At 41.4% G+C, this 144179-nt stretch overlaps 1 protein-coding gene and 1 long non-coding RNA gene across 2 annotated transcripts; one reads left to right on the top strand and one right to left on the bottom strand.

Annotated features, from left to right (window-relative positions):
* Window positions 1–21812: 21812 nt before the first annotated feature.
* ST8SIA4 (ST8 alpha-N-acetyl-neuraminide alpha-2,8-sialyltransferase 4) lies at window positions 21813–106211 on the bottom strand. Its single transcript, XM_077817248.1, has 5 exons — window positions 105772–106211; window positions 99211–99342; window positions 88811–89068; window positions 61911–62204; window positions 21813–26764 (listed from the first exon to the last, which is right to left on the bottom strand). Exons 1-5 carry the CDS (start codon window positions 105882–105884, stop codon window positions 26482–26484), a joined length of 1080 nt encoding a protein of 359 aa, XP_077673374.1. The 5' UTR covers window positions 105885–106211; the 3' UTR covers window positions 21813–26481.
* Window positions 30815–35885, top strand: LOC144264577 (uncharacterized). Its single transcript, XR_013346076.1, has 3 exons — window positions 30815–31084; window positions 32870–33483; window positions 35729–35885. It is a non-coding gene; the product is annotated as an uncharacterized LOC144264577 (long non-coding RNA).
* Window positions 106212–144179: the final 37968 nt, after the last annotated feature.

The raw sequence follows: 144179 nt of genomic DNA on the forward strand, positions 1-144179 counted from the left end.
TTTTTAATGTTCACTCATCACTAAATATTATCTAGCACAAATATTGCCTTCACATTAGGTGAATAAAATGTCACAGAGATCTTCAGGGTCTTAGGACATTTTTCCAATAGGTTTGGAGGTAGTGCGATGATGGACATGTATTTTTCCAATACAAATAAGATTTACCAGTAGCTATGCTTCAGCAATATATTTTTGAATTGATAACACTCAAGAAAAAAGAAAATCTAGGAATGAATTAATGTTAAACTGATTATAATTTTATACCTGAATGAAGATAAATAGGCTTCACATTAGGTACAGTTATCTCAATCTCAGTAAGTGACGGCTGGCTTGTGATTTTTCTCTACGAACTAGCCAGCTACGAGACAGAATTTATTTAATAAGCACTAAGCATGGGGAAAACATGACTGAATCATATATTTTTGCAGAATGTTCAGAAAAAAGATTATACTAATTCCTTAATTTGGCAAAATTAAGAAATATCTGAGAGTGACCATCAGTTCATACTACTTATGCATTTGTCATCAGATGGATGATTTAACATATTGTTCTTTTACCGAGCAAGTCTTTTGTGTAAAGAAACATTATTTCATATTACTAAAAGGAGCTTGAAAAGTAAAAAACTGCATCTGACCAGCTAATTCTCAAACAATATTTGAAAAATACCAAGAATGATGAACATTTCAGTGGCTTTTTCTGCCTTTGATGGAATGCTCTACATTTTCTTAATCAATGGAAATAATTATAACGGAAAGATCGTCCACATAGATTTGCATGACTGAAACCACTTTTATAGCTATTGCTGTACCATACAATTTTTTTTCTTTTGAGGAATAGTGTCACTATTAGTATCCAACTTCCACCTGTACTTGAGATAGGTAAATGGTTCGGTTAAAATAAGAATAATCCTGTACCTTCATCTACCTATCCCTCCAACCCATTTTTCTACCAGGTAGGAACAAAGGAATTGCCATGGCACATCAGACCAGAAGTCCCATCTTTGGCAAAGGTGAGCATCATATGCTTTAAAGGAAGGTGCAAGAATTGTTCATAATGCACAACTAAGGAAAAGCCTGCTTACAGAGGATGTGTCCTCCTAAAGTCATCAGGTTGGCTAAGGTCCTGAAGCAAGAATGTTTTCCTATCCTCTGTTTATGTATATGTAAATTTTATCCACTGTGATGGAGATGAAGTTTTCATTAAGCTTTCCAAAATGATGACCAGGTCTTTTTTGTGAATGGGTACAGTTGAGAAACTTAGTGTTCAGGCTAAATAGTTACCACGTTCCTAATTATGAAACACTACATCTGATCACTTGTGGCTACTACAAATGTCTTCCACTCCACTTTGCTTCCATCTTCAATTTGCATTTTAGCATCAGTAGCCATCTTAAAGTGAATATTCAGTAAAAAATGGCAACACTTTCTGATTTCAAGCGTCTTAAGGATTTTTTTGTGTGCTCTCTTACACAAAGATTGATGCAACATAAGAATTGATTTATGTGATATAAAGAAACACACTTCAACTGCTCTAAGACATAAGGGAGTATTTGGAATTATCTTTTTATAGTTCAAATATGATGCTAATTTTCTACCTGTAATTTTAAAAATGCTAATTTTAAGATGTATTCATTTTTTTATTCAGAAGAACTTTTGATTGCATAGTTTTGTTTCGTTTTTAGTTTTGTTTCGCTTCTAATATGCATTTTTACAATGTACAGTACATAATCCGTAGTAAATACTGCACTCACCAGGATGCCAAAGTGGCCAGTGCCTTTCATATAATCATCACCTGCTGAGCACTCCATAATGTTTGTGAGGAGTGGGCCCCACCCCAAGTGAGCACAGGACAAGTCTGGTTTACAAACTCCAAACAGGCAGCCAGATCCTACCCATATCACATGCACACTGGTCCTGGTCCCCAAAAGCCAAGGGAAATCAAAGATACCATATGTACACACAACTTCGGACAGCAGGGAGGCAGAGGATGACATCTACCTGCCTCAAGGGCCATCTGTACACCCTCTGCAGCTGCTGGAAAAGCACATTATGGAACACTGGCACATGCTTGTGGGGCTTTGTTTTCCTGTAGCCAATGCTCACTAGCTCTTCATTCCTGAGCAATTCACACATTACAGACAATTTATTACAGGGCACCTGCAGTGGGTTATCACCTTAAGGTTGGTTTGTGCTGCAGAGAGTGGTGGCTGAGTTGTAATATGATCATTGTGCAATACTTTTGTCTTAACTGTTCAATTGTTTACGAACCTCTGTTAGCGGGAGAGGTCAATCTCTTAACGGCTTGCTTTGGGGACTGCACCTATTCTTTTTTTTTTTTAACCTGTTCTTTGTCAGCGATGCTGACTGTACTTACAGGCTATGGAGTATTAATCCCCAGGCTGAAAGTGGTCATGGTTTGGGGTAGAGGGGGATGTTTAATAACTGTGGCAGATGCCTGCATTGTTACTTGAATTGTTTCATTTTTCTGCATGCAAACCAAGCCATAAAGATATTTCTGTACTCATTTTCTATGGTGAGTTTTGCTACATTTAGAAGTAGCATTTCTTTCTGTAAACACCTAACCTAACACTTTCCCTATCCTTCCTCTGTATCCTTGGGAATTTGGATATTTCTTAACTGTAGGGTTGTGGGTGTAGGACAGAATGAAAAGTGTTTGCAGTGTGATGGCACCAAGCAGTTACACTGTTCCAATTCACATGCTGTAAATCATGCAGCCCAATCCTGAACCTAAAAACATCTCTTACATTCATCATACTGAAGAAGGAGGGTCCACACACAAGACAAACAAACTGCAGGTAGAATCTTTATTAAAAGTTAGGGAACACATAATTTAATATATTTTTGAAAGACATAAAAAACAACAAAACACATTGGGACTGAATGTGTGAACAGCACCCAAATGTTAATGTCTCTTCACCCATCTCCTTGCCCTACCCCTCTCCCTAATGAGGAAGGAATAACAGGGGAAATTGTTCTTGGGAACAAACCGGGATGTCTCCTACACAGGACTTGGGAGGCAAGCACTTGGTGGGTTTCAGGGACACTTGAGGGTTTATAATTCCCCTCCTGAACACTTCAGGGCTCCATGTGAAGGTTTTTGGATGCCAGTGGAGGGTGTGATCCTGGGAGTCCTGCAGACTCTCCTTGTCACTTGGAGGCATGCGTGGTGGCAGTCAGGGATAGAAGAAAAGGTAGTGATGGTGGCTTAGGGCAAGAGGCAGTGGCCATGGTGGCAGGTGGACCCCAAATTCATTTGGCCACCATTTCTATCAGCATCTCCATTAGGGAACGCTCCCATTCCCTAAGGGCATGTTCCTGTTCCCTGTGGTGTGCCTCCTACTCCAGAAGTCGGTTCCTCAGTATCTCTTCCTGCTAAGGAGCCCCTGTGATCACCCTGTGCCCTGAGGAACTCAAACTGCTCCTGGTTCCTTCTGTCCATGCCAATGAGCAGCTCCTCCAGGACGCTTCTCAGGCTGCCTGTGGGGTAATGTTCCCTGCCCTCTGGGCTGAATGCTTTCCCTCTCAGGAGTTGAGGGTCCTGCCAATGCAAAGACCAGGGTAGCTAGCTTTTTATTTATATATATTCCGTTTGGATGAAGCTGAGAATTCCCCACCACAAATAATTTTGCTGTGGGAGTCCACAATACAGATACTTCTCAGCATTCCAGAAATGACTATTAGACTATCATTGGGTCTCAGACAACTTTTGCAGCTCCTGAAGAAGTAGCAGAGGCTGTTAATAGTAGGACACATGTCATAGTGTTCTTTAAAAAATTAAAATTTTCATAGTGTCTCATGGGGTTGGGGGTAGTTCCTTCAGGAGTGATATTACCAGTTTGCAATTTCTTCTTTAAGGGTTGCCAATATTTGGGGTATGTAAAGTGTTTTCAGGGTCCCAAAATGGAAAATTGTTCCAATCCTGTAGAGGAGATGTGGCACTCCATGCCAGAGAGATGTTTTTGTTAATGGTCGCTCCTCTACCTATTGCAGAATGGAGAGATTTGGCCAACTATAATGATGGACCAAGCAGATTTGCATGGCTGTTGAACCTCAAGACCCAGCTGGACTTCCTTTCTGCACTAGAAGTTTGCTGAAAAAAACTTACAGAAGAACTGGGAAGCAGTTCTGATTAAACTGATGATGCGCTCAGCTAGCATCACGGGCAGTGGAGCCTTCCCAAAAGTAGGGGTCCAGGAGCCCTGCCACCGAGGCCCGCCCCCAAACCAGAAGTCAGAGTGGGGCCAGGGAGCCCAACCACGTCCCTTCAGGGAGGGCTGGGGGGCAAAGGCAGCTCCCTGCCCGTGTTCCTGTCCACTGGGTCTTCCGCCGAGAGCAGATAGAGGGACCCAGGCTCCCCACAGCTGCCAGTGTGGCTCTTACCCCAACCCAGCTCCAGCTGAGGGGTGGGGCCTGGAGCCACAGCCTGGCCCTGGTAAGAGCCATGTGGACAGCTTTGGGGATCTGGTGTAGACCTGCCACCTCTCTGGGGTGGAGTCCTGGGGGGGTGGGGAGGGACACAGGCAGGGGGCTGCTCTCAGACCCCCACACCAGGGGCCCGCCACTGCTCCCCACAACTGCCCATGTGGCTCTTACCATGGCCAGGCTGCGGGTCCGAGGCTTTGCCCTTCTGCTGGAGCCAGGTCAGGGTAAGAGCCATGCACACAGCTGTGGGGAGCTGGCATGGACCACAACTGTCTAGCTGTGTCTTGTGGGGAGACCACATAAAGGTTGATGGGGTGTGGGGACTTGTCACACCCCCACACCCTGCCCAGGGGGTTCCTTGAGAAGGCAGATCAGCACTGCATGTTGCTAACGCTGTTGCAAGCATCGCAAAGCATTTTGGGGAGGGTCAAAGGTGTGAGTGGGGAGTGAACATTCCTTTGCAGGCTGTAAGAGGCCAAAGGGGGAAGGAGGGAGAGAGCAGAGAACAAGTTCACTCAACACTTTGGCTAGCTCAGTCTGAATATAAGATGCTGGCTCCAGCTCAAGGCGACAGCACACAACCAAAGACCGGGGGGGGGGTGTGTGTGTGTGTGTGTGTGTGTTGGATTCCAACTCTGACCAGCAGCGAGAAAAGAAGATTCAACTGCATAAACATGCAGCGGCTGCAAAACCGAGCGAGACAGTGAAGGCTGACGAGGGGGGGAAACAACTGATGTAGCGTCCCTAAAGCCAGGATGTTTTGGGAAAACTGAAGACATCATGAAAGGCTGGCTTGGACCAGTACAAAGAGCACGGGGGCGGGGGAAGAGCATGAAGTCCCAGACTGAGATGCCCCCCAAAGGACCCTAAGGTTTAAAACCCCCCCTAGAGCTGAAGCAAATTGGAGATTGGCAGCAGACCCTAGATGACCTGTGCGCACAGGACAGAACTCCCGTCCATCCCTTCCCCTCTTCTTCTTACATTACACCCAGGCCTGGCCAGCCTCAGGTAGTGCGGGTGTGAGTATGAAAGTGGGTTAGGGCTTGGGGCACTAAAGCTTTCTTCCTTCCTCTGAATGATGTGGGGAACCCCCCAGCACTCTCCACTGTTATTTTATTTTATCAATAAAGCTTTAAAACTTAGACATTTGGTGCATTCTGTCATCTCCTCCCTTAACAATCCTGTGGCCTCAGCCTGATCACCTGACACCCCAGGCAGATTGGTAACAGAAATCTGTCACAGACTGGGCTTAAAACCAGGCCTGTAGCACCAGAGAAAGAGGGGATAGGGATGGGGTCGGGGTCCAATTATAACTTAGCAGCCTTGGATTGGGGTTCATGCCACAGCTCAGGATCTTCCTCTGATTCACTGGAGACAAAGGGGTTTCCCTCAACTGGCTGCTCCAGGTGGAGATGCAGAATCATATGTTCCTTATCCTATAGGGCATTCAGAGTCACTACTGCTTCCTCATCCTGGCCCTAATGGGCGCCTCTTTGTCTGAGGAAGGGGTTATGAGCCAGTTGGCGGTCTGTAGTGGGAGCCCGTGAAAGCACACAGTCATGCTTGTCACAGAAGGGGCATGTACAAGAAGCTGTCCTGCAGTGACAGTTGGAATCTTTTGCCCTCCTGTACAGGAGCCTCAGGTGCTTGATGTGTTCCTAGCACTGAGCTGGAGTCCACTCAATGCCTGCCTGTTCCAGCATCCAGGAAATTTCCCTTAGACCTGTATGTTCCTGCCACTCTGAGTGAACATGTGGAGGACGGTGTATTCTTACCACATTGATCAGCATGTGGGTGTGATCAGGAGTGGCAGAAAGTCCCTAAAAGTGGGGAGGCACTGGTGCTTGAACTGTGGCCCCACCAACACCAAGCCACCCCTTCTCCCTGAGGCCCCACCCTCATCACCCACTCCCCTGCCACCCCTTATCCCCTGCCCGAGACCCCTCTCCCATGTCACCTCTTCCCCCCCCCCCCCCCCAAGACCCTGCCCCCTGCTCACGCCTCTCTGCTCCCTCCCCCTGTCCCTCTCCCTTATGGCCAGTAAAAAGTGGGAGAGCCATGACCCCCTGACTCTCCTGTTCTGGCACCCCTGGGTGTGGTTGGTGGTCCAGATGACTGCTCTTGGAGTAGGATTCTTGGTTCACCTGTACTGATCAAAAGAGCGCTCTGGAATGCTGTTCTATATGGGCAGCTTGCTACTATTGGTGAAAATAGGGGGACAGGGACTTTTATGGACTGGGTAAGACTCAGGCAGAAAAGTTTTCAGTGCATTATGGGAATGGGGGAGGAGGACTATTTAAACTTGAGATTTAGTATATGCCCCTTACCCCCATCTACACTGCACACTGGTCTGAGGCATGTATGTACTGATACCCCTCAGATGTGCTACCTTACTCACCCTCTAGTCACCTTAGGGGAGGTGGGGTAGCTCAGTGGTTTGAGCATTGGCCTGCTAAACCCAGGGTTGTGAGTTCATTCCTTGAGGGGACCATTTAGGAATCTGGGGCAAAAATTGGGGATTGGCCCAGCTTTTAGCAGGGGGTTGGACTAGATGACCTCCTGAGGTCCCTTCCAACCCTGATATTCTATGTTTCAGACATGTGCTTCTCAGGGTTTAGCTGTGGACAAGCTTATGTCACAGCTGGACACGTGCAATCTCTAATGTGGATGTAGCCTTAGATAGCTGGGAATCTGTCTGGCTTAGAGGGAGGCTTGGTGGCTTATTTCCTTCACCCTCTCAAAGGGATGACATGGGAGGAGGAGGAGGAATAGCTCTGAGGAGCCCCGAGCAGAAAGCCCCCCACTGAGTTTTAATGGAGGAGAAGATGTTTTGGTTCTATATTAGCAATAGCTATTGCCATCAATAAGTGGCCCAAATTCTGATCTCTGGATCAATTGGGAGAGCCTCTGGAATCCAATGGTGTTGCTTCACTTGCTCCAGTGTAAGTCTGAAGTCAGAATTTTGCCCTGTATGTGCTACTAATAAGATCATAGCAGGGCTTTTCCGTGGTTTCCAGTAACATGTTAGGACATCACTGATTTCTCAGTTAAGTAGGAGCTGAAATAATGCAGCTACCAGTAAAAATGGTCTTAGAGAAAGAGGTTTTACGAACAATGAGATGGCACGTGTGTACACCACCTAAGGCTAAGAATTTTCACAGAAAGATCCATCAATAGTCATCACTTAAAATCACACGGGGAAATTTCCCCATCCCTTATTTACTGAAAACTGAATCTATGGTGTGCGATGTTTTCTATCCTGGCTGTCAGGGTACATTTAATCAATGCTGAAAGAGATCTTCTTAGCGCTGGTAAATCTAAAATTACATCTCCAACATATTACCTTCTATTCATGCAGAGAATATATTCTATCAGCTTTGTTTTGTTTGCACCATCCCTCAACCTGCTTGTTTGCTCCATTCCTGTGAGCATTCTGACCACTGAAATAAACAAGGATTTTTCTTAGGAACAGGCCTATACAAAAAAGGAAGACAGACAAACAAGATGGTAAGGAGTACATCCATCCACCTGTATTCAGAGAGTAATCTCATGTCCTGTGCTTGATGTTGGAAAGTCATCTACCTGAAAAGCTGAAGTGTTCACATTATCCTTTGTTTTAGAAGTTATGCACAGTAAAATGCACTCTAAAAATTATTAGACAAACTTCTCTCAAACAGCCATTTAAAGAATACCCCTGAAAGTCTGAAGACCTCTAGTAGAAGTTGCTTTACTTTCTAGTTAAAGACCATCTCTGTTAGCCCACAGATTTTGCTGTTGCATTGCATGGCAAAAGCAGTTTTAACTCTTTATATTTCATGGCCAGTAAGACTTGATTCTCATTTACACTAATGTCATGAGAAATTATGTACACTTCTGTACTTATGTACACTTCTCTAGCTTTGCAAAATGCCCTGAAAAGAAATGTAAATGTAGCTTATTGCCACATTAAAGCCCCTTTACACTGTCAGGTTGATGTAAAGAGGCCTTGATATAAATGACAACCAGCCCTGGAATTTTTAAAGTAGGTTGAATATGGAACTTGTCAGCCTTCACAGTGACACTCCATGTCTATAAAGTAAAGCCTTTTTTTTTCTCTCCAATTAGTTTAACAAAGTTACAATACAGGAACATAGAAACTGGGCATCTATGCAAAAAGTATTTTTCTTAAAAAAAAAAAAAAAAAGCCCATTCCTTTTAAGAATAAAATGCAATTAACAGTATTCATCTCATAGATAGAGCATAGAATTATTGTATCTGACTAATTACTGTTATTTTATGATTCCAGGAAATCTAAAACATTAAATCAAGTATTTTCTAAATTAATAATTACCAGTAGTTTTATATTTTAAGGGACATTGTCCAGTAGTGTATTTATGTAGATTTATATAACAATATACACAAAAAATCTAAGTATCCTGCGAATTAATTAGAGTTATGATAACATGATAGCTACTCAGCAGCATTAAATACTCATATACACATAATACATTAATTTAGCCAGTCAATAAATCACAGCAACAAACCAGTCCTCTTTAACCAGCATCAGGAACATATTCTTAATCTTTCTCAAAATTTCTTTTGCAGCATGTCCAGAAAACAACCATTCTAGCAATGTGATCCAACAAGGTTTTGGGAATATCCTCAACAAGCCGCCATTAAATCACGGATAATTGATGTTTTATTTAGCATGAACCTGGCATTCAACAGCATTATACAAAGGCCAGGAGCCTTGTCTCCCAAGAACTCAGCCTCCTGAAAACAGTAGGTAAAACCACCAAGACTGAGCCCTAGTCTACACTACAGGATTAGGTCAAAAAGACAAAAGACCAAAAGACAAAGGAGGCAAAGGGGCACTCTGGGTCAGAGCCCCATACATGCCGCTTCTATGATCAGCTGCATGGCATTCTAAGGGGGGACCCCACCACTACCCCACCACTGTCCATGGACACCTGCAAAGGGGGAGTCTCACGCAATAGGGAGGAGGATTTTGTGGAGGAGGAGAATGTGCAGCAGGCAAGCGGTGAATCTGTTCTCCTGGGCAGCCAGGCCCTTTTCATCACCCTGGAGCCAATACCCTCCCAAGGCTGGATCCCCAACCCTGAAGGCGGAGAAGGCACATCTGGTGAGGGCACGTTTGTAACTACAGTACAGGGGTTAAAAGCAATCGTGTTTAATGTTTGATTTGCCCTGAAGACTTGGGATGCATTCGCGGCTAATAGAGCTACCGGAAAAGTCTGTTAACGTGTCTGGGGATGGAGCGGGAATCCTCCAGGGACATCTCCATGAAGCTCTCCTGGAGGTACTCTGAAAGCCTTTGTAGAAGGTTTCTGGGGAGGGCTGCCTTATTTCGTCCTCTACGGTAGGACACTGTACCACACCAAACCAGTAGCAAGTGTTCTGGTCTCATTGCAGCACAAAGCATGGCAGTGAATGGTCCTCAGTTTTGGTAGCATTCAAGCAACATTCAGTCTTTATCTTTCTGTTTTAGCCTCAGGAGAGTGATATCATTCATGATAACCTGGTTGAAATAGGGGAAATTTTGTAAGGGAACAGTCAAAGGACCCCATTCATGCTGGGCTGTTTGCGCTTAGCTAAAAGGGAATATCCCATAGCCACGCAGCAGGGGAGGGGTGAAGGGATCATCCCAAATAGCCACGCGGAAGGGTGCGGGGAGGAGTGTGCTGCACATCCACCCAAAAACTGCAGCCCCTCCTTTTAAATGGCAAACCCAACCGGCATTGCTTGCTATGGGAAAGGAGGATGCTGCAGTTTGAAAACAAACATTCCCACATGTTATGAAGATGTTAGAAGCCAAACCCAAGTACCCTTTGGCTTACCATGGCTGCCTGGAAACTGAATTCTGTTGCCCAGCCATGTGTGATGTGTCACTATTCCAGCAGGCACTCAATATAAAAGGCAAAATGCAACGTTGTACCTAAAGCACATGTGCTATCTGCTGTGAATTGCTTGATTCACTGTGAAAGAGTCTCCCTTTTGTTCTCAGAAATGTATCATCTTACATTTTATTCTCCCTTTTTGTCCCCTTGCAGGTGCAAATGTTTCTGTGCTCCCCCTATCATCTCCGTCCCTGAGCTTATCACAGATTAGAAGGCAAAAAAACCGCATTCACAATGACATGTTTTCTGAGCTCATGCAGTCCTCCTGCACTGATAGGGTACAGCTGAATGCATGGAGGCATTCAGTGGCAGAATCCAGGAAAGCATTAAGTGAGCGCAATGAGAAGAGGCAGGATGCAATGTTGAGGCTAATGGGAAGCAAACAGACATGCTCAGGCATCTGGTGGAGCTGCAGGAAAGCCAACAAGAGCCCAGACCGCCGCTGCATCCTATGTACAACTGCCTGCCCTCCTCCACAAGTTCCATATCCTCCTCACCCAGACATTGGCATTCCACTGTATCAACCAGCACCACTGCCACCATGATGTCCCAATTGCCACATTCCGCGCTTTCAGGAATGTCTGTGTCCATGTCCTCCTCATAATTGTCCTCGTGCTGCCGTCTCTTAGCCAGGTTCTGCACATACTACAGTATAATGCATGAGGTGTTTACAATGCTCACAACAGCAGCAGTGAGCTGAGCGGGCTCCATGCTTGCCATGCTATGGCGTCTGCATGGGTAACCCAGGAAAAGAGGTGCAAAATGATTGTCTGCAGTTGCTTTCACAGAGGGAGGGGAGACTGACGACATGTACACAAAACCACGCGTAACAATATTTTTGCCCCATCAGGCATTGGGAGCTCAACGCAGAATTCCAATGGGCAGCAGAAACTGCGGGAACTGTGGGATAGCTTCCCACAGTGCACCACTCCGTGAGTCGATGCTAGCCACAGTAGTGAGGACGCACTCTGCCGACTTAATGTGCTTCGTGGGGACATACACAATTGACTGTATAAAATCGATTTCTAAAAATCGACTTCTACAAAATCAACCTAATTTTGTAGCGTAGACATACCCTGTTAGCTTTGTTTCTGTACACTGTAATTCACATAATAAATATGGACTTAGTAGCTTAAATCATAAAATCATAAAAATGTAGGACTATAAGGGACCTCGACAGGCCATCTAGTCCAGTCCCCTGTACTGAGGCAGGACTAAGTATTATCTAGACCAGTGATACTCAGACTGGGGCGTGAGCTGCAAGTGGCTCTTTAATGTCTCTCCTGCGGCTCTTTGCAGCACATGATATTAAAACACTGTGATTTAATTATTAACCAGTCTAAGTTATTAACCAATCAGGAGGCTTTTACTATGTTATTAACCAATTGTAGTTGATAAAATAATAGTACTTGGTGAGTCATTTTGCTGTGAGAATTTATATAAACTAAATATTTCTCTGGTCATACTGTTTAAATATGACTATATGATACTATAGTAAATGAAACAATGAATTCACAATACTGTGGCTCTTTTGGGTAATGCTGATCACTAATTTGGCTCCTGAACCACTGAGGTCCGAGTAGAACTGACCTAGACCATCCCAGAATTTGTATAACCTATTATTAAAAATCTCCAATGATGGATATTCCACAACCTCTCTAGGTAATTTGTTCGAATGCTTAAGCTTTTTCTAATGCCTAACCTAAATCTCCCTTGCTGCAATTTAAGGCCATTATTTCTTGTCCTGGCCTCAGTGGATAAGGAGAACAACCTTAAAGACTAGTATCATGCCCCCCTTCAGTCTTCTCTTCTACAGACTAAACAAACACAGTTTTTTTCAATCTTTCCTTGTAGGTCATGGTTTCTAGAGGCATGTCTACACTTACCGGTAGATTGGCACTGCTGCAATCGATGCAGTGAATATCGATTTAGCGTGTTTTCACCAGACCGGCTAAATCGATGAGAGAGCACTCTCCTATCGATTTGTGTACTCCACCTCCCCGAGAAGTGTAAGGGAAGTTGACAGGGGACATGGTAAGTTAGATCGATTTACCGTGGTAGTGTAGATCAGCCCTCAATCTTTAATCATTTTTGTTGCTCTCCTCTGGACATTCTCCAATTTGTCTACATCTTTCCTAAGGTGTGGTGCCTAGAATGGGACACACTGCTCCTGCTGAGGCCTTGTCAGCACTGACACTGAATAGAGTGGAAGGATTACTTCTTGTGTCTTGCTTACAACACTCCTGCTAATACATCCCAGAATGAGTTGTTGCCATTTGGTAAGTCTTCTACCAGCTGCCAGCCTAGCCTTCCTCTCCCTGATCCCACCCTGCAAAAAAAGAAGTTACTTCTGCATTGGGCTGCAGTATCTGATAATGCATTGTGCTACATAACTTTTTTTGCCTTGAGTTAGAAGCATGCTGCGTAATGCAGCTGTTCCTAGATTCCTCACCCAGGATCAGGACCCCTGGTCATATAGATCTAAGCGCCAATGTAAAAGCCATGGTGGGCTGGAGATGGCTTTTGAGCTGTAAAGGATGCATTGAATAGATGTATTTTCACCTTCACGGGATTCTCCTGACCTCTTACCAAGTGTCTGATTAAAGCCTTTCTGCTCCCTTTACTTTGTGGCTTCTGTTTGAAAAAAATCAAACAAAGCAAAAAAGACTTCTTTTGGCAAATTGTTCCACTCATGTTCTGCAGGTTTACTCAGGTAAAACTCACAGTTCAGTCAATGCACCAAAACCTGAAGCTTTTACTTTACTCAGTTTTATCTAATCCTTACTCAGCAAATTCCCATTTACGTTTTTTTTTTTTTTTAAATTGTAGCAAATGGATTGCAGTTGGTATGTTGTCATCTTTTGGCTGTATTCTATGTTGAGAAGTCAAAGAAATATATCCTGTGCAAATTGTTTCCTTGCTAAAATGTTATGCACATATATTCTGCTGATCAACGGCATTATCAAAAGAATGAATACTCCATCCTTCCTATTTTTGAGTCATCTGCAGGTTTTGAAACCATATTGCTCATTCTCTTTTTTGAAAAATCATATACAGTAAGAAAGGTTCCAGCACTGAATGGGGATGAACCCCAAATGTCATCATCTTCCAAATGGATCTATTCCCATTTCCACTGATATTTTGCACCCAAACCAGTTCTCAATCCTTAATTGTTCATTTAGCTCAGAAAACCCTGATCAGACTAATTGGTATGTGTTTAACTGATTGTCACATGGACTTATGCACTTTTTCTTGAAAATAAGCAATTCATTGGCCTTCCTCCAGTCCCTTGCCAAAATTAAGTCATTGTTTGTATACCTGCTCAAACTGAAGCCATTTAGAAAAGACTACATAGTCAGAAAATGATCTTGTGATCCACAAGGGACCAAGAGCAAAAATTATTCCTCTGCTGGGTGGAATTGTAATTGGTGTATTCATTTCTTACTGAGAGTCTATCAGGAATCATCCATCATGGTTCTCCCTACCCTTACCATAAGTTCAGTGTATGAAATCAGTGAGGAGGAAAGGAAGAGGAAAGTGGGTAACTGGTGCTCATCTATCCTTTTTCCTACAAATGCAGTAGCCAACCAGAGATAAATCCAGACATAAGTCTGCAAGATGGCCAGAGAAGCACTTGTAGTGTGGCCCTGAGAAAAGCTAAAAGAAACAGCTTGTGTCTAGAATGCGGGCTAAAGAGTGGCTTGGAACTGAGCAAAGATATTGTCTCCTGCCATTTGATTGCTACTGTGTTCAGGGAAGCTTTTGTGTGGGGCTTTATATACAATTTTTTGTAAATAAAACAGAACTTCATCAAAGAAATACCTGACTCCACCATGAATTTCTCTCAACAGAAACAACCTCCAAGACCACAAAAACTGGATAATTGCTCAAGTAATTATATATTAATTTTAAAATCCCACAACATCCCCTCCCATGCTACAGTTTGCCAATTCCACAGAGCAGGAAGTCACCAGACAAACCCTGAAAAGTCACTAGATGTAGCTGTTTAAGCAGTCAGAAGGAGTCAGAAATGTCATGGAACAAAATTTCCAGAGAATTATGTGTGTATATATACACACACACACAAGTATGGTCACAAAACCATTCACAAGCAGCTCAAGTGTTAATAAACTCCATTCCATGCTCTTCTTACTACATTCTGTTGCACACCAGAAGCAACTACACCAGGACACTGTCATCATCAGGAGGGCACGCTCTGCTTATTGGGAGGGAAAGTTCAGCCCTCTGCTCATAGGCGCCGAATTCCCCTCTTTCCCATGGGTGCTTAACCCCCATTCTGCCCCCAGCCCCACCCACATTCCACTCTTCCATGAGTCCCTGCCCCTACCCCCATTCCAACCCCTTCCCCAAAGTCCCTGCCCTTGTTCCAACTCCTTCCCCAAATCCCTGCCCTGGTCCCGCCTCCTCCCCTGAGCGTGCCACATTCCCACTCCTCCCCCCAACTCCCAGAGCGTACTAACGCTGCCAACAGCTCGGGGGGGGGGGGGGGGAGGAGGAGGAGGTGGGGCAGGGGGTGAGGGGAGCTTGGCTGCCAGTGGCTGCAGAGCACCCATTAATTTTTCCCCTGTGGGTGCTCCAGCCCCAGAACACCCATGGAGTCAGTGTCTATGCCTCTGCTCATTAGGAATCATCATAACCTCATTGGCTGGGGTTAGTTAATTTCAGCTAAACCTCCCTTTCTTGCCAGCCTGGATTTGAATCACCAGGTTAGTGAAAGGGAGGTCCCAGAGCTGGGGGAAGAGGGCATTCACCTGTCCTGAGCTCGGTGCTGTAGGGAGCCAAGAAAGTAGATTAAAAAACAAAAATCTGCTGGCCGGGCCCCTTCCAGGGTTTCATTTCTGAAAACAGCTGGGCAGCTGACCCCAGGCCAAGCCAGGGGAAGGAGTAAAGGGGAGCCAAAATCAAGCTAGCTCCACCATTGATTCTGTAGTAAGGGCTTCATTCCTGGAGGCAAGGTGCCACTCCGCCCCATTGGGGCACATGGGCCTGTCTCATTCCACCCCACCTTCCATCCGTGCAGCTCTCCTCGCTGGCTAACCTGCCCTCCCCCGCCCTGACCACTTCATTAGCCATCTTTCCCTGCATCACAGGGTGTGCTACCTACTATGGAGTGGTGAGAAAGAACACATTTGGTTAAAAACAAGTCCTGGCTAATGTGCTGCTCTCTCCAAAGTGCGCCTGGCTTTAGCAAAGTATTCAGTTAGCCTCCACAAACTTCTTTTCTTCACCTGCAGATTATAGTGATCTCAGCCCAAGAAGCCCTAGAATGTGATTCCTCCTGAGGCCATGCTCAATTGAGACGTAATGACATTGACTTGGTGTGCAACAGAATGTAGTGAGAAGAGCATGGAATGGATTTTATTAACACTGTTGAGCTGCTTGTGAATGATTTTGTGACTATAGATCGGGGTCGGCAACCTTTTAGAAGTGGTGTGTCGAGTCTTCATTTATTCACTTTAATTTAAGGTTTCGCGTTTTTTAGAAGGTCTCTCTCTATAAGTCTATATATTATATAACTAAACTATTGTTGTATGTATACAAGGTTTTCAAAATGTTTAAGAAGCTTCAATCTTACGCCGCCGGCCCGCTCAGCCCATTGCCGGCCTGGGGTTCGGTTCACCTAGGCTGGCAGTGGGCTGAGTGGGGCCTATGGCTGGGACCCCGGCTGGCAAGGGGCTGGCAGCCAGAACACCAGACCAGCAGTGGGCTGAGTAGGACCAGCGGCCAGGACCCCAGACTGGCAGTGGGCTGAGTGGCTCAGCCTGCTGCCACTCAGCCCGCGGCCGGTCTGGGGTTCTGTCCGCCGGCTCCTGCCTGCCAGGGTCCCGGCTGCTGGCCCCGCTCAGCCTGCTGCCAGTCTGGGGTCCCGGCTCTGTCCGCATAGAGTAGGTACCTACCTTCTCCCTGGTTCTAGACCATTCTCTTCCTTTCTCTGCACTGAGCTGAGGGTGGCAGTGTGCTGAGAACAGGGCTGGGGTGAAGGAGCAGGCTGGGGGTTGGGGTACAGGGTCTGGCCAGGAGCTAGAATGAGGGAGGGGGCTCAGGGTTGGGGCAGGAGGTTTGGGTGTGGAGTGCTTACCTGGGCAGCTCCCATTTGGTGCAAGGGGTGCAGGTGGGAATGTGGGGTGTGTGTGCAAGAGCTCCCATTTGGTGCTCAGGGTGGGAGTGGGGATGTGGGGGGTGCAAGAGTCAGGGAAAGGGGTTAGGGGGGCTGGATATGTGTGGAGGGTGCCGGAGTCAGGGCTGGGGTTGTGGGGATGGGTGCAGGGGTAAGGGCAGAGGGCTAGGGGTGTGGGCTGGGGTCGTGGGGGGTGTTCCCAGACCCCTGCCCTGAGTGGCTCATGCCAGGGGGCTGGAGGGGGATATGCCCTGATTCCACCCCCTTCCCCAAGGTCCCCGGAGCAGAGAGCACTCTGCGGCTCCGCTTTTACCTCTCCCGCTCGTAGCAAGGGCCGTCAGCTGATCGGCCGCAGGGAGGGAGAGAAGGAGGGGCAGGAACCCAGCACACTGGGGAAAGAGGCAGGGGAAGCTTGCTTGCCCTGCAAGGAGAGAGCGGTGGGTGGAAAAGAGCAGGCCGGGCCGGGCCGGATTTTTAGTGGCACGCTGCTGTCTGCCTGGGTCCGGCAGACAGCAGTGTGCCACTAAAAATTGGCTTGCGTGCCGTGTTTGGCATGCATGCCATAGGTTGCCGACCCCTGCTATAGATATTGGTGATTTCTGTCTCTGAATGTCACTGTAATTGGCAGTGAAAGCCACTAGATTTGTCACTGGTCACTTTGACACTTATTTTCTCACTAGGGAAATGAAAAAGTCACTAAATCTAGTGATAAAGTCACTAAGTTGACAACACTGCTACGGATGATGGCAAAAATTAAGTAGGACTAACTGAATAGAACATAGCAGGACCATCAGAGATGGCCAGAGCCAAAGAAACCCAGAGCACTTTTAGACTCATATAATTTAAGGTTATCAGGGACCATCATGATCATTATTGTAACCTGCATATCACAGGCCACAGAACCTCACCTACCTACTCCTGTAATAGACCCATAACCTCTGGCTGAGTTACTGAAGTCCTCAAATCTTGATTTAAAGACTTCAAGTTACAAAGAATCCACCATTTACTCCGATTCAAACCAGCAAATGACCTGTGCTCCATGCTGCACAGGAAGATGAAACCCCGCAGGGTTTCTGCCAATCTGAGCAGGGGGAAAATTCCATCTCAACCCAAAATATGGTAATGAGTTAGACCCTGAGCATGTGGGTGAGACTCAACAACTGGACAACTGGGAAAGAATTCTCTACAGTAAATCACAGCCCACACCATCTAGTGTCTCATCTGCAGCTGTTGGAGATATTTGCTAATAGTAGTCATGGATGAGCCATATGCCGTAGCAGGCAATCTCATCATCCCATCCGCTCTATAAATTGATTAATCTCAGTCTTGATAAAACAATTTAGGTTTTTTGCTTCACTACTCCCCTCAAAAGGCTATTCTAGAACTTTACTCCTCTGATGGCTAGAAACCTTCATCTAATTTCAAGTCTAAATTTACTGGTGGCCAGTTTATGTCTATTTGTTCCTGTGTCAATATTGACCCTTAGCTTAAATAACTCCTCTCCTTTCCTGGTGTTCATTCCTCTGATGTATTTACAGAGAGCAATCATATCTCCCCATAACCTTTGTTTGGTTAGGCTAAAAATACCAAGCTCCTTAAATCTCCTTTGATAAGGTAGGCTCTCCATTTCTGATCATCCTAGTAGCCCTTCTCTGCACCTGTTCCTGTTTGAATTCATCTTTCTTAAAACCTTCACTTTCATCCTCTAGGGACAGGGAGAATCCCACTAAGATCACCTGAACCTCAATTTTTTTAAGCATCTTTCCCAGCCTGGCACAGTCTTCCTTGACGCGTTCTAGTGAGAATCTTGCCGTATCATTTGTTCCCACATGAAGAACAATCAGTGGGTTCTTTCTGCTCCCATTAGGATCCTCTTCTACTTCAAGTCCATATCCCATATCTTAGCTCTAAGCAGACAGCACACCCTTCTGTTCTCTGGAACAGATCTGGTGACAGGCCTACCTGTTCTTAGTAGGGAGTCCCCAGCCACGTAGACCTGCCTTTTCCTGGTGTTGGTGCAATTCTCTGGCCTTCCCCCTTCTGATCTTTCTGGCTGCAACTCTTCTTGTCTTCTGTTCTCACCTGTAATCTTCTGAGAGTCATCCTCTATCCTCCTGAGGCTCTGAACACTAGCTATTGTCACTGATTCTTCCCCTCTTCTTGTAGGACTAACCACTCTTCTCTTCTTCCTTGCCCTCCCATCTTCTCAAACTCCCATTTTCATCTGTTTGCTGACTCCTGTGCTGCTAGCTGGCTGCCTTTATAGGACTGATGATTAGAGATGACCTGCCGCCTAATAAGGGATGCCTTTCCCCCTCATCAAGGCTCAGCTGTACCTAATGCTCTGCTTCTCTCACAACACATTGCCCCCTACCAGCTAATGAACTCTGCACTTCCTGGTGTTGCTCAAGTACATTCCCAAGGGGATATTAACTTTAGGTCAAGTGTCCAATTCAGTTACACTGAGCACTCTAAGCGCCTGGCAGATACAGACAGATTATTTGCTCTGTTCTGTCTTCTTTACACTGTTCTATAACTTGTCCATTGGATTTTAAACTCTACTGTGTAATGAATGGGGTTTCCTAGATAGGTAGAAGTTCTGGAATCACCCTGCGTTGTCCTTTAGCAGTGGGTGTGTACCAGTGGCATGTCCAGGTAAGGTGAGGTTGTGGTCAGTACATAGCACATGCATGCATTTCATTTCAATGGAGTTACACTAGCAATGAATTTGTCCCTTTTGTTTATTATTAGGCTGTTTCCCCGACACTCATAGATGCATAATACCAACAGATGGAATTAAAAATTCCAGGAATGGTGAGGGCCTAAAAATTGCTCTAATTCATGGAAGAATGACCCAATGTAGGACACACTAAAGCAGGGCTATAATAGGATGCTCCCACAGAAGGAACTCTCTAAATGCAACAATCAACCTTGGTGTGTGCAGTAGGGCTGGTAGAAAATTGGAAATGCCATCTTGTGAGAAAATCCAATATTTTGACATTTGTTTTTTTCCTAAATCAGGATGGAAAAAGTCAAAATACCAAACATTTTTGCAGAAAGAAAAGTTCTGATTTTTTTCAGTTTGGAAATGTTGAAATATTTAGATTTAAAAATATAATACATATTTATGATCAAAGTAAATCATTTCAACTTTCCCAAATTGAAATATTTTATTTTGGGTTGGTTCATTAACTACATCTGCCTGAGCTGCCTCATAGGAACTGTTGTTTGGGTACCTTATGCTCCCCCTTCTCCTGATGGGCTCTCTGTCTGGACTACATCTCCCAGGATATACCACCATCATAGGATTCCCATGATGCATCAAGGCAGTTCAATGAGAGAGGCAGTCACAGTACATCATGGGAAATGTGTCAGGCCAAGGCCATACGTAAGAATGGGGACATGAGGTACCTAAACTACAACTCCCATGAGGAAGTGTGGCCACTCAGATGGACACAGTTTAATGTCAAACTGACTTGAAATGTATCCATTTGCTTTGACAAACTAAAATATTTTGATTTGGCTAAAACTCACCTGAAACTAAATGTTTTGTTTAGTTTTTCTCAATTGAGGAGGGGGAGAAGGTAAAATAAATACACCGATGGAAAACATCAACTTTGTGGAAACCTCATTTTTCACTGGAAAAAAAAATTAGAAAGAAAAGTCCTAAGGATCTCTAATCAGATCTAATGTCAAAAGATCTGTTTTAGGGCTGAATTTGTTCTTGAGAGTCTTTGATATACATGTTGCCCTAATCCAAAGCTATTGCATTCTGGTTCCCAATCTATTTCAAGACCACCATAATCTCTTATTCCACACTCACTTACATTAATTTAAATCAGGAGCAATTCCATTGTTTCTACTGCAGTTTTACTGGTACAAAACCAGTGAAAGTGAGCAGTCCCAATAACCTTTAGACCATGCACTACACTGGAACATGACGAGTTCTCCATGAAGAGGCAGACTTTTAATTAATAGGCACTTTCTTCATTTTAGTAACCACATGGCACCAGATTCTGGTCTCAGTTACAACAATAAAATTAGTCAATTAATTAGAATCAATGGAGTTTATGTCAACGGGAGTTATTTCAGATTTATTCTGGTGTAACTGTGAGCAGAATTTGGCCAGTAAGACCATATTCTACCACTGATCTTCAGGGAAAATTAGTATTTACTTCAATGAGAGTAAGACTGGTCCTCCATATGATCCAGAGTAAAAAAAAAACTGTGGATCAACAAAGGGGGTGTCTTTGTCATTCTGTTTGTTCCACATCACACTTTTCCTTAGGCAAATTTTAGTCCCTAGAAAATAAATATTTCTTTTCTCTTCACCAACAGCTTTTCCACTTTGCTATCTAATACCATGGTATCTGGGTGCCATAAAAAAGACACATGAAAATTATGTTCCCTTTTGCATTATTCTTTTAGAAATAGTCTTTTATATTCTTGCTAACCAGGGTTTCTTAGGATTCTGAGGAAGCAATTAAACAATGCTAAATATACATATATATAGGTTTTGGAATGAGAAAATAGAGGACAAGAAGGAATACAATGAGCAGAAAAAGATGAGGATGGCAAGGCCATTGTTGAGAACTATGCAAGAAAACAGATCAGAATTCTCAGCATAAGTAGCCCTTCATTATAGTGCAAGAATATATCATGGTGCAGTTGTATATAATCTGGTATGCTTACATCTTCATAGTGGAAGGTAATTAAAGCAATAACACTGCCCCTATAAAAACTGACCATTATTTAAACAATCCCAGTAATATTATAGGACTATGGGCTGGATTCAGTAAAATAGGATGTCTGACTTCTATGCAGTGGAAAACAGTGGAGCTCTGCAAAATATTGACTTTCATGACTTTTTCAAATATGCCCAGGTTTCAGCAGTGTGTGCAAGTTGAATCTACCATTATGGAAACAGATGATCAAATTTATTACAGAACAGTATTTTCTATAATATTTTTTTTTAAAAAATCTATACAATTCCATAGCAGGGATATACATTCTCTATTTGATTCTATAGTATAACTTACAAATCAATGGCAAATGATAACATTTGCTATTAACTCTGTGGGTTTTTACAGTAACTTTTATAGAACTCCGTTAATTCCTACATAACCCTATGGATTTCATCCCTGTTACATTCTAAAGTGTCTGTAAATATTAAATCTGGCCATGTTTGATTAGTTTCTCTAACCCTTAAATCCTGACATATGATATATTTTAAAGTATTGAAACATATTAAGACTAATTTGAAAACCTGTGAAAATAAAACTCAAGGCTGATTGTAGTACATAGGAACACAGTATAAGAAAGTAACAGAAAAAATGAAAAAAAAAGTTTAATTTATTTTACAGTTATACAAATAATAAAACAGTAATACCCAAATGCTGTACACAAAATAACATTAGAGGACAAGCCTGACAGAATACATCTTAACACTTTAAACTACACAAATGGTATTGTGAATGCTCAGTAGCAATAGTACTGTGCAGAAATGCTCTACTCCATAAACTCTCTTCCTTTATTATATACACATTTAGAACAATTGTGCTTTTCCCTACACAAAGCAACATATCTTAAAAACAATAAAACTTAATGTGCAATATAAAGCATAAATCCTGCAAGAGGCTAGGCGCCTATTTGTTTTGAACACTTCAACTCTCAGTGAACTCAATGAGAGTAACGAGTACTCAGCACTTCACAGGATCAGACCCTACAAGAAAAAAAATGTACTGAGCCCACAGGTATTTATCTGCAAATTGCAGTCAACTCAAACAAATCGTCATCCTCACGAGTGTGTTGATTTTATTTTTAATGAGACGTTTACTTCAGGGTGGGATTTATTAATTGTGGTTCGGTTTGCAAAACAAGTCAAATTGCCCAAACCCCTTCAAGGTTTGAAACATTCAGTAGATGTTAGACGTGGGGGGTGGGAGAGGGAGAACTGTCCCAAAGCTGCAAACTTAACAAGAAAATATATTATCTATTATTCTCCATTAAACCAAAGGAGAGAGGGTCCCTGCCAAAGAAATGTGAAAATACTAGTTTATAAATCATTTACAACAAATGTGTCTGAATGAAAACAAATTCCTCTGCTAACTTTGCCTCACTGTAGATCTGCCTCAAGATTCAGGCAACATAACAGACTGTTTCCAGAATTTTGCTTTCAATTATTATTCTTTTTTAAACCTATCTGCAAGAATCATTACTGGCGATTGCTACATCTTGTGTAGGAAGAAGTCAGTCATTTGAGACCATTTCTCATTCATAATCAGCTTAATCTGATGCCCTATTTCATATCCCCACCAAATCAGGCATCATTATAACAAGCGGGCTACTTGTTCATTTTATTTTATCTAGTTACCATAAGTCAGCGATAAGTGTTGGGCACTAATTATTACAATGGATGTTTATACTAGCAGTTCTGTAAGCAGTATGGGGAAATGAAAACAACAGAACTCATCCAAAGCTGCCTTGCAGATTTGAACTAGATTGTTGTAGTGAGTTGAAGAACCACACAGTGAAATCCACTCCCCTGCATAGGTCCTATGCCCTATTTTAACCTCCATATAGGTTCTATGAGGCCAATCCTTCCCTGACCTCCACAGGAAAAAGAGGGTCAAATAGTGGAAACAGTGTGATTTCACTGTTAAGGGAGTGGAGAATTTGGGGAACTTGAATGGAGGTCCAGGGGCAGCCGTGCACATTATGGAGACCAGCTCTGAAATCCCCATGCAGCAGTGTTTAGGAGCAGGGCATGGCAAGCCAGGGATGGGCTGGCATCCGTGGATCTGCTGGTGTGGAGAAGATTTACCGGATATTGACCTCCATAAAGGGAGATACAGGACCATGGAGAAGATGGTTGCAGTAATGGCCACAGGACTGGAAATCACCCTCTTCAGTTTACCAAAGAATCTCCCTACATTACATTGAGCTACTGGGTTTGTTTGTGATTTTTGCACTGGGGTCAGTTTCATCAACAGAAATAAATATGAACACTTCAAAATAGACTCATGCATATCTTTTAAATTCTCATTCATATTCTGCCTACTTCCCCCAATCTTCATCTATGGAATTTTAAATCTGAACAGAAAAATCTCATCTACCATTCTATTTCTAGGTCTCACTGGTTTCCCTAAGTCGATTAAAAAGCCATTTATTTTTCTTTTTTTGTGCAATGGGAAATAAAGCACGTCCATCTACTTTGAGCTTTTTCTATCTTGATTGAACTCATATTGGAGTATTAAAAAGTTCCCTGAGATGGGGCAGAAAAACACAGTTTTAATCCATGAGGAAGCCCTTTTTTGACTGTAGACTCTGCCATCTCAACACAGAGACCAAATTCACAGACCATGAAGTATGTAGTAATAAAGGTAGGTGAATAAGCTAACAAGGCACTACTCTTGAGCTGCTCTGAGCTGGGTATCAGTAAATCTCTCAGTGGACAGTCAATCATTCTATAAAAAATAATGGGTGGAACAAGACGACCTCCATGCATATTTACTGTTAATAAGGTATCACCCATATTTGTTTTAAAATGCAACCCTTTAATATTTACCCTACACAATTTTGCAGTTTTTCAAACCCAATTTAAATATGTTACATTCAGTGCTGCCAAGTAGCTCTAAGTGATTCCCCTACGATTTCTGGAATAAACCAAAAAAGGTATTAATCCATGATCATGTAAGGCCAAATCTTGGACCCCAGCACAAAGCCAAAGCAAACAAGTGTTGTGCAGGAGAGCTTGGTGGAGAGTGAGGGGGAAATGTTGACTATGTTTATGAGATGGACAGCTGTGCTTTCAAACCTCAATCTGTTGGCTGCAGTAATAAGTTCTGTGGCCTCCTCTGAAGGGAGTCTGGTTAGTGGACTTGCATGATCATAGACTTTCCCCTGCCATGCATAATGAATTCTGGACCCACGAATCAGGAACAAGATTTGTCCTTTACAGCTAAAACCCACCATGTGTTGTATAGATGCAGGGGGAGGAAGGAGGAATTAGTCAAAAGGGCAAAGATACGCTCCTAGAACTTTCTTAAGTGCTAGTTCTGGAGCCTGACGTGACTGGAGACATAATCAGGCTTCAGACTCCACTATCATTAGGGGGCAATCAGAGTGAAAATATGATACGGAGCTCATTCCACTAGAACCATCATGTCCAAGACCAGAAGTTGGGATCGAGGGGTCTTCACTTGGCTACAGTCATTCCTCTACCAAGGTGTGAGTAAAGTTCTTTAAACTAGCTCTTCCCCCTTTTAAATAGGTGCATCCTTGCTCATGTTGTCTGGTGTTAAGTTTCCTGACATACACATTCTAAAAAAGGAAGTATTCTGATTTTGTTTAACTCCAGTGCATTCAATCACTCTAATTACCCAAGTCTGTCATATGAACAGACTAAGAAATGGTACTTCAGACTCTTCTGTACTAGATCCTGAAGATACTCCTTCTACCGCTTCTAAATCTCTTTCTTGGACAAGGACAAGTACAGGACAAGAACAGTTGTTCTGAGTAATAAAATGAATGAATGAGGTTTGGAAGAAAAGAACTGATATGGGAATAATACAGCAATGTGCTATTTTCAGTTACTTATCAGCAAGTTGGACTAATACAAGACAGGTATATTGTCCATCACTATGAGAAACTTAGATTTAAAAAGGACTTTGTTCAGTTTATGCTTTATTTTCCATTCAGTTTTTTACCCATTCCAATATGGCAGGGATATTACATGTAGCAAAATTTTGCTACATTAATTCTTTGTCGTCTTGGTTAAAAGAAAACAAACAGATTCCAAAGAATTAAAACCCCCCATTGACTATGCCATAATGTTTTTATTACAATAATTAAAAAATTGAAAATATCAATTTTGCTCCAATGAAAATAAAAATCACACTCACATGTTTAAGTGCATGGAATAAAAACAATTTGGATATTTATGAAGAACAAATCACTTGAGGCAAAGTCAGCTTAGGGAATTTGTTTGAGGCTCTTCATTCAAACAGAATAGAGAACATATATTCCAGTGAACAACAATACCCAGAAACATTTTTCCTTCAGCAGCACAGCAACACAGTACTAAATGTACGTTTTCTCCATGTATACAAAAAAAAAATCAGTGTAATCTTTGGTACCAAATGTAAGGGCACCTTTTTAATAAGTACGTCCTCCTAGTTGGCAAGTAACAGAACGTTTTCCTTAAGAATGGCTCAAAATTACCAATCTCATAGTGGTTCTGTTTAGCTGGCACTGACAATTTCAGTTAAAAAAAGCAATCTGGAGGTTTCGAGTTGTGCAACAGCAGGATACAACATAAATATTTTTTAAGTATTTGATTTCCCCCCAATAAGAACTTATTTCTTCAAATACAACTCTTCGAAGATTTTATTTTTAACTGTTCCTATCATCCTCATAAAATCCTTTAAGGATTCCAATACCCAAATAAGAAAAAAAAAACAAAACAAAACAGCAATCAGAAAAAACATCAACAAAAACAATGAGGTTATAATACAAGGTCAGACAGTCCCCTGACTGAAGGCATTTACTTGATCTATTTAATCTTATGGACATCACTTTCTCTACTATTTCCACCATGATTAATGATGCCAAAGGCTGTTTTATTTCCCCAAGGATAGAGTCCATCTTCTGGGTATTTCTTCTATAAGCTGCTCAACTTTGTGGTGGCAAGTCAGCATTAAATGGATATTTGCTTCCTCTTTGACGATGAATGCATCATTGGATCTTGTAAACACTACTGATTTTACATTCAAGCTTTGTTCTTAGTGAAAGTGGCACTTACTTGAACCCTTGCAGTCAAGTTATCTTAGTTTTATAGCACTTTACAGGTATAATATCAGCTGGTCATGGACTTCAGGTAAGCTTCCTTTTCCCAATGGCTTAGTGGGTATTGAAATATATCCTCTGTTGGATCCCATTGCCTTCACAACATCTTTATGATGAAGTTACTATTCTGTACTTTATATTGTACTTTACATGTGCTTTATTGCTGTACACATTTCCCTGTTGTTAATTTCAGTGCTCCTTGGTTATGTAACATATGTAAAGTTTTAAACTCTAATGGCATCCTATGAGGGCTGGCATTAGAAAAGTATCGATATTTTAGATCATCGTAGTAATGATATTTGACTGGTTTTCCATATAAATCCTTTGGGAACGGCCAGAACCCATACAGGTGAATTTCATCACAAAATCTGGTAGTGAGCGTGTACATGAGGAGACCGGTGCTGGGTCGTTTGATGTGGACCTTGTTTGTCAGCCAGTAACTACAAAGCAAACAAGAAAAAGACAAGTCATGAAACATACATATAACTCCATGTAAACACAACGTGTAAAATGCCCTTAGTTTATCTTCATTATATACATTATTTTTCTTTCATGCATGTTTTTTATGGGCTTCGTTGATTTCCTTGGAATGGATATATACAGATTAGCTGGTTTTCTTCTTCTTTAGGGCAAGATGGTGAGCAGTTACTTGCAAAAGTAGTTCCATTAATTTTCAGTAGTATGACCTGTGCAGGTAACTGCTCACTTGTGTGAGAAAGGAGTTCCAAGTTTTTACAGGGGTTAACTTTCTTTTTGGAGGAGGAGGTTGAAGCCTTGACCAACACGTGTTATTGCCCCTGAACTGAAGCTTTACATTGGCTCAATTGTATACTAGGAGTTAGGAATTCCAAGAGAAAATGAAGTAACCACTTGAGTTCTGGAACTGCCAGCTCCAAAAGCTATAAAAGGAGATTTCATCCATCTTGAAAAGACACTGTTTTTACATTATTTTGTAGACGTTAGATGAAGGAAACACCTAGAATACCAGTTTACCTAAGTGATGGGGACTGCCACCCTCCGGGGCATTGTTAACAGGTCCAAGGGTAACAATTACACCCTCTTTCTTAATGGGACAGAGTCTTAAGTTTTCTTCTGTTGTGAGATGGGGTCATAGTATGGAAAAAATTGGGAGCCACTAGTTCAAGATTAGCACCTACTAATCAGGATCATTTGCTATAGTTAAACACTAAGATAGGAGGAAGAATCTGTGCCAAAAAAAATGTCTAAATAGTTCATTTTGACTGTGAAATAAGTTGAACTCTTTGGGACAAAGTCTTTTAGACTATTATTCAAAAATATGCATGTAGCTGTTCTAATTATCAGGTAACTTCATAGGCAAAACTGGCCACATAGACATATATCTGATCATTTGTACTTAGAACAATCCAGTTTAATAAATAAATATCTAATTAGCCAATTTAATACACACAAATATGCAAATTAATTGCTGTGCAAAAGCAGACGCAGTTATAAACACTTTTGTGTAATTACCTTTAGCTTCCCTTAACAAAACGCATGAAGGCAAAATTTTATTTTTGTAAAACCTAATTAATTGTTTCATTGAAAAATAAAGGACATTTTTATTAAAGTAATCTGACCCTTTAACTTGTTTGCATGTTTACTACAAATCTGAGACGATTCCTCTTCCCCATCACAAGGATTGCAACTTTTTTAGAAATTCACCATTAAGATGAACTAGCTCTATCCTTGATTGATATCTTTATACTTACTAACAAAACCCCATAAATCTGAACATGCTTTTGTTGACTTGATAGACAAATCTCTATGCGAAATCAAGGTGCTACCTACCAAGAAGAGATGTATCTAATCTGCTAATCTAAAATACTGTGCAGTTTTGTAGTTACACTGTTTCTTTGGTTTGCAGCAAGCTCTCCTTCCAGACACAACGACAAACATACATCTTAGCAGGTTTTTTCTGGATTCCATTAATCACAGGTTTCTCAGGTTTTTTAAGCATATGTTGGCAATGACTTAGAGCCTCTCAACTGAAAAAGATGATGCAAAGAATGACAGACAGAGAAAGAAACACAAGGATGTGAAGAATCTGCTAAATTTAGGGGTTTTTTCTTGCGTGCCAAAAAGAAATCCTGACTGATGACAATCCATTGGAAGACCATTCACATCTGTTTTCTGGTACATTTTGAATAAACCTAGGGAACTGTATTCTGGAAGGAAACACTGAGTTGAACTATGTTTTGACAGAATTTTGTTTTCTTGGTTCTATTCAGGTTTGCCAAAATCTGTTTTTAAGAGATGGATGTGCTAGCATTTCACAGGTTTATGAAAAAGGAAACACTTTTGTTAGGGCCAATGGAACTAATCCACATAACATTAAGATAGAGCTACAGCTACATTGACAATGACTCATAGTTCAACTTATTTTCTTCTAAGATATATTAATTTTTATATTAACACCAGGTTAAAGAGAGGCCAGGCACATGAGTTTGAGTTCCAAATTCTAACAAGCTCTCAAGGCAAGCAGGTCCTGAAAGAAATTGCAGATAACCTGCTCCATCCATTGAACTATGAAGACAGCATGTTGTTCTCTAGTGATAAACCTTTGCCTCCAAACTAGCTTGCCATTCTACTACCCAAGCAGACTGGCCTCACAGTGAACCTCTGTCAAGCACAGAGGCTATTTCACATATCATTCGTGCCTAAAAAACAAGTGAATATGAAGAGCAAGACATAACAGTAATGTACAGCTCTCATAACTGCAGGCCAAGAGTTACATTTTGTCTTGCTCATATATATTATATATATATATACTTAAAAGTTCCCCTATCTGTAAAAATGGGATAATGACATTTACCCTCCTTTGCAAAACCTGTGGAGATCTCTGGATGAAAAGTGCTAAAAAAGAGCTAAATTTTATTATCATTATTATTATTAACTGAAACAAACAAAAGTGGTCTGATTTTTGTGCTGAATATCCATAAATTCCACTGAAATTAATGGGATTATGTTTGTTCGCTCCACTGAAAATGAGGTCACTTTTACATAGATACCGGTACCTAAATATGAATTTAGGAACCAGGGGGAGTTTTCAAAGACACAAATGGAAGTTGGGTGCCTAAACTGCATGGAAAATCAATGGGAGTTAGGCATCTAACTGAAAATCTTCACCGTCTCCCTATCTTCAGGCACCTAGTTCTGAAAAATATGGACATACTAATTAAATTAGGTTTGGCATATTAGCGGTTTGGTAAGGACTGGCCTCATGCTTGCTCAAACACTTAGTTAAGGTTTGTTGAGCACTTTGAAGAGGTAAAGCTCTGTAAATGTTAAGTATTATCACTGTTTGGAACAGGGGTTCTCACAACAAATTTTTTGGTGGCCTCAGAGTGTGGCCACCAGCTCTTGCTGGTGGCCGTGCTGACACTTTTCCCTAAAACACTTACTTTAGGAAAAGCAAATAAATATGCTCATATACACATTCAAATCATTATAATTTATGTCGTTTTTTTTTTTTTTGCAGACTCAGTAGTAAAAATAATACCGGGAAAAGTGCTATTTGTATGTTCGTTGATATCACTTTTCACAGCAGACTTACTAGCTAGCTGGGAGGCTGTGATAAGTGATACTTGCATGTTTGTTAGTATCACTTATCACAGCCTCTGAGCTAGCTACTAAGTCTGCTGTGAAAAGGGATACTTGTATGTTTGTTAATATCTCTTTGCTCAGCAAGCCCCAGGACAAATTAAGCCTGGGGGGCACAGGAAGTGGCAGCGGGGCCAGGGGCAGTGAATGCGGGGCAAAGGAAGGTAGTGGGGGCCCAGGGTGATTGGGTTGAGCCTGCATGGCCGGAGCCAGGGATCAGCACACTTAATGTGTGGTCAGAACTGGGGGCTGCGCAGCTGAAGTCTGGGGTTGAAGCCCGTGGGACCAGGAGTCAGAATTGTGCTCTATGCATTGCCCTCCACAGGTGGTGCAGGGCAGTGCATGCAGGAGCAATGGGGGGGGGGGGGGGTTGACGGAGGGGGGAGGGAGAGGCCGATAATTGCCGCCCCTCCCCCATCACCACCCAAGAGCTTTTCGTGACTGCATGAAAAGCCCCTGGTGGCTGCATTTGAGAAATGCTGGTTTGGAGTGCATACTTATGGTCGTGTGGTTGGGGTTTTTTTAAGACACACAAATTGTATTAATTTAGAGCAACATTGGGACCTCGTGTGAATACATGTGTTTACAGACATGAGTAAGAGTAGCGAAATTTAGCCTTTAATATCAGAAGTGTCTTAAAAGCATCAGAAGCCCCAAAATCCTAAAAATATCCATTCTGTTAAAATTGACCTTTTCAGTTTCAGTTCGTGTCTTGCAGTCTGAGTCTCTGAAGTGGCTGTGGCTTGGACAGTGGTTCTTTCAGCTCAGAAAAAAAAACTGACCTTTGTTTAAAAAGAAAAAGAACCTTCCCCCCTCCTCCCCGAATCATTCCCGTTGCACTCACACAGTTTTAAAAAGCTGACAGATTCTGTGAGCTGAAAGCAGCTCCAGGCTGAGCCATTGACAGTTTAAAGACAGCAGAGAAAGACTCAGGAATCTGTTTCGTTTAAAAGACCTATGAATGAAAGCAAATTAAAAAAAGCAAATATTATGGTATGAAGTTATGATAATTGCACAATACTACTATGGGTTATTCTGAATGTTTTCATTAACCTGCATTTTTAGGCAGGAGAGACCTCTGAGATGTTCCCTCTGCTGTCTGCTTTCAGAAGAGAAACTGATCCAGCATTTTACAACTGGTAAGATTTTTGTCGTGTTTTGTTTTAACAAATGCTAGGCTCCCTGAGCTAAAAACAACTTCAGACTGAGCGATAGCCAGTCAAGAACTTCAGGCAAGAGATACAGATACCTGCTCAACATAGGCTGAAGCTGAAACCCAGGGATATAGTTTCAGCCGAAACAGGTGTTGTAGGGCTATGCAGAATTGGTGTGGCAGGCTCACCATATGCAGGAGGTTGCAGGTTACTATACTGCTGCCTTTCCCTCAGAAGCCCAACCAGGTGCTTCCATTGTTTTGTTGTTGGGAACCTTACATGGCCTCCTCTTACCCTTACTCATGTAAGAACTAGGGTTGCCAACTTTCTAATTACACAAAACCGAACATCCTTGTCCCGTTCCTTCTATGAGTCTTCCCACATGCTCAGGGTATAGCTGATCGCCATATCTGGGTCGGGAAGGAATTTTCCTCCAGGGCAGATTGGCAGAGGCCAGGGGGGTTTTCGCCTTCCTCTGTAGCATGGGGCACGGGTCACTTGCTGGAGGATTCTCTGCACCTTGAAGTCTTTAAACCACGATTTGAGGACTTCAATAGCTCAGACATACGTTAGGGGTTTGTTACAGGAGTTAATGGGTGAGATTCTGTGGCCTGCGTTGTGCAGGAGGTCAGACTAAATTATCATAATGGTCCCTTATGACCTTAAAATCTATGATTCAATGATTCCATGAGGACCTGTCCCTACCCCACCCCTTTTCTGAGGCTCCACCCTCCATTCACTCCAGACCCTCTCTCTCCATCGCTTGCTCTTCCCCACCCTCATTCACGTTCACTGGGCTGGGGCAGGTGGTTGGGGTGCGGGAGGGGGTGAGGACTCCAGCTAGGGGTGCAGGCTGTGGGATGGGCCCAGAAATGAGGGGTTCAGGGAGCAGGAGGGGGCTCCGGGCAGGGATAGGGGTTTGGGAGGGGGTGATCGGAGCCACCAGGGTCCCTTTTCGACCGGGTGTTCTGGTCAAAAACTGGATGCCTGGCGACTCTAGAAAGACTGGGAGAGTTAAGTGTTCAAGAAATAAAACTGCAATATACAGAAAGTTCCGTATTTTGGCACAAGGAATTAATACAAGTTATTTCCAAGAGACAGAGATGAATATTCTATTACAGCTACGATGAAAAACACCCCCAGCATGCCAAAATCCATCACGAGTAGAGTTTACAGTAGGAATTAAAAACCTGCAAGGAAACTTTTCTTCTACCTGTCAAAACTCTTAACCAAATCATTCTGAGAAAAATGTAATTGTTCACCCACTCATACAAATGAGACATGGGCCCAAACTAAACTTCACACTCAAAATATGGGGTTGGTTTAAATCTGTAGCTGAAGTTTGCAGCTTGAGAGCAACTCAAATACAGATCCAAAGGACACAAGATGTGAAATGAATAAAATGGTTAGAGGCATTTAAACAGTTTGAAGCTTAACGCATTCTTTAGAAATCAGATTTGTAATTAATCAGGAATGAACACAGCTCACTTCTGCAAAGCCAAGATCCCAATCACTGTTTGAATTGATTTTAAAATAGACCTTTTCGTCTACCTGGCCTCTGTCATTTAGTCTTGGATTATATGACTAAAATTGTTAATGACTAGAATAACTGCCCCACTATGAGATCAATTAAGGTTTAATTTTTGGAAATTCCTTAAGGTTGCAAGTAATTGTTTGACCAATAACCATTTTGCACCTTTCCCTTCCTGTCTGTGAACACATTAAGTTAAATCTAAGCTATAATGACAGCCTCTTTTTATTTATTTTTAGGAGTATGGTTTGAGATGTATTAGTTCTCTGTAAGCAGCAAAGGAAAAGACAGCTCTACTCAGGATTTGGAAAATGCAGCGGGCATCTTTAGTTTTTCCACAAGTTATCTCTGGACCTACATTCATGGTGATCGACATCCTAGATCTGATTTTCAAACTGGCTGTGGATTTAGCAAAAACAAGAAACACCACCAGTCCTGAACAGACTATTGTCTCCTTCAGACTAAGATTAGAATCCTCCCAAGTCTCCTGGCAAGACAGAAGTTTCTGGATTCAAATTCTAAAACATCCTTGCATAGTACTTCAACTCATCAAAAGGCTATAAAACAGATGACCAAATAGGTCATTATGACCATTCAGTGTTAGTGTCATCATTAACCACAAGGGTTGACATTCTGGCATTGAAAATTTTGCTCCTTCCCCAAAGTTCCCAAGGGTTTCTATGGTTTTCCGATTATCTCTGACAAAAAAAAAAAAAAAAGTGCAAAAGGAAGACAGTGCATCAGTGGCCAAAAACATAAATAGATATTGACATGCCCCAGTACAAGGAATACAAGCTTATGTCCTGGCTATTGAAGAAACAGAGAAATTCCCACCTTTCTTCCACCATAGCAGGTGCTAAATCATATTCCATTGAACTATTACAGATTGTGAATCCTCTCGTTAACAGCGTACTTCAGCTACTCTCATTGAGAAGTATGATCAGAGAAGTATGATCTTGGAGAAAGTCATCCAAATCAAATATTGACTCTTGGAGCCCTAGGAAGCATGGATCGGGCATAGGCCTGATGACAGGAAACTGAATTTTCCCATTCTCAGCCTAAAGTTGCAACAGGCAGTGAAAAAGTCAACTACTTCCATCCAAAACTCCCTCCTACCTCTCAAAAAGCAACGGTAGCAAGTGTTTGCATATTTGCTTACAATGGATGTATATAGTAGCAATTTGCCAATTTAAATATCCTGATTAGTCATCTTAAAACAGAAGTCATTAGCAAAATACTGTTCAGTTAATGGCATTAAACAGAGATCAGAATACTGAGTGTAATCTACATAAAAAGCTGACTTAGCCATTAAAGCCTTGCATTTTGTACTACTAAGATTTAAAAAGGTTTGTGAGGTAAATTATTTATGTATCAGAAAGAACACAACAAAAATATTTATGTAAATGAGACCTGTTTACATTTTCAGTGTTTAGCATTCAGGATTATTACGTCACAAGCTTAATGCATAATTTCTATTGAACTTCTGATGCAGAAGTCCCAGGTACAAGATTTTAGGAGAGGAATGAGTGGCAACAAGTCTTGCAGACACACTTAGAATAAAGTTTTCAGGGACAACAGACTCTTAGAAGTCCTATCATGGTGGAAAGGTGATGTAAGGATGGATTTGTCTAATGGTTCATGTCCTCACCATCTTGCATTGTTCAAGTGTGGCAAAGTTTTGAGACCGCCTTTCAGCACAGTGGTTTCACCCCAGTAAGATAAAAGATGCTGAGGTACTGTGACTAGCAAAAATTGTGCCATATTAATCATTACATATTCCTGCTTGAGAAGTTAAACAGCTGAAAATCTGAACTGACGTTATTAGGGGTGAAATCAAATGCAAAATGGTGGTGAGGGTAGGTTTTATTTCATATATTTTACACCATTTTACTCAGTTGTGGATGGAAAATACAGCATAGCTAAAAAACCAAGAGTAAGCTTAAAAAAAAGTAACAGTATCAGCTGTTGGCTATCAGACTATGGCACATTAACTTTCTTGGCACATATCCTGTATCATTCTGAAACCACACTGAAGTACAGCCCATGCTGTTATAGGCTAATGAAAAATAGCACAATATGTTTATAAGTACAAAGACAGACAAACTTTGTTCCCTATTGTTTAATGAGTATACACATATAATTACACACACACACAAAACCTATGTTAAAAAAACGTAATCAGGGTTGCAAAGTCAAGCACCCAAAAGTTAGGAAATGCTAGAATTAAGGTTGCCCGTGCTACTTAATTTGGCTCCAATTTAAAAACTTGGCATTACAATATGACCACATGCTATTTTTTCCACAGGACTTCAGGTCCCAGCCTATGCCCCTCTACAGATTTTGTTCTCTTCTTCATTTGAATCAGGCAGCTTCCCTCCTCCATGCCCAGGAGAGGTTAAACTGTTGCCAATTACATTTGTACGATGAGAGCACAGGAAGCACTGTTGAGTGCTTACCTATGAGCTAATTTGCAATATTTACTATAATGCAGTGGTTCCCAAACTTGTTACGCTGCTTGTGCAGGGAAAGCCCCTGCTGGGCTGGGCTGGTTTGTTTACCTGCCGTGTCCGCAGGTTCACCGATCGCGGCTCCCAGTGTCCAGGGTTTGCTGCTTCAGGCCAATGGGAGCTGCTGGAAGTGGCGGCCAGTACGTCCCTTGGCCCGCGCCACTTCCAGCAGTTCCCATTGGCCTGGAGCAGCAAACTGCAGCCACTAGGAGCCGCGATTAGCCGAACCTGCGGACGCGGCAGGTAAACAAACCGGCCCGGCCCGGGTTTTCCCTGCACAAGCGGCGGAACAAGTTTGGGAACCACTGCTGTTCAGCATCCTTAAGCAGTTAGGATACAAGACAAAAGTGTTTTTATCAAAAGTAATAACGCACTTTAATAAAGGGAGTTGCACTTGCTCAAACTGTCAGTCTCTCTTTAATAATGAGCGCAGTCAATGCTACCGCCCCCTTTCCTCCTTTGACCAACTTGGTCCTAAGTGGTTTCTGCTAAATATTTTCAAGCACATTTAGGTTCCTGCTTATAAAGCAGATGGTGAATGAAAAGACCATTAGCAAGACCTTTGATAATAATGTTTTTGTTCTTCTGCAGAATGAAGGGGAAAAAATCAGTGACTGAAGCAGTAAGGACAATCAGGTTGCAGGAGGCACTATATCTATCTTGTTATGAATAAGCATGAAAGTGCTAAGAAGACTGTGCATTCATCTTAATCACCACTACTGAGAACTTTAAATATTTCAAATGTTAGTTTTAGCGACTTGACAAAACATCTAACAATATATTAAAGCTCAATTTGTACAACCTTAAAAATAATGGCCTAATTCTCTGATATAGTGTAGCTGCTTTATAGCACTCCAGGGGCATAAGCTGGGTCGAGAGCAAATTTAGCCAGTCATCTAGAGAAGACCACCTTACTACAAGGATGATATACTCCAGTAACATAGATGTGATGTACGGGCACCTATGTCACACACCCCTCCCTGCAATCAGTGTACTGTGGAAAAGTAGCATGGCAAAAAGATAGGGGGCCCGACTACCATGCAGCTGAACCACACCAACCCTTCGCTGTATTTTGACTTGCGTTTAACTTGCCTTTATAACCTGGCATATGTTAGAACTGCCTTCAAGATGGACCTGTGCAGAGCAGCATCAGGGTTGGGAAACTGCAAATGTGAGCTTTAAACAACCTTTGTACCTACCTCTATCTGCACTTTGTTTATTTCAGCTGCAGCTGGCTCATTGTCTTTATCTGGCCATGTTAAACGAAACACCTGAAAACACTTTTTCCCTTTTAAAGTGGTTCTGAACCTTCTCGGGCAAATTCTGTCTATATTTAGATCTGCAGAATTTATGGTTTAATGGGGAACAGAATTTAGCTCTATGTTTTCAGGAATGTGTAGAGGAGCTAAAACTGTACACTATCTAAAACATCAAAGAGAAGATTTTTTAAAAAAAATTTGTAAGCCTAAAATTTTCATTTACTCATTCAGGTATACTGTCTTGCTCCCACACAAGAATTTACTGTGTGTATATTCAAGTAGGGTTTAAATCAAAACTAACATTAAAAATACCACTGAAGAGTAGGTATATCAATGATTCTTAAAAAAATAATCTGTTTGTGAAGTTTTCCAAATGGCTAACTTTAGATAACCAAATAAAATAAAAAACAAAACATAAATAAATAAAAATCACAATATAAGCATATATATATATCCCTGAATAAAACACAACCAGAATAGACTGATATCCCTAATGGCTGCTGAAGTGCCAACTGAGTATGAATTATTAAAATTGACTGTTAGAAGCTCAGAAGACAAGATCCAACATGGACAAGCTGACCCATGATACAGTAATTAGTTCAATTTGGACCTCACTGCTGAACAAGTTTTAGATGAATTTAAGAAAAATTAATGTACTGATCTCTCTTAGAAGATCAAACACACAGGTGTTACACTACATAAATGTAATGGCAAAATACCATCCTATATTACTTTTCATATACAGGTGAAATACTCAACATGAACTTAGACATATTATTCCAAGGAGCCTCTATATGTTTTTCTTTTGTAATATTTACAACTGCAAGCCATGCATAATACTAATAAGAAATCTAATCCATATGTTTCTGCAGAAAGAGTACTGACTCAGCCTCCGAAATGATAAACATAGCAAAATAAGAAATCATGATTCTCTTAAAAAGTTATGTAATTGTCATGCTGTGCTTTTGGTGTAGGAGCAATACTTCTATCCTCAAACTTCCAAGCTAACTTTTCTGGTTACTAATGTTTTTAAGAACTACCCAAAGGCAGACGATCTGGGAGCAAAATCCTAATATGCTTAGAATGTCTGCTTAATAATTATCAACATTCATGCATTAAACTATTTCAATTTAGGGTTATTTAACTCAGAAAAGACCTAAAAACACTCAGCACACATTGTAAAAACAACACAGATTGCTGACTTGATAAAGGCTCAGCCTGCAGCCCCTACTCATGCAAGCAATCCTCCCTCCTCATGCAAGCAATCCTCCCTCATGGAAGTTGTTCTACTGACTTACATGCAACTATTCATATGATTAACAGTTATGCCTCATACCGGAAGTGAACATTTAAACTAGACCACAATCTACCAAACCTAAGAACTCCAGTGATAAATCACAAAACCACCTAACCAGATGTTCAGAAGAATTTAGTTAAACAATCTAACAACATATAAAAAGCTGCAAAACTGTTTTCTCCTGGATAAAAACATTAGAAGGATAGCAAGCTATGGGGGTAGTTTTGACTATTAAGATACAGACTCTTAATAGATACTTTTTTAAAAAAAAATTGTGCTATAACATGTATTTTTCAGGAACAGTTAAATAATGTATGCTGGCTGTTCCTCTGTAACTATGGAGTGATAGTAACAGAGCTTGTGCCACAGTAAATACAATTAAAAGGGAAACATGAAGGTATTTTTAAGAAGCTGTCAAATAAATGCAGTCAAAATGCTCAAAATCATCAATATGGAGTCAATGAGAGTTTTACTATTGATGGCAATGGGATCAGGAGCAGGCCCAAATTTGTTAGCTAAAGACAGTATTCAACATCTTTGTGCTGAACTTCAAGGTCCTCTATGGAATTGGCCCAATGCACCGCAGATGCTTTCCAAGACAAAGATTTCCCTCAACATTTCTCAGGAACTATGAAGCAGTCAAGCTCAAAGATGGAGTTCCTGAGAGTAGGTGAAAAGTCTTATTTGGAAACAAGGCCAAGGCTTTGAAACTCAGCACCAGAAATGAAGGACCACAAATCTCTCTGCCCTCAGAACAAAGTGTTAAATTTACTTCCAACTGGTTTCAGATAAACAGCCGTGTTAGTCTGTATTCGCAAAAAGAAAAGGAGTACTTGTGGCACCTTAGAGACTAACCAGTTTATTTGAGCATGAGCTTTCGTGAGCTACAGCTCACTTCATCGGATGCACGAAAGCTCATGCTCAAATAAACTGGTTAGTCTCTAAGGTGCCACAAGTACTCCTTTTCTTTTTACTTCCAACTATCACTCCCCATCTGCTATTTTGAACAGCAGAAAAGGAAAAGAAAGAAAAAGCAGTGAAGGCAAAAAGGGAGAGAGAGAGAAAGAAGCAGGAGTCAGGTAAGTAGAGAGAAAGTAAATACATTAAAAAAAAATAGCTTCTACTGCTTCAGGAGGCAGGGAAAGCAGACCACTGGTCGGATGAGATTTTGGAGGCATTCTAATAATCATAGAATATCAGGGTTGGAAGAGACCTCAGGAGGTCATCTAGTCCAACCCCCTGCTCAAAAGCAGGACCCATCCCCAATTAAATCATCCCAGCCAGGGCTTTGTCAAGCCTGACCTTAAAAACTTCTAAGGAAGGAGATTCCACCACCTCCCTAGGCAACGCATTCCAGTGTTTCACCACCCTCCCAGTGAAAAAGTCTTTCCTAATATCCAACCTAAACCTCCCCCACTGCAACTTGAGACCATTACTCCTTGTCCTGTCCTCTTCCACCACTGAGAATAGTCTCGAACCATCCTCTCTGGAACTACCTCTCAGGTAGTTGAAAGCAGCTATCAAATCCCCCCTCATTCTTCTCTTCCGCAGACTAAACAATCCCAGTTCCCTCAGCCTCTCCTCATAACTCATGTGTTCCAGACCCCTAATCATTTTTGTTGCCCTTCGCTGGACTCTCCAATTTATCCACATCCTTCTTGTAGTGTGGGGCCCAAAACTGGACACACTACTCCAGATGAGGCCTCACCAATGTCGAATAGAGGGGGACGATCACGTCCCTCGATCTGCTCGCTATGCCCCTACTTATACATCCCAAAATGCCATTGGCCTTCTTGGCAACAAGGGCACACTGCTGACTCATATCCAGCTTCTCGTCCACTGTCAACCCTAGGTCCTTTTCCGCAGAACTGCTGCCTAGCCATTCGGTCCCTAGTCTGTAGCTGTGCATTGGGTTCTTCCGTTCTAAGTGCAGGACCCTGCACTTATCCTTATTGAACCTCATCAGATTTCTTTTGGCCCAATCCTCCAATTTGTCTAGGTCCCTCTGTATCCTATCCCTGCCCTCCAGCGTATCTACCACTCCTCCCAGTTTAGTATGGTGTGCACCAGTATAAAGAACATAGGTGCAAGTGCTGGAGGAACCAAGTAGGGGTAGAGCTCTTCTTGACCTGCTGCTCACAAACCGGGAAGAATTAGTAGGGGAAGCAAAAGCAGATGGGAACCTGGGAGGCAGTGACCATGAGATGGTCGAGTTCAGGATCCTGACACAGGGAAGAAAGGAGAGCAGCAGAATACAGACCCTGGACTTCAGAAAAGCAGACTTTGATTCCCTCAGGGAACTGATGGGCAAGATCCCCTGGGAGAATAACATGAGAGGGGAAAGAGTCCAGTAGAGCTGGCTGTATTTTAAAGAATCCTTATTGAGGTTACAGGGACAAAGCATCCCAGTGTGTAGAAAGAATAGTAAATATGGCAGGCGACCGGCTTGGCTTAACAGTGAAATCCTTGCTGATCTTAAATACAAAAAAGAAGCCTACAAGAAGGGGAAGATTGGACAAATGACCAGGGATGAGTATAAAAATATTGCTCGGGCATGCAGGAGTGAAATCAGGAAGGCCAAATCACACCTGGAATTGCAGCTAGCAAGAGATGTTAACAGTAACAAGAAGCGTTTCTTCAGGTATGTTAGCAACAAGAAGAAAGTCAAGGAAAGTGTGGGTCCCTTACTGAATGAGGGAGGCAACCTAGTGACAAGAGGATGTGGAAAAAGCTAATGGACTCAATGCTTTTTTTGCCTCTGTCTTCACGAACAAGGTCAGCTCCCAGACTACTGCACTGGGCAGCACAGCATGGGGAGGAGGTGACCAGCCCTCTGTGGAGAAAGAAGTGGTTCGGGACTATTTAGAAAAGCTGGACGTGCAGAAGTCCAGGGGGCCAGATGCGTTGCATCCGAGAGTGCTAAAGGAGTTGGCGGATGGGATTGCAGAGCCATTGGCTATTATCTTTGAAAACTCATGGCGATCGGGGGAAGTCCCGGACGACTGGAAAAAGGCTAATGTAGTGCCCATCTTTAAAAAAGGGAAGGAGGAGGATCCTGGGAACTACAGGCCAGTCAGCCTCACCTCAGTCCCTGGAAAAATCATGGAGCAGGTCCTCAAGGAATCAATTTTGAAGCACTTAGAGAAGAGGAAAGTGATCAGGAACAGTCAGCATGGATTCACCAAGGGCAAGTCATGCCTAAATCTAATTGCCTTCTATGACGAGATAACTGGTTCTGTGGATGAAGAGAAAGCAGTGGACATGTTGTTCCTTGACTTTAGCAAAGCTTTTGACACTGTCTCCCACAGTATTCTTGCCAGCAAGTTAAAGAAGTATGGGCTGGATGAATGGACTATAAGGTGGATAGAAAGCTGGCTAGTTTGTTGGGCTCAACGGATAGTGATCAATGGCTCCATGTCTAGTTGGCAGCCGGTATCAAGTGGAGTGCCCCATGAGTCGGTCCTGGGGCCGGTTTTCTTCAATATCTTCATAAATGATCTGGAGGATGGTGTGGATTGCACCCTCAGCAAGTTTGCAGATGACACTAAACTGGGAGGAGAGGTAGATACGCTGGAGGGTAGGGATAGGATACAGAGGGACCTAGACAAATTGGAGAATTGGGCCAAAAGAAATCTGATGAGGTTCAACAAGGACAAGTGCAGAGTCCTGCACTTAGGACGGAAGAATCCCATGCACCGCTACAGACTAGGGAGCGAATGGCTCGGCAGCAGTTCTGCGGAAAAGGACCTAGGGGTTACAGTGGATGAGAAGCTGGATATGAGTCAACAGTGTGCCCTTGTTGCCAAGAAGGCCAATGGCATTTTGGGATGTGTAAGTAGGGGCATTGCAAGCAGATCAAGGGACGTGATCGTTCCCCTCTATTCGACACTGATGAGGCCTCATCTGGAGTACTGTGTCCAGTTTTGGGCCCCACACTACAAGAAGGATGTGGAAAAAGTGGAAATAGTCCAGCGGAGTGCGACAAAAATGATTAGGGGACTGGAACACATGACTTATGAGGAGAGGCTGAGGGAAATGGGGATGTTTAGTCTACAGAAGAGAAGAATGAGGAGGGATTTGAAAGCTGCTTTCAACTACCTGAAAGGGGGTTCCAAAGAGGATGGATCTAGACTGTTCTCAATGGCAGCAAATGACAGAACAAGGAGTAATGGTCTCAAGTTGCAGTGGGGGAGATTTAGGTTGGATATTAGGAAAAACGTTTTCACTAGGAGGGTGGCGAAACACTGGAATGCATTACCTAGGGAGGTGGTGGAATCCCCTTCCTTAGAAGTTTTTAAGGTCAGGCTTGACAAAGCCCTGGCTGGGATGATTTAATTGGGGATCAGTCCTGCTTTGAGCAGGGGGTTGGACTAGATGACCTCCTGAGGTCCCTTCCAACCCTGATATTCTGTGATTCTATGATAGGCGGATAATCTCCCCTTTCTAAACTATATAGGACTCAAATATACTCTACAAATTCTTCACTTATTTCAGCAAGATTATACTATTGTGCCTTGGCTAGACAGGATTTCTGATAACATTGTTATGTCTTTTCCACCTAAGTGTTTTGTCAATTTTGTTGCTTTTATCAAAATGAAAAGCTTTAATATGATGGAGTTCATTGCTCTCTCACAGATTTCTCGATTGTTCATCTCACCTTTCATTTTCAATGTACCATTTAGATAGGATGTATACTGTTAATCAAAATTAATTTCTGGTTTTGTGTTCTTATTTTAATTTTCATAATGGGCATTTATTCTGATTAAAATCTTTTACTTCCAGGGTGAAACTGGAGATTCATTTTATATATTGGATTCGTTTTACATACCTGTTTCTTAGTCTACCAACATAACCAGTCTCTAAAAACTTGCATGTCCTTAAAGATCACAATAATTAACCAATTCAGGAACTCATATTATTATGCAATTTTATATCAGAACAACAACTAGATATATGGTTAGAAGCTGAAAGGCTCATTACAGTTGCTTAAAGGAGAATATTTCCTAGATTACAAAATAGCTAGGAAGCAACTGAGCCCAGAGTCACAAAAGGATTTTGGTGCCTAAAATCCAAAAAGTAGGCGCCATTGAGACCCTCACAATCCCCATTAAACTGCGACCTAGCCCTCAGAGTTGCCTAAAATCCAATGGTGCCTAAATTTCTGCTGTAGATGTCCCCTAGGCACCTATATTTTTGGCTCTGGGCATGCACACAACCCCTCAGTGTAGGGGCCACGTAGGATCCTCAAACTAGGTGAAACCAGATGTTCCCCTGTCTATCTCACCTGAGCACCTAATTCAGGGTTTGTAGATTCCACTGGGTGGCCAGACACCTAAAAGTTAGGCACTGCTATACTTAAGTCCCTTTGTGGATTCGGCCTGTGTCCTGTCTGGATCTCAGGGCAAGTCTAAACTACAGTGCTACATCAATGAAGCTGCACCAATGCAGCTGTAACGCGTCTGGTGAAGATGCACTATGCCAACAGGAGAGAGCTCTCTCGTCGGCAGAATTACTTCACCTCGGCAAGAAGCAGAAGCTATGTCGGCGGGCGAATGTCATCCACCGATGTAAGCACTGGCAGTGAACGTGACCGCTATTCCTGAATGCAGTGTCACTCTGTTCTGAAGAAAGTACCCACCTCACTAGCTTCTCCAAAGAAATGGCATTTCCCATCAGTGATGAAGTTCAGACGTGCACATACCAAATTGTAAGTTGTAGGCCCATGTTGCTCACATGTCCTTTTTATTCATTCCACAACCATTTGTTCACACACTTAACGGGTACAATGAAGTACATATAAACCTGGTAGTGCTTTATTATTATCTTCCTCACAAGTTTCCTTAGCTGTGCATTTCAAAAACTGTATTTTAATTGCTTTGGGCATTGCCTCAGGTTTTGGCTTCAAACAACTGTCCAAAGAAAGTCATCAGTTCGTATTTTTGTTCCTAAAAGTGGTAAGCTGTTAGTGTGAAATTACAAAAGGTTCCCCATTTAATTATTTTTTGGTCTCAATTCTCTTCACACACATGCATGCACAGTCCTGAAAGAGTTTTTCTGCAAAATATTTTTGTAAACACTGATTATTCAGAGAATGCAAATTTGCTCTTTTAAAGCACAGAAATTAGCTGAATCTATTTTTGATTAACATGGACCGTACCTACACATAGTGAACAAAACGTGCATTAACACTGGTTGAAACTTATCAGCGTTAGTGTTTTCTTACTCTACCAATATTTGCTAAGTACTCTGATACTGCAAACCTTTTCACATATGCTCCTGTGAGTAGTCCAGTGGTAGTAAACATAAGAACAGCAATAGTGGGTGAGACCAAAGGTTCATCTAGCCCAGTATTCTGTCTTCTGACAGTGGCCAGTGCCAGGTGCCGCAAAGGGAATGAAAAGAACAGGTAATCAAGTGATGCATCCTCTGTCACCCATTCCCAGCTTCTGGCAAACAGAGGCTAGGGATACCACAGAGGCTAAGTTAAGCATGTGTGAGTTTACAGGATCAGGGCCTAAGATCACACTTGATTAAAAAACATTTATTAACAAAAAGCCAGGAAAGAAAATATTTGGAATTCTTTAAGGCAGAGAAACAGCTCTGCAAAGTAAAACAGTCAAAAAGGACAGATAAAATGTATGTGTGTGAGTAGATGAGGATGGGGATATGGGGGAGCTAAGAGCTTTCTTTAGTCTGATCACATCAGGTCATATCAAATTAAGGATTATCCAAATCTTAATTCAAAATTAGTGAAAGATTCCAGAATTTGAAGCAACTTGATCAACTGGCAAAAATGTCATTTTTAACAAATGCGGAACCTTCAAGAAGTTTGGTTAGTCTGAAGGCAACTGCACTCTACACATCACATACTCTTATGGCACTAGGTAACTAACACAACATAACAAAAGCCGCCTCCTGGAAATCACAAGTAGAAGGTAGCAATACTTCCTGGAGATGCGGGTTAATGCTGATGCTCATAAAAGTGACCAATGAATAGCTCGGGCAATAGCATAATGTGAACAAGGAGCTGTGCTACACTGCTCACGTAGCTCTGCCAATGCACCTCAATTAGGACACATCTCTGCTGTTCTAGGCCCTTGTTTCCTCAGATCACATACATTAAATGATGCTGAATTGTACAGTTCCTTTTGATGTGGTTAAACATACACTGGAGACTGTATCGAAACCTCTAAACTCATTTTCACTGGTGAGCTAAGTCAGCTGTTAATAAAAATCTCCAGAGGTTAAAGGCTAGTGAACCACTACAGCCCTTAGTCCACTGAAGCGCCAATTCAACACAGGGTCAGAGCAGTTAAGCATGCTGACAGCACAAGCATAAAGCCAATCTCTTTGGCAGCAACAGTAGTGTTATGATTAAAATTAGGAGAACAATGGGCCTGGTCCCACAAAAACATACTCCACTGAGTAATCATTTTTCATGCTAGGTACTCCCATTGGCGTCAGCGGAACTACTCACACGAGTAAGTGTCAGCACGTCCTAGATTTTTCTGTTAGATATATTTTAAATATTTCATTTTCCTTCTGTAAGCATAGTTGTACGAGAATTAAAACAGCACAAGACTAAGGAAAAGGGAGAACAGCAAAGAGATAATGAGACAGACATCAAAACATGCTTGAGAAAAGATGAATATAATAGGCATGACTTGGAAACAAAAGTAACATGAGTAGAGGAATTAGTCAATCAATAATAATCATTGCAATATCTGTTTTATTTCAAACTTTAAAAAAATATATTTCATACTTTGCCTTCATTATTAGGTTGGTAATCCTGCATAAAAAGCCCCCAAAACTTAAAAATAAAACAAAAAAACCTATTTAATTCAATATAAAGAGGTTCTAGTCTATTGAAGTTAACAGACTAAAAGCAAGAAACTAGAGAGATCTACACACAGACAGATAAATAGATAACACGTTCTACCCAGAAACTAATTTATTGAGGTTAGTTAGTTATCCATAGCAATGTTTGAAATTATCAGGCAAGTACAATTCTCCATTTATTCAGATACGGGTCCTCATTTTGTCAAGAATGGCAAAAGTTATGCTGTGAGTAAACACACATACACACAAAGATGGAAAGAAACAGGCAATAGAGTGAGTGAAAGAGTAAAAAAGGAAGTAGTGGACAAAGGATACATTCTAAAGTACAGTAATACCAGCTATCTGTAACAGCAAAATGATAGAAACGTATTCATGAAAGACAAGCAAATATTTATTGCATGAAAGACTACAGTTGTGTACAAGACTGTCCAAACCCACCCTGCTGCTCTGGGTACGTAGTGGCATTGCTAGCCCGCACTGAAGCCCAGTTTTTAGCAATCTAGATAGATTTAAAGCACATATGACTACACTAGCTGCAGGTTACCCCTTCAGTTGGACTGCAGACAATAGCCTAAAAAAAAGGAGGACTTGTGGCACCTTAGAGACTAACCAATTTATTTGAGCATAAGCTTTCGTGAGCTACAGCTCACTTCATCAGATGCATTCAGTGGAAAATACAGTGGGGAGATTTATATACACAGAGAACATGAAACAATGGGTGTTACCATACACACTGTAAGGAGAGTGATCAGGTAAGGTGAGCTATTACCAGTGGTGGGGGGGGGTGTCATTACACAAATTAAAACTATTTCCCCATGTTTATTCCCGCCCCCCACCCCTACCCCCTGCTGTTCCTCAGACATTCTTGTCAACTGCTGGAAACGGCCCACCTTGATGATCACTACAAAAGGTTCCCTCCCTCCCCCGCAAATTCAGGTCCTGGTTCAAAAAAGCACTGGCGCTCAACTTTCAGCAAGTATCAAATCTCCCTGAAATCGATAGGATGCAAGTACATGCTTAAAGTTAATTATGACTTAAGTGCTCTGTTGCACAGGGGCCATTGTTCTGACTTTTCCTGCGGATCTCTATTTGCAAGAGAGGGAGGTGTGAAACACAATGGGACAAGGATATCACGTGATTTGTAACAAGACAATATTTGGTTTGAATGGACAAGACTACATAACCATACACCACTCACTGTGGAAAAGTCACACAGAATGAAGATCTGGACTCCCCTAGTGAAAAACAAAGAGACACTTTTGGCAGATGAGAGATGATAATCCAGCAGTAAGAGTAGTTAGGAAAACAGCATGATGTAATCGAACTGCAGAATTATAGTGTTACGAATATTCTGCCAGTGCAGAAGTCTGCTTAGCTCATGATCCCTAAGTGCTTTGCAATAAACAGTACACTTCAGTTGTAATTTTTAAAACATGCATTAAAAAAAAAAAAAAAAAATGCAAAAAAACCCCAACCCACACTTGGGAATCTTACTATTTATGCAAACATTATCACAAATTACCTTTTATCTATGTTTTGTTCTTTTTAAATTGCAAACGCATACCACTGGAGTTGTATAATTAACCACTTGCACTGATTCTACCTTCCACCATTAGCTCTAGTCTTTCCTAATAACACAGATAATTGCTCTTATGCTAATATCCAAGGAATGTGTTTTCCCTATAGAAAATATCCCAATACATCTCCCTTTTGGGCACACTGTCAACACTAAGATGAAAAGGAAAAATGTAAAAAATTAAAATACGCTGCATGATGTTCAATACATTAAGGATGTTGTTAACAGCCTTCACTTCTTAGATCTGATGTGAAGCTCAAAACTACACATCATGAAGTTTAAAATAAATGGCCTGTTCCAGATATATATGGTGAAACACATGCTTATTATTATTTGGTGTTGTTTATTAGAACAACTACAATCATACAGCTGGAAATTTGACCACTTTTTCTTTAAATCAAGACAATTTAAGGTCTCCTTTTTAGAGATTATTATATATAAAATATTCATTACAGACAATTAGATTTGATAAATGTAATAAACCAGGACATATTAATCAGTTATAAAACTATGGATTTTGCAGTTCTACATCCCATTTGTCAGTGTATTTTTCTTAGTCAATCAGAAGAGCCATGTTTAAGGCTACGATAAGGCACGGGTATTTTTAGTAAAAGTCATGGACAGGTCATGAGAAATAAACAAAAAGTTACAACCCCTGATCCATCCTTGACTTTTACTAAAAATATACCTAACTAAATCCTAAGTGCTGGGTGTGAGGATCGGGGGTGCACTCCTTTGGACATTGCTGCTCTGGGAGGTGGGTGCTCCGAGCCCTGTCACTGCTGGGGTTGGGTGGCCCAGGGCCCTGCCAATGCTGTTGCTCAGGGGAGGCTGGGGTGGGAGGGAAGGGGAAACAGCCCAGGGCCACCCTGCCACTGCTGCTCTGGGAGAGGGGCAGGGGCCCTGCTGCTGCTCCTGCACTGCTGCTCTGGGCAGCACCTGGGACCAGCTGCCTGGGGCCACCTGAGCAGTGGCCAGCGCGGCTGGCCCCGGGCCGCCCCAGCTGCTCGGGAGGCATTGGGGTCAGCCGCATCAGCCACTGCAAAAGTCACGGAGGTCCTGGAAAACCATGGAATCTGTGACTTCCGTGACCTCCCTGAAAGACACTCAGCTTTAGCCAGGGTGGATATGTGCACAAATAAAGTACTTAAATAACCAAAGAGGTACAAGTTACAATCTAGGACCCAGATTCAGCAGAGTCCTTATGAACAGAAGTTAATGGGGTTTAAATAGATGCTTAAGTATATGCTTAAGTGCTTTTCTGAAAAGGCATTGTTTGCTGAATCAGGACCTACTGGAATTTAATTCTGTGAAAGATGCCAGACTGACAGCCTGGTAAAGTAAAGTTCTCTATTCATCCATAAAACACATACAGCACACCTACAGGCACCACAAACTTCCACATACTGTCATGCCAAAATGCCACAGTCTACTTCCTAGTTTCCATGTCCACTCAGTCTCTGGCCTCTCTCGGCTAACATAAGTGCTAATTAGCACCAATTGTGAACAGCAACTAGGCCAAGACCACCAACTTGTTTTATACAGGCCACATAGCCACCAGTTGACAATGACTGCCAATCACTGCTGGACTAGGTCAGAATGAGATCCGTGACAGAGATGAAAGGCTCTAGATACCGTTATTAATTCCTTGAGCAACCACTTAACCACAAAAGAATCTGTGATGCACACCAGGAGACGACTGGCAGCATGTTCTCCATGAGGATCCCATGACTAGCTTCCCTACTTGGTCTGACAAAACCCACATTTGATGGGTTTATACAGAAAGTTATCTTTTCTGCTGGGTGTTTGGGACATCGAGATAACGGAGTATGCTTGAGGGGCTTTATTATATGACTATTAATTCTTGTCAGGCAAATATAGGTGTGTGTGCTCTTGTGTGTGTGGTTTATTATACCATTTGTTTTATTTTGTTATTGCAGGTTTTGTGGGTTTTTAATACAGAACAAAGGTGTCCAAGTAGAGAGATGACCATTAAAATGTTACAAATCAACTCAATAAAAGAGCGTCATGACTAATTTCCAATAAATTAGCTAACTAGGTCCAATGAACTCACGAAAGTCACATTCGTAAAAATGAAATCATGCAAATCTATTTTAAATATATTTTTAATGCAAATATTATTCACTTTGTTTCTTATACCCCTCAAGCAAATACTAAATAGTTTAGTTGAATAAATAAGCTGCAAGTCATTGCATATTGCCAATAGCCCTACTAATTTACCAACAACCATATAATTAATACTAATTTGAAGTGAGATCCTTATTTTGAATTCAAACTACTCAACTTCAAGTCATCACTGTTATAGAAATTAAGTGTGTGTACATATTGGCACAGTTTCCAGACGTTTCATGCCCAGAAGTTTATAAAAATTGAAAATAAAAATACCAAAAACAAAAACAGAAAAAGCCTAACACTCGTAAATCAATGTACTGCTTTTTTTATTTGCCCTTTCTCAACTATATTAGTAGGCAAATATTTTGCCAGAATACCCACAATTGTTTATAGAGGTCTCATGGCTAAGGAACTCAGGGAGTTCAATTCCTGGCTCTACCACAGATTTCCTGTTTGACCTCGGACAAGTCATTCAGGCCCAGATTCCCACACATTGCCTCCCTCCACCTTAGGTCATGCTGTGAAATGACCCAAGAGATTTAGGGAGACATCAGTTTAACCAGTGACTCTCTTCCTTTGTGAAGACCCCATTCAATGCCCACTAACATAATTGGAAAGACACTCATTGACTTCAACGTGTGCTAGATCAGGCCATGAGTTCTGTCAGTGAAGCTGGTAGCCAACATTCAACAGTGCATCATGCATCTCAGACTCACTATGAAACTGGAGACCCTTACAAGGATCTTGACTAAATTCTCCTGTGAGGTTTCTCCTTAACAGATCTTTTTGTGACTGACATTTCTGCTAAGACAGAAAGAAACAACCACTGAGACCATGTCTTATGAGAAGGGTTTTTGTGCCTACGCACCAGAAACCTGTGATTATAAGTCCTCCTTCCAAAGAGTTTCAAAGGTTTGCAGAAGTAGATTTATGTGTGGGAATGTAATGAGGAACTGGATACTGCTTTGATAAAAGTCATACCAATTCAGGCCACACATGTACATCTTAAGATCCTTGTGGGTGTTATAGATTTTACTTGAAGACATGGATTTTTATATGAGTGTAAGATGTATCTGTTTCACATTTTGGCAAAACTCTGATACACCCACAACTTCCTCTTTGCAAATTTTTCTGCCAATAGTGCACACATTTAGATTGAAACAGACACAAACTCATGCTGCTACAAAACACTGTGGAAAACGGTAACTGCATTTGCTAGAAATGGCATCTTATCTCAGATTCTTTCTACAGATAGTGTTTAACAGTCCAGCAGAAAATGATTACTAATTCTGAATGGCAATCCGACAGTTCCATCTCTAGCACACAAACAGCAATCAAATTTAAAAAGTAAAAAAGTGCTAGCAATAACTTCTATGCTTCAACTTTGTCATGGATGTACTTCTACGTTTTGATGGGTGCAAACTACATGAGATAAAACTCCTGTTCCCATTCTCTACACAGTGCTCATGTGAATTTGGGTATATTTTCAAATGTGATTTCATCAGGAAATACAATAAAAATGGAAGTCACAGTCTCAAAGAGGGGTGATGTTCATAACTTTTAAATGACCAGTTAATTCTGTTTTTAGGCATTAAGCCCACAGCTTGCATTTAAAAAGTCTCCTCTTACTGTTTCAAATTAATACGTGTTAGATAAAAAACAGATCCTCAAACGACCATTCTTAAAAAACTACATGTAAACTAAAAAAGGTGGATTTAGAATGTGTTACGCAAAGAATGATGGATTATTTATTACTTGACTTATATGTTAGAGCTATCAAAAGAAAAAAAAGACTGAGCCAAATCCTTCCTTCAAATATATACTCATTACTCCCACTGAAGTCAGGAGGAGTTATGGGTCATATCTGAAGGCATACTTAAGCCCCCTTGGATTGGAACTTTTGCAGCATTTTCAACAGTAGGACAACCAAACCAATTTATTGTAGCTTAAAATTGTTAGGGCTCTGTCCTATTCTCACTATAGTCAATTGCAGAATTCCCATTGATTTACTGGCAACAGGATTGGGCTATTATTAAAATTCCATATAAAGTAATAAGCAATCCTATGATTTGTAGTGAGGTAAAAGGTACCAGTCAGAGTCCTGTGGTGACATCATCTATTCCTCATGATTACCTATGCAGAAATACATATAATGCTTTGTTGTTCTTTAAGGGCTGGATCCAACTCATTAAAGTCAAACAGTGATACCCAGGAATGTAGTGTAAAGGTGACCCACAATAGAAATAAGAAACACAGGCTTGTATCTTTTTTGTTGTGGTTGTTGCTTTTCTCCATCCTCTGCAATACAGACCTGAAAATGTTTTTGGTGGTGGTGGTATACTTAGTTGTTTTTTCAAAAGGAAGGTGGTTATGTGTTTAGAAATTCAGATCCAATATTGTCTGGAGAACTCAACGGTGACTGGAGAACTAGTGAAATTATGACAAAAGAGCCAAAAGAAGGTAAACTGAGATGGTAAGAGAGAAAGGGATATTTAGTCAGACTAAAACTCTTAATTTATTTTACTCCTATTTCACTTCATTAACTAAGAATTTAGAGAAAAAAATCTTGGTTAAATATTCAGAATCCCTATCCTGTCACTTTACAAGTTCAAATAATGTGTGAGAGCTGACAATATACATCTTCCAAGACCTCCCACAAAACCAGGGAACATCAGAGCTAATACTCCTGAAATAGCTAAGGTAAAAATCAACTTTAAAACGGTAACACAAACAAATCTTATAGGATTTTCTTATATGTCCTGTAGAACAGTGTTTTTCAAACCATGGGTTGCAACCCACTACCGGGCCACGACAGGTAAGGCTCTGGGTCACCTTGCTCTGGTCAGCACCGCCGATCGGGACATTAAAAATCCCGTCAGCGGTGCTGCCCAGCTAAGGCAGACTAGTGCCTACCTTTTCCAACACCGCACTGTGCCTCGGAAGTGGCCAGCAGTAGATCCGGCTTCTAAGCAGGGGGCCCATGGGGCTCCATGCGCTGCCCCCACCCTGAGCACTGGCTCTGCACTCCCATTGGCCAGCAACCGGCCAATGGAAACTGCGAGGGCGGTGCCTGCGGGTAAGAGTCCCACAGAGCCAGAACTGTTGTTGGCTGCTTCCAGGGCTCAGCGCGGTCTGCAGTGCTTGGCTGTGCCACTGACTGGGAGCCGCCAGAGGTAAGTCCCAATCCCACGCCCCAATCCCCTGCCTCAGCTCTGAGCCACCCCAAACCTGGAAGCCCTTCCTGCACCCCAAACCCATCCCCGCTCCCACTCCAGAGCCTGCACCCCCAGCCCAGAGCCCCTCCCAAACCCCAGCCCCAGTCCAGAGCCCCCTCGCACACCCTGAACCCCTCATTCCCAGCCCGACCCCACAGCCCTCACCCCTGCACCCAACCCTCTGCCCCAGCCCGAGCTCTCCCCCCGCCAACCTCACAGCCCTCATCCCCAGCTCCGTTGGGTCACGGGCATCAACAATTTTCTTAAACTAGGTCCCCAGAAAAAAAAGTTTGAAAACCACTGTTGTAGAAGCACTAGATGACACAAATCCAATTATTTTTAAATCCTTTGCAAATCACCTTTAAGGGCAGAAACGTCCCACCAGCCCCATGTGCACTTTCTCCCCAACATTTTCTCTCAATTTGGGTGTGTAGCCCATAGAGCAGGGGTGGGCAAACTACGGCCCACGCGGTGGATCCGGCCCGTCAGGGCTTTGGATACGGCCCGTGGGATTGCCACTCCCGTGGTGCCGCAGGCCCCACGCTGCTGCTGGAAGTGGAAAGCACCACGTCCCTGCGGCCTCGGCGGGGGGGTGGCGAGGCGGCAGGACGGCAGACGGCTCCATGCGCTGCTCTTGCCTGCACGCATCGCAACTCCCATTGGCCGGGAACAGGGAGCTTGGGAACAATGGAAGCTTTGAGGGAGGTACCCGTGCGGAACCCTCTGCCCACCCTCCCCCAGGGGTCACAGGGACGTGGTGCTGACCGCTTCTGGGAGCTGCACGGCACAGAGCCAGGGAGCCTGTCTTAGCCCTGCTGTGCACTGCTACCACCCTGGAGCCGCTCCAGGTAACTGGCACCGGGCCAGAGCTTGCACCCTGCACCACAATCCTCTGCCGCACCCCTCCTGCGCCTCAACCCCCTGCCCTGAGCCCCCTGCTGCACCCCAACTTTCTGCCCTGAGTCCCCTTGTACACCCCGCACCCCCCGAACCCCTTCCTGCACACCGCACACCCTCCCACACCCTGCACTCCCTCCCGCACGCCAATCCCCTACCCCAGCCCTACATTCATGGCCCTGCATGCAATTTCCCCACCCAGATGTGGCCCTTGGGCCAAAAAGTTTGCCCACCCCTGCCATAGAGCTAGCTTTAGCATTTATTTAATTTAGTAGTGACATAAGGAACCTACAGGCCTGTATCTTGTAACACACTGGCTTCAGCAGTTAGCTTAAGGCTTGAGGACCATCAACTTTGATGCAAATAAATGGTCTAACAGTCACTCCTAAGTTTTGGGGAAGTGGGAATAGAGCGTTTAAGAGGGAAGTTTGGCCATAATGACAACAGCCAACCACAGGAACATGAACTAACACTATCTTTTGTTATTTTAGGATGGGAACATCTGCAGATGTCTGTTTACAAAAGAGTCATGGCAACCACTGGACATGTTGAGATCATTGATTTGTACTTGTTTCTCCTACTGTTCAAAGAGGGAAGAAACAAGACATCTAGCTCCATCCTCTCACCCTCCAAAGCTCTCATTCCTGATTTCACCTCACCCCATCCCACCCCATCCAACATCTAGAGCTCCACAGAGCAGCTTCACCTCTCTTCTACTCATGTCAGCAGAGGGAGCATGGACCTCAGAGTAAAGACCACAGAATTTGGCCCAATGTGTTAATTCACAGTCAGTGCTATCTGGTATCCCATTGAAGGGCTCTCTGCAAAGCCAGTTCTATTGCTATCCTAAGTGAAGGCTGAAGGGAAATATAATAGTACATTCTATATTAGCATTACTTTATATTGGAAAGTGATATTTTCCTTTTTATACTTCCAGTGTGGCATGCCTGTAATGCATTGAGCATTACTACATTGTTTACAGTAGCGTAAACCAGAAGTAACTCCACTAAACCTGAATCACACAAGTGTAAAATTGGTATAAGTAAATTCAGAGTCAGATCCACGTGGGCTCAGAGATGCTTGACGGTTGTGACTTCCTATGTGAGTTGCAGCCCAGCACCTCACATCATCAGGCCATTACTGCATTAAAAAGACACTGGCAAATCACATTTCAACTAAAATTTAGCATTTGTAAAGCCCAATAGAATGATTCCCAATAAAAAGTTAAATCCTTGTAACTGAAATATTGCACTACAAGCTTACTGCATAAAAAACAAATGAGAAATTGTGGAGAAACTGACAATTAAAAAACAAATTACCCTGACTAGTCTATTTTCATTAGCAACCTGAGGCAGACACAAAATGGAAACAAAAACAGAAAAAACAGTAAGGAAATTTTTAAAAGAAATCTTTCATTGTGAGATGATTAGAAAGACGGGTTAAGGCATTTACTGTATTAAAACATATACAATATATGATTTTTAGACCAATTGTGTCCCTTAATTTCTATATATATATATATATATAGTTATTTTGGCAGCAAAAATAGAGAAAGAATGTTAGCAGGACAAACCACAAAGTGCAATATTGATCACTTCCAGCAATTGTTTAGCATAGAGCTACAGGAGGACAATTTGACTTATGCATGTTTGAGTTTCACAGAGTATTATTTTTCTGTACTGCCCGCTGTGAAGGACATCAGAGAGATAGTGAAGTTGTATAAAAGGTCATTCCCTTCAAAATAAGCTGTTTGTCTCAACTTATAAAGGAAAAGGGCTCTGCACTGAAAAAATGGCTATAAATAGGCACAAACTCACAAAGACTTCATTAGGAATTTTGCATCAGTAGGGAGTACAAGATCAAGCCCATTACTGTCTTTCACAAGAGGTGGCAAGATGAAAATCTTAATATAGGGAAAGCCTGAAGAATGGTTATGTGATTTCCCCTACACAAAGGACTAGAAAGGCGTGAAGAAACTTCCAGCGATATGGAGGTTGACTGGAGAACAGTTCAAGGGAATGAACTGTTGCAACTAAAAAAAGAAAATTCAGGATGATGCATCACATTTAAATTAAGATGCACATGAGGATATGGTCTTTGGACTCCCGGAGAGGGAGCGGACTGGACGCAGCAGGTTCACTTAATAGAAGAATAGTATAAAAGAGAGTAAAATTGTTTTACTGGCTCTTTTGTGTTTCATTGCGTGCTCTCATCAATGAGGAGTGAAGACCGTGGAGGAAGCAGGGAGAAGAGACCTTCAGACCCACAGAACCCAGGGATCTGTGGATCACTGTGCCACAGCTCTCCAGTTCCTGGAGCTATGTGTATTTCTGTCCAGCCCCTCCATGTTGCCTGCCGGTTCCTCTCCCCCCGATGGCATGGTTCTTACAGGAGCTTTGGTGCCACTGTTTGCTTCTCTCTGTGGCCATGTAACAGCAGATGGAATTCACTGGAGGCTAATGATCTTTGGCGCACTGTTAACAGCTGCTCAGTTATCCATGTGATCTGCAGAGCAGCATGCCATGGAAGAGAGCATCTCTTGCTCTGCTAGTTTTAATTGCCTTGCATTAGTGGAAATGAAGAGCAGCATTTGGGCCACAATGCTAGCCAGTCCTAGTAAGTTCTACTCATCTCTTTGTCTGCTGTTTAACGTGGCTTCCATGGAAGTTCTGACTCAACAAGGTACTTGAAGACCCTATATGTACACACTGCACTTACTTTCCTATTCCTATGTCTTATGGTGTATCATTCAAAACAAAAGCAAGAAAGCAAACAACAGCTCAGCATGAAGTCTCAGGTCTATAAATAAACCCTGGTTTCATCTTTCTAAATTTTTTGTTGTTCAATTCAATTATTTTTAAAAGCTGTGTGGTTTGCTTACTGGAATTTCCCTATAATTAACCTTCTTGTCAGTGGCCAGAGAAAGTGAATCATTTTAATCAATTAAACCTTTAATTTAGAGGTTCTACTTCCTGCCATTAATCTTGAATACCATGGGATATTGATTACCTCAATTATTTTGTCAATAATGCATGCATAATTACATAAAAGTTCAGTAAAAGCTATTCGACATAATGCATGAGCAAGTCACAACTGTCCAAAGAAAAACTCTTAGTGCCCCAAATTGTAAAGTAGTTATATAAACTGATATCTGGAGCAAGGAATACAATGCTTAAGAGAAATTTCTTTGTATTTGCCCACAGGAAATGGATTACAACATAAAGCTACTTGATCATCCTGGGCAAGAACTGCTGAAGTCAGAATCTGAATGTAAAGGTCACTAAAAATATGCAATGGCTTAAAAATGCAGTTATCATACTGGACCCAGTATTTACATAATATGTGCATACAAAGCTTTAAATCATCATGAGATTTCTGAGCAATACCCATCATTCACAGAAGTTTAATAGAGCATGAAATCTGCAAAAAGCAATTTCTTTTTCAAACACCACATTACCTTTTTTATGAACCAAACAACCCCCAAGTGACCAGAAAAAAAAAAAAAAAAGTTTTCTTTAAATTCTCTCATACCGTGGAAGGAGACTAGGATACATTCTGAATAAGAAGAGTGGCCAGATCCAGCTAAAAGTAATCCTATTAAAGACAGAGTTAAATGAGTAAGAAGAGAAAGGTTTAATGCCATGTGTGATCACTGCAAAACTGTCTGGTTATTACATTCGCCAGTATACATGAAGAAATAACGTGGTCATACTAAATCACCTCAGTAGTCTATCAAGACTAATATCCTGTCTCTGGAAACTGCTTACACCTGACAGTCACAGAAAGATGAAGGAAAAACAATGCCCTTGGATGCCTTAGCAATGCTGTTCGTAGGCAGAGAACAGGGGCGATTCCTTCCTGAACCCTGCAGCCATCAGCCTACATGTTGAAGCATGAAATTTCTTTAACCCTTGCTCAACATGTCAAGTTGGAAACAAGAATCATAAAGTCATCCAGCCTGTTTTACACCACAGGTCTCCCTAAAGCGCCAAGTTTTTCATGAAAATTTCAAGTGAGTCAGACCACAGGGCTCTTGACACTGAATTAAATATAGAGTTGCACAGGACAAAGTTTTACTTGTTCTACAAAAAAATGAATATTTTATAGTTTGATTGTAAGCTTATTGGGGTAGGGATGGTCTCTTAATGTGTGTTTGTAAAGCACCCACAGAGACCCATTGTGTTCGGGATGGCTACATTGCGATAAGAAAACCATAGCATTGAGTCTCAGAGGCCAAGTCAACTGACCCGGGCTGCGGGGATATAAAATTTCAGTGTCGACAGTTGGGCTAGGGCTGAAGCCCACGCTCTGAGATTCTCCCCTCTCACAGGGTCTCTTAAACCAGGCTCCAACCTGAGCTCAAATGTACACTGCAATTTTGCAGCTTGAGCCCCACAGGCCTGAGTCAGTTGACTCGAGCCAGCCACCTCAGGCCTGAGTCAGTTGACGCGAGCCAGCCACCTCATAACGGTGACTCCAGCCAGCCACCTCATTACAGTGTAGACATACCTAAGACTGACTGAGCCTTTGAGCATTACCATCTTACAAATAATACACAGTTCTACTTTGCAGGCCTTTGCAGAATTGTACTTGCAAATCTAAAAAAACCCGAACAAACAAAGTCTCGCTAAAGAGCCTCAGTTTGCAAATCAGAACTATGGAAGAGCTCTGTCCTTCAAAAGGGAAAGAACAGTGAATGTGTAAGCAATAAAGGGCCTCTTCTCTATAAGAGCTGAAAATTCATGTCCTTCAGAACAACTTTATGGAGTCATTTAAACATCAAATTGCATATTTTATTTATCCCCATTAGATTATCATTTCAAATTCAGGATACTAATTTGGAAGATCCTCCTAATATGTCTCTAGCATGGTCTTATAAAAATATCTCCATGTTTCACTTAATATAACTTTGGAAGGATTTCAAGACAAAAAAAAAAAAAAAAAGCAACATAAGAGCCTTAACGATTTTGCTGACTGATACTCTTATTAAGTCTAATTTAAAAAAAAAAATAACCTTCATATAAATGATTATTTAAATGCGAAATAAAATGTAAAACAATGAAGCCTTGATACTGTGAATGCAATCGAGAGGAAACACAAAACTACTATTCATGTGTTTAAAGGTTAAAAGGGAGTTTCTATGTCTTTGGAGAAAATGCAAATATTAATTTGGGGGAATGATTCTAAATGTTACATTCACATGTGTGTATTCCAAGCTTTTTGTGGTCCTTAATGAAAGTCACCACACTATATTCAAGGGCAAGAATATGAAAACTCTAAGAATTCTGATATTTTACAAAACAAGGACCACAAAAGTAGTGGATATACAATTAGCATCATATTGTAAAATAAAGTACCTGAACAGACAACACCACTTTTTGCAGTTAGAACATAAGAATGGTCATACTGGGTCAGACCAAAGGTCCATCTAGCCCAGTATCCTGTCTTCTGACAGTGGCCAATGTCAGGTGTTCCAGAGGGAATGAACAGAACAGGTAATCATCAAGTGATCCATTCCCTGTCACCCATTCCCAGCTTCTGGCTAACAGAGGCTAGGGACACCTTCCCTGCCCATCCTGGCTAAAAGCCATTGAATTCAGCCTTGCCTATCTTTCTTTCATCAAAAGTTAAAACTTGATCTCCTGTGATTGTTTCAAACACTGATGTAAAATATACCATGTCTAACAGATTATTTAGCTGGTGTATACAATAGATTAGACGTTTTTCACAAGTCTTTCCCCCGCCCCTTTTTTTTTAAACAAACAAGCAGAGAGTATTTGGGTGTACATATCCTGTTTCCTTTTTACCACATAGCTAGCAGCTATCTTCTACGTGTTTTCATGCTATTTCTTTCACTTCTGCAGTAGCTGAAGGCTCCAATAATTATCACAGTTTATTTATTAGACAATAACTTATGGAGATTTGTGCTCAAGCATAGCAAAAAATACTGTTATACAGACGACAAGTTCAGCCTCCACATAAGAGAGTTTTGGGAGTGTTGCTTCTGGAATGTGTCTTCTCAGGAGAGCACAAATCATCACACAATTCACATAGGGTTTGAAATAAAAATGAATGGAACAAAAATAAAAATAGAATTGTCATGTACTAAACGTTCCTCAAAACTACTATACCATAATATGCAAATTATAGTTACTACATGAAGTGGCAATCAGTGGTTCTGTATTTGTTTCAAGCTATTACTTAAGTCAGACAAGGTAACTATACAAACCTTTTCAAATACACACTAACCTTGTAAAGTAGTTGGGAGTGCATGCTGGGGGGGAAGGGAGGCAAGGTTTACTTCATGTTTTCACATTATATGTTTGTCACTGGGGAATGTGGAACGGAAATTTTATTTTTATAAAATCAGTCTTCAAGATTAATCTTTGCCTATCAACTTCTACCACTGCCATAACATACAAATTGTTCTGCTTGAAATACATAGACCCGATAAATCTCAAAAGTTATCACCACAATATGTATCTCTAAATATGAAAGAGATGGGACTTTTTTCAGAGGCATAAATTGTATTTAGTACTAAACCTATTGCTATAGACTTGTACTTTTTTTTTTTTTTTGAAAAGCCAGAAAAGCCTGTTTATTAGAGTAAATATCCTTCTAGATTTCCTAAGTTTAATCAAAATATATCTGTATGCTACCTGTCAATCTGCACATGAAGCCAAATTAATCCCTTATGTTACTTTGTGGAAGTCAGTGGAATTAGACTAGGGATGAATCAGACCCAGGACTTTTAGTTTTTGTTTTCATTAGATGAACTTTCATTTTTATTCAAACTGTAAATGAGAATAACGATGACTTGCATACCTGCTGCAGGGGTGTAGCTACAAGTCCAAATGAATGGGATGATTAATCCCCTCCACAAAAAAAACTGACTTCAGAGTAATGATTTGAAAGAGATTTAACAGATTTCATGAAACACAGGAGCTGAAATCCCATACTTTTCTAAATATGGGGTCTCATAAATAGGGTAATCCTAACAGATTTTAAATTGTTGGCCTAAATTTTCAAAACTGACTAGTGATTTTGAGTGACTTACTTATAGGTTACCAATTTAAGATACAATAAAGGGGCCTGATTTTCAGAGCTTAAGTGCACAGTGCTTTCAAAAAATTAGGCCCCTTCAAGGTGCCTCAAATTGGCCACCTAAATCCCTAATCACTAGTCACTTTTGAGAATGTAAGCTATTACTACTACAGATGGACTTGACCGCAGTTGTTTGTTAACTGAAACTGGACTTATTTTAAAGGATTTATTATGTTATGTATTTATTCATTCAGATTTATACACATTAAATAAAGATCACCTATCCATATGTTCCAGGCATACTAGAGACACAACCCAAAAATTCAACAAAATCAGTGCCCAAATGTAATTAAAGTGTAGCAGTACTATTCAAAACAACCCACTAACAGAAACCAGGCAATCCAATACCAAATTTACCTCTCCCTCTAACAATTGTCGTCCTATTCTCAAATGACTGAAGAAAAAAAAAGATGAGGTTTGCCATCTGAAGGTAGTCAAAGTTAACCTGTTTGGTTTGAGAGGTGAGCAAACTGTAAAGCAATTTTCATGGAAAGCACTACGCCACAGCAGCTCCTTCTCAGGTCTACTAGTGAGACTTCAGCTCAAACATCTTATCTGATCTCAGTTGTGGTGGTCTGGTAGACAGGCAAGCTCTAAGCTGTTTAGGGCTGTATAATCAAAACAAACACCTTAAACAACACCTGGAAACCTACAAGTCACGAGTGAAGTTCATGGAACATGGGTTGAATATGTTCACAGCAAGGTATTGCACCTAATAAATTAGCTGAAATATTGCACCAACTCCAGTTCATAGTTTTAAAGTGTATCACTATCTGCATCATGGTAATCTAATCTTAAAATGATAGCCATGAATGACAGTTAAAAGGTCCACATCCAAGAAGCATACACAATTTTATCTGGTTGAAAAAAATAGTCTCCTAGATCCACTGGGCACATAAATAGCTTTTAACAACAACAACTTTTAAGTTTTAAGTTATTCTGACTAGTTGGCTGTTTTTGATGGCCCAAAAGGCTCTCAATTCAGGAAAAAACAGGGATCATTTTGAAAGGAGCTCAGGTTTTTTCAGACAGACTCTTTTGTGGTACACCATTTCTGGAGATGGAATCTAACCGTTTCTCATCAAATACCAATGCTTTTTGTCCTCCACAGCCTGGCCTAATAAAGGACATGAAGCACTTTTATTGCCTTCTGTGTGCCAAAAGATTTCCACCCATGCTTTGATTCCTCCTTATGATAATAGAAGTGTTCATGAAGGTGGAAGAGAAAAATTACTGAGCTAAAACACCCCATATGTTTACCTTTGAACAGACTCAATGAGTGGACATTTATTACCAAACAAATAGCTTTATCAACAAATGCAATCCATTATGAAAATAATAGATATACCATAAACCTTTTTAGAGGTTTACTAGAGCTTTTTTCTATCTACTGGAAATTTTAGTTATGAGTTCCATTGTGCCAAGGACAGACCAGTCTTTTACAGACACTTACCCTCTGACAGCATGAATAAGTCTCAGTGATGGATAGGCGGTTCGCACTTTCAATTTATTCTTAAGGATTAATGCATTAACCCACTCCACATGCTTCTCTCCGCCTTTCACCATGAAAGCAGGAATCCAAAGGACACTGTCATTCAGCATGGATAGTCTATGCACAAATTTTTCTCTGTCACTCTCATTCCGAAAGCCTCCAAATGCTCTTTGTACAACTGATGGATTCATGGTAATAAAATCAGATTTAGTTCCCACATCTGCAGCAAACTCCACCACAGGGGCTAGATTGCACCTGAAGAGGAAGAAATTAATGGACAAATGAAAATAAATATGAACCATTAACTTAGATAAGGGTATGCATGAAGGAAAAGCTGAAAATGAACATGTAAGGCTGTTTCAAACTAGGTGAGCAAAAAAGTACCAGTGGTAATCTGCATGATATTACTTAGGGCTGTATACAGCCGGATGTTCCAAGCATGTTCTAAGAAAGGTATTAAGTGTAACCAACTCAGTGAAGAAGATACTGTACAGTACATTTAAAATTCATATAATTAGTATTCAAACAGAATCTGTCAAAACGTAGACAAGTGCGTAACAATCGCAATATGTCTCTGACAACTATTGTTATTTTCACTAGTGTGCATTTGTATAATCTATCTTGATAAAATTCCTTGGGGACAGTTCAAGCTCTTAAAGGTAGTCATGCCAATCAAGTAAGATTCATTTATTTTTGTTATCTATTATGCAGTTTGTACAGTACAGTATTTCATACCAATCACAAACAACTGTCAGAAAAATCAAACTGGTTTGGGTTTGTTTAGTTTTCAGTAAAGCTGGTTGAAAAATTCTGACAATCACGATTTGTATTAAATTTTTACCATAACATATTGACCATTAAGCTCATCATTAGTAACACATCCACATATTATACACCTGACAATATTTAAAATCTGTTCTATAATAAATTGCATTTAAAACTTTTAATATATAAATTATATCTACAGAACAATATGAGAATCTATTTAATGCATATACACGCACAGGACAAACAAGTATCAAAATAGGTAGGGTTTTTCTTACTTATTTCTTTGTTTCTGCAGTTGTTGCTTTGCAACAAAATCTTCCTACTCTTCTACTGAGTAATCTTTTTGTTTGTGACAAAAATGGGATGTAAATTTTGCAAAAATTGTCAGAAAAATTCATGTAGTGACCATTTTATGGTGCTCATCAGTATCGCAAATGTGCCCCTGGAAAACATTGAATTTATCCTCACAACACTGCCATCCAAGTCTAGTGCTTTAACCATAAGAGCTGCCTTCCTCATAATAATTCTCGAACAATGTAAGTTTAAATGAAGACAGTTAAGTGGGAAGTAGACGTTGAAATGGAAAAACATACTGGATCCACTTCATATCTGTGGTGTAACTCAAATGAAGTAACTAGAGTTTGTACAGGTGCCAGCACAATGGCTAATTCTGAACGTGACCCTTGGCACTACTATAATATAAATACTAGTGATTATAATAGAGGCTGATTCATTTCACAAGACACAAGATTTGCAATGCAAATTCTATTGCCTGTACATATAATTGCTAGAATCACATGGATGTGAAAGATATGGTGCTGAAATTTTTTTTTATGTAAAACTGCACTGACACAAATTTGGCCAGTATGTCTTTAAGACAAACCTCTTCTGATCTGGCAACTACAGTACTGTTTGAGTAGCATCATCTCGCTTCAATTCCAAAAGTTTTGTGCAGTTAGAAAATGGTGCCTAAATGTAATTTCCCCATAAACCTGAAAAATAATTATAAAGGCTAGTATCTTGTGAGTTATCACCAGTTCATGAGAAACATACCTAATGCAAAAGGTTATGTTTCATAATGGTGTACTTTCTTGGCCTAATGTATCTGGCAGTACATGTTTTATAAACAGGCAGGTTTCAGAGTAACAGCCGTGTTAGTCTGTATTCGCAAAAAGAAAAGGAGTACTTGTGGCACCTTAGAGTTAGAGACTAACCAAAAGCTCATGCTCAAATAAATTGGTTAGTCTCTAAGGTGCCACAAGTACTCCTTTTCTTTTTATAAACAGGCAGCATCTTGAGATTTTTCAACCCTGGGTTAGAAAAGGTAATAAGCCAGCCCAAATTCACTCCTTGGTAATGGACGTGTCCCTGCATTGTTATTAAACACCTTGATCAAATTTTTCAAACCTTGGTGCCTCATTATATGGATAGAGGAATTTAAATAAGTGGTTTTATTGTTAGACATGCTGTGTGTCTTCAATATTAGTGCTTGGTCCTCTGAGAATCTGGTCAGTTATTTTAGGTGCATAATTATGAATTTAAGAGAATCATTTTAGGAACTTGGTTTGAAAATCTTTTGTGATAGTAAAAGTTATGACAATGCCTGTGAAACTCTAATTTCATGAGAATATCTCAATGTTGCTATGGTAGTGCAGTGCCTACACTATTATTATTTTGGTAGAATACCAATGTAACACTAGCTGTTACAGCAATATAGAATTGTGTTAGGAGAACGAACAAGACTACCTTGAGAGCGGCTGATTGCTTTATAATAGTATTATCAGACTTTGCTCACTTCCTACCTATTTAACAGATTTTTTTTTCAAAAAATGTGGCTTACAGAACATAAGATAGCAGTACTTAATGTTTTCTCAGTAGCTTAATAGCTTATAGCCCAGCCTAGAAGCAATGCAAAATCTTGCAAAATCTGTGAATTCAAAATAGCACGTTCTTCACAAAGCAACTTATGGTACAATTGTTTCTGCCATTCTAAGTGACCCATCCAAGATTATGTTCACAACAGTCATCAACTGTATTTCTGACACCAGGCTGCCACTACCAATCAACTTATATTTCCAGAGGATTCTTGGAAATCTGATATTAAGATGCCTTTCAGAATCTATTTTTTAAATACTTTGGACACACGCACATACTACAATAATGTGGGGTCACAGAGAGCGAGCAAGAGAGAGAGCACACTGCAGAAAGATATCTGTATCCGCCTTACTGAAGGTTTCACAGTAGTATACTTAAAAATAGGTACCTTTCTATAAACTTGGATGTGAATAATTTCCATAGAGAGATTCAACACTTGCATACATTATGCTTTGGTTTCTGAAAAAATTATTAGCATTTTGGAGACTTAGTTCTTACATTATCAGCAAAATGTTCTTCTTTCTTCGTGCAACTGGGATTTTTCTTGGAATTCAGCACTGCATTTTCTGAATGATCACTACCTATGCCTATATGTATTTATATCTGGCATTAAGATTCACATATATTCTGCAGTTCATTAGATCTTTTTCTAGATTATAAACTAGTTACATTGCACATTTCCACTTTTCCACTCTCAAGAATCCACAATCAGGTCATTTTTTATTCTTTCTGGAAGGCTCAGATTCTAAAGCTTTTAGTTTAAGTCCTAAATGGAAACTACAGCATGTTTTCAGATACACATACATGAACCTTATAAAACCAGCCACTGCCCTTGCACACAGATCTAAGTACATGTAGATAATTTTCTGTATCTGTTTTAAGCTCTTTTTTGAGTCTCTAATGCACGATCTTTGTGATGTATCATGCTTGCAATACTGTACTTAAATAAACAGACTGTTTTCTTAGTTGGCGTCAATTGTTTTCTACTGTCTATTCTGCAGATCTGTTTCAAGACAGCATCCTGAATAAGGAAAGCAGTAAACATGTGTTTAATTTTGAGCATGGGCTCAAATCTTACTGAAGTCAATGGACTTAAGCACATACTTAAAGAAAAGCACAGGTTTAATACATACAGGAACTCTTCACTTAAAGTCGCCCCGGTTAAGGTTGTTTCCTTGTTACATTGCTGATCAATTAGGGAACATGCTCATTTAAAGTTGTGCAATGCTCCTGTCATAAATATAAAGGGAAGGGTAAACACCTTTAAAATCCCTCCTGATCAGAGAAAAAACCCTTTCACCTGTAAAGGGTTAAGAAGCTAGGATAACCTCACTGGCACCTGACCAAAATGACTAATAAGGAGACAAGATACTTTCAAAGCTGGGGGGGACAAAGGTTCTCTCTGTCTGTGTGATGTTTTTGCCAGGAATAGAAAAGGAATGGAGTCTTAGAACTTAGTAAGTACTAGATATGCGTTAGATTCTGTTTTGTTTAAATGGCTGATAAAATAAGCTGTGCTGAATGGAATGTATATTCCTGTTTGTGTCTTTTTGTAACTTAAGGTTTTGCCTAGAGGGATTCTCTATGTTTTGAATCTGATTACCCTGTAAGGCATTTACCATCCTGATTTTACAGAGGTGAGTCTTTTACTTTTTCTTCAATTAAAATTCTTCTAAGAACCTGATTGCTTTTTCATTGTTCTTAAGATCCAAGGGTTTGGGCCTGTGTTCACCTATGCAAATTGGTGAGGATTTTTATCAAGCCTTCCCCAGGAAAGGGGGTGTAGGGTTTGGGAGGATTTGGGCGCAGGAAAGACGTTTCCAAGCGGGCTCTTTCCCTGTTATATATTTATTAGACACTTGGTGGTGGCAGCAATAAAGTCCAAGGGCAAAAGGTAAAATAGTTTGTACCTTGGGGAAGTTTTAACCTAAGCTGGTAAAAATAAGCTTAGGGGGTTTTCATGCAGGTCCCCACATCTGTACCCTAGAGTTCAGAGTGGGGAAGGAACCTTGACAGCTCCCTTCTAATATCATTTGGCAGCCGCCTGCTTTGTCCTCTGCTTGCAGGAAGAGCAGCCCGTTGCAGCTAGCTGGTGGGTGGTTGGAACCAGGGTGGACCAGCAGCCCTCCACTCCCCCATCAGCTCCCCGCTCCCCTAAGTTCCCTGTGCAGCAGCTGCTCAGCAGGCTATCAATTGCCAGGAGTTCAGCTGTCCCTCCCCCCCACTGCCATGTGCTGCTCCTGCCCTCTGCCTTGGAGTTGCTCCCTGAGACTCCTGCTTGCTTTTGGGGGGGAGGGGAAGAAGAGGGGGGCTAATGTCAGGGTGTCCACCTTTCCCCCACTCCTTCACCCTGCTTACCCCATCTTTCATAGAGCAGGGGGGACAGGGGCGGAGAGAGCTGCTGCCTTAGGCAACAGCTGAGGTCTGGTCTCAGCTTGCTGATCTAATTAACAAGGCAGTGTACTTCTGACCCCACTCTTCATACTTAAAGGGGAAATGGGCATCTCTATTTCTCAAACACGCACAGGGTGTGTGCCTCTGCCTGCCCTCCCCCCTTTCCTGCTGCCTTGTAGAGTGTGAGAGTTAATCCTTGAGGGCTCAGCCAACTGCTAGTTCATCATTTAGCAGTAAGGCATTCCCTGGGAAATATCCCACCCTCTGACTCCCCCACCTCAACCAAACTTCACAATCATCATCACTGTGTAGGAGTATTAAATTGTTTGTTTAAAACTTATACTGTGTGTACATATATAAAATAGTCTTTTGTCTGGTGAAAAAAAAATTCCCTGGAACCTAACCCCCTCATTTACATTAAGTCTTATGAGGAAATTGGATTCTTTTAACATCATTTTGCTTAAAGTTGCATTTTTGAGGAACATAACTACAACGTTACGTGAGGAGTTCCTGTACTAGAATACAAATACATGGAAAGAATACAAATACATGGAAGAATATACTTTATTGCTTTCCTGAATTGGGACCTCAGATGAATGACATGTGAAAAAGGAATGGTATCTGAATTAAAATGTCATATTTTAATCACATATTCAATTTTTAACCATATTTCAAACCACCACAGCTTTTTGCCCAACTAATTCATTTCTATCATGCTGTCAGTTCAATTCACTAAAAAGGTATGCATCTTACTCCACTTATTGTTTATTTAACCATAATGCATTACACCCAACCCCACTGCAGGATATTGCTATGATACACCAGACTCCTATATAGGTCTGGGAGCATGTTCTTTGTAACATGAGCTCAGAGACCAGCACTGAAAGTGCTCCAAGCACTAGGATCAATAGGTTTTAGCCCTCAGTGAATCCTTATTAACACTCATGGATTCTGAGGAAGTAACTGAAGATTACTTTACTAGGGCTGCCGGAAATAAAGGGAGAGGAATAATCTAGGCACAATTACTTTAAATGGTTACCACAAAAAAAAAAAAAAAAAGTCAACCCAACCATTCCTAACCCAGTCCTTGGGGCAGTCTGAGAGAGGGGTATAAAAAGTAACCATGTCTTGCTGGGACCTCTCCAAACTACAGTTCTCCCAACCGTATGTAATGTAGTCCCATGTCAAATACTTTCAGGCCATCATCCTGTATCTTGCTACTGCTGCTTGTGCGGCTCCCGACAGCCACAGGCAAGATGTTGCTTCCTTGCCCAGCTCTCAGGCCACCTGCTACCCAGCCTTTACCTCAAAGCCCTCAACTGCTGACTCTGGCCTACTGCTCCTGCTCACGCACAGGTACAGCCTCTGCTGCCCTCCTGAGCCTGTTCCCCTCTGCTCTCAGAATAGGGTGATCACATAGCAAGTGTGAAAAATCAGGTCGGGCGTGGAGCATAAGGTGCCTATATAAGACATAGCCATGATTATCAGAACTGTTCCTATAAAATCAGGACATTTGGTCACCCTACCTCAGGGACTCTCTTCCTTTTCTGCACTGGAGGGAGTATAGAACCATAGAAATGTAGGGCTGGATGGGACCTCCAGGGGTCATCTTGTGCACCCCCCACACTGAGGCAAGATTAAGTTTACCTAGACCATCCCTGACAGATGTTTGTATGGAGCTTTCTACTGGCTGGCGTTGAACTGCATAACACAATGTGTTCCATTTGCTAGATCCTTTCACTCCAGCTCAGCCAGGGAAGAAGGTGGATTCATGACAATATTTTCCAGTACTGGACATTAAATGACAAGCTTCAAATTAAACTTTAATTTCTCCTGTTAATAAAAGGCTATTGCATAAGTGTCCCTGCTACCACTCAGCCAGATTGAACAAGGGAGAATAAATACTACAGTGGCGTTTATTGGACTATTTCCTGCCCACTTACCCCAATATTGTTTTCTTCCTACTGCACTACTGTTTAAAAATCCCACTCTCAAATACAATTCTCTCCCAGATCTCAGCAACTCCCTTTAAGCTTCACAAGCACGTGACCATCTTAACAAAAACAATATCACCACTACTTAAGTCAACTTGCAAGAAAGCAAGCCTAACTCGTCAATGCCAAGCAGGACGGACCTGAATATAAGAAATCCTTCAGTCACATACTGAAGTTGGGAACATGAAAACAGAACAGAAATATCAGTTATATCCTACACAGAAGACAGACTTCAGGAAGCAGGTGAGTGCCTCTGCATATGAGCATTGACAAAACGTCATCACATCCTGCGGAAATTTGCAAGGCTACAGCAGTCTTCACAAATTCCTTACTGCTGCTTATTTATAAAGGGACTGCAATGTAAACAGGGATTGCCCTGGTAACAAGAATGTTACACAAAAAGAGGTTGTTTTATTTAGTTCTTTGTTTCTTATCCATTAAATTTCACATTGGGAAATGATTCTGGTCTTTGAGATTGAAAGAACAAATTTTTATATGGATTAAACAGCTTAGCAGCTTTAGCTCCTTGTTTTCCCCTTGCACTGACTAGAGAATTCAACTATATTCATTCCTTTTATCTCCCAATTCTTAGAAAGATTCTGCACCATCAGACCAAGAAGAAAGTTTAAACTATCATAGTCTTTATCTGGGGGAAAAAGTAAACAGGTGGGGAAGGGTCATAATACATGTGTTCACTAGTATCCACTCTATTGAATACAAGACAGCACACCTGGATTCCACAGCTCACTACTCTATCTATTGGATGAATTAAGACAATATCCAAAATCCTAACTCAGATGGTTCACCATCCCATAAAAATGATATTCAGGAAATTATTGGCCAATAAATCTAACCTCAACATCATATAAAAAAAAAACCTATGAGAATAATACGGATTCAAGAACCTAGTAAGGAGGAGAAGTAAGCAGCAAGAAGATAGTTAAGGTAAGTTCAAGTCAAATTAAACTATATGACAAACACAGTGAACATAACATATGAAGATATTAAAAAACAGTTCCACATAGAGTCTCAATTAGAAAGCAAAAATGCGGTTTCGATAAAAGTACTCATGTAATAATATGCAAAAAGTATAAGGATAGATACAGACCCCCGGCTGGAGGAGCTTAATTATTACTGTTACATGTTGCCATTATCTTGAAGCATTCAACCAGGGTCAGTGTTGTATCCATTATTACTTAGTATCTTCATAAGTGACCTAGAGCGGTGGTTCTCAACCAGGGGTACGTGTATCCCTGGGGGTATGCAGAGGTCTTCCGGGGGTACATCAACTCATCTAGCTATTTGCCTAGTTTTACAACAGACTACATAAAAAGCATTAGCAAAGTTGGTACAAACTAAAATGTCATACGGACTGCTCTACATACTATATCAGTGTTGCTCAATCTGGGTGTGGCAACCCTCAGGGGAAGGGGGGTGTCACAGGATGAGTTGGGGGGGGTGTCAAAAGTGCAGGACTGCCATTAAGGTGGTAGCAAGCAGGTGCCCCTTGAAGTTAAGATGTATGTTGAAGCCCAAGCCCCACCATCTGTGGCTCAAGCCAAAGCCTGGACCCCACCACTCAGGGCTGAAATCAGACTCCTGAAAGGGGTACAGTAGTCTGCAAAGGTTGAGAACCACTGACTTAGAGGAAGGAGTAGAGAATACAGTGATCAGATTTGCTGATAAAATGATGGATGGACTAGCACAATGAACAAGTAAATTCAGTAGCCTGTAAAAAAAAAAAATTAGAGTGACAGACAGAAATTAAGATAACAAGATTTAACAGATAAATTATGAGTTGGTTCACTTGGGGAGAAAAAATATTCTAAAGTATAATGTCTGAATACTCCATTGGGGGTGACATGAAAGAATAAATTGAACATGAGCACGCAATGTGATGCTGTCACCACAAAAGTACCGAAATACACTGCATGTCATTTGGGAATCCATATAATGAACCACATCCTGAGATGTACAGAGTACAGGTTACGTGCATGCACACAAAGTGATTAAACCCTCAATCCTCCTGCAGTACTGTCCAGGAACAGCCCCCATACCATGTCAGAGCAGCCTGAGGACTACTCTTAGTTTCCTTAAGCTCTAGTGGCCAAAGGAATTAAAAATGTTGCCAAAGATTAGCATTGCACATACTTCTTTTCCTTTGGCCATCCCCCCGTCACCTACATCATGAGACAATCTACATTCTTATACAGAAATGTTCCATGCCAGGCTCATTATGCTCGTTTTATGGCCCAATTAAGCCTGTCGCAGAGTGAAGTTGCAGAACTGAATAACCTTATAAAGAAGGTATTGCAATCACATTCATGGAAGCCACAGCCAAATACAGATTTTATTATTCCACAGTGATGCAATGGAATGGGCTAGACGACCCAATGTACATATCCAACTCCAGTATTTATGGGCCAAATCCTGCATTCCTTGCTCAGACAAATTCCAATGTAAAGCAACAGGTAAAATCTGAGTAAGGACCTGAGGATTTGACCCTATACATTTTAAGTGTGTTGATCCACTGCCTAATCTGTGTTATTTGTAGAATACAGGCTTGTTGGTTGAAATAGAAGTGTTTGGCAACAGTTGCTGGCATCAAGCAGAACCTGCACAGAGCACTGCTGTGAAAGTGTTTCCTCTTTTAGCAAACCATTCCTTGTGGATCAAAGAATAATATGCCCACCATATGGTATTAACTAGAGGTGTACTCTGGAAGCCAAAATATTAAGATTAACCTGATGTTGGAAAATTGATATGTATTCATGTCATCTAAACTCTACAGATGGGCCTAAACTGGTACCAAGAACCCCCGAAAGCCTTCCCCGTCAGCCTGAAAACTTTGGTAATACAGATACAAGTCCTGATCTCTGAAATGGACCAAAACTGGAATGCTGAATTCAGATGTCCCTGAACTTTTAGAATGTATCTAAATCTGGAACTGAACTTCAAGGCTCAAGTACACTGCAACAAAACAAAAAACCAACGCAAGGATATCACAGAACGTACCAGAGAGAGTAATACCTGCTCATCTGTCTATTTACAGAAAGCACATCACTATGATGTCTGCATACTTAACAGAAAATAGCTTCACTGCCTTCCATTTGGACTACATGTAGCATGAAGCAACAAAAAAAAAAAAAAAGGAAAGAACATAAGATTGGCCATACTGGATCAAACCAATGGTTCATCTCGCCCACTGTTTCCCAAACTTGGGAAGCCGCTTGTTCAGGGAAAGCCCGTGGCGGGCCAGGCCAGTTTGTTTACCTGCTGCGTCTGCAGGTTCGGCCGATCGCGGCTCCCACTGGCCACGGTTCGCTGCTGCAGGCCAATGGGGGATGCGGGCAGAGGGACATACCAGCTGCCACTTCCCTCAGCCCCCATTGGCCTGCAGCCAATGTCTGATCATTCTGTTCTTTTCTACATTTTCAGTCACCCAATTTGTCTGCCACTGAAGTTAGGCTTACTGGCCAACAATTGCCAGGATGGCCTTTGGAGCTTTTTTTAAAAAACTGGTACCACACTGGCTATCCTCCAGTCATCTGGTACAGATGCTGATTTAAACCACACTTAGTAGTTCTTCAATTTCATATCTGAGTTCCTGCAGAACACATGGGTGAATACCATCTGGTCCTGGTGATTTATTAATATTTAATTTATCAATTTGTTCCAAAACCTCCTCCACTGACACCTCAATCTAGGACAGTTCCTCAGATTTGACACCTAAAAAGAATGGGTCAGGTGTGGGAACATCCCTCACATCCTCTGCAGTGAAGACTGATGCAAAGAATTAATTTAGCTTCTCCGGAATGTCCTTATCTTCCTTGACAGCTCCTTTAACATCGCAATCATCCAGTGGCCCCACTGATTGTTTGGGAGGCTTCCCGTTTCTGATATCACTTTTTAAAAATGGCAGGGTTTTTTTAGTTAGTTGCTCTTCAAAATTTGTTTTTGTCTGCTTAATGATACTTTTACACTTGACTTGCCAGAGTTCATGCGCCTTTCTGTTTTCCTCAATAGGATTTAATTTCTAGTTTTTACAGAATGCCTTTTTGCCTCTAACTCAGTGTTCCCCATACTGCACAGAGAAACATTTGGGGGGTGGAAGATTCAGAGGAACATTTGGGGGGGCTGGAATGGAGTGCCACCCAGCCCCAATGTGCCCCCATGTAGCAGCTCTACTTCACCCCCTGCTCCGTCCCCAGCCACAGCTCCACCACCCACCCAGCTCTGCCTGCAGCCTAAGCTCCTCTGCTGAGCCAACTGTGTGGTAATGGAAGGGGGTGCACACAGATTCTATTACTGGGGAAAGGAGCATCACTGCTCTAAGTGCTACTTTTACTTTGTTGTTTAGCCATGATGGCACTTTTTGGTCCTCCGTTTTTTGTTAGTTTTTTTTAATTTGGACTATACCATGAATTTGAGCCTCTATTTTGGTGTTTTTTTGTGACTGTACCTTTTAATTTCCATTTAACTAGCTTCCTCATTTTTGCATAGTTCCCCTTTCTGATGTTAAATGCTACTGTGGTGGGTTTCTTTGATGTTTTCCCCCTCCCAAGGATGTTAAATTTAAAAATATTTAAAATATTATGGTTGCTATTACTGAGTGATTCATCTATATTTACCTCTCGGACCAGAGCCTGTGAATCTCTCCTTGTGGGTTCCAGGACTAGCTGGTCCAAGAAGCAGTCATGATGGTGTCTAGAAACTTTATCTCCACATCCCATCCTGAGGTGACATGTACACGGTCATTATAGAGATAATAATAATGGGGGATTATAACTGAGGTTTTTTTCCCCTGTCTTATAGCCTCTCTAATCTCCCTGAGCATTTCACAATCGCCATCACCATCCTGGTCAGGTGGTCGGTAGTATAGTCCTACTGCTATATTCTTATTATTCAAGCATAAAATGTCTATCTATATAGATTCTATGGTACAATTTGATTCATTTAAGGTTTTTACTATATTTGACTCTGCTATCTTTCACATATAGTGCCACTCCCCCACCAGCATGACCTACTCTGTCATTACTATGTATTTTGTACCCTGGTATTACTATGTCCGATTGATTATCATCATTCCACCAAGTTTCTGTAATGCCAGTTTCATCATCATCATCTTACTTCTAGCTTTGTACATAAGCACTTATAAAACGTGTCACTTTTAGCTGTCTGCCATTATGTGATGTTACTGAATGGGACTCTTTCATTTGACTGTTTGTCTTCAGTTCCTACCTAGACTTTATCAACATCCATCCTCACCTCTTTTCGAGGATACAGAGACTCCCCTTTAACAGATCCTCCCCTAAGGGCCATCTCTATCCAAATGGTGTGCTCTCCACACCCGTTGGCTTTCCCCCAGCCCTTAGTTTAAAAAGAAATTTGTATTTCTTCCTAAAAGAACAGAAGAGGTCTGGCAATAGGAATGATTTGAAAAGCCTATGGTTTGGAGCCCTCAGGCGTGTAGGATGGTCTGGGAGCCAGCGTGGTTTGTGCCATACACTTGTGCACAGGCTGCTCCAATTTAAGCTCCCAACAGCTACCTCTAGGCTACTCCACAGTCTGGACAGCCCAGAATCCCTGAAAGTGATGGTCTCACTTCCTACACAGCCCCTCCTAAGACTTTCTACCATCTGCTGGGTATGCACAGTAGCCACTATAGAACTTCCTATCGTAGTCATATGATGTGCCTGTGCTGGGGGAGTTTTCCCAAGGCCCTTTGTGGCAGCACAATGCCAGCTCCTATCTGCCACTGATGTACAGGGGCCAGGTCTACCCCTTAAGGTCTATCATGTTGATGTTATCATTTGTTAATTATTCCCTACTGTAAGACTCGTTGCAAGAATTCAGAGTTCAAGACAAAACAGATTTCATTAAAAAAAGCGTTGCCTTCTTTAAAGTCAGCTGCCAACAAGTTTCCGCATTTCTAGTGCCCTTATTTTTAAGTTGTTTACAAAACAGGAATTTAAACTTATGACCACTAAGTTCCTTGTTCCTGAAGTTACAGTGACTGTGATATGGGTTCTTCTCATTTGAGACCACACAGTGAAGTGACAGGGAAGGTTTAAATAGTATGAAATACTTAGAAAAAGTGACGACACATTATTTACTTATTTGGCAGCAGACCTTGCTGCACTGCTACCCATGAGTTACTGAGTAGCTACTGTTTCCAGTAGAGTTCTTCTGACATGGTTATAAAGAAATAAATTCATATCACTGAAATGTTGCTGCATAGTATATGCAAAAAACTAAGTAAGTGAAATATCAAGAATGAGATCTCAATCACGGAAAGCCAGAAAAATCTAAGTTGTAGTTTCCACCCTAACTCCATCTTCTTGCATATATGTAGCTTTACTTACTCTATATAAGAGTATTAGTCTAGAGGGCAGATCTCACAACACTAACTTTTTAATACTGTTTTAATATAGGTAATTTTAGAGCCATTATGTCACTCAGTGGAGGAAGAGAGGTTAAATATTATGATTATTTACACTTCTGAGACGGTTAAGTGGAACTTCCTTTTCCAGTCATGCAGAAAAAGGATCTTTGTGGTTGTGAATAGTAAGTAGCAGCACTTTGGATATTCAAAAGGAAGAGTTTTTATGCTGGTGGAGCTGCACTAACCGAAGAGGAGTTGTTGGTTTTTAAACCACAAAACCCACCAAAAGAAGAAGGGGGCTAGAGGGAAGCAGACTTATTACAGAACTGGTAACGTTTGGTTCAGATTACAGTTTGATAGTATATTTTTTGTTTAGGAGAGTTTTATAGAATAATGGAATTATGGCAATTTTTAAAAGGTAAATTTAGAGTTTTGTAACTTCTGAAGGAAAAAATATTAATGATGTTCTGCATTAGAACATGTCTTTTCTAGTGACTAACTTAAGAGTAGGTAAAATTTCCATTAGTGGTTAAGGCACTTAGGTGTCTCTCCCAGGAAAACCATTAAATAAAGTCCAACTGGATCTTGTATGTTCTAGAACTAGCTGTTCCACAAAGCAGTCATTGCTGATGTCAAGAAACTTTATCTAAATCCTGCCTGTTGTATGCAGTATTATAGTCATGTTGGTCCCAGGACATTAGGGAGACAAGGCGGGGGTGAGGTAATACTTTTATTGGACCAGCTTCTCATGGTAAGAGAGACAAGCCTCTCTCTCTCTCACCAACAGAAGTTGATCCAGTAAAAGAGATTACCTCACGCACCTTGTCTCTCTAAATATCTTGTTGTAACATTTGACTAGCCTTCATATGTGCAGCTGAAATCACCCCTCGTTATTGTTTTATTGATTTAGACTCTGATCTTCCATCAAATTGCACATTCAGGCCAAGATTTATGAAACTGCGTGTCTTAAATTAGGCTTCTAAACCCTGAGATCCCTTAACAACTGCCCTGAGTTTCAAAACTGCTGAGCACCTGAAGTCAATGACCATGGTAGGTGCTCACTGAACTGATGATTCCCACGGGTAATGAAAAAAGTTTTTAAAGCTGGTTCTACATTACCTACTCTGGGGCCTATGGCACAGTGGGTATGCCAAGATATGGAAAAGGCCTAGCTAGAGAAATCCTGGACTGGAGCAGAAACTCAAATTGAAACATTCTGGCTGCAACAAAGTAAGAATTTCAGAGCTGCTCTAACTCATATAAGGGGCTTCCAGCCGTCCCAAAGACTGGAAACAGAGTAGTGGTAGTAAGTCACTTCTGCCCTCCCCACTTCTCAGAGGCACCAAATAAAGAACAGCAACAACTGAAGATAGGAGTTATTTTTATGCAACTGTTTTGTCTGACAAATGTAATTGGGAACACAATAGAAAAAAGACTAATCAGCTGGCAAAACAGTAATTGTCATGTATGGAAGAGAAACAAGAGAAGCATCAGAATCTAGGATGGAGAAAGCGTCAGCAGAACCTGAAAAGTTGTCTTTGAAGTGCCATCTATATTTATGATACTCTATATTTTAAATAAAATAATAAATAAAAGATACAACATAAGGTGAGATAGTATTATCCAAAGACAAAAAAAGGGTAAAGTGTCACCCTAAATCTTGTGCTACTAACAAGTCTACAGCCAAATTTTTGCTACGACACAGGGGGGAGAAAAATAGAAGTAAGAGCAAGCTGGGGCCTATGCATAGGTAAACACTCAGTGAAGTGAGCAATACTGCTCTAGGCGCTACTCTTCTCACTCACTGCTAACATACTGTAATTAAAGTTATTTTACCACACAACAGAACAATTTTCAGAAAGAGGACAGACAATGGGCTCAAGTATTTGTAGAAATAAAGAGGAAGAGAGTTTTAAAGGTTCTATTGAAATTGTCTATCACACGTGCAGTTCTGCTCTGAAGAGTGAGTCTGTAAAATTGGCAACTTCTCTCACCAGATGTGCTGCTGCCTGTGTGCTCTCATTGTAACTGCTTACTTTACTTTCACAATGAAAAGAAAGTTTCTACTACTTCCTTACCTCTTATTCCTACAAAGCCAGGAGAGTTAAGAGTAATAGAGCTGGATTCCATTCCTTCTGGTGAATAATCAACAAAAGTTGTTTATCAAAGTTCCAATTACCTAAACCTGTGCAAACCTCACTAAAGGTAAGGGGAATACACAAGTTTCACTAAGGGCATGTCTACCCTGTAAACTTAAGTCAACCTATCTCAGGTCAAATTACAGCCACCGCAGTAATTATTGTGGTAGTTCATGACCACTGCCCTTCTTTTGATGGCGGTGTGTCCCCTCACCAGAAGTGCTTCCACCAACTTCAGAGGGGCAGTGTTGGGGGCTGAGAGCCAGGCCCTTAGCTCCACACACAGCTCCCCGCCAGTAGCTCAGTTCCCTGCCTGGAGCAGGGTAGCCACACCGGGCTTCTTGGCTCCCCGCTCACTACTGGGAATGGGGCAGCTGACCAGTCTCCGGGCACAGAGCTCCCTGCCAGGTGCAGCTGTGCTCCCAGCAGGGAGCCAAGAGCTTGGGAGGGAAGCCAGGTTCCCCGCTGGGAGATCCGCACCCAGAGTCTGGTCAGCTGCCATGCTCCCAGTGGGGAGCAGGGTGATCAGATGTCATATTTTATAGGGACAGTCACGATATTCAGAGCCCTCTCTTATACAGATGCCTATTCACCACCACCACCCAACCTGTTCAGATAGAAAGTGGGAAAAATCGGGTCACGCTAGTAGGGAACCAGGAGCCCAGGGAGGTGGGGGCAGCCAGGCTCGCAGCTGGGAGACTCACACTGGGAGTCTGGTCAGCTGCCATGTGCCCAGTGGGGAGCAAATCAGAGCGGGAAACCAGAAGCTTGGGAGCAGCCCAGCTGGGAGCAAAGAGTTGGGATCTGGGGCACAGCAGGTTCCCCAGAAGGAGTGGATAGCCCGGCAGCAGCTTGAGTTGGGAGCCTGGGTGGCAGCCTAGCTTGAAGCAGAGACTGAGCAGCAGCCTGACTGGGGAGCCAGAAATTGACAAGAATGACTGCCACTAGATGTAAGTAATGCTGTGTCTACAGGACACTGCATCACCCTAACTACATCCACATAATCCCTATGCCTCTCATAGAGTTACTATGTCAGTGTAGCAGGGTACTTACAATGGCAGAAGTAAGGCTGTAGTATGTACACTGACATAATTAGGTCAACATAAACTGCCTTAAAATCAACCTAATGCTGTAGTGTAGACCAGGCCTAACGGAATAATTTAAAGACAATGAACACTGGAAAACTGAGGGCCTAATTTGACTAGCATAATCTTTCTTACTGACAATGCTGATGTGCAACCAGGGTGGATAAAAATCAATTATTTAAAAAAAAAAATCTGATTTTTTTAATAAAATGCTTTGAAGGGGGAAAAAAGCAATCTAAAGATAGTTTTAATTAAGATACATTATAGCTCAAAGATATCATCATGGAATAGGGATTATAAATTCTAATTCTATAGTATGAGACAATATATTCATGTAATGTTTAAGAAAAGTTTTGTAAATGAGTTCCAATAGTTCATGGACTAGGGACCCAATCTTATCCGGTTCAAGGGGCTTCTGTATAGATTACTTAAATTAATCTTTCTATCTACCCAGGGGGACTCAGTGCTGAGTCTAGAAGATACCATCAGATGTTTAGTTTTCCAGTTCTCAAACTGTGCATTTGTGTCTCCAGAGATAACATGCTTGTTAACAGCAAAAATGTTTTAAATAAATATCTAGAGGTGAGAAATAACGGACCTCAACCCTATCGTCCCTTTGCAAATTTGTGTACACAGAGTCAATCCCTTACCTCTCTCTAAAAGTGCAAAGTTTCAGAAAGTTCAAGGAATAGAAGATAGTTGGGCGTGGAATAGATCCAGACAAGGAGAAGTCTGGAGATAAATGTGAGAAGGGAGGGACAGGCAGTAGAAACCAAAGTGAAACTGTTTGAGCAGCATATTCCAGAAGTCTTGAGGTCTTTCTGAGTGTAGCCTTCATTGATTTAAGATCTACCATACCATTCTCTCACTAGAAGGGAAAGCCTATAATTGTAGCGGGCCGTAAAAGAGATCTCCCAGTTTGGGAATAAGAACCATTCAAGAAATATATGTTTGCTGGTGATGTTTTAAAGAAAGTCACACCAGTGAACTGGTGGAAGTCACTTAAGCACTGGGATTCAGACACTGCTGAAGTGATAATCTCACTTTTAACAGCCGGTGCAGAAAGAAAATTTTCTTCCTTTGGACTAATTCATTCCAAATTGAGAAATCGTTTGGGACCTAAAAAAGCAGGAAAGCTTGTTTTTCTTTTCCAGATTATGGACAAACAGGAAAATAAAGGTGGAGATGACAGAGTTAGCTGCAGAAGCCAATATTTTAAGTTTCTTGTATTGACCTGGCTGACGTAGTAGATTTAATTTTTTTTAATATTTCATTTAACTATTGTAGTTAAAAAAACAATTAACAAAATCAAACGTTATGTTTAAATTCAAAAATTCATATACTTGTTTGGTTAAACTATTATGGTTGCTATTGAAGAAAAAAATCCAGAATACATAACATTGTTGTTTTAGTTAAATAAAACAATTTAAATGTCTGTCTGGTGATGTTCTCCTCCTAATGCAGCATGGCAAGAAAATCCTCCAAATATTAATGATTACCCTGTTGAATTAGAGATATTTATGAAGTCATTGGGAGGTGAACTATTTGCTTCATTTACCTTTGGTAAATGAAAAAAATAATCAAACAATCATTCATTTTCTGATATAGCTGTAAAACTACTCTGAAAAGTTTTCAAAAATCACTTTAAAAATGTGTAGAGTGTAACTTCTAAAAACGATACCTGTGTCTATCTCCGAGTTGTGAAGAACATGTATTAAAGTTGTAAAAGGTGTTGTTATGTAGAAATCCATGGTTATGTAGAAATCCATGGTTAAATCAAGTCTTCCTAACTAGCAATTTAAATTTGATTTAAATCAAATCCACCCTGTGGGCAACAAAGATCCATCTGCTTCCTAGAAAGAAGGGACAGCAGAAATAGCAATTGCAGAGGCCAGGAAATATCTTTATACTTCTAAACTGTGCACTTTTGCACTAAAAATCTTTGAGACAATTAACATAAAACCCCAAAATGCTGTTTTTACAGACACAATTTTGAGACTACTACCACACCTTAAGTAGAGTTCTGTAACATAGTATATTAGCAGCATGTAGAGTTCAGTGGAGACAGAAGGGATAAAGTGTTGTGACTGTTTCCCTTTTTTGGGGGAAGTCAGATATTTTTCCCTCATGGGAAAAAAAAAAAAAAGATTAGGGTAGGAGTTTGGAGATTTAGAAGAGAAATAAGAAGTTCTTAACATTTTTCAATACTGTTTCAATGTAATTTCATCTGACCAGAAACCTCAGAAGTACAAATCTGGGGAATCTACTGGATTACAGAAGCAGCAAATTGTTTCATGAAGATTGCAGAATTTTTGTTTGGGGAGATTTACAGAGAAATTGGATTTCTCATTTTTATTTGGCTTCCTGGGTGGCTTTTGTGTTGAATTTTATTCTTTGTAGAGTACTATGGTTAAAAGGGTTTTGTATTAGATGATATATGGGAAATATAACCTGTCTGTTATGAGAGATATAAGTGGTTTAACCACTAAGAGTAGGTTCCTCTAACTTTTAGGTATCACTCCCAGTGAAGCTACACAAACAAAAAAAAAAAATACAAGACAAACATCTGCTGGTTAGTAAATATAATAATATATTAGAATGAGGTATGAAAATGTACAGTAGGTAACTTTATTAAGGTATCCCTTTTCCCTAAATTTAAAGAATTTCTCTGAAAATTGAGAAAGATTCCATCCACCGTTCTGGAGGTATACAACTGCTGTAAAGGAGCCACACACAAGTGACCATGAAAACATTCCCCTGGTACAGGCACAATGTAGGGCAGGTATATACTGCTCCCCTCACCCCCCATTAGTCCTGGCATAGAGGGCATGCTGAGGACATGGCTAGAGACAAATCAGGAGTGTGTCCATACTGGTACTGTGAGGATTCTGGGCAGCACTGCAGCCCAAGATGGGTTGCCATTACTTTGAGCAGCTAGAGACTGCTTTAAATTTACACCAGGGGCCATTTCACTTCTCCAGTGCACAGCAGGAAATTAAACCATACGAATGCGGAAATGGTATGTTTGGGGATTGTCATACACGTTAAATCAGATTCAGACAAGTTCAATACAACATTCAAAGTACAGGTTAAAAAGATAGCCAGACTCCTTCCCCCAACATGGGAAGGACTCAAACCCCTGCTCCCATCCCCCCACCATACACACCCCCACACCACCCTCATTCATAACGACAGATTTAAAAAAATTATTACAGTTCATGTTTCCAAAAGGCTGAAAGTGACTCCCCAATTCCCTCCTTTCTTCCTCCCTCCCCTTTCTCAACTGGCAGAAATGTGAATGACTCACTCATTTCAAATCACTGGTATGCAGTGATCCTTTTAATGACTTAAATTCATGTTTTGATGTTTCCCCAAGTTTGCACACTTCATATTGCAACCTGAAAAGAACTGAAGACATGGCCCTTTGCTTCTTGTAGTTCACATCTTTGTTTTTTAAATCAATTGACACATTCAAACACATTCTAGTAAAATTGACTGAGATCATCAACTCATCTCATAGAGAACCAGCACAGTTGTCAGCTGGTCAAAATCTGGGCCCTGATCCTACAAGCTGATCTGTGCAGACCCTTAATTTCAATGGGCTCAGGGCTGTCCACTCAGATCAACTTACAATAGTGGGACTTTAGCCATGATCTACTTGGATCTGATTCACAATGGCAACCTACAGGTTTAAAGGCTTCATATCCCAGAATCTCCTAAACCACACACTGATTTTTTTGCTAGTAAAAGTAACTTATTTGTATATATTTTAGGGTTTTATTAATGTTTAGCATGGGAATGTGCACTTTTTCATCCAGTGAGCTACACAGCCTGTAGTAATATGAAACCACTCATCTCCTGCCAAAATCCATCTAGAGCTGCCCCACTAGCCCTGCTTCAGGAACACAGAAGACACGTGTCCCTGAGACAGAACTATTTTTGCTGAAGCAGCAGCAGCAGCTTTGTGAAGCCAGGAGAGCACTACACTACAAATTTGTTGGGATTTTTATTTTACAGAGGGAAGAAAAAGGAAAAATCACCTCCTGAACCCCCAGCTGCCTGGATGAAGTTTGAGCAGTGCTGTCACAGTACTCTCTCTGGGAAAGACATGGGTCTGGTCTGCAGATGGGGAGGGTATATGAATGAGGGGAAGGAAGGCAAACATTGGTGGGACTAGCTGGCCTACTGAAAGAAGCTCATCAAAAGCTCGTCAAACCCTTTGAGATAAAAAAAGTTTCACCTTCCCTGCCATGGGGGGGGAGGGAGATAACATCACATCACTAAAACACAAAAACATGAGCAAAAAGGACTTTTCCAAGTACACAGACAAGATGGTAGCCCTTACTTCTAGGCTTCACTGGAGGCCTTCCAGGGAGCCATGATTAACAGTATTCTACTCAAAATGTTGGATTTCTGTCCAGAATCATCATGAACCAACATAAAAACAAAAGAATCTGCTGTGGGTCATTTGGGGGAAACTGAAATTAAACTACACCAAATGAGGCTCAATTGGTGACACCTCACTACTTCAATGAGGCTATTTGTAAAAGCGTGACTGTGCAGAAAGTGGACAAGATTACGAAGTAATTACTTCCATATCCTGGGCAAACTGGAAGGGGATCTGATTATGTTCTGGAATAAATGGCTGGCAGAAACCTAAAGAAATTTTCTGAATGAGTACAATGTGTTCCTGCCCACCAAAACTCTTCGGAATTAGCTCCATTCAGACGTGGACAGGCACTTTGTACATCTCTCAATTTAGGCAATGATTCTCAAAAAAGTAGGGACTCATATTTTGGCATTTTATTCAAGACATATCTAGTCTATAGACTAGAAATACTTTAAATAGGCACAAAGTTGTATGTCCATACATCTCTAGGAGACAGACACAGAGAGATTGTTTTTGACCATACATGCAGAGTGATCCTACAAACCCTTACTCACATGAAAGACACTTGCCCAAAAGTCTATTGTCCATCTCTGCAAGAGATGCATCATTTTCCTATATAAAGCCAATGGAACTACTTGTGCAAGTAAGGACTGCATCATATATGCATAAATACAGTATTCTGGTAAAATGTAACTTAAGTTGCGACAGAACCCCAAGACTGATTAAATGTTTACTATGTGGACAGTTTTGAAGAGCTGTGAGGGAGTCAAGGTCATGGGATAGACTGAAAAAAAATCCTTCTCTGCTCAGCCGACATCTCCATGGAACGTTTATTATCAAAATTAATATTTGGTAGCTTTATGCACAACAATTTGCTTAATACACATGTCGTAATTACCATTATCTCAGATGACACTTCACAACTTACTCCCCTCACCAAAGAAGATGGGAGCAGGCAAGTTACAATTTCCTCACAGAGCTGCTCTTAAAGCAGAGGAGTAGGCGTTGCCCCTTACTCAAGGATAAGCCTAAATGCTCCATCTAGCCCATACTAATATATTTAGGTCTGGATTCTTTGTGGAGTAAGTTGCTACTCAGTGTCAGTAAGGCAGGCAGAATCTGGTCCTTACTTTGCAGTGTAGCTGCAGATAGTTTATTGTGACAGTGCAAAGGTTTCACGAGCTGTTATAGGAAAAATCAGAATCCTGAACTCATTTCTTGGCACGTACACAAGTGGCTCTTCTTTTTGATACCTGGAAACATTACAATTATCTTACAATATATGTCTAAAAATATAAAATTGTATATTTTTAAACAAAGGTCTTAAAACCACCATATAAACAAAAAAAATTGCCACTTGCTTGCCCTACTAAGGTTAGCTCTATACTCTTTAGTGGGTGTAACATCACTAGCAGAGTTCATGCTTGAAAAACTCGGACAGTGAGAGCTGGTCAGAAAAATGGTTAAGGTTAAAATCGTTTGTGTCCTGAATGCCTATTTCACTCTCGTCATTTGGGGGCATTCAGCACATGTAGTCCTATGGCTATTGTCTGTTTGGTTGTCTAAATCCTTGCAACTTATCTTTAAAGAAAAAGCACAATCATACTATGCAGACAAAGGAAAGGAATCCTTAGAGCTGCAGAGATCTACTGAATCTTACTGCAAGTGTATTTTTTTTTTTCCTGAGAGCAACAGCAGTAGAAATATTGTTTAGAAAACATCCTCAGTGGAGGAACAAGCCTGACCTGTTTTAATCTTAGACAAGAACACCATCTTATATCTGTCTGATTCAACAGCTAGAGAACTACAGAACAGCAGCAAGTTGAGCCAGGCCACTTCTCAGCAGCCTGCAAGTAATCAGTGTATTTTATTTTTTTACAGCACTGATTCCTTTCATAGAGTGACAGGTGTTCTTGGAGTTAAGGAACCTTTTCATGGTATCATACAGAAATGCTACATGCTGTGATTTACCACATCAGTACTGTGGATGCAGGGATCAGGGCTCATTTACTTGGATACACTTAGCTTTAAAAGGTGACAAGGAAAGAATCTGAAGAGAAAACAATTTGCAATCAGTACCATTTTAAGAGAAGAGAGGCCTGATTCTCCTCTCTCACTAAGTTAACTCAACTGGGTCAGACCTTCTGATGCTTAAGCTGTTGTAGCTTTACTGAACTTGACAGAGCTCAGCCACTTTACTCCAGCAGAAGATCTGGCCCCTGACAAAAGAAGTTACTCCTGATTTACACTGGTGCATGAAAAGAATCAAGTCCTGTGCATATGTAGAGTTATGCTTTACCTCAAAAATAGCTGCTTAAGATGTGCCCTAAATATGGTAAAAACAGATAGTTACACTGACAAAACATACAACTGCATTTGCAAATACAGTTGTGTGTTTACATATATATTTTTAGCACTCTGTAAAGAGGAGTGATAATTGCATTCATGCAACTGTAATTTACTAGCACAATTACCTGTTTGTTCCCATGTATGCATACACTGTCTCTCTTTATTAGGTACCTATTTTTAAAAAATCTGGCTTAAGAAACATTTTAAACACAACCTAGTTATTTTCTCCTTTAGCTAGCTGCATGCTCCAAGGGACTATGATAGGTCTGACACATCAGCGTACAGCACACTGTGATGTTTCACAGAAAGGGGGCCAGTTATTAATGACCTTGGATGATTACCTTAGAGATCTGACACTATAAAATTTAAATAAACTACATAGTGAATGCTTCCTTCTACACTTGATAATGCTTTTAGGGTGTCCAAGTCATTTCATTGGTTATTAATATTTTCAGGTTACCTTAATGTAGTATCCAATTCCATCATACTGTAATGCAAGATTGCTGGATTTACTGTATCACAATTCAAATACTGTAGAATGTCTGAAGTACCTTCCTTATCTTCAGACTCTGGTCTCATTTTCACTATCGCTGCCACCATCAAATTAAGAAGACCACTGATACTAGGGGTAGTGTGATCAAGATACTCCTGTTCTAATAAATCACATACATACTTTTTGTTATGTATTTCCTTTCATGAATCTCTTAAGAGGAAAACACAGTATTACCAAAATTAACAGAATATTATTTAGTTTTACCAAACCAATATAAGTATCTCTCTAAGATTGTTTGCTTATACTACACAAAAATGTTAGAGTCTACAGAAGCTTTCTTCATTAGTTTGTATGGTCAATTGTGAGTCCAATATAGCCTATACAACTGCTTTTTCAGAAAAGCAAAGAAGCGTGGTGAATAAGATGTGTATATTTTATTTTCAGAGACATCAACCAAAAGCAGCAGCAAAGTCAGTTCATGGAGTTCATACCTGAGCCCTTACAGCAATACAATTATCCAGCATGAAGGAAGCATAGAGTGCGGTTTACTTTTATTAGGTTCCTTTCTCTCCTCCTTCTAGCAAAAAGATATATTCATTCTTCTCCCATAATTCCTAAAGGACTTCCTTACTACATACTTTAAGCAGTGAAAGGTCTCTGAATGCAGTTTAGCCATACACGTTCTGTGCACTTTTGAAGAGTTTTAAGGTCTGACCAGTGAATAAAATCTCTGTACCATACATACTCCAAAGTCACACACTCACTTCCTTGCCTCTTGTTCATATGAAGGATTCACTCTTGGCTAATCTGACCATATTCTGGAATACTAGGAATATTGATTATTATGGCTAGTTCCTCTGATGTGATGGGACTGCACTGAAGTGATACACGTGCCTTCAATCTAAATTGCAGATTTTGCTTCCTGATGTTCATACTGAGCTTTATCATTTTCCTTTTATTCACAGGCTAATTTCTGTAGATTAAACCTTTGCAAACATACTTTATCTTTATTCCATAGAGCTCAAATTCTTTGTTAGTTCAAAATTAATATTAGAGCTCATTCTCTGGTTTCACTACTAGAAAAGATGTGTTTTGGGGATAGGCACAGGAGGTCTTAGCGATGAGTTATTTGACTTCAATAGGAATTAAGCACACAATTAAAGTTAAATATATGCTTAGGTACTTTGCTGAATCCAGGCCTTTTTGAGGGACAATCACGAGTTTGCTTTCACATAGAAGAACTTCCTGCAGAAAGTCTGGTATCTGCATCATTGTGCAGCTTGTCAAGTCAAACACATTAAAACTGCAAGAGGGCATAACATCAACAAAGAAGCTACAGGCTAAGTGCAGTTAGGCAATGGACTGTTTATAATGAACTCTCTTGGCTATAAGCAGGAGTTCCAACTTGGCAGAATCAAAGCGTTCTCAGTACAAGTCGAACACTCATGGAAAAGGAAAGGGCAGTCTCTGGCCAGTCACTGAAATAATTCCAAAATAAAATATAGCTCCTATATCTGTATGTGCAGTGTTTGGGTCACGTGTTGTAGGACAGAATGGAATATGAAGACAGACATTATAATATAGCTTCCAACTCTTGATAATTTTCTTGTCTCTGTCCTCCCAGCTTTCTGCAGTGTCACTGTCCAAAACAAAAAAGGCAGGCCCTTCAGTTAGCAAGGTGCAGGACTATCTGAGGTCTTTGGCAACCCTAAATGACATGCAGCATTTTTCCATAATAGAATCCAAAGGATCTGTATCCATTTTTATTAGCATCTTTGGAAAAGTGCTCTTTTTGCAGATCATCATAAAATGGGATATCTAGCTGTGATGAAGAACGATGAAATGTATTTTACATTGTCCAATATACTAATGAGGTTTTCTTAAGTTTTTCTAAAAAACTTGCTGCGTTTCCCTATTCAAGCCTAAAATCTTGCCTTTAAAGAAAATACTACTCAATAATTCCTGCCAATTGTGACTACTAGGAAAAGGGTGATGTATTTCTTTAGCTTGCATTTCAAAGCTGCCTAAGGGAGTTAAATGTCCAACCTACACTGAAAGCTTTTGAAACTCCCAGGCTTATGAAAAGAAAAGAACTATAATTTTTCCTTTCACAGACCCCGTCCTTTTCAAGTTTCTTTGACCACCAGCTTTGTACAAGATAGAAGAGGAAAAACAAGAACAGGAGCAGTGATGTGAGCTAACCCTACATATATAATTCTTTATCACCATCATTTCACCCTCCTGGTTCCATACCAATGGAGACTTTGCTTAAAAAGCACAGACTATCTTTTTTGTTTAAATTTATCTATGTATGTTCATATAATGACAGCTTGTCAAATGGAGCCAGTAACTGCTCTTAATTTGCCATTGATCTGTGAAGTCCTAAGACAAAATTTTGTGGCGGTTGAACATGTTTGAGTATCTACACTAAAGAAAATAAACTTTTTGTACATGCTGTAGGGATATATTTTCAGTGCAATGTGCAGTGAGAGAGATGTGTGGCTTTCAGTTACCTTACCAGAAAGCATCTGACTAAATTCCAATGCATCACAATGAAATTTTGCCCCCCACTACTGTATATAAAGTAATTGAGTAGTTTACTGCTAGGCCACATCTACTGGCCAAGAGACAGGAAGAGATTTTGGAAAAGAACAATTTTCCATTTATAGGACCAACTCTTCTGCCAGAGTAATGATTTTATCTGGAATAAAACAAATGAACAAACACAAGCAACAAGTAATATGAATCTGTCTTCTACCTCCTAATGTGCACACCTCTCATTTTCAATATAGAAGTAATCTTATTTTTTCCATACCAAAATGTATTTAAATTGAGGCATCACACAGTGAAAATATCACTTCAGATAAATTACTCAGTAATTCCAAATAATCCCGGAAATTGATCTCTCAGGTTAAAGCATTTCTGCCATTCCCTCCCCCCGAAAGTGACAGATAGCAGGCTATAATCCCCAGCTGCAGATGAAAGCTCACCTTATTACAAAGTCATGGCTGTCAATCTCCTTTCCACATTCACTGTCCAGGAGGATGCCAGAATTGCCCACAACTGCACATGTTTTAAACCGACGGTTCTTCATTGGTGAAACTTCAGGAAGGAGGCTATGCAAATCCTGAGAAATGTTCAGGGTGCGACGTCTGTCTAGCACATAGTGAATTACGTCTCCTGGCTTGAAGCTGCTTTTGACCACTGAGACATCTCTTTCAGCATCCAAAAACCGAAGAATATTCTTCCTATTTTGAAAGAAACAGGCAGACAGTATTCATTCCTCACAATCAGCTCATCTTTTAGTAATATGGTATAAAACATATAACATAAAAGAGAGTGTGAGGTTTCAGATTTTCATTCCCATAATATTAGACTATGGCCATTTCAGGTGCTATAAAGTTATGTTAGGGCTCCATTAGAAACCCTTATGGTCTTGATTAAAAAATGTAATGTGACAAGCAATTACTCAAAGACAGTCTAAATCACCAGGTGTTAAAGAATTGAGTGACGATGGATTCAAGTTTTAAAAGTTGGACAGTGCATATGCGCAGTAACTGGTTTTGAGTAGTGTTTTAGAAAACTATCTGGCATGTGGGTTAATGCACAGATTACAGAATAAACTGCATCATCTTATTTTATTAGCAACCGGTAAGTTAAAAGATATTTACAAAGGATTTCAAAGTAGCCTCGTGTGTCAAAAATCAAGGAATGAACTAGCATGGCTCTCACAGCCTTGGTCGAGTTGTCAGAGCTGGCAGCGAAATAAAACTTGTTTTAACCTGTAAACTGAGCAGCTCTGTCATGGAAATCAGCAGGAGAGAAGTCTGGATTCCCCATAATGCCTTTTTTTTTTTTTTTAAACAGATCCATGATCATGTTGGAACCGCACTTTTAAAAGATTTGCAGAGTTCCTCTGATCACCATGCCCTTCAGTTTTAAGCACCAAGTTGGTATTATTATTCAGTGTGCTTGCACATATATAACTCATTAGAATTTAGCACTTGTCTACACAGAGAAATTGCAGTTTTGTAACTTAAAACAATTTAAGTTCAATTTAAGCCTCGTCTGCACAAACTTGCAGTTGTTTAATTAAACGAGTTCAGTTGTACTGGTACAAACCCTAATGTAGACACTTATTTTGGTTTAATATTGGCTTATTTTGGTTTATCTTAAGTCAGTTAGGAACGGGTTTAAGATGAACCAAAATAAGCCACTATTAAACCAAGTTAAGAGTACCTTTGTGTGGACACTCAAAGATTTAAATCCGGTTTATGTCAGTTTAGCTTGCACCTCTGCAAGCCGAACAGCCAGGTTTAAAACAGTCGAAGAGTGTCTGCAGCCAAAGTTTCACCGTTTTAGCTACATCAGTTTTAAAATCAACAGTGCAACTTTACATGTAGACTGGGCCTTAGTAAACAATTTACTTGATAATGCACAAGTTGGAAAAGAATCTGGTCCACTCTGTCAGAGCCCAATTGTACAAATACCACCAGCTACAAATCCCAAATCAGCAAAGCATTTAAGCACATGTTTAAGTCCATACCTATTCAGCTATGTACTTATGTTTGTTAATGGGACTACGGTACATGTCTAAAGTTAAGCAGGTGCTCAGTAGGATGGAATGCAGAAGTGGGGTTAGAACTATACTGAGAGGTCCTGACCTGGCAAAGACATTAGCCTAACTCTTACTAAAGCTTACTGGAGACTGCTCATTATACATATGCCATCCAGAAGGCCGAAGAGGGGTCTTAATTTTAAAACTGGTTATGGAAGAAGATTTAGTTGAAGCAGATTTGTTATCAATTAACAAATTTCCCTAAAAAGGTATTCTACCTCAGCATTGGCTCTGCAATTCTAACAGGAGGGGGAAAAAAAGCTGTAAAAAGAGACATTTTTGTCATTCAAGTCAGCAGATAAGACTCTGAATGCACAACAAGCATTTTGTTGAGTGTAAAAATAGCATTTTCTTATAGTCACTTTAAGGACTCTGCATTGCTAATCCTTAGAACAGGATCAATACTTACCAGAAAACCACCCTGCTGTTTTAACTGCTGTACAAGCTATTTAGAAATACCTACTGGGAAATGAAAGGGGGGAAATATTCTCCAGATGTGAAGGGACAAAAACACAACATCATCATGTAGGCCAGTCAGCTATCCTGTCTCACTGCCTCAAGATACAAGAGAATGTCTAATAATGAAACTGGTTACAAAACATTTGCAACACTGGAATTTACCTTAAAAGCCTAAGGGAAAGTGAAACATAGTAAGATTTTTTTTTTTCTAATGTTACCTCACACATCTTAAACCTAACTAAAATAAAGAGAAAACCTTCAAATTCTATTTTAGGGCTCTTGTGTATGTATGAAGTGGCATCAAAGTAAGGACATCTGATGATGTAGCATGCATGAGGGACTGAGAATAATGAAGCAGAATGGGAGATATTAAAACCTTAAATGCTTTAAGCTTTTGGTAAATGGTGTAAATGGCAAGGCAGGGTTTTTTTGTTTTGTTTTTTGTAAAGCAAGATAAAGAATTTCTTCAGCCCGTAAGTGTAATAGACTTAAAAGCCCTGTGGGTTTGGTGTGCCTAGTTTTGTGGGTACCTGCAATAGAGATGGAAATGACTAGAAAAAGAATGAATGAAGAAAAACATTTAAGCAGATTGGTAAAAATGTTCATTACATAGGAATGCAGCCCTCAGAGTTGGGGCTTTTTAAAGGAGATGGTGACTACAGCTAGAAGGTGGCCGCCACAATGGAGAGCCTCAATGAATAGGTGAAAATGTCAAAAGGACTCTCTAGGACCTGAGTGAAATAAGAATCACAAGAGAAGGGGGATCAGGAGGATTCCCTTTCAATACCTAATACACACTTTTGATATCAAAGAAGGACCCGTCTATTATGTGTGTGTTAGCCAACGTGCAGCTATGTTTGCACATAAATAGGATTTCCCATGTATTGTTTTAAAATTTAAAAAGACACACAGTAAAAGCATCCAAGTGGGGAATAACTTTCTCTCAATTAACATGAAAGAGATTAGACAGAAAGAGCCCTGGCTTGAACTGTGACTTGTACTTATTAATTTGAATATGGGTAATTAACAGCCTAAATTCACTAGTTAATTATTTTTAAATGCATGAAGGTCATGATCCAGCTCCCATTAAAATTAATAGAAGTCTTTCATACACATGTATGGAATAATTTGAATAAGAGGTAATTCACAATTTACAGCTTTGTTTACAGGACAAGTTTACAAGATAGCTCTGTTGCTGACATGATCATTTGTTGGAGAGTTCGCTCTTAATATGAGCTTCTGATTTCAGTTTATATCAAAATTGTGGGCATAACTGTGGATTACTTTGTAGGCAATATATAATTATTAGCGATGACACTTATTTATAGCTTTCTGGGAGATATTAAAAGGAGTCCATAGAATAAACTGGCATTTTTCTCTGAATATGTAGTTTATCATTACAAAACTCAAAATGCAATATTTGTACTGTGCCACAGTGCCATAAACAATGGTAGCTTCTCCAATCTCTGCCTGAGAATTGTGTACACTGAAGAAGAGTTGGGTGGGTAGACTTTTTGAATTTAAAGGCTCTGGATTAATTTGTAGCTCACTGATGATTGTTCAAGAAAATGGACCAATCTCTCAACTTCAAATCTCCCAGCAAGATCCACAGAGACCACATCTCCAGGAAGATTCACATCCCCAAGGTAGCTAGCACTGGAAGTTCTAGTTTCCAGAAAGGGTCAGGGTTTATGTTCCATTTGTCTCTAGCAGAAACAACTCATGAGGGAAACTTGCCAAAGAGCACCATAAATATCTAAGAAGCCAGACCAATCCCAGAAACACTGTAGCGTTAAAGGTGTTAGAACTACACTGAGAGGTCCTCCCCTGGCAAAGACAATAGCCTAATTCTTACCAAAGCTTTACAAGATACCATTCATTAAGCATACACCATCCGGAATGCAGAGGAAGTTCTTAATTTCAAAATTAGTTATTGAAGATTTAGTTAAAACGATGAGTTATCAATTAAATGGTGCTTTCCCTGAAAAGGTATTACCAACTCACCTTCTTTATCTGGCTGAATATAGATTTAGATAAGCATTTGGGGACCAAATTTTGCCCCCTCCCCCTCTCAAGTCTCACACCTCTCCCACTGACTCCTAATGAAGTCTATAGGAATTGCACATGTGTCTCTGAAAGCAGATTGTGGCTTTATGTTCATACAGATTTTTTAAAATGTTTATATTAAGAGGGAGAACCAAAAATATTATTGTTTCACAGGGAACAACTGGGCTTGCCTTCAGCTGTGCATCCAAACAGAAGGTAGCATACTATAATTCCAGTTATCTGAAAATACTATTTATCCAAATCCACACAGTGCCCCCCCCCCATGTAGTCCTAGGTTAGTTAATAACACTTCCATTTATCCAAATGCCCAATTATCTGAAAGTTTTGGATATTGCCCAGCAGAGCTGGCTCCAAGCATAAGCAGAAATAAGCAATTGCTTAGGGTCCTGAGCAGCTCAAGGGAGCCCTCTATTTGCTTTTTTAGTTTGTGTTGGGCGGGGGGCATTTCTGCTTTGGGCCCCCAATGGGCTAGCATCACCTCTGTCCCCTGGGTCATCTGGATAAATGGGAGTGTGTTTTGATTTTTAATAATTTTGAATCAGTGAAAAAATGCATACTTTAATTTGATTAACCAATTTTTATTTTTCTGTATTTCTTTTCATGCTCTCACTATGCATAGTGATCACTAACAGACATAACTGACAGATAAGCAATTCTAACAGTTTTTACATACTGTACATTTTTGAGAATATATATTTAGTAATTGCAACGAGCTTTTTGCATGCTATAAAAAAAGGGAGATTCATGTTTAACTTCTCCAAGGAACTGTTGCTGATTACTTAAAGGCAAATGGTCACTGTTAAGAATATCTGCACGTGTTTTTAATTGCCCTTAAAGCATCTCTGTAAAGTAGTCTCTGATTTTTAAATATCAAATGGATCATTTTGACAGTAGGTAAAACTAATTTCTCTAATTAGAATACAAAAATAGCAAACCTTACATGTCTTCTCACTTGAGCCCAACTTTGGGCTTTTTAGTTCTGTTTTGGTCCTTGTATGTATTTTTGTCTAGAATAAACAAAACGTCTAAATATATAAAAGCAACTAGCAAGCCTCACACATTACTAACTGCTCCTTTAGAAAGATGCTACAGAATCATTCAGTACATTTGGCATGTCATTTGTTGGCTTGCAGCAAAGCCTATGAAGCAAGCACAAGTATATCCAATCCAATCAATTTTTTTTTTTTAAACTGTGCCCATCAGTGTGTGAGGCATACCACAGAAGGCACATTAAAAAATAAGTCCCTACTCTGAGGAGCTTACACTCTAATTGATGGACTTCACAAACGAATGAAGACAAAAAAAGTGAGGGGATCATTTTAGTTGTGAGTATCGATGCAGGATCACATACAAAAAATAGCTACTGACTTTTCCTGTACTAAAGCCCTGGCTGGGCACTTTGCAGGCTTCCACTCTTCTTACTTAACAGGAATCTCCATTCATTGCTCCCTGACACAGCACACTAGACACTTGGGTAATTTTCTCCTTGCTTTCCCTCTGAGGATTCAACCCCCAACCGTTTACACATTATTGGAGTTTAAGGGAGGTGAAAGAAGGTCACACACCCTGAGTGGGACTCTGAAGACCTCGGAGGTTGTATCTCAGATGTGCTTGAGTCATCCCTGGACAATAAGCTCCTCATCAACTCTACTACATCCCCCATCCTGACAGCACAATCTCTACTTTGACACTACCCCCACTACCACCCACACAACCTTATTGTCATCCAGTATAGCAAGGACTGAGAAAAAAATATGAGGAGGGTGTCAATTTCCATGAGCAGGTGGAGTCTCCTCCATATGACTGAGCCAGCAGATACTTAGGAAGGAGACTAGTTGGCTCCCTTCAGGCACAGGAGCTGCTATCTGTTCTGAAATTAACTTGGCAGCAGGCAAAGGGTACCATCAATATGAAAATCACGCTCTCACCAGAGCAGTCACAACTGGGAAGGCAGCAGATTTGCTGCAATCTCCAATTACTAACTAATTATGCCCCCCCTCCTCTCTAAACAGGTATGTTCTCAGAGGCTACCATATCAGCCTCTACTGATTCCCAGGTTAGAGACAGGTGCTAAGGCCCACAAGGGCCAGTTGATGGATGACAGGAGCTCATATATAAACCTGCCCACAGAGTCTTGATCATGGAACAGCTTAGCAGCTGCTCACCCTCCCACCTGTGTGAACATGACCATCTCAAGAATCTGATTAAATATACATAAATAAATAAAAAAAGTTAGGACTTCTGTAGATGGTGGAAAGCGGTCATTTACTTGTGCAAGTCAAAAATGGTAATGGAGAGTGCTCAAGATATAGTACAAAATGAACCATAGACTTTCAGCTGCCTAGAGGTTAGATCCAGTCACACAATGAAACATGCTATCCGTGTAGAAAGCAAATCCCAGTCAGAAGTTTTTCACATTTTGAACTTTTTATTGTGGGTGTCAAGCTGATGTAATACACAGCAGTCGCTGCCATCTATTGTGTTTTATAAAATGCCTGTACACTATACATTAAGGGTTTCACAAATTATTTCTCCATTGCAAAGAACTAACAACTTTTTATACATTATTCAGTAGGTGATAGCTTTTTTTTATTGTGTGTTTCTCTCTGTGTTATTTGCTATGGCATACCTCATACCACAAGTACGAACATTTTATTCACACTAACAGTTGCAATAATAGGAGCATGAATCATCTTCATGATCCACATAGTGCATTTAACATACTTTGGAACGCTAAACAATTACTTTAGCAGTGAAAACACTCTAGGAGTTTGCTAGAGACATTCTGAAGTTAGTCCCTATGACTCCAACAGTATAAAAAATATTAAGGGATAGATCCTATTTATTGTTGTTCATGGGCTGGCAAGGTTGCACAGAGAGCCTGTTGTGGAAGCAGAAGAATAAGATTTCTTCTCAGCGTTTAGAGAGTATCAGAAAGGGGACCAGATATAGCAATTGACTGTTTCCGAAAGGCATGGTCAGCTCTGTAGAAGTTGTTCCCAACCTTCATCCACCATTGTTGACTAGCATGTACCCTGGCAGCAAGGATTCCTGGAAAGCAATTCCTCAGCATCTGTCAGCATCCCTGATCCCCCTCGCATTGAGGACTAGGGCAGGATGCGGGCCTAAGTCCTATTCAGCTAAAAGCTACTTGCATGACTTGATGCTCATGCTCATTACCACTATGGCTCAAAAAGCAAGGAGCCACTTAGTCTTCACACTGGTGTAGTGGAATATTTCCTACTTATACTAAGAGAAAGCATGTGCTCTTCTTCACATGTGTTGCTGTGATGATACCATAGTCTACATCGTCATTTTAATAAACCATTATGTAATGTTTTACACTTATTCAAAAGAAGGACAGATCTACACTACCGCAGTAAATTGATCTAAGCTACACTACTTCAGTTACGTGAATAACATAACTGAAGTCAATGTAGCTAGATCCACTTACCGCAGCGTCTACATCATGCAGTGTCAATGGGAGACACTCTCCCACCATCTTACCTTACTCTTCTTGGGGAGGTGAAGAACAGAAATCAATGGGAGAACACTCTCCCATCGATTTAGCACATTTTCACCAGACCCACTAAATCAATGCTGCTGCTTCGATTGCAGCAATGCCGATTTAGCTCCATAGTGAAGATACGCCCAAAGTATTTTAAAAAGTTCTCTCAGTAACATTATTTTTGTTTCTGCTGTATCTGCATTGACTCACTGTTGTTTCTACAATAGTTTTCTTTACACTTTTCAGAAGATTTTTGGTAGTTTAAAGATAGCGTGTGTGATAGAGCTCTAGAAACAGGCTTTGCAGCATTTATCTGACACTCTCCTCAACATTTGTTCTCCTTGTCTTAATGTTATATTTTGCTTTCTTGAAACTGGGGAAAATTAAGTTTGTCAACTGTATGACATTCTGCGCTTCGTTCTGTAACCTGTAAACCAAATACTTACTACAATGCTGAAGGTCACACTTATGGTTTGCCCTGCATAACCAGATAGATTTGTTTTAAATGTTTATATTTTGGAAAGTGACTAAAAAAGGTATTACTGGGTTTCATAATTACGTTCTCTCAATTACTTGCATAGCAAATATGCTCAGTTTGCAAGTAAAACAATGATTTTGCTAATTGCCAGCCCAACAACCTAGGATTTGAAAGTCAAGAAGTGGTCTTTTGAGCTCACTCACCATCCCCACTTCAAGTTGTTCTATCCATTACATCCATTTAAACCCGAAATAATCCCATTGATATAGGAATTACATTAATTTACACTAGGTGTAAATTAGAGCAAAATTTAGTTATTAATTAACTATGCGTGAGCCAAATAGGCTCTAGAGTACTAACAGAAGCAAAAAGTAGCTTAAGAGTCTGATTTTGCCACCCTTATTCGTAAGCAGAACTTTACTCTGCCCATTACCACGCCCCCCCAGATTTCAGTGGGGCCACTCATGCATTAAGGGTACAACTCAGCACTAGCAAAAATAGCAAAATTTGGACTAAATTAAGAAGTAGTTCACATGTGGAACTACTTCTGCTCTCAGTCACACCAACATAAAACTGCAGTAAGTAAAATCACTGGACTTACTCCAAATTTACACTGGTGTAACTTAAAGAAGAATGGGACCAAGTATTTGTTAAAGGTAGGTCTCACTTTAGAGTTCATTTACTAATCACTGTAGCCTGTAGAGCTAGCTTTAGCATTTATTCTTTTTCAGTAGTAATGCAAGGAACCTACAGGCCTCTATCCTGTAAGACACTGGCTTCCGTAATTAGCATAAGGCTTGAGGCCTATGAACTTGGGTGCAGATAAATGGCCTAATGGGTCACTCCTTAGTTTTGGGGAACCCAGAATAGAGTACTTTTAAGGGGGAAGTTTGTCCATAACACCAGCCAACCATAGGCACATGAGCCAACACCAGCTTTTGATATTTTAGGATGGTCAGACATCTGCTGATGTCTGACCACAATAGTGTCATGGGCAATGAATTGAATATATGATAGTAAGATGACATCATTCATATACTAACCTACAGGAGAAGGGCATGCCAACATTAGTAGAGTGAGGAAATACAAATAAGGAAGAGGAGAGAAACCCTAACTGAATATGTATTAGAGACAGTGGTGTCAGCGTAACATAAAGGTTGTATCCCAGCCTGTGTGCTTGGGAAGCGAGAGATGGAGTAGCCCTTGGGAGATGCCAAGATGATGGCCACTGGTGATGAGGAAGATGATGGTGATGAGCAAGATAATGGCAAACATTTCAGGTTGTTCTGAAAGGGATGGTGAGAGCATATGGATGTTCAGATGTACATTCAAGAGTCATAAGTATCCCACAGATTCCTTTTACCACAACTTTGCACATGCTAATTATCATTGAGCTATTAATATATTCTCTTTGCTTTAGTATTCAAGACATAAAAACGATGGGCCCAATACAGCAGGCCTCACTAAACCTTTATTTAGGCAAACTACTCTTGCATAAATAGGAGTTTTACCTGATTAAGGACTTCAGGATTTGCCACTTAAAAAAGAAAATGGTTACATAGAAAGGGCACAGATGCCCCACTTTAAGGACTAGACTGAATTTTTGCTCAATGCCCCAAATATGGGCCTGTACATAGACTGCCCTGCTGCCCTAGCATGGAGGCACGCAACTTTCCACAGTCCTTCGCTGGGTATAGCATATTCCACCACACCTACTGGCTCAATTCTGCCAGCGAAGGCTTCACACATTCCCTACCCTTTCTGATCCCTGCTTTCTTGACAGGGAGAGGAAGTACTATACCCACAGCCCTCTGGTCTCCCTTCGTTTAGCCCCCAGGCTTGGGCCCAAGGTCCAGGAAGCCCTGCTCTAACCACCTAGAGTGAGAGGTTGTGGCTTCCTCTTACTGCGCAGTACGACCACCCTAGTGTCAGGCACATTATGGCCTCAAGTAACTTGACGGAAAAAAGGAAACTGCATAACATGTCAATACTACTACAATTTTACTACCTCTCAAAGATCAATCACAGTTATTTCAAGCTCACATCTTATTCATTCTTATACATTGAGGATGGAAGTATTACTTCTTTTCAGGGTTTCAGGTCATTCACCGTGCAACATTAAATAGAACTAGCACAGTATTTTGTTAAGCAACAGCCACCTTTAAACTGTAAATCAGGAGTTCTAGATACGTTTGCTAGACGGAGAGAATTATAGGCTATAGTAATATGAAATTAACTGTGTGTTATTCAAGGCACTCACCTTATCTCCAGTACCAAAGAAGAATTGATTTTCCAGCCTTCTACAGAATGTTGAAAGATTGAAGAGCCACTCTTTTGAATTATTTTATCAGAGCTATTGAGCATTGATCTACTCAAACTCAACTCACCATCTCTGAAATGTAATATGGAAAAGACACCATTAAGGTAAGGTTGGGGCTGCCAGGATGATTTTTCTACACATCACAAATACGAGTGAAGTTTTATTTATATGCATTAGGAAAAGCAGCAAGAATTTCTCCCCATCCTCACACATTTTACATGTTCAAAAAAATAAATTCCACCTAACAAAATGGTATTTTAGATACAAGGAAATACTTAATCTGAAAAATATATAAGCTCTTTAATTGCAGTGTATTTAAGTTATTTTAAATCATATACCTTAAATACAGGGGAAACAATGTACTATGAGCTTTTTATTGTGAATATGGTCCCAAACTGACCAGATGTGGGCCAGAACCTGTAATTGATGCACTAAGTATTAGCTTTCCGCCCCTCTCCCCAACACAGTTTCTCAGTTATCATGCATGTGCTGGGAACCATCGATTCTTTTTGTCTCCCAATGATACTACAAGTCCTACATATGTGGAGTTTCAACCTACTGGGGCATATTCTTCCTTGGTCTGCTCATGGAATTTCCATACAAGTTCATGCTTGAAACAAAGGGGAGAATACGCCCAGAGTAATTTAAGCTTAATTTTTAGGAACTTTTGCACACACATGCGCTTCACACAGCCATACAGCATCAAAGAATGATCTTATCATAGTTACATACTAAGCAGAGTTAGACCTGGACATTTTTTAGGTGGAAAAACCTTGTGCACTAGAGGAAGTGGTGGCTGATGATCATGAACATGTATGGAGGTACTGTAATTAAAATCAGACAATAATAATTGCAATTATTGAATTGAATTGGGGTGTCCTGGTCTGTGGCATGCTTGAGGGCCAAAGAATGACACAAATTTAATAGGACACCTAAAAAAGTTACAAATAAAAATATCAAGAGTAACATTAAACCAAATTCTTCTCTTGTAGGTAATCCCATTGACTCCAGCACAGAGATACACGAGACAAATTTTGGCTCCCTAAATTCAAATATGAGGTTCTTTAATCCAGAGTTTCTGAATCTGTGGGTCATATTCAAAAATTGGGTCACGAGAATTTATCAAAAGGTTGTGTCAAGGCCTGGTGGGGGAAAATTTGGTCCTAGTGCACTGGGTTGGCCCAGCCACTCACGGTTGGCCCAGCCACTCTTCCATCAGGACGACAAGGGACCAACTCAGCCAAATCTGATTGGCACTACAACCCCATGTGCCCGTTCACAACCCCGCTCTCAAAATGTCCCCCACCCCTCCAATCAGGAAGGCTGAGCCAAACATGAGCAGCACTGAAACTCTAGAGGTCACAACACCCAGAGCAGGAAGCAAAACAAAGCCGGTCCCACAGGACAGAAGCAGCCGCTATGGTACACATGGCGTACATATGTAGTACTTATTACATTAATGTGTCTATTTATATTGTGAGTAAGAAATATTTAGTAAACCAGATATTTGCTGGGTCATGACAGTACATCAAGATTTACAAATGGATCTTGATCCCCAAATGGTTGAGAATCACTGCTTTAATCCTTATTGGATAATATTTTAGAGTTGGAGTGCCTTTCATCCAATAGCTTTTCAAACTACTTTATCAACTACCTACAGGAATCTCTCTGCCTACTAATGAAATGCATCCACCTCTGAAATAAGACATAGATAATAAAATTAATACTTGGCTCCAGTATAGAGCTTTTCATCAATAGATCTCAAAGCAGGTAAATGGAACATGCCAGCTGACAGACAGTAAGCTCTTGGGGGCTCTGTCTTTGTTCTGTGTTTATTCAGTGCTTAGAACAAATGGGTCCTGGTTGAGGATAGGGGCTCCTAGGCACTACAAAAAAATATTATTTTGCAGCACACAAACAGTACAAAACAGATTAGTCTATGGTGATGAATCCAATCGAATTTAAACGGCAGTGGGATTTTAGTTAGGTTGGATGTAATTACCTAAACTAAAATTTGGGTAGCACTTCAAACAAGCATGGTCATTAAATAGCCCATAAGTGGCCAAACATGGTTTCACAACTCATCAAAAAGAGAACACTACTAGCAACCCAGTGCCCCACTGCTATCATGCTGAGGCACTGACGTAGTACTAATTCAGAGGTAAGGTGCCACCAACTGAAATCCAACTAAGTAATTTTCACCTTTATGCAAGTTATTCTATTTTAACTTGAAGCGGGTAGGAGGATGTTGCAAAAGTCCACGTGCAATAATCCTATTAGCGTCAATGAAAGTTATCTGCATATGTTCTTTGGGAAAGATCTCAATCAGAATTCATTTAACCATTCTCATGCAACTCCACAAGCACTAAAATTTCTTTACAACTGCAGTGAACATATTTACTGCATATATTTGCCTTGCAACACGACACAGTACATGCATCTAAAGGAAAATTAACAAAATAAATCAAAGAAAGTATACTGTATAACAATACATTGGAGAGGATTCTGGTTTATACTGAACCAAGAGTAATCCATTAAGTACTTTCACACAGTGGCATACATAACAGAATTAGCAATTAAGTTACTTGTACCTAAAAAGTACTCTACTATTTGAAATGTGATTGATTTAGTCTTCAAGATGTACTCTACAGCTACAACAAACTGCAAATATGATGCAATAAAACAACTTTAAAAACCAAGTTTTCAGGAGCTTAAAGTCCCAAATGTTCTGCATTAATGCTCTACTACTCCAAATGAAGTAGAATTTTGCTTACTTATAAAAGTGCTCTCCTTATCCCTTCTTTACCCCGATATATCAGTAAATACACCGAAGAAAAAGCTACATTTACGTAAAGCTAAGCATGTGTCAAACACCCAGAAATTTTTCTTTGCGTAAATAGTCTGGCAAGTGTAACAACAAATTTGGGCTACATTCTACCCTCCAGATTTCTGTGGAACTACAACTGATGTTAGTGTGAAATCCACCTAAAGACAAAGGGCAATTTAGGCCTGAAAGCATCAACTTTGATGCTGAATCTCCTGACCTTGGAGATATATTAAACTTTCTGGTCATATACAAATGTATCAATTAATCAAACAAACAATCTTGGGTAAAATACTGATTGTTTGGTTCATTGATATTAATGGATAATCATATTGTATATGGTCCAATATGACTCCGGAAAGAAATCTTTTCCAATCCCTCTTTTCTGGCCTTCAAACAAACCCCCAACTTCATCAGAAGCTAGCTTCCCTCAAACCAGGACACACCAATTCAAAGCAGCACCAGACCCTACCAGAACAGATGCAAAGCCGGAACACAGATCTCCATTGCTATGATGATCAACACCGCAACAACACACCTTTCCAGTTCCATAGGTCCTACATATGCCTATCATAAGATGTTGGTATACCTCATGCAGAGCTTCATATGCCACAACTACTATGTGGGTGAAAACAGACAATCCCTTCACTCTCAAATGAACTCACAGAAAAATGATAAAAGACAAAAAGACACCATATCATCCATGGGCAAATGCTTTTCATAAAATGATCACTCCATATCGGACCTCTCAGTTCTTGACCCTCAAAGGAAACCTACACACCATCTTCAAAGAGACAAACCTAGAATCTTAAATTCATAACTTTGCTAGACACTAAAAATCATGGACTCGGAGACGTCGGTTTTATGTCTTATAACAACAGTTAGGGACTACTTTCTAAATTATTTTAAATATTTTTATGTATTATATGTGCCCCAAAAACACATTTATTAGGATATGTTTTATAAACACGTATTTATTAGGAGACATTTATCTTTAATAAGCTAGTGAGGAAGAAGCCTAACTAGTTTTAAATGTCTTTTTGGGCACACAACTAAAACATTTAACTTTATATATACACATACACACATCAAGAGAAGTTTGAAGAGAAAGGTTTCAGAGTAGCAGCCGTGTTAGTCTGTATCCTCAAAAAGAACAGGAGTATTTGCGGCACCTTAGAGACTAACAAATTTATTTAATATATAAATTTGTTAATCTCTAAGGTGCCACAAGTATTCCTGTTCTTTTTGAAGAGAAAAGAACTGCAAGTGGCCCAAATGGAGTGTGGAGGAATTGTGGATGCCCCTGATCCTGTGTAAATGGGAAAAGGAGTGAAGTGTGTATCTATAATACCTATATTTGTAAAGAAACTATACTAAACCTGAGATTTTAATATACCAAATTGCAGCAAGACAGAAAAAGTTACACCCAGTTATGTGTCCCTTTATAAAGGTGATACAAACAATACATTATTAACCATATAAAATACAAAGGGGCTCCCACGCTTAACTCTATGCTAGGGGGAGAGAAAAAAAAAAAAAAAAAAGCAGGGCAAGGAAGGAACAAGCTCGCTGCAGCCTGGCAGGCGTGGAACAATCTGCTTGGCCCCCTAGCTCTGTAATTAGTGGCGTTAATGAAGGAGGAGGAGCCCTGCTATCTGAACTGTGGGTGCTCCTTTCGCAACCTGTCTTCGCTAACAAAGGCTCCGGCTCGGCTCAGCGGTTGAAAGAGATGGTCAGCGCTTTTCCTGTCGACAAACGCTCGCAATGCAAATTTTCAGACGCACTACGTACGAGGCAACCACAAAGCCTGCCCGGAGCTGCTGCTGCAGCTGCTCCAGCCCGCCGGCAGCAAGCTTTCTACCAGCTGAGCACAGCTGCTTGTCATGGTCACAGCAACCAGGCATAGGGGGAGCAGGCGAGGCGCTCCAGCGGTGCGGGGTCCGCCCCTCCTTCCAGCAGCTTGTCAGGGACCCTGGTCGCGGTCGGGATGAAGGGGGAAGCGATGCACCGGCTTCCTTCCAGCATAGCTACCGGTCAAGGAACTTGGAAACGGGATGCGAGAGATGAGGGTGGAGAAGGGTCGATGCACTCGCCTCCCTCTAGCATAGAAAGGAGCTTGGGGGGAACGATGCACTCGCCTCCTTCACACTAGCACAGCTGTGCCCGCCAGCGGCTGGACCAAACCGCTCCGACGCATTGGCAGGCTGGCAGCAAGCAGAAGGACGCACACCAGCCACCGGCTGGCTCTCCCTGCACACACCCTCCTTCCCAGCCACGCCAGCCGCACATGGGTAACGGAACCATATTGTATGCATGAATAGAAAGGCACATACGGAGAGGTCCATGATCTTTCTAGGTAATACCTCCACAGCCCCGCCGCGTTCACACATGGCACCTTCGTAGGGGGCACGTGTACGGGGCAGAGGTTTGCCATGAGCCCTTTAAGGAGTTCTCATTCCTGTAAATGATTCACTGGGGATCTCCGATTCTTCCTCTCCCTCTCCCCCCCTCCCAATGAACCCTCACAATAAGTGACGCTGCTTTTATATTGCATTTATATTGCGCCTCCAACCCCAGTGAGCTCTGGGCTTGTGCAAACATTAATGAATAACCCCCCCCACTGTGAACGCTTCCAAAAAAAATCGAGTTTTACGCTTCTGGTGACATAAATAAAAAATAATAAAATTCCGCTGCATTATCGCATTTCTTTAAAAAGAAAATCATGGAAGAATAAAAATTCTACAATCATCTCTGGTGGACGGAAACAAAGACTTGACTAAGAAACCAGCTTCTTCACGTTAGTTTCAAGTTTAAAAAAAAAAAAAAAAACCTGGAGTGACCAAAGAGAAAAAAATAAACCCAAGAGCCCAAGAGGAAGACAGCAAGCAGCTTTTAGTTTTTTGTCTTAATCACGGATCGGGAGAAGAAAGAAACAGGCGGTGGTCTGCCCAAGAAGAGGTTTGCAAGAGGAAGCGTCTGAAGAGTGAAGGGGATTTTCTCATCTATGCTCAGATCCCCGAGAAACAGCGTACACGCAATGACCACCATCACCAAAGTTATGGCAATCTGCTGTACAAACTTCAAAAGCAACAAAAGCAGAAAGAGACAACTCCTTGTTATTACTCAAACCACAAAACGAAAAATAACTTGATTTTATTATTATGGTCAGTGCAACCACCAGAAAGGTGTCCCCAAGACCTCAGTAAAAAGCCTTTTCCATCTAACCTTCTTAGAAAATGTATTCTTGCCTAGATCACAAATAAACAACAAATCTAACGTGCCACCCGTTTCAAAACTACACGACACTGATCAACCCTTTCCTGTTTAAAAGTAACTGGCTTCCTTCTGCCCCTTTCCGCAGCAAAAAAGGCAACCATTTGTGAGGCGTGGGGGTATTCAGCAAACCTCAGATCACACTTTACTTTTTCTCCTTAAATCTCAAATCAAAGACAAACTCTTTATTGCGAGACAATTCTGCTGTTATGGTTGCTTTTGTCATTTGACCATGAAAGCAATCCCCAAGCTGAGAAACGCAAAGTTGAAATAGATGCTAGACTATAAACCTAAGGAAACGGGGAGTGGAGGGGTGGACAGAGAAAGAAAGAGCCTGAGTCATTTAAATTTCACACGCTGCTTTGCCTTTGTCAAATCCTTACAAGTCAAGGCTTTGCATTTACCCCGTGAGTTGCGTTTCCTGGTGCTCCTCAGTTCGTGCTATTTCTTTTGTCTTATAAAAGATCAGGAGGATACTTATCGTGCAGATAGTCCACCTCTTCCTGACGGAACGCATGTCTTCTCCCTCAGCCACCCCCCGTCTCTTTGTTTGGCAGGGGCGTGCAACAAACAAACAAACAAACACAAAAGACAAAGACTCTACGCCAATTTGCCAAAAAAAAATAAATTAAAAAGAAGGAGCAGGCAGAGATGCGGCTGTTACGGGCAGAAATCACAGGCGGCGGCGAGGGCGGCTGCTGCTCCTCGGCTGGGGGAGTAAGTCCTTCGCCTCTCCCCTGGCGCCGCCCGGAGCCCGTGTGCGCACCGACGCGCCGCCGCTCTCTCTGGCTCGGCAGCGACTCTCACGTTTCTTCCCCGTGTACAGAGCAGGCGGCGGCGGCAGCAGCCTGCGCCAGGCTCCGCCGCGTCGCTAGCCCCGCCCTTTCCCTGGCGGGGAAATGATGAGCGCAGCCCGGCCAATAAGTGGCGTGGGGGGCGGGGACTGCTGCCTCCCCAACTTTAAAAGCCTTTGCCGGCGCCCCGAGCGTCTGATGCTGCTGCACGCGCTAGAGCTGGGGAGGGCGCCGTGGCATCTCACCGCGCTGAAGGGAGCGCCCCGCAGAAAAGTCCTTAAGGATCCCCTTCCCGCCTCTTTGACTACAGCTGGAGGCATGAGCCGTCAACCCCAAGGGGACAGCTGCGTATTCTGCATGCACCGCTAGGGTCAGTGCGCTACTCGCAAATCCCGTTAGCGCTTGGCACTGACCCCTGGCATGAATTCAGCCATCCGCTCTGCAGTTGGTTAGCAATTTCTTTGATGCAAGTATCGTAGCAGCCATGTTAGTCTGTATTCGCAAAAAAGAAAAGGAGTAACTAGTGGCACCTTAGAGACAAATAAATTGGTTAGTCTCCAAGGTGCCACTAGTACTCCTTTTCTTTTTTTGATGCGGGTAAAAGGTGTTTATTACAGCTGGCACAAGGGTGTAAAACAATTTATTTTGTAATACTTATTTTTTCAAATACACCCTGACCCAATGTCCCCAACCAGGCCCTTGATGGTATGACTTGATTTTCTTGTTTTTAAGGGGAAGGAGCGGGAATTTTCAGTAAAATCACTTCAAGCACCCTGCAGCAATGAGATAGTAGGAAAATACATTCCCTTTTAAGGAGGGGGGAAGAGTAAGAGAGATTTTTTTTTTAAAAGGAGGGGCAGTGATAGCACAAATTGCCCCCACGTTTGTACCTTTGTTATACCAATAAAGTAAAAACCAGCAGGATCTTATTAAAGGGAAAAAGGCAAAATACCACATTTATTGTGAATACAGAGAGAATCATAGTAAGCAGTTAGTTATAGCTAACAACATTCCATTCAATTTCATATTTATTCACATATTCATTCATACACACAGGTTCTGCAAGGCTGTTATCATAGTTACCAGCCTTAGAGTTGCTCATGCCAAGCCACTGGCCAGGTGGCCTGGACATGAGGAGGGAGCAGGGCCTTGTCAGATGCTCATCTGATGCTCCTGGAAGTTGGTTTGCAGACCCCCAAAATTCTCACTTTCTAGAGTCCATTTTTATAGGAATTTCTTCCTATGCCAGTCTATGGGAATTGCTTCATCATGCTGTTGCTGAATCAATCAGCAGATGGCACATTCCTGATGGCTCCGTGCTGCCAGATGTTATCTTGTTCTTTGGTTCTCCCATTCTTGAGGCTGTTGGGTGGATTCCAGTCTGCCCTCCGGGGGTCCTCTGGTTATTTCCACTTGACGCCTTCTTCAGCCAATGGACACTGGATTCTTAGGCTGGCACCTCCCTGATCATTCAGTTATTATCCACATCAAGCATCCATCCACATAAATCCTCTATCTCTCTTTTAATCACAATTGTTAACAAAGCGAGATGATACAACAAAAGGGTGGAGAATCTCTGGGTGCTGTTTCTGTTGTTAAAGAGTATTGCTTTGAGTCTCTCTCTGTGTGAATAGCTGTTACAAAGAATTGCTTTGACAACAGACTCTGTCTTAGAATGTACTAACACAATTAGCAGCTTGCAAGTTTCACACAGAGAGGGAGAGAAACAGTACCAAAAGCCAAAAGACCTCTTAATTAGTAATACCCTGGAATTTAAACTATTGGGAATCAAACTCATTTGTGATTTTAATACAGAACTTCTTTAATATGATCCAACATCTTGGCAGGCTAGAGTTGGTTTAAGAGGAAACAACATTAACTGACCATGTTTATGCCCTAATCGTGCAAAGATTTATGCATGTGTGTAGTCCCATCAAAGTCAGGAGGACTACTGGCATGCATAAAGTTAAGTATGTGCATAAGCCACTGCAGGACTAGAGGCTTACTGGACAGCAGCTGCTAAGATTTTAGGAGGCTATAGTTAAATCCTAACCCACTCTGCTCAATTTTATTGTATATACTTATTATCTGGGTTGGCACTCAACAGGCTGTTACTATGAGACTGCTGCAGGAACAATTGGTATTAAATGGATAGTGGCCCTTTAATACCCAGTAAAGCTGGGGTAGAGGGAGACCAAACAAAAAGACATGGGCAGTAGAAAATTGTAAAACTTGACCATCAAAAGTGAGTCAAAACCTGGCTCACTTGGGGCTGTATTTACTCTCCTATGGCCCTGCTATGCTCTCTCTCAATAGAATTGACACATCAACTGCATGGGGAAAAGGAGTACTTGTGGCACCTTAGAGACTAACCAATTTATTTGAGCATAAGCTTTCATGAGCTACAGCTCACTTCATCGGATGCATACTGTGGAAACTGCAGAAGACATTATAAGTGAAGTCAATGAAGTGAGCTGTAGCTCACGAAAGCTTATGCTCAAATAAATTGGTTAGTCTCTAAGGTGCCACAAGTACTCCTTTTCTTTTTGCGAATACAGACTAACACGGCTGTTACTTTGACAACTGCACGGGGAATCCCTGGAGCTTGACCGGGTAAATACATGAGGGTGGGGAGGAGGAGTCAACCCCAGGCAGGCAGAATAGCTTTTTGTCTTTTAGCTTAATAGTGGCACAAGAACAAATGGGTATAAACTGGCTGTGAATACATTTAGGCTGGAACTTAACAGAAGATTTCTAACTGTCAGAGTGAGGTTCTGCAAACAGCCTCCCCCTAGGAATTATGGGGTCAAACAACCTAATTAGGTTTAAGATGGAGCTTAATAGATTTATGTTCAGGAGACTGGACTTGATGATGGGTGAGGTTCCTTTTACAAACCTATCATGTATATAGAGTAATTTATTTTTCCTCCTTTACCGTACATTACTTTGCATTTAATCAACAATGTTCATTTGTCATGTTTCCCATTCATCTACATTGTTTAGGTTCCTTCAAAGTTTCTCTCAGTTGTTTCTCAACTGGCACACAATTATTTATCTTAAACATCTGCAAATTATTACATCCCGAGTCACCCCCTTTTCCAGATCTAGTGAAGCATACTGAGGCACCCCACTGTTAACTTGACTGTTTATTCCTACATTTGATACATGATAAACCTTTGTCTCTCATCCCACAATTTGTTAGTTTCTGAAGAATCTTGTGAAGAATCTTGTCAAAAGCCTTTTGGGGGAAAAAAAGTCTAAAATTACATCAAGCAGTTCCTCTTTAACCATTACTCTGACACATTCAAAGACATCAGAGATTAGTGACAATTTTCCTTTGCAGAAACCATATTAGACCCTATCACATGATTATCTTGCAGATTTTTTTTTATTTTATTTCAACCAATTGACCAAGTACAGATGTAAGGCTTGCTGGTCTATAATTCCCTAGATCACACCTTTTAAAATGTGTTAATTTGTTCTTCTCCAAGACTGAGCTCTACAATTTTCATACCTAAGCTCCCTCATGAGAATCTGAGGTGTCCCCCCAGCCCCTCACTGCAGCAGACCCTTCTCCCACACATTTGCATGGGTGACTGAAGCCCTCTTGTTGCAGGGTCTCTAACATTTGCTACATTCTACAATAACCTACAAATTCTAATATTTATTTACAGAAGGGGCCCAGTCCAGAACCAGCACCCATTGAAGTCAACAGAAGTTGTACCAGTGACATTAATGAGAACTGAATCAAACAGCAAAGAAAAACTGGTGTACTACTGCTCTGATAACCCAGACTCAACAGATAATGGTCTCCATCTGAACAGAAGTAACAGAGGTAAGAAACCACTTCACCTTGACGAGATGAGATCTTCCAAGGCTACTATGGGAGCTGCCAGAGCTGCGGAGCGGGGCTTGCAGGCGCCGGCAACAAGCTGAGCCCCCCAACCCTAAGAGCTAGAGGGACCTGCCAGGGGGTGAGGTGGGGAGTCCCGGCGGTGCTTACCTGGGGCTGCTGCCATCCCAGGAAACATCCAGTCGGCAGGTCCCTCTGGTTCCTAGGGTCACGGGTCAGGTGGTGGGGGGCAGAGGGCTCTCTGCCCACTCTCGGCACCTGCAAGCCCTGCCCCTGCACATGGGTGCTCCTGCCGGTGGGTGAGCACCAGGAGCTGCCCCAGGAATCGGTGAGCAGCAGCTGTGGTCTGGACAGTCCCGATATCTGGACAAAGGGCATCCCGACTGATGTAAGGTCAGGACATGGAGGGAGGTGCTTACCTTGGGCAGCTCCCAGGTGATGGTGCAGCAGGGTTAAGGCTATGTCTACACTGGTAACCGAACAACAAAATTTTGTCTTTCAGAGGTGTTAATTCCGCCCCAAAAGAAAAAAGTTTTGTCATTGACAAGCGCCAGTGTGAACAGCTCTTTGTCAGCAGGATAACTCGCCTGCCGACAATGCTAATACTGCTCATTGGGGGTGGACGTTTTTTGTCCACAGGAGAGCAGACAAACAGCAGCTACATGGGGCAACTTTTAGCAGCACAACTGTAGTGACACAGCTGTGTCACTAAAAGCTGCATAATGTAGACATAGCCTAAGGCAGGCTCCCTGCCTACCCTAGCCCCACTCCGTTTCTGGAAGCGGCTGGCACATCCCTGTGGCCAACGGGAGCTGCAAAGTTGGCACTTAGGATGGGGGTAGCATTTGGATAATCCCTATCTCCCCCACCCCAAGGGCTGCAGGGATGTGCCAGCCACTTCTGGGAGCAGTGGGTGCCAGGGTAGGCAGGGATCCTGCCTTAGTGTTGCCAGACTTTTAGCGCCTAAAATCTCTTCATTTGGCTTCAGTAGCCTCTGAGAGATAGGGCCTGATTCCGGGAGACTCGGAGGGTTGGCAACCCTACTCCACAAGTGTGTGGGTCATCTGCAAACTATCAGTTATTTTATTTTGTTCCAGGTTCTTGATAAGATATGTTAACTACCATAGGGCCAAGAACTTGTAGCACCCTATAGAAGAAACACTCAGTGATTCCCCTTTACAATTATATTTTGAGTCTTAGCAGTTAGTAATCCATTTAATGATGATGTATTTTTCTTTACTCAAAACGTTATGTGGTACCATGTCAAAACACTATACAAAAGTATTTTATGTCAGCACTATTCCTTTCAGCCAAAACTTATCTCTTTAAGAAAAGAAATCAAGTTACGGAAGATCTATTTTCCATAAACCCATGTAGATTTGCATTAATTCCCATCTCAGCCACTCCACTATCTCGCCCAGGTTTGATGTCAGGGTGAGAGGTCTAAGTTACCCAGGTCATCCTATTTACCTCTTTTTAAAGATTGGCAAATTCCTTTTCTTCCAGTCTTCTGGAACTTTCCCAGTGCTCCAAGACTTACTGGAAAAAAAAGTCAACAACATTAATGGTCCAGCAAGCTCCTGAGCCAGCTCTTTTAAAAACACTTGGATGCAAGTTATCTGGACCTGCTGATCTAAAAATATGACATTAGTAGCTTCTGTTTAATAACCTCCAGAGATAATAGCAAAATGAAAAGTGCCCCCTCCCCCCCAAAACAGAACAGAAAATTTTTTTTGAATACTTCAGCCTTTTCTGCATTACCACCGGCTAATAATGGACCAATACCATTGTTAGGTTTCTTTAATATTAAACTCCCTATTGTTCTGAACTCTGCTGGCCATAGATTTCTCATGCCCGTTTGCTTTCCATATCGAATATTCTACAATTCCTAGCTTCTGATTTACGTTCATTACTATCAACATCCCTTTTCTTCCAGTTACATCACCGGGTGTTCTCGTTGCATAAGGAATGCACTATCAGTCCCCTTGGCCCCTTTTTGTGGCTGCTATTCCAGGTTAGGAGACTGCAGCCTGTCTGTATGCACTATGCAGGGATTTTTTGGCCACTGGAATAGTTCAAATGTGAACTATTGGCCCCTCCTCAACTTGGCCCAGTCCATTATCCAAAGCACTTGTGCGTCAGTCTCTTCAGCACCTACCTCTAAGCTTCTACTTCAAGGCCCACTAGGAGTATGCGGGGAGACCCCTCTACCTGGATGCTCTGCCCCTGTTTCCCCTTCTTGTGTAGGTTGTATGCTAGCTCTCATATGTAGTCAAGTAATAAGCAGAGGCATATAGTTAATTGAGCCAGGTGGTACATTTCTAATGACAGTTTATTACAACACAAAAGGAGTTTACTGTATAAAGAATTTTGAAATTCTTATCTAGTACTTCACCAATTACCTTTCTTTAATGGGCCATCAACAGCACTTCACAGCTGTAACAAGCTATCTAAATTATGCCTTGAAATTATATGGTTTGTTTTTTTAATAAAAACTGACATTTACATAAAAAGAATTCATATCAAATATAGTTTATAACATGAATTAAATAGTCTAGTTATACTAATCCAGAAACATGCTCAGAAAAAAAAAAAAATCTTATTTCATGGCAGATATAAGTAAGATTTTTCACAGAGGGGTAATGGAGAAGCAAAAATTGTGAATGCTACAAATAATTGTGCATTTAAGCAGTTCACGTTTTTGTGCGCTAATTCGTTCCAACATCAGACTTCATGAGAGAGGCTGAACTTTGTACTGAATACATTTAGTGACTGAAAATATTTGCATTTGTTAAACCATATTAAGTCTTTTTCCATTAAATACATTTCATTCTACGCATCTGTGCCAAAAAAAAAAAAAAACCCAAACAATCTTGTGTGGTCAAATTCTTTTCTCATTTAAACTAATATAATTCCACTGAAGTCAAAGTAAAAAAAATTACAAAAAGAAAAGGAGTACTTGTGGCACCTTAGAGACTAACCAATTTGTTTGAGCATAAGCTTTCGTGAGCTACAGCTCACTTCATTGGATGCATACTGTGGAAAGTGTAGAAGATCTTTTTATACACACAAAGCATGAAAAAATACCTCCCCCCACCCCACTCTCCTGCTGGTAATAATCAGAGTGGGGTGGGGGGAGGTATTTTTTCATGCTTTGTGTGTATAAAAAGATCTTCTACACTTTCCACAGTATGCATCCGATGAAGTGAGCTGTAGCTCATGAAAGCTTATGCTCAAATAAATTGGTTAGTCTCTAAGGTGCCACAAGTACTCCTTTTCTTTTTGCGAATACAGACTAACACGGCTGTTACTCTGAAACCTAAAAAAATTTAGTTCTCTGGGCTTTATCACACAGTCACTTTTTAAACAAGAATCTCCATGTTAAAATATATCTCTGTATTTGTAACTACATGTACTGCAAGGTGGATGTCTGTTCTTGAGGAGGGAGATATTCATATATGCTCAACCCTTTATAACGGATTTAGTTTTACACACCACATTTGCTACTACAAACCATTCTATTTTTGTTATGTAATAAAAATCTTAGATGAATGATTAATCCTTTGAGCAGTTTAAGTACTTCTCATGGTTAGATTCCCCACCCCCAGAGACAGGATTCAATATGCATCATCAGTTTCCTTGATAATTTCAGGTAAACATAAAGTTAACGCTATCATTGTTTACGTTGTTTAGTGTTGATGTTCAGGAGACAATACTTTGAACAAAACACCAATCTTAACACGTCCCTGCACTGTTCCCTCTAAGCTGTGGGCACGCACACAGATCCTAAACCCCGTGCACCCGGCGAAACACCACGTGCACAAAAAATTTGCACAGAAGAATTTTTTTGCACACATAGCCTGTCAAAAATGAGAGGGAACATTGCCTCCCTGTGTTTCTTTCCCCCCCCCACATTAAACCTTGTCCTTGAGCATGTTTGTGCTAGAGGAGCTATTTGATATGTAATCTTTTTCTTCTTGTAGCAGAAGCATAATCCTGTTTTGTATTTTTAAAATTACTAGCATTTCAAATAGCTAAATACTGCACATTAGTAGTGTAGAGGAATGGCTTTGCTATATGCAGAAGGATTAAAGTAGTTGTAGTAAACTTTTTGTCATTTATTCCACCATATAGAACATGAAGTATGGGCAGGTCATGTTGATTTTTGGTTTTCGGGTTCATAAAAAGCATGTATTTCCCCTCTTTTTTTGTGCTTAAAGTACAATGACTTATGTGCGACAGTCTGAGAGGACAGCCACAGGATCAACACAGAATTGCAATAAACTTACATGTATTGCCAAATCTTTCTCAGCAATTTCTTGTGTGGTGGAAATTTCCTCCCCTCCCCCAGAAGTTCTGTAGTAAAGCATAATGTTGATGTCAAATTCCAGTAGGTTTTGCTTGTGTATTTCTTTTGCACTGGTGTAGCTAAACCAGTGCAGACACCCCCATGCTGCAGGGGTGCTGGAAATTTGTATAGTGAGGGTGCTCAGAGCCATTTAACCAAACTGTAAACCCTGTATATAATGGAAACCATTTCAAGCACAAGCAGTAGCACCCCCAGTTCCAGCACCTATACCAAGCTGTAGCTGAACTGTAAAAGTGTAAGGCAGAGCTTGCTCTGGTGCCACAATGCATTTATTTTAGGGGTCTGCACCACTGTAACTCAGTATAGTTACACTAATGCATTGGTATTCAAACTGTCCAGTGCAATCCCCAGGGGGCAGAGCAGTGAGTTTCTGGGAGGGCAGAGGGACCTTACTGGTTAAGAATTCTCTTGTTTCATCAAGCTATTGTTGATAAAATACGAATTCCTTTCACTTACCACCAAGTCACCTGTTCTAGCCACTGCTGCCAGGTTGGAGGAACAAGAAGCTAGGAAGACCCTGTACAGGAGGTGGGGGGGGGCACCCCATTCCAGCTCACTAACCTCTCCAGAGGTTGATGCAAATGGGCCCCACAGTGGTAATGCCTCCCTGTGCTCCCAGGCTTTTGTGCATGTATGCTAGGGATTGTGTCAAGGTCAGAGCCTGTGGCCTGTCAGGGATTCTGGGTTCTTAGGGATCGTGGAGAGTGGGTGCAACCTATGTCCTGGTGGGGCTTCCTGTCTAGAACACATCCCAGTAAGAGGACACTTGCAGGTCAGGAGCAGCTGTCTGAATTGGGCTTCCACAGAAATACTGTTTCTAAGGCCTGGTCTACACTGGGGAGGGCAGGAAATCGATCTAAGATACGCAACTTCAGCTACGAGAATAGTGTAGCTGAAGTCAACATATCTTAGATAGATTTAGAACCACTTACTTCGCATCCTCACAGCACGGTATTGATGGCCGCCATTCCCCTGTTGACTCCGCTTCCGCCTCTTGCCCTGGTGGAGTTCCGGAGTCGACAGCAGAGTGATCGATCACTACCCACTGATCCGGCAGGTAGTATAGACGTGGCCTTAAAAGGGGGCAGGCATGCAAGGGACATAAGATCTCTGAAGGGAGCCACACCACACATACAAATAAAGAGTTTGGGACCCTCTGGACTAGAGCAAGTTTCCCTGATCCAGATGTGTCCTTATATGGCCAGAACTACATTACAAACTCTTGGCAGCATAGCTATGTTGGTGAGCAATCGCACTGCTGACCAACACAGCTGTGCCAGCAAACGTATGTAGCTTAGACCCAGCTATACTAGCAAAATTACATGTTTGCTGACATAGTTCATCTCACCCCTCAGGGGTGGGTGGGTGGAGGTGTTTCTTCATGATCACTCATCCTAGTGTAAAGTTGGATTAAGGAGTAGTAAGGAGTTATCTAGGCCAGGTCTATGCTAGGAGTGCTCAGGACTAACCTTTGAGTTCCATGGAAACCATGGCATCAGATCTCAGATTTGGTGGGGACCAAGGTTAGTTTGCAGCTATGGGGAGCAGCATCACCTAGTTGTCTAACAGCATTATGACAGCCGTAAGATCACTCCCAGCCAGAGACTTGCAGCAGAGTCAGCAAGTACCTCTGTGGGGCAGCTGAGACACTTTTGGACACAAGGAGATTATTGGGGTCAGCTACTCACTACTCAGGAGCACCTGCTTCTGGTCACTCTAGGATTAGCTCTTTGAACCGGATGCTCTCTTCCTGCAATTCCTTGGCCTATCATCTCACATTCAGTCTGCGGCCCCTCTCTTGCTCCTCAGGAGTTGCAGTGCCTCATCTTTGTGGCTTTTTCCTATGGCCAACACACAAGAGTCCTCTCCTTCCAGGGTAATATCAATGTCTTCCTAGGCAGTCCTTAAGTCCACTGCCCTGGCTGGACCACTCTCTCACATGGTCTGAGACAGCCTTCAAGTACACTGCCAAGATTGGGCCACACAATGGCCAGTAGGTGAATTCAGGCCCACCCTTGGGTATCTCCAGCAGCAAAGGTCCAGGCAATCACAACCCTTTCTGCCACTCCTCTGGACTACCTTCCTACCTTGCCTATCCCAGGCTTGCATTCTCCACCCTTCTAGCTGAACCCTTTTGTTTCAGTCTAAATTTTTCACTCACTTCTCTCAGGGAGAGTGACTGTAACCCTCTCTCTGCCAACAGCTTCCTGGTTTTATAGAAACCCTGCCTGTTCCTGCACAGGTGAACTTCCCCTAATTAGGAATTTTCTCAGCCTAAATATCATAGAATCATAGAATATCAGGGTTGGAAGGGACCTCAGGAGGTCATCTAGTCCAACCCCCTGCTCAAAAGCAGGACCAATCCCCAATTAATTCATCCCAGCCAGGGCTTTGTCAAGCCTGACCTTAAAAACTTCTAAGGAAGGAGATTCCACCACCTCCCTAGGCAACGCATTCCAGTGTTTCACCACCCTCCTAGTGAAAAAGTTTTTCCTAATATCCAACCTAAATATCCCCCAGTTTACAGCCCAATAGGTTAACTGGCCCACCTGGCCTACATTAACCCCTTTAGAGCAAGTGTGGTGAGCACACTCCAGATACAGAGCAGCACCAGGGACTAGATTATGAGAATGGAAACAAGGAGTCCCACACTCTCTGAAACTAACACCCTCTGAAGCTTGGGTCAAGATATTTGACCTTTGTGTTCCCTCAGCTATAAAACTGAGTTAATACTTGCCTACCACACAGGAAGAAGGCTATGAAACTTAAACAGTTGCTGTTTGTAGAGAACCACCTGTGCATGCCAGACTTTTGGCTGGGTGCCACCCAAAAGACTCCAGTGCCTGCAGATGTAGTAGCTTCCACATGCCCAGATTATCCATGATTATTTTCCTTGAAATGCTAAACACAGACCCCAGCACAAGCAGCTGACCTCCATATCTGCAGCTGGGGAAGTAGGAAGTAAACATTTTCCTCCTTCCTCCATGCATGCATTTTATAAGCGAATTAGTAAAATTTAGGATGTATCCCAAATAATCTTACTAACCCTTCTCCAAATCCTCAGGCTGGCCCTGTGCATAGTGGGGTGATCATAACAGACAGGGGTCAGTTAGGTCTTTGTGTATGAGGGGGAATGCCTATATTTTGTTTTGCAAACTTGTCTAAGACTACTGAAGCCACGTGTCGTCTACCAATAGGCAGGCCACTCAGTCAGTTTGAAACTGGACCATCCTGCTTTTGTAATGTTTGTCCTCCATCTGGTAGTGAGACAAAATCCCCATCTGATACTGGACAAACCCAGATATGGACACCATAATGGAGTGCACTGCTCGGCCCACACCTGTGTGACTTTGCACACACAGTTCATGCAAGATCACATGAGCAGAGGCAGGGTTACACCATCCCTGGACAACCCATCTACCTCTGAGGAGTTTGCCCCCGCAGGATGCACATACGGTAGGGCCCCACATCCACAGACTGCATATGGGGCCATTCCATCAGCCCTGTGACTAGGGTGACCAGGTGCCCACTTTTCAACCAGAGAGTCCGGCCAAAAAGGGGACCTGATGGTATCTGGTCAGTTCTACTGACAGGACACCCAAAGTGAGGTTACTGCCAGCAGGTGAAGTGCTGGGTCAACACCTGTGCCACTTCTGCTCTTCTGGGGCTGCCTCCTACCTTCTGTGGAGCCAGGGCTGGGAGCGGCAGCTGCCCAATGGAGAGTCCCTCCTGACCCAGGCAGGGAGGTGGGAAGGGAAAAGCAGCTAGCTATGGGGGAATGGGGGGAGAAGAGAAGGAGTGGAAGGGATGGAGCCTGGGGGGAAGAGGAGGGAGGCAAGAGAAGAACAAGGGAGGTTCCAGCACTCCTGCTGGAGTGTCCGGTTTTTAAATATTACCTAGTTGACAACTGTACCTGTGACACATTTCTTTCTAATTGTAAATCCAAAGGCATGGGAATGGGAAACTGCAGCCAATGGGAGCTTCGGGGGAGGTACCTGGAGGCGCGACAAGGGCAGCGTGTGGAGCCCTGTGTCCCCCCTCACCCAGCGGCTGTGCAGGGACGTAGTGCCGGCCGCTTCCCGGAGCGGCATGGCGCCAGGGCTGGCAGGGAGCCTGCCCTGGCCCTGGTGTGCGCCGCTGCCACCCTGGACCTGCTTTAGATAAGCAGCACTGGGCGGGAGCCTGCACCCCGAACTCCTCCTGCTCCCGCCCCCCAAGTCCCTGTGCTAAGCACCCTGCCTGCACCTCGCACCCTTCCTGCGCCCAATCCCCACCCTGAGCCACCTCCGGCACTCCTGCCCTGAGCCCCCTCCTACACTCTGCACCCCTTCTGCACCCCAACCTCCTTCCCTGAGCTTCTTCATACACCCCGTACCCCTCTACTGCCCCAATCCCTTGCCCTGAGCCTGTTCCTGCACACCGCACCCCCTACCACACCCCGCACTCCCTCCCACACCCCAACCCCCTGCCCCGGCCCTGCATACAATTTCCCCACCTAGATGTGGCCCTCAGCCCAAAAAAGTTTGCCCACCTCTGGCTAATGGGTGGAAGACAACAGCAAAGCTATGATTATTGCAATGAACAGTGGTCTCATCACATCAACTGTCAAACCCTCTTGTCACCTATCACCCCACACCCAGATGGGGTTATCATTAAACAGTTACAACCTGTATTCAGTAGGGACCACCCGTATCCTGAAAGAAGCCTTTCTTGAACCCCTTCTTCTGGCCTTCAAACAACCCCATATAATCTCATTATTATAAGCTCTCCACAGACCAAGGCCCACCTTCTCAAGGCAACACCAGACCCAGCCATAACAGATGAAAAACATGCAGGCATATCTCTACTTCTAGGATGATCAGCACCCCAACAACATACCTTTTAAGATCCATGGGTCCTACATGTGCCTATTGCAATATGTAGTGTAACTAAGCCAGCGCAATAAGTGCCCAACAACCACATTGGTGAAACCAGACAATCACTATGCTTTCAGATAGATTCCCACCAAACATCCTCCCCCGCCCCCCCAAAAAAAACAAAAAAACCACCAACCACCACACCGTGCAAACACTTTTCAGAAAATGATCATTCCATATTTAACCTCTCACTCTTCAAAGGAAACCTGCACAACACCTTCAGAAGATGAGCCTGGGAATTTAAATTCATAATTTTGCTACACTCTAAAAATCATGGTTTTAATAAAGACAATGGATTTATGGCTTATTACAACAACCTATAACCCACTAATACCCTCCCCTTTTTTGTCCCATGAATGCAAAGGTGTTAAAAAGCCACCACACCTTGAATGGTGTCTTAGAACATGAATTTCTTATGTTAAACAATCTCTTCCAACTTGTATTAGCTGTGATACGGTGAATACCTTTCCCCAGACATGAAGAGCTCAGTGTATCTCAAAAGCTTTCACCAACTGAAGTTGGTCCAATAAAAGAGATTAGCTCATTCATCTTGACTCCAAAACAACAGTTCTTAGACATCATGGCAGACATAAGTTATAAGGGTCTGAAGGAGAAAATGTACTGCCTTTATGGATATTATGTGGAGCTTAGTGTCAGAGTCCAGACGAGTGACATGTTTCATTGGACTGACTTCTGTTGGTGAAAGAGAAGCTTTTCAGTTTGTACAGATCTCTTTTTCCAGTCTGGAAACTATACCCTGTCACTGACAAATACAGATAAAGATGGAACAGATAACGTGATGTAAGAGACCACTCGGCACTGTAAATGAGCTTAAATGTCTGCATTTTGCACCTTTGCAAGTGACTAAATAAAATCAAGGAATATACATTTCAAAATTTCCCATTTATTTTAAGAATTGTGCAGGAGTTGAGACTTCATAGACTACTAGTAAATGCAGAGTAGTACGTTTTGTAAGCATGCCATAATAAGAATGCAGTAATGTGAGAGCTTTACTGCATTATTTTTCCACCAAGACTGACAGTCTTTTTGGTGAATCAGGTGTGTGTATTAGTAGGATTCTACTGTATTTTAATTATCAAGTTTCAGAGTAGCAGCCGTGTTAGTCTGTATTCGCAAAAAGAAAAGGAGGACTTGTGGCACCTTAGAGACTAACAAATTTATTTGAGCATAAGCTTTCGTGAGCTATAGCTCACTTCATGCATCCGATGAAGTTAGCTGTAGCTCATGAAAGCTTATGCTCAAATAAATTTGTTAGTCTCTAAAGTGCCACAAGTTCTCCTTTTCTTTTTAATGATCAAATGGTCCTTCAGTGAGACCTCTCCTTTAACTAATGCTTCCCTGCAGGAAGCCCAGTTTGATGTTGTGGATTAAGGAAAGTAAGCTTTGTGTTTGAATTCAGGAAAACAGCAGGGGGCTTTCAGTGCCCTGGAAGATGTTCTATTTTTTTTTAAACTGTCAATTAATTTACCACTGTTTAAAAGTGTCTGTAGGCAGAGTACAATGCACACCTGCCTTCCTCTGCTTTTCTCAAAAAAAGAAGCTACATTTTATTAGGTTTTGTATGAAAATAGCACCTAGAGGCCCTAGCTGAGGTCAGAGCCACATTGGGCTAAGCACTGTACAAACAAATCAAGAAAAAAAAGCCTGCCCCAGAGTCTATACTCTAACTAGAAAAGACAAAGGGTAGGAGGGGAAGCAGCAGTACAGAGAGGTGAAGTCATTTGCCCAATGTCACAACTGGTCAGAGGTAGACCTGGGAAGAAAATCTAGCTGTGGAGTCCTGCATCCACTGAGGTCAACGGCAAAACTTCCATTGACTTCATTGGAGCCAGGATTTTACCCCAGCTCTCCTGACTCTCAGTCCCATGATATATCCACTTAGACCGTGTTGCTAAATATCATGGGAGAGAAAACTAGTTTTACAAAATATGTTGCAGTGAAAGTTATTTCTGAATAATAAGTTTCCAAAAATAAGTGACAAATTCCATTTAAGAAATTGCATTAATGATCTAATTCTATTACTTGCATTCCACCACCCCCACCCCCATTCTGATGGCTTCGGGAAAGCATGCAAAGTTTTAAACTGGTCATAGTTACAGGAGTCCCTTAGAAGCTTTTCAGTGCTAAGGCTCTCTCATCTGAGGAAATGTAAGTACTGTATCAACTTCACAACATTTTTCTTTTGACTCTTCAAATATGCTTTTTATTAAATAAAGGCCACAGATCTTCTTTTGCTGAGAACCTTTGAACTTTAGTGTTCTTTAAAAAGCAAATGGTCACACAATCAAATACAAATATGTTTGATACAAGGGAGTAGCACAATAAAAGCACTGCTAGTTCAGTGAAGTGCTCTGAAAGGCAAATTTGATTTACCAAGTCTGTAGGATAATGTGAACTTTAATGTTAAAGTTACAGGGATGTTTGATCTTGAAATCACAGTTTGAGCCTTGCTTGGAGTAAACTCCATTGTGTGAAGGAAAATTATTTTTGTATATACACATATAGTGTTACAGGCTGTAACTATGTTTTAGTTACATAGAAAGGGTCAAATCTGAAGCTAAAAGCACTTCTAGAGGAAAATTGCCTCTTACCAAGGCAGCATTCTGGGTTGGCAGATTGTGGATTGGGAGAGTTTGTATCTCTGGGCCAGGCTAATGAAAAGCTCAATGTGATCTGATTAACTAGTCCTGTGCCCACATACAGGACTAGACTCACCTGCAACTTTGCTCAGGTAGCACAAGAGTGTTGTAATGTGGTCACAAATTCCAGGAGAAAATTTCTCTAGTGCAGGATGTAGATGTGCCAAACCTCAGCCTCTCTACTAGGTCTCCAGCATAAGAAGTGTGTCAGGCAAGGGGGAGGTAGTGTTGAGAGTTTAGCAGATGCTCTGGGATGATCTCCCATTGGTGAAATTTAGAGCTGCCTGGCAGCACCTGAAAGTTACGTCAGGACCAGGTCTTGGAGACTAGAGTTCTGACATAGCAGACAGTTATGTGAACACAGCTATCAGATTGCTTCCCAGGTAGGTGGCATTTTCCCCATAAGAACTCTGAGCCTCTGAATCTGGCCACGTGTCTGTCTATTCTACAATGTGGTTGTGTTGCATGCTGTCAAGGTTCCTCCCCCACTCTGAACTCTAGGGTACAGATGTGGGGACCTGCATGAAAAACCTCCTAAGCTTATCTTTACCAGCTTAGGTCAAAACTTCCCCAAGGTACAAAATATTCCACCCGTTGTCCTTGGACTGGCCGCTACCACCACCAAACTAATACTGGTTACTGGGGAAGAGCTGTTTGGACGCGTCCTTCCCCCCAAAATACTTCCCAAAACCTTGTACCCCACTTCCTGGACAAGGTTTGGTAAAAAGCCTCACCAATTTGCCTAGGTGACTACAGACCCAGACCCTTGGATCTTAAGAACAATGAACAATCCTCCCAACACTTGCACCCCCCCTTTCCTGGGAAATGTTGGATAAAAAGCCTCACCAATTTGCATAGGTGACCACAGACCCAAACCCTTGGATCTGAGAACAATGAAAAAGCATTCAGTTTTTTACAAGAAGACTTTTAATAAAAATAGAAGTAAATATAAATAAAGAAATCCCCCCTGCAAAATCAGGATGGTAGATATCTTACAGGGTAATTAGATTCAAAAACATAGAGAACCCCTCTAGGCAAAACCTTAAGTTACAAAAAAGATACATAGACAGAAATAGTCATTCTATTCAGCACAATTCTTTTCTCAGCCATTTAAAGAAATCATAATCTAACACATACCTAGCTAGATTACTTACTAAAAGTTCTAAGACTCCATTCCTGGTCTATCCCTGGCAAAGACCAGCATACAGACAGACACAGACCCTTTGTTTCTCTCCCTCCTCCCAGCTTTTGAAAGTATCTTGTCTCCTCATTGGTCATTTTGGTCAGGTGCCAGCGAGGTTACCTTTAGCTTCTTAACCCTTTTCAGGTGAGAGAAGCTTTCCCCTGGCCAGGAGGGATTTCAAAGGGGCTTACCCTTCCCTTTATATTTATGACACATGCACTAACATCTCTTTTAAAGTGTCACTGTCTACACACAAAGCTTCATTGAACAGCAAAGGCATTCACACCACTAATGTAATTACACTTGCCGGAGCAAGGCTAAAGCACCACTATATCCACCACATTTCACTCTTGCAGCGCTAACAGGCACAAGTAACGACTGTGCCTGTGCATTTGGTACTCTCAGCCAGTGGTTAAAGTAGATTGAAACAAGAGGGGGAGCTCTCACTGCACCAGATCAAAAAAAGGGGTCTTGGGAGTGCCACTGCTTTACTCAACCAGGGAGAGAAGGGAGCAAAATTCCCCTGGCCTCCACCAGAAACAATCTCCGTCCCCACAAATGCCCAAGAAATCCCTTAGTGGCCTTTGTGAGTCAAGTTTCCTAACTTGTAGTGGGGTTTGTAAGAATAGCCACTGGGATTAATGGTTAGCAGCCTTTGCTAGGTATCAGGGGATTTAACCCTGCCCCTTGTTATGTGACAGGAACCATGAAATTAAAACTCTTCTTGCCTGAATCTGTGGCAAAAGTGGAGTAAAATTAAGCCACCCGAATCTCTGCATTTTGGAAGGTCCCCTGCGAGGGAAGATTAGGAGCTGGTTGCAGTGCTTTCAGGTTTGTCTTTAATCAAGCGATACTGATGAGAAAGTCCTCCACACAACTGTGAGAGCCCCATAAGTACAGGAGAGCTATACTACATTAGAAGCACAAAGTCTTTCAAAAGTTTCAAAAATACTTGGATCCATGAAAAAGTGTTATTTGGGAAAGACAGCTTTACAAGATGCCAAGGAAGACCATTTGTTATAGACATGTGTAATAAAGCTAAGCACAGTAATATGAAATTGACCAGTGGAAACTAGTTAAAGATTGTATGTGGTATAGCAGGTCAAAGCAAGGTTATTGTGAGGAATGAACTTCACTTCAAAGCACAGTGGGTATTTGCAGAACTAGTGAAAACTGCTTCCCAAATGCAAGTGTTAGCTAGCAGAGAAAAATGAAGTGCATCTACCTAAGAGTGCACACCAAGGTAAACAAAATACAAGGGTAAACCACTGACAGAAGTCAGATTTGTTTGCAATAAGTGTGAAGATAATCACAACAGGATGCAAACATGTCTAGGACAAAGGGTGTTGTGTCAATAGGCAGGAAAACACCATACACGCAAAGTATTTAACTCAATACAGATAGACAAAAAGCAAAGAACATGTATCTGAAGGACAAGGTTTTGATGAAGAAGCTTTAAACTATGTTTGATGGGGCAGGAGACAAAAGCCCACAAGTAAATCCAAAATATGGAGTTGGAATCTTACAGGAACATGGGCAATCAGAGTAGGGATGAAAGAGACAAAAGGGACTGAAGAGGGGAAATCAACAAACATCTTAAATGTCTGCATACGATTTCCCCATACTTGTTACATAAGCAGGAAGAACTAGAAATACTAGCAAATAATTAAGTTTACAACATAACTGGCATCAGAGACCCTTGCTGGGATAATTCACATTATTGGAATATTGTTTTAGAAGGGTACAACCTGTTCAGGAAGGAGGTATTCCCTTTATATCAAAGATGTGTACACTTGCACTGAGTTTGAGATAGAAGTGGGAGTCTGACCTATTGAAAGTCTCTGGGTAAGGATAAAAGTGGCAAAAAAAAAAAAGGTGCTGCATGGTAGGTGTCCATAGACCACCTAACCATGAAGAGTGAATGAGGCTTTAAAAAACAAACAAACAAAAACCCCTAAAATATCATCCAAAACACAGGACTTGGTGGTGATGGGAGACTTCAGCTACTCAGATAAAAGCTTATCCAACAAATTCTTGGAACACATCGAGACCACTTATTACAGAAGGTGAAGACAGCGACTAGGGTCGAGATTTGATTCTGAGAAAAAAGAAATTGTTGAGAATCTGAAGGTAGAAGACACCTTCTATGAGTGATCATGAAATGATGAGTTTGTGATTCTAAGGAAAACAGCAGAATAAAGACAAAGGACTTCAGTAAATTCAGAATGGATAGTAAGATCCCATGGGAAGCAAATCTAAGGGAAGAGAATTCAGGAGAGTTGGCAATTTAAGAGTACAAGAGTAAACTATCCTGATGTGTAGGAAAGCTAGAAAGTATGGTAAGAGACCACCCTGGCTTAATCAGGAGATCTTCCACAAATAAATAATAAATTAAAAAAGTCATACAGAGGAGAAACTAGGTCAAATGACAAAGGATGAATATAAGAAACCCAAAAAATGTATGGACAAAATATGAAATTAAACTCATCAGGGACATAAAGGGTCATAAAAAAACATTTTACAGACACACGAGGAGCAAGAGAAACACCAAAGAGAGGGTAGGCCCATTACTCAAGGGGTGGGGAGCGGTGAGAAGACAACAGAAAACACAGCAATGGCCAAAGCGTTAAATGGCTTATTTCAGTTTTCACAACAACAACAAAGTTTCCAGTCATGGCTAACTTTTAACAGTGAACATCAGTTTAAGTGCGGTAGGATCTGAGGCTAACATAGGGAAAGAACAAGTGAGGAATCACTTAGACAAATCAGATATCTCAGTTGGCAGGGTCTGATGAAATACATCCTAGAATATTTAAGGGGCTGACTGAAGAGATTTCAGCCATTATAGATTATCTTTGAGAACTCATGGAGGCTGGGGGAAATACCTAAGGACTGGAAAAGGGCACATGTAGTACTTATCTATAAGGAGGAAATAAGGACAACCCAGGAAATTATAGGCCACTCAGCTTAACTTCAGTACCCAGGAGGATAATGGAGCAAAACAATTTGTAAGTACCTAGAAGAAAATAAGATAAGTAATAATCAACATGGGTTTGCAAAGAAGGATTTCTTCTTCAACAGAGAAAGAAGTCTTGTGGATGGGGAAAACAGTAAATGTGATGCATCAATCTCAGCTTTAGTAAGGCTTTTGATACTGTCTCATATGACCTTCTCAAACAGACTAGAGAAATATAGCCGAGATGAAGCTACTATAAGATGGGTACATAACCGGTTGGAAAACTGTTCCCAGGGAGTAGTTATCAGTGATTCACAATCAAACTGAAAGGACAAATTGAGAGGGATCGGTCCTGTGTCCAGTTCTATTCAATATCTTCATAAATTATTTGAATAGCCGCATAGAGAGTACACTTATAAAGTTGACAGACAATACCAAGCTGGGAGGGGTTGAAAGCACTTTGGAGGACAGGATTAAAATTCAAAGTGATCTTGACAAACGAGAAGTGATCTGAAATGAACAGGATGAAATTCAATAAGGACAAATGCAAAGTACTACACTTAGGAAGGAATAATCAACTACACAAATACAAAATGGGAAATGCCAATCTAGGAAGGAGTACTGTAGAAAAGGATCTGGGAATCGAGTGGATAACAAGCTAAATGAAAGTCAACTATGTAATACAGTTGCAAATAAGCAAACATTCTGGGATGTATTGATGGGAGTACTGTAAGCAAGACATGAGAAGTAATTCTTCTATTCTATTCAGTGCTGATAAGGCGTCAACTGGAGTAGTGTGTCCAGTTCTAGATACCACACTTTGGGAAAGATGTGAATGAACTGGAGAAAGTCCAGAGGAGAGCAACAAGAATAATTAAGTCTGGAAAACATGACCTATGAAGGAAGATTGAAAAAAATTTTTTTTTTTTTTAGTCTGGAGAAGAGAACAGTTTTCAAGCACATAAAAGATTGTTATAAAAAGAAGGTGATAAAAATTGTTCTCCTTAGGACAGGACAAGTAGTAATGGGTTTACATTGCAGCAAGGGGAGATTTAGACATTAGGAAAAGCTTCCTAACTGTAAGGACAGATAAATACCAGAGCATTTTACCTAGGGAAGTTGTGGAATCTCCATCACTGGAAGTTTAAGAACAGGTTAGAAAAACACCTGTCAGGGATGGTCTAGATAATACTTAGTCCTGTCTTAGTGCAGCAGACTGGACTAGATGACCTACTGATGTCCCTTCCAGTCCTACATTTCTTTGTATCTGCAAAAAAAAAAAAAAGTTCTTTGTTGGGTCTCTTTATAAATGTACAAAGCAATGTCTAACCATGGACTGGTTTGTGCCAATGGAAATAAAAAATGTTTCAAAATAGATAGTGGACATAGCAAAATGTACCCAAAGTGAGCATGTACAAGCTTAATGACTGTCCAACCTAAAATAAGACATTAAAGTTTGACCCTGCAGGATACTGAAAAATCATTTATCTTAAATGTGGTGTAGTCATAGGAGTATGCATATGCTTAAGTTACCATCTGCTTAATTGGATCCAATCCAGACTGCTCAACACCCTGTAAGATTGAGCCCCAAACCATCTTTCTGGATATGTTTTGTTCCAGTACCTTGGTCTATTTTATCAACCAATCCTTCAGAGTGCTAATAACAACATATTTTAGCCTAAGAGGGGTTTTGCTGAATTACAGCCCATCAAAATACTTTTGTCCTCAATTGGTTATAAATCAGTTTGCTGCATGATAGCTCAAGGACAAAGCACAATTTGTAAAGAACTCCTGTTGGGAATTTACAATACATTACCATTACCATGCCTGTGTTTGCTCTGGCATATGTAGAAAAAAAATGAAGCCTGCTCTCTTGCTAAGCAAAGATTTTTCTTGAATATTATTTTACAATTGGTCAAGATCATCTTTTTGTCCAACTGAGCAGTTAATGGAACTGTAATAGCAGGTGCAGTTGGAATGTTATCACCATCTCCATTTTCTCATAGGGCTTTTACAATTCCCATTAAGACACCTATCAATTGTTATCTTAAAGGTAGTGGCAAGTCCAGATTCATTTAAAATAAAGAAATAAGAAAAAAAATGCAATGCCACTCTCCTACTTTCCAAGCCTACTGAGAGATATAAAACAGATTCTAGCTTCCAAGGCCATTTTCTGTTGGCTTCTTTCACGTTACTAATCTCCAGGCACCAGATTAACAATATTTTCATGGGCACACCTGCCATAAACTGTAATTAAGTTTTAACTATGGATTAGCTGTCATAAGCAAATCAGAGGGGTTGCGGGACTCATTCATCAGCACTGGTGAAATTCTCCTCTGTGTGTAATCAAGGTAAAAGGGTTCTGTTTGAGACAAACATGGGAATTTCCATATTCTCTCCAGTTCACAGACAGTGCATGGGCCACATGTGCAGAGGGGCTGCTCCTAAAATGTGTGGATCGAAATCAAGGCAGTAGCCCATTTTGATCTCCCAAACCCCTGTGTGGAGCCTGTGCCATGTGGACGCTTCATGGATCCCTGCCACTCCCAAGGCCCCAAGGGCAAGCCAATCTAGAGCTTGGGACTGCAGTTTCCCTGGATAGCCTCACCCAGTCTCAGGTTTCCTTGCAGGACCACCACAGCACGTTAGCTGCAAGCAGGGAATTTTATGGTCACATGGAACCTGAGGAGTTTCACGAGATAACAGCTACTGTGGCTAGAGTTCAGTGATAAGTGTACATTTCGGTTTTCTCCAGCTTCTATTACATGTTTTGGATATATTTAAGAGCAGACAGAGATGATTTTAAAAATGCAAAAATTCCAGTTAGAATCTAAAATTAGTAATGGTACATGTGTCGCCTTATATTATGCAAATATAGAGTAAAAGGGAATGGCTTTAAAAAATAAAACTTTACCTGCCAAAATCTGTACTCAGAGTTGCATGCTTGTACTGAAAAGAGGATTACACTGGAGTAGGCAGGGAACCACACATCCTGCTGCTTTAGGTATCAGAGACAGCAACAATCCTCACAGCAAAAATAGAGACCTCTGAGCAGATAACGCTGAACCTTTGGCAGGTCAGTAACAGAAGATAACATAGTTTTAAAAGAGTGTGCTTTACAGTAGATTCACTTGTAGGGCAAGATTCACACTAAGTGCAAGTGTGTAAACCAGACCCTACCATGCCTGTTTGGGAAGTTGTGTGTCAGGGGATTCAGCTGGTGGGAGGGCAAGGCACCAGAATGCAGCCTAGAGCATCCTTCCTGGATGCTTGCTCCATCACCTCATCCAAGATGCTCCAGGTTTCATAGGATTTGCTGATATGGCCTTTCCCATATAGACCCTTTCAATGATTTTGGGAAGTTCTGGACCTGACTTGAGACACCTGTACTACTGTACCCCTACTTATGGTGGAATTTCTGCCACCAAGGGAACACAAAAACTGAGCTGTGGTATTCAGGTTAAGTCCCTGTGTGTATTACATGTGTGAATGCTACCCTGCCACCAGAGCTTCACGAGGGCCACAATGCAAAATTGCAGTGGTGAAGAGGCCCTGTAGGAGATCTTTATGAACCCTGAACACTATAGAGTTGAGGTCAGTTGCAGCCCAGTCCTTGGAGCACACAGATGAGAATGGCTGGGGGAGGGGAAGTTATGGATTCATGTTTCTGGGCCTGTGAATTTCATAGATTCACCAGTTGGAATAAAATGTATATATATATATATATACACACACACACACACACCCCTGCCATTCATTGAGTAGCAGCATTTGCTCTCCCACCCCCCATCATTTCATGGGCTGATATACCATATCCATAGTTTACAGGCCAATAAATGTGTACTGATGTGATGGTGCCTTATAGTCTGAATAACATGCACAGTTAGTTATTTTTTCAGATATTGAAAAAATATTTAGAATAGTAATATAAATGTGGAGGGAGGGCTCCCACCTCTATTCTTCAGCTTCAATAATCTCATAACTAAAAAAGAAATCCCCTTCTATTTTTTCAGTCACAGACTCAGACTGATCTACTGGAAGGTTCGCTATCTAGTCCATCCAGGACACTATTTTTGATGCAATACAAAACAAAAAGTAGATCACTGGTTGTTTCAAAGATTTATGCTTAAACAGGCTTTTATGCAACTTCCAAATGAAGTTCTATTTCGATTTTCAAAACAGAAGTTGTCCTTAGTGCCATATGTCCTCTAAATCTCTGCTTCTTCTATGAGCTAAAAATTGTCAGATGTCTCCAGATTTACTGCACGACAAGAAACATGTGTACCACAAATGGAACAAAAAAAGTGTAATTTTAAATCTTTGCCAACTTTATTTCTGATTCACAACTATGACATTTTTACCTTTTCAGGAGTGCTCTATAAAAGAAAATATAAAAATAAGTTTCTACTTGCAGTAAAGTTAGTATACTACCAGTTGGTCTGAACATGAGTAAAAGAGGCCAATTGTTTTAAAATTGCCAGAGTCTCATTTATTTCTGGGGCATTACTATAATAAGTGCTCACAGGGCAGATATGTTTAAGATGAAATAAGATACTTGAGGCCTGTTTCTCCTCTCATTTATATGTGAATAATTCTAACTCTGCTGATGTCAATAGAATTACTCCAATGTAAACTAGTGTAAGTGAATGGAAAATTATGTCTGATCTTGATATTTGGATCTTGGCAGCAGAGAGAATTACTAGCTAAAAGTTCAAAAATTTAAAGTAAAGTGACCACAAGCCTGATCCAAAGTCCATTAAAGTGTATGGAAAGACTCAGGTGGACTTCAGATTAGACCTTATAGGACACTGATTTAAATCAGGAACAACTCCACTAAAGAAGTGAATGAAATAACAGCAACGTAAGTGACAAATGAGGCAGCTTTGGTGTGTGCTCACAGGTTCAATTGCACCCACAGAAATCATGAAACCAAGAGTGCAAAAAACAGGTGAACATACTCTGGTCCTGGTCTGATAGAGCAGGGAGGCCTTAGGCTGGAGAACAAGCCCACCTTGCACTCATATCACAGCGGTGATTCTCCATTCACTCAGATTCAGCCTGGTCACCCCTTTGACAGAGGGACAGCCAAGCCAAACCTGGGTGGCATTGCAACCTTGTGCACCAGCTTTCAACAGCCAGACCAGGGAGCTGGGCTCAGCCCCATGGGACAGGAGCCATTGTTGCAAGGTGAGTGTCAGACAGGCCTGCTCTCCAATATCTCCTTGCCCAGTGCCTCCCCTTCAGACTGGGTTAGGACTAGGGCAGAGTGTGCTGCTGTAGCTGGCTGGTCAGCAGTGAATTAAAGTACACCCATGGAATTGGGAAGCTACATTCAACCCTGGAGAACCAAGCCCTATGTAAAAGTGACAATTCAACTGATCTGCTCCCTGGATGTACTCAGACTTACTAAAATACATACCTCACTTCTATTAGCACTACGTAGCTAATACAGCTACAGAGAATGAGCAGGTGCTAGTTCAGCTCATGCTTCATCCAAAAAAGTTAAAAGATTTTGTAACTGGAACAAGAAACAGAATACTTGTGGCACCTTAGAGACTAACACATTTATTTGAGCATAAGCTTTTGTGAGCTACAGCTCACTTCAATTTATTTGAGCATAAGCTTTCATGAGCTACAGCTTACTTCATCGGACGCATCCGATGAAGTGAGCTGTAGCTCACGAAAGCTTATGCTCAAATAAATGGATTAGTCTCTAAGGTGCCACGAGTACTCCTTTTCTTTTTGTGAACACAGACTAACACGGCTTCTACTCTATAACTGGAACAGTTACTAATAACATTCCAAACAAAAAGTCTACACTAAAATGGAGTTAAGGTTGGATGCATGTAAGAGGGGTAAAACAATTACAGAGACATTGCAATTATCCAAAAACCAAGCATTAGAAACAGGAAATTTAGAATTAAGATGACACATAAGAAATCCAAACATGTAAAGGTATGGAAATGCATAGTTAACTCCTTAACAGCGTTAACAACCCTGTAATGATACTACCCATTACAATACAAGTATGATTGAGGTATTTTACTGTTTGTGGCCCAATATGAAATGAAACAGATGCTTAAGAGCACATTAGAGGTTTGTCATATATTTGATTTCCCTGTGCCACAGGGAAGAGTTATTTGGGTACCTTAATAGTAATGAAAAACTATTCTTTAAAAAAAGAAACCGTGGCTGTTCATTACTGCTTCAGATGCAAGCAAGAGGAGGCAAATCATCCTATTTATCTTATTCATTTTTTGGACTAGGATATACAAGAAACCTTTATTTCACACCATTCATTGAGTTATTTCAGAGGATGTATAGTCATGACAAGTTAATTGACATGTTTTCATGTGACAGTAAAGCAAATTTAATGCAGTCTAGTTAATACTGTTCTGTAGCTATTTTTCTTGGGAAAAAAAGCTATTTTAGAGGTGAGATGTGAATGAGCATTTTAGATCTGCAGCTCCAGAGCTCATGACCATTTGAATGGTCAAAACAAGAGGTAGTTAGGAAAAACATTTTCCTGAGGAAGATGTTGTGTTAGATTTCCATGGAAGTCTTCAAGGTGTTACGAATTACACCTGATAGGACATGCACACAACTGCTGCAAATTACACCTGGTAGGACACGCACACAAATGCTACGAATTACACCTGGTAGGTCACGCACAGTTCGAATCTAGGCTGAGGCACATAAACAAAGTCCACAACTGCCAAGTTCCCAAAAAACACCAAGTTTATTACGCTTGAGCGTGGTGCCCCCCTGCTAACCAGGAGGGGACCCCGAATACAGATTATACAAAAGTTATATACCTCTTAGCAAAGCATATTGCCCTCGTGCATCGGAAACCTTAGCCAATAAACAAACCCTTTTCTTATCTACCACCTATCCCTGCTTGGTGCATTCCTCATGCTAAACTAGTATGTTAATTACACAGCATGGTCCTAAAGCCATGCATTAGTAACTTTTATTATCAGGATGGGAGGCCTCAGATCAAAGGCCAGGAGATAGGGAGTTTAGGGACTGACAAAGAACAGATACCGGGAGTCAAGGAAGGCTGGAGACAAGGAGGAGGATTTTCACAGGAATGCAGTATCTAAGGAACACTCCTCCTGGTGCATGATGTGCTTGCTTTTAGACAATGGTGGGCCCCAAACCAAAATGGAGTCACATGTGCTAACTTTTCCTTAACAAAGGGCAGGGGAGGGGGGAGAAGGAAGAGCGTGCACACACACTTTTGTCCAAAAACTGAAGCATTTCAGTCAAAGACTTTTTGTTTAAACAGAAAAATTACAAGTTGGAAAAGCCCACCACAGTGCCTCATGGGAGTTTTAGTTTGGATGCCTTGTGCCTGCCCCCTCCCACTCCAATCTCTCTCTATGATCCAGGCTCCTTGGTTGGGCAGCGTGTTCCATGATGCACCACAGGCTCCCCATTGTGTTGCAGTGCATCATGGGAGTCCCTAGCTATGGTGCATGAGAACAAATTAGTCCACTTTGGGAATCTGGCTGACAGAGGAGAATGAGGACATGAGGCAGCTAAATTGCAACTCCCCTAAGGCACTGTGGTATCATTGCCAAACTGAAACTTTTTGGTATTTGGCCAAAATGTCAGTTTGGGGGTATTTTTTTTCCCCCAAAGACAAAAAACTTTGGACCTTGAGCAAAGGCGTTTTTTTCTGGGGGTAAAAGTTTGTTAAATCTAGTTTTCCATCAAAACTTCACAAAAGAACAATGTCAGATGATCTTATTACAAAAGCATCCATCCCCACCTGTAAGCATCCACAGTTGTTAAAAATATATTCCCAAACACATAATAATGACATTCCCAGATGTTCAATACTCAGTTTAAGTTACTGAAACTATCAACTATCCAATCAGCCATCAGATTTCACAATACAATCAACTTAACCCTCCAGTTCCCCTCAACACTATATTTACTAACAAAAGTATTTACAAAACTCCCAACCAGGAAGCTACTTCCTGAGAAAGAAATTTGGTATCTCAGACTACGAGACACAGTGAAGGATGTTTTGGAAAATATTCCACTCAAGGCCTGTTCATCAGGTGAGCTCTATTAGTTCTGTTGACTTCAAGGAAACGATAGTAATTTACCCCAGCTGAAAAGCTGCCTCAAAGTTCATTTGCCAATAACTTCCTTTATGTGTTTAAAGGAAGAGAAAATATTTATAATTCAAGAAAGTCACAAAATACAAAGCAGAAATAAAGTATAATGGAAGAGCCATTTTCACTCCAGCAACAGAGACGCAGGACTCGACCAATGTTTCTTATCACTTTCAGGTTAGCAACCCTTTTTTGGGCTTCAATTAAGGGAACTTATGCCATTACAGATGGTATCGATATAGGAATAAGTATCAGTGATAAGGGTTGTGAAAGTAGAATGAATTATATTGAAATTATAATTCATTAAAGAAATGCATCTGGTGGGTTTGTTGAAATAAAGTTGTCAGGAAGAGAAACATTAAGGAGTGTGAGACAATGGGACCTCAAACTAATTAACTTAGAGCTCCTACTGAGCTAGGAGATTGGTAAATGTTAGTATGCAAATAAGATATGTATGTATATTTGTCAGTTTCTGCTTCCTTTTGTCTCTTATGTTAAATTGGCTTTGGCTTATCTGTATAAATAAGTTAGCTTGAGCTTTTGCAGAGGGCTCGCATATCTGGGTGCATTGGCAAAGCGCTTTGTTAATAAACAGAGTGGTCTGACAAATTCTGTGAGCCTTGAATCTGACTTTGACAATTTGGAGGTCCCACTGAGATGGCAACCATCTTCACTGGGGCCGTGTGACTCCTGACCTTTCTTAGGACGGCTGTGGCAAGCCGGCACCTGGGCATTTGGCCCAAGCGGTCCTCCGCCAGAACGGAAGGGTGCATGACCACAGTGAAGTCTACGCCATCGAACCTGTTGATTCCCACTCTGTTCTGGTAGGGATCCCGGGATCTGACATCAGGAATCTGGTCAGGTAATTATTTCTGTGTTTTGTCCAGACTGAGGACTGTCTTGTCTCTGTGTCTATCCGTCCTCCCTGTGGTGTGTTTGAGTCTGGGCGCCGTCTCCATCTGGGGATCGGCTGACCAAAGGGTTCCTGTCCACACAGTCTGAGTGAGTGAAATCTGCACAATTGCAGCCACACTGTGCCTTGGATAAAACCCTTGGTGTGAAAGCAAGGGCGATTGAGGCAGTAGCCTCTGGGCTCCTTTTGTGTGTTGCACCAGGCATCGCTCTGACGAACCCGACTTTCCTTCTTGTGTGATTGGTGTGTAAAGTCCTCCTGTATGGGTAACCAGACGTCTAAGTCAGGACAGTTCCCTAAAGGAATGCCGGCTCATTTTATGTATTTTAGGAAGGGTCCAGACTCCTGTAAATTTCTGGAAAAATGGTCTAGGCTAACTCAGGAGAATCCCAAAATTCAGTGGCCACTGTTAGGATCTTGGGACAAAGACCGAGTAGACGTCTTAAAAGACAAACTCGGCCAACCTAAAACTAAATTGGCAAAAGGAGAGGATGATTGTTTCATGCAGTGGTGGGAAGAGGCAAATCATAGGTGGACAGAATCAAAACTTGCCTCTCTCAAAGATTCTAACTTCTATCCCACCAGATGCAACTCATTTTACTGTTGTTGATTTGTGCTCTGCTTTCTTTTCTCTCCCGGTTCACCCTGACTCCCAGTTCCTGTTTGCCTCTTCTTTCAAGGGGCAACAGTACACATGGACCACACTGCCCCAGGGGTATACTGAAAGCCCATCATATTTTTCCCAAGCATTAGCCCGAGACCTTGCTGACCTTGTTTTCCCATCCAGGTCCACACTAGTCCAATATGTAGATGATCTACTCCTCTGTTCCCCTTCATTGTCTGCCTCTGAAACTGACTCTTTAGTGCTCCTTACTGCCCTATCAAATAAGGGTCACAAAGCTTCTCGCTCTAAACTACAACTCTGTCAAGCTTCTGTCACATACCTTGGCTTTCTCCTCTCCCAGGGTTCCCATGCACTTTCTCCCACCCGCGTCCAAGCTATCCTTAGCTTTCCCCAACCCCACTCCCCACGCCAGGTCCGGAAGTTTTTAGGCATGGCTGGATTTTGCAGACAATGGATTCCCCAGTATGCCTCCCTTGCAAAACCTCTCCAGGAACTCACTCAATTCTCTGTGCCTGACCCCATGCCGTGGCTCCCTGAGGCCAATTCTGCCTTTGTTTCCTTCAAACAGGGTTTGGCTTCTGCCCCTGCCTTAGGGCTGCCTGACTATTCTAAGCCTTTTACCCTTTTCTGCCACGAACAATCTAGGTGTGCACTTGGAGTTCTCACTCAGATGCACGGAGAAAAGAACTGCCCAGTGGCTTATTTCGCTGCCACTTTAGACCCTGTTGCCCAAGGCTTACCCCCCTGCCTGTGTGCTGTGGCTGCTGCAGTGCGCCTAGTCTAAATGTCTGATTCCCTTGTTCTCCGCTCTCCTCTTACTCTGCTGGTCCCTCACTGACCTCACCCTGCTCCAAGACTCTGCCCCAGAAACCGAGAAAGAATCCTGGGTTGCCCAAGGTTGCTCTCTACATTCCAATTCTCTTTGGCGCTCGCCTACTGGTGCCTTTGTAGCCCCCTTTTCACTCTACCCGTCTCTGACCGCCCTGCTACATGGTGTTTCTCATGTCGGAAAGGAGGGGATGGTCTCTGCTGTAACTAAGACAGGATGGTGGGCCCACCATTTTAGCTCTTTTGCAGCCCGCCACTGTGCAGCCTGTACCATTTGCCAAAGCCATAATATTGGCACCGTTCTTGCACTGGCAACTTGATTTTGTACAAATGCCTAAGTGTCAACAATATGAATTTATATTGATTATGGTATGTTTATTCTCTGGTTGGATTGAAGCCTTTACTTGTCGCAAGGCTGACTCACTGTCTGTTGCTAAATGTTTGTTAAATCATATTATGCCTGCCAAGGGAATTCCTGCTACTCTGTCCAGTGATCGGGGTAAACATTTTCCTGGACAACTTGTTCAACACCTGGACCATATATTGCATATCAAACACCTGTTGCACTGTCCCTACCACCCACAGAGTGCAGGTGCAGTTGAAAGATGAAATGGTGTACTTAAGAATAAGCTTGCTAAAATTTGTGACTCTACAGGATTAAGCTGGCCAGTAGCCTTACCATTAGCCCTTATGGACATGAGATCCACTCCATCCCAAAGGCATAAATTAAGTCCCTTTGAAATTGTTATGGGACGCCCTATGCTAGCTATGACTACCATTACTCCCGTTCCAGATTTGAACTTGACTCACAGTACGCTCCTTCAGTATTGTAAGGGACTAATGCAAGCTGTAAGTCACTTCCATTCACAGGTTCGAGCCGCCTGGCATATGGAACCCACCTCCGACGCTTGCCACAACCTCGAGCCAGGTGATTGGGTCTACGTACGGCGCCATCATCGAAAACATGCCTTGGAGCCCCGGTGGAAGGGTCCTCATCAGTACTGCTTACTACACAGATGGCTGTTAAACTGTCTGGCATCGCAGCATGGATACATGCTTCACAGTGTAAGAAGGCACCATCCCCAGAGAACCAGTCATCACCTCAGGACAACACAGAGTCAATTTTGATTCCAGAAGAAGACGTAGAGGAACAGTCTGCAATACCTTACAATCTACACTCTCGTAAGGGTTGCCAGAAGCAGACGAGAAAAAAAAAGATAAAACCTGGTGGGCGTAAAACCGTGACTGCGCTTCCCTCAGTTGAGGTTGTCAGAACCAGAAGAGCCTTGCCTCCAACATGCACCTCTGCCTGTTCCTCGGCTGCTGGTATCTTACGGTCTGGGGAGACCACAATGACAATTCTTGTATCCAGCAGCAGGTGTGGATAGCTCAGATCCTTAATATTTCTAATTGCTGGGTCTGCAGCCACATCCCAGCCCAGTCTCAATCTGGTGTTCCTTTCCTGGCTTCCCACTCAAGTCCCCAGACCTCACTGGAGGGCCTCATCCGTTTAACAAAATATGGAACAGCAATGACACTTGGGAAGCGGTGGGAATAAATGTATAAGTGTGGTGGAGGGAAAGGGTCATTGGTGTTGGGTGTGTAATGGGAAAGGGCTGGATCTGGGGAAAAGCCGTTGCCTTCAGCATATTGTGGCCAATGGTGTATGGGATTATTCAAACAAAACTAAAAAGTGGCGGGCCGGGTATGGAGATATGAATTTTTTTCTCAACCTGGGATCAAACAGAGAAATCAATCTCATGTTACCCTTACAGTCATGCAAATAACACCACTCCTCATAAGGAGAATTACCCTGTACCCTTTGGGAGATACTCCTCTTCCTTTGCAAACACCTATATGACAAATGGGTGCAACCAACCCTTCCCGGCCTTAATAGGCCATCACTGGGTGTGTGGGACCAGAGCTTATACTGCACTACCAGCTAATTGGTCAGGAATCTGTTATCCCGCCCAACTCTTCCCACAATTCCGAGTGTTAGGAACCTTCCCTCGAGAACACCTCCACAATTTCAGGCGAAAAAGAAGGGACTTAACAGATGCCCAATACTATGTAAATAACATAAGCCTCTTAACCTGGGAAGAGGCCATTGGCGGTTCCTTCATACCATTAGGGGGAGTAATACACCATACAAAAAGGCTCCTAAGGTTACAAGCAGTAGTTGAAATAATGGCAAATGAAACCGGAGAAAGTTTAAGAGCTCTGGCCAAAGAAACAGGGGAAATCCGACATTAAGGAGTGTGAGACAATGGGTCCTCAAACTAATTAACTTAGAGCTCCTACTGAGCTAGGAGATTGGTAAATGTTAGTATGCAAATAATATATGTATGTATATTTGTCAGTTTCTGCCGCCTTTTGTCTCTTATGTTAAATTGGCTTTGGCTTATCTGTATAAATAAGTTAGCTTGAGCTTTTGCAGAGAGCTCACATATCTGGGTGCATTGGCAAAGCGCTTTGTTAATAAACAGAGTGGTCTGACAAATTCTGTGAGCCTTGAATCTGACTTTGAAAGGGTTATAGAAGTTTAATTGTGTGTGTTGAGAGATTAACAAAGCATTGCCTGGAAGGTGTTATGAGGCACATTCACCTTTAGAGCAAACTTCCCTGCATCAGCACATAATATCACTAGTATCCTCAACTCTAATACCTCCTGCAGGCCATCTGCCTCTTTCTAGGTCCTCCACAGCTCTGCCCTCCAGCCCTATGACAAAATTCAACACCTTCCAGGGTACTCAAAGTCCAAACAAACAAAAGGCTCTTTACCCCTCCTGGGCTCAGATCACAGTTCTTCCTATGCTTCTCTCCAGTCCCCCATTCCTTACAGATCCTAGCTCAGGACTTCCCCCAACAGGAGTCTACCCTCTCCCTGTGGGTCTCTCTTATTTTCTTTTCCCCTTCCAGAACACAGATCCCAAAACTGCTTCCCTAGACAGCTCACCTTTGTTCCAGGGGCCCACTGCAGAAATTAACTTTGTTCCTACCACTTAGTCACAGCCACCCTTAAACCATCAGACTTCCTCCCATACATGGTCTGAACTGAGTTCACTCAGGCTCCTTACAAGACTCAGGTGACCAATGGCTCATGACCTATCTCTACCTCCTACAGATGGAAGGAAATCAATCAGTCAATCACCCCACAGGTATGCAGCATGTCTCTAATTGGGTTTTCATTTCTTCTCTAGCAGGTCGTATTGGAAAAACCCCATCACAGAAAGGTGTGGGGGAGCAAGATAGTGCGGCAGGGTCTCCTGGGCAGACATGAAAGGAGTGGAGCTACTACTACATTTGAGATCACAATCTTTGAAGGTTTTGGCCTCCCAGAAGTTATTCTGTGAATGTTTTTCATTTTTGTTTTAGAATTATAATAACATTTTCAGTACCTTTTATGACTCCCCAACAATGTGATTGCAACCTGCCAGTTGAGAAACTCTGGGCTATACCATATCATTTGGAAAAACTTCTGAAGCTTCCAAGCATGCAAAGTGAGTGCACCTGCTATCACACTCCTTTGTGGGACACAACTCACTTTGCCTTATATGGCTGGCCAGTCCCTCTTGCCAGTGCATAAAGGGGATCAAAGTCATGATCTAGTCACCTCCTCCCACATCCTTTCTGGGTATTAGTTACCACAGGAGTGGAGAGAGAGAGAAGCCTCTGCACTCCACAGAAAACAGGGACTGCAAATTTGCCTGGGCCTTATGCATGCCACAAAAGAGGAATGAAATCCTTTCCCCATTGAGTCCATGAACTCCCATTTATCTCAGTGTGGCCAGGATTTCACCTCAGATGGCTCTTTATGCCCTTTTCCCTTCCTGCCCAACCAAATAAAGAACAGGTGGAACCAGGCCCTCAGTCTGCAGTTTAAATTTGTATCCATCTTGGCCAGTTTTCAGCATTCTCATCCAGCACACTTTTTAACCATTCATCTTACCATCCACACAACAGGTTATTAATGTACAAGGGTTACATTAAAAATAAACAAACAATGCTAATATAACAGTGCACCCTGGCAAAAATCATTACAAAATGTTACCCATTGGACAGTGCAGAAAACAATGACAGTGCAGAATATAAGATAAACAAGCCAGTAACATCAAATGAAGAAATATCCTTATCTGACAGGAACCTAGTCCAGAAAAATAAATAAATAAAATATATAATTTGCAGTGTGTTTTGTTAAAAAAAAATCAATATCATAGCTATGTCAAATAAAAATTCTTCAACAAGGCAAAGTCTCCAGTCCTCATTCAAGCCCGATCCTGCCAGGTTCTGAGTATCTAAGCCATTTCCCTTTGGCTTCAATCAGAGTTGTGGTTGACCAGTACCTCACATTAAGTATCATACACAAATATCTATGCCAAGTCTGATGTTTTAAAGCTATACAGTATTTGAATAATCTGTGTACAAAAAACACCTTAACAAAAACCTTTTAAAACTGCTTATTTGTATTTTAGTCTTGACAAGTGAAGCCTGATATTTTTCCACATACTTACCTCAAAAATGGCAAAACCCAAAATAATTCACTTCAGTGCTGACTACATCCAGAAAACATTAGCCCTGAGACCATGTTTTTAGAATGTTATAGACATAAAGTGTATATTTTTCAAATACATCTAAGTGACTTAGAGACATATATTCCATTGGCTTTTAATAGGACTTGTGCTCCTAAGTCATTTAAGTACTTTGGAAAATTCCACCCAAAACAGGAGGTGGTGTATCTCGCAGCCTTCCGTTAGTGGTTGAGGGTTAAAAGTTGGGGGAGAGTACAGGAAGAGCAACTAAGTTACACCTTCTTACTCCTACTTTCTGACCACTTTATATCAGATACATATTTTACACAGTCATTTACATCACTGCTGTATTTGGCCAAATGTCTTTTCAATGGCCCATGAAAATCAACTATAACTCTCCACATTTTTTTAAAACTATTGGTGTATAACCTGCACTAGGGACCAAATTCTTCTCTCATTTACACCAGTGTAAAGTTGGAGTGATTCCATGAAATAAGTGGATCTACCTAGATTTACATTGGTATAACAGAATAAAATCTATTCTAATCCACATAGGGTCCAATCCTTATCTGGTGTAAATTGGTGTCACTCCATTGGCTTCAATGGCCCTATTGCAATTTATAGCAGCTGAGTGTGTGGCCCATAATTTAAAAAAATGGCTATGGTTAATTGAGGGCAGTTATTCTAGCATTTTGTTGGCTGTTTTGGAGTCAATCGTGTATGCTGCTCACATATGACAGTCCATCTCTGGGTGGCCTGTAGAGAAGGAGGGTCAGACTTTCTACTGAGACTCATCCCTTTTGCACCACTCAAACAGCAGAAAGGGGATGGAATCTGGCCACAAGTGGGCAGCAGGAATTTCCCTGGTGTATGGAAACTCCCGGCTGGTGTAAAGCTGGTGGAGGCAGCTCCTGCACCAGATGTCCCCATCCCCAGAATACAGGGCTGTCAGAGGTAGGGAAAGGATGTGGCAGAATTTTTTTTTTTTTTTGAGACGTTGAGACCCTAAGGCAGTTGCATTAGTTAGAGCAGCCCCTCAGCTGATACAACAAAAACTGATTTTGATCTCAAAACCTGCTCACAAATGTGGTGCTATTTCTGCGCTACAATGAGCACAAAGCAATTGTTTCCTTTTGGATTTAATATTTTCTTATCCAATATTCTTGTTCTTCATAAATGAAAAATTAAATCAACATTTTCAATGCCTGTAAGATGCAAAATGGCTCATCATCAAGTTGCTTCTGAGGCACTGAAAACAAAAATCCAGAAGCAGCAGCTAAAAAGGTGATCCCCTGCAGCACTTGTTTATTATATATTTGTGAATGGATACAAATACATTTAAAAAGTCTTAGAGCTTAATTCATCTGCAATTTTACAAGCTTTGCATTCAACAGAAAACTTACCAGGGTGATATTTTTGATAAGAAAAATCAAAGCCAGCTCTGTTGTTGCGTTAGAGAAAAATATTTCTGAACAAAAGCTCTATCAACCATCCAGCTCACTATTCTGAAACTAGAAACAATAATGATTTATGACATTTTATGACATTTAACATGACATTTAACAGAACATGAAATGTCATTGCCTACACTACATAATTTCATATATTTAAATGTAACTAGCACAGTTAGACGAAACATTGCAAAATCTCTTCGGAAATATTTTTTTGTTAGTGGTTAAGGATTTTTAGTAAGAGAGCTCAGGAAATCTGAATAAGTTATACCCCTCTTTTATTGAAATCCAGAAGTATATATTTTTCCCTACCACCAAAAAGAACAATAATTAGATGATCTGTCTTGATATGTGATTTTCATAGGCACTTAATGGAGTTCAACAACCAGTGGAAGTTAACTCCCTTAGATGCTTTTGAAAATCCCAGTCTAGAAATAGGTACTGATATAAGTACCAGTTCAGCTTCTGGCACAAGTAAGAGGAGCCACAGTTATGTCAGCAAGAATAGCTAGACTGGAGTCTACTGCAGCCATACCATCTGCAACATGCCCTCTATACCAATAATATTGGGAATTGGTGTCACAGAACTAGCTATGCTGGTTGTAAACCAGCTGGGAATTTCCCTAGGCAAGTTTTCTGGCCCATTTGCAGCATGGGAGTCGTGCAAAGGGGCTAAAGTGGGGATAAAGAATTTGGCCAGGATGTTTTATATCATTTTGCAATAGTGAAAAATCTGGAGGTTTCACTCAAACATTTCAAACAAAAAAATATTTTTATAGGAAAAACTGTTGAATGGATACTTTTTGGGGGAAAGGGAATTGTCTATTTGCACAGTGGCAAATGTCTGAACATTTGCTGTTTCTTGGAGGAAATTGTTACAATTTTTCACAACAAAATGATGTTTTTTGCACTCCCTACATGGTCATAGCCACATGATCACCCCTGAGTGTGCACATAAGTGAAATATACAGTTAACCAAAATGACCTAGAACTGTTCTATTGAATGAATCACAGAGTTTTGATCACAGTGCAAATCTTATCTTAGAATGGATGTTAAGACAAATTAATTTCAGTTAACATAATATATCATAATAAAATACAGTATGGGTATGTACCTACTATAGCTATGGTAGTGTACTTTTTTCAGGAGGGTCAAAGAGAAAGGAAAGAAGTCACACCTGTCTAGCTGGGGATTCCTGTCTTTTCAAGGAGAAAGGGGTAAAGAGGATATCCCTGGATCATACTGTTTTCCCTCAATCCCCAGCTGAAATATGGTCCTTTGGGACCATTATAAGTTGGCAGAATTTAAAGTGGTCCATTAACTGTTCTAAACTCCACTGGGGATGGGACAAGCCAGAGAATCAGGAAAACGTTACCAGTTCCCCAATAATCCCCCCCTGCCACCAGTTTCCACTGGTAACAGCAGATAATCTGAGCTACAGTCTCTGCCCCAAAGAATTAACAATATTATTGTAGGCGGGGCTGGTAGACTGTATTATTAAGGTTGTCCAAGACTTCTTGTGGCAAAAATAGTATGTGATCATATCATTAAAGACTATATCATAATATGTACTCACAAGGGGACTGAATTAAGGTATCACGGACAACC

Source organism: Eretmochelys imbricata, chromosome 5, assembly GCF_965152235.1.
Source record: "Eretmochelys imbricata isolate rEreImb1 chromosome 5, rEreImb1.hap1, whole genome shotgun sequence".
Lineage (NCBI taxonomy): Eukaryota > Metazoa > Chordata > Testudines > Cheloniidae > Eretmochelys > Eretmochelys imbricata.

Bases quoted from the DNA above. Each gene is read 5' to 3' on its own strand.
- ST8SIA4 (XM_077817248.1), bottom strand. From the start codon at position 105,884: ATGCGTTCCGTCAGGAAGAGGTGGACTATCTGCACGATAAGTATCCTC. The intron at 99,343-105,771 runs GTAAATGCAAAG...ATTACATTTCAG, and splicing joins CAGGAAACGCAACTCACGGG to AGATGGTGAGTTGAGTTTGA. The intron at 62,205-88,810 runs GTGAGCTTTCAT...CTTCCTCTTCAG, and splicing joins AGCCATGACTTTGTAATAAG to GTGCAATCTAGCCCCTGTGG.